Source organism: Aricia agestis, chromosome 4 (assembly GCF_905147365.1).
Source record: "Aricia agestis chromosome 4, ilAriAges1.1, whole genome shotgun sequence".
In the NCBI taxonomy this organism is placed as follows: domain Eukaryota; kingdom Metazoa; phylum Arthropoda; class Insecta; order Lepidoptera; family Lycaenidae; genus Aricia; species Aricia agestis.
Window position 1 is genome coordinate 8357662 of NC_056409.1, and position 144179 is coordinate 8501840.

A 144179-nucleotide genomic window follows, 5' to 3' on the forward strand; every position below is an offset into this window, starting at 1 on the left:
TTTAGAAACAAAATAATGATACTTAATAATCACTTATTACACATTTGCCGCTACGTACTTATAAAATTAGGAAGACGATTAGAATAATACTAATATAATATCAATAATGTTTCGTTTGATTTTCAATTTAGATTAATTGTAATAATTGTTTTTTCCATTTGTTGTTAAGTAAGTACTTTATTTTAATTTGTAAATTAGCACAAGTTTTTTAAACGCATCACCCAACAGCTGCACGTCTTAATAAATTAAAATCTATCCACCGCAATCAGAGTGATTTAATAATTACTAGACTCTAATTAAATGAAGGTTTGACATTAAGCTCCATGACATTTTTGCCAAGCACTTCATTAAAATGAAAACTAAGTAATTGTTAATTCTCTCTGAATACGGCCGTTAGAGTTCTAAGTAGGAACATAAACATTTTCAAGTGTTATTTACATTTGAATTCATAGTATGATATTTTTAAATACTTTTCGAAAACTGATCACAAAACTAAGCGTTTCATTCTACTACTACACTTCTCTCTCTCTCTCTCTCTTCGAATGAGATAGAATGATATTACCAGATATTACCTAATTTTTATTACATTCGAAACATTTCTGCCAACATTTCGCTAATGAACATTTAACTTTTTAGTTTTTAGATACATTCTTAGATTTTAAGAGATGACAAGCAAAGTTCTTGCACTTTTTATAAAGTGTAAATATTTATAAAAAGTGCAAGAAAAAGTCAAAACCATTTCCATTTACCCCCTTACTAATAAAAACATTGACATGGCGAATAACGATACAAGGTCTGCTTATCTTTATCTGGCATATTATAAAGGCCCATGACAGGTAAAGTAGCAAACTTTTAATAGTTATACGCGGCGTAAATATTTTTTATTAGTAAAGGTCTCAACTCGGGGTATCTCAAAGAGCAATGGAGCGCAGTATGTTAGGAGTAAAGCTTCTCGATAAAATAAGAAACACCATCGTACCAAGGGGGGGCAGGGGGAGGGCAGCTCCCCCCCCCCCCCCCCCTGGATCATGTTGACGTCCCTACTAAGTATATTAAATGTAGTACTTTTATAAATAAAAATAAAAAATTAAGAAAACGAATTTTTGTCATTTGTTTGCAATACAATATTTTTACTACTAAAATTATTAATTTTTTATTCTTTATAAACACCTAGCTTATGAAAAATCTGATTTGCCCCCCCCCCCCCCCCCCTGGCCCAGAGCCTGGGTAATTCGCCCCCCCCCCCCCTCCCGGCACCAGAACCTGGGTAATTTTCCCCCCCCTGGCCCAGAAGCTGGGTACGCCCATGAACACCATACTGCGCTCCCAAACGGGCATCAATGACGTAAGTGTCAAGGCAACCAAGCTGAAGTGGGAGTAGGCGGGTCACGTTAGCCGCATGCATCCCGACCGCTGGGCAAGGGTCTCAACAGAGTGGGCACCTGAAGATGGACGCCGCCGCCGAGGCCAGCCTAGAAAAAGGTGGCGTGACGAGCTGGAGGAATACCAGCCAGGCTGGCTATCGGTGGCGTAGGAGCGAAAACAGTGGAAGATCCTGGGCCTCTGCCTAGCAATGGGACACTATGGGCTAATTATATAATAATATAATAATAAAAGTGTTAGAGCATATTTTGTTCTGGTTGCTAGATTCTGCGTAAATATATTGAGATCAAACTAGGAGACGTTCACCGTAACATCTCTAGAACTTAGCAATTAGAGCTAACTGACCGGGACGCCACCGCGACATGGCCAGCGACGTTACCATGGCAGCGTCCAAGCAACGTCTGGTGTCTCTACGTCGCCGCAATGCGCTGTTTTTCTTAAAGTTAAGTTTAATAAAAACACCGCTTTGCGGTGACGTAGAGGTGACATCGTAACATCACTGGTTACGTCGCGATGGCGACCCGGTGAGTTATAGCGACCACGAGCCTTTAGCTTCCAGGCCTTTCGCTGATACAGTTTATGGGCGGGATTTATTCGTATCTAATGTATTATGATTTATGAGTCATACAAATGTATGGCTGTATATTAACTAGACGAGGTCTAGCTAGTGCTGGCGCCTACATTAAACATTAGATAACAATTTGGTCGGTGGCTAGGGTCTATCACAAGCGTGCACTCAGCCTTTACAATTGGTAGATCATCACGTTGAGATGCAGCTCAGTGATGTCCGAGTTCCTTCTCCTTTTGCTCACGAAAAAGCCTCGAGAGGCGTTGTTTCTGTATCTCGTTGTAGTTTTTGTTTGTTTTTTTCACCTCATCCAGCAGTTTTAGTACTGCTTTATTTTTTGGCGACACTTTGTCGGCTAACCGCAAGTCAATAAGCGCAGCTTCGTAGTTCTTGAGCGCGAAGAACGCGTGACCGCGACGGTACAGCGCCTTCTCATTTTTCGCCTCTATCCGCAGAACCTGAAATATCATGTTTTTATATATTTCTACAAAGCCGTAGGAAACGTAGAGAATCCTGCGTTCTAAGGAATGATATATTCGGCACAGGTATCTTTCGTTTCTTACGTCTTTCTTCCACCGACTGACACCAACAGGTAAAAGGATGGCTTTAGCTCGAGTTTATGCAACGAATCAACATACATTAATATTACACCATAGATGTGATTATTTTTCATTAATAGAAAAGAACTGATACTTGGCAACAAATTGCAAAAATTAATAAATAATAAGGCATGCAGTGACGTTAATTATAATCTACTAATACATACACCATTTTATACTTGAGCTCATGTCACTATTGCAATAAAATTTTATTTTAAAATACTCACCTCATTACAACTTTTAACACATGCACTGAAATTCCCAAGTTTGGAATAACATGCCGCAAGATTTAAATAACACTGCAGATTGTATATTTCAATGATTTTGTGATCTGAAATGATAATATAATATTTTAAACATGTACCATCAAAAAACTTCGCAACATGTTTCCAGAAGAATGTAAATAAAAGTAAAAAACGTCGTTTTTCATGAAATGATAAAAACATGTAAATTTGAAATGGAAGTACATCCCTATTCTAATAAAGGGTCTAGGGACATAATGCATTATGCAAGTTTTTTTTTAAATATTGACAGTAAGCCAAAAATATTCAAACTGGACCTTTTCTGCTCAATGAATTTAAAAGTAATATTTTTACTTTAAGACATTATGGTTATGCTATGAAAGTTAGTAGTACTCATACAATTAGAACTATCTATACTAATTTTAGAATGCGGAAGAGTTTGTTTGTTTTTTTGTTTCAACGCGCTAATCTCAGGAACTACTGATCCGATTTAAACAATTATTTCAGTGTTAGATAGCCCATTTATCGAGGAAGGCTGGCTATATTTTATCACGCTCAGACTAATAGGAGCGAAGAAATGGAGGGAAATGTGAAAAAACACGGGGGAAATTATTTCAAAGGGAAATATCTCACAAACTACTGGAGCAATTTTTCTGTTATTTGGCACATAAGAAGTGAAGGATCATGGGCTATTTTTGTGGACTAATTAATCTGTGAAATATCTAATTTACGCAGGCGAAGCCGCGCGGAACGTCTAGTAGTTATAATATATTATATCTGTGTAACTTACATTTGTCCCACTCAGCATTGTGCAGTTTTGTCTTTAGATACTCGAGAAATCGTAGACATTTTAGGTACTTTCGTGTGGCGCGCTTGTATAGGCCCTCCACGAAATAACTGTTCCCGCACTGCTTTACGTCATTCACACTAGTCACTAATTCGTCTACCTGAAAAAATCACAATATGATAATTAGCCGATTAAAATGTTAGTTATCTGGTTCTTTCACTCACGTCTTTAATTGTGTTGAAGGAATATCAATCACCAAAGATATCATACCATTTTCATGTTATATGGTACTAGATGATGCCCGCTACCCTATTGCGCATTTTTCTGGGATAAAAAGTATCCCATGTCCTTTCTCAGGACTCAATGTGTCAAAATACCCAGCAAAATCGGTTCAGCGGTTTTGGCGTGAAGAGATAACAGCCAGACAGATAGACGGACAGACAGACAGGACAGACACACTTTCGCATTTATAATATTACTAGCTGTTGCCCGCGACTTCGTCAGCGTGAACTTTGTTGTTCCCGTACAATGTACATCGATTGAATAGTTTACGCGCAAATCATAAAAGTATAGTGTGCAGTAACCGTACATTTTTCGGGACGAAATGTATCCTTTGTTCTTTCCCGGGACTCAAAGTGTCTCTATACCAAATAGCAAAATCGGTCCAGCCGTTTACGCCTGATGTCGTGACCAAGGGATATATGGATTCATTTTTATATTACATACAGGGTGCAATTAAACCTTCCTGCCAAATTTTGATACATTAATCCTTGTTAAAAATAAAAATACACGTATTTTCTCCTTTATACTGAGTACTAAAATATTGAGAAATAGCTTCCGAAAGTTATCCTAAAAAACACTACAATTAATGGGCACTACAAGTCGCCCGCGCGTGACGTGCCCCCGCGCGCGCGCCTCTCTCCGCGTCACGCCCGCTCATACCCACCGCCGCGAGTGACCGTTCTGCAGCGATTTTAAATGGGATAGAATATGTAATTTAAAAAAAAACATTTTTTTTTTGGTTAAATGAACTCTCCTAATGATACCTAAGCCCTGGAAAAAAATTAGCAGGAAGGTTTAATTGCACTCTGTATAGAAGTTATCTAAGATAGTAAGTAAGGATTGATAGAATCTATACTTACAAGCATTTCACATTTTGGAAAATTTTAACCTGAACGTTCAGGTAAACACTTTTTTACAGTTATTTCCATAATGTAACAAAATTTTATGCAACTTTTGGGGCTGTTTTTTTGCTATGCTATCCTAATATTATGTCGGTCATCGTGAATTGATTACTGTTGTCTAAAATAATACATCTTAACCTATTGACTTACTGATAAACTGCTACGTAGATCATCAGGGTAATCGGGAAGATGGTCTGCAGAACCATCTCTGCAACAGACATCCCAATTATCTACTTCTTTTATTTCACCGCAGTCTTCTATTACGCATTCCTGCATATATAAATTTACACATTGTCTGTATTAAGAAGGAAAAGATAGCAGAGATTTATTGAAAATTGTTTAAATGTCAAACAAAAATTACTTATAGGTCTACCAGAATCTGATGGCAAATTTTGACGGCAGATTTTCAAAAAATATCCTTGACATGATCATTGGATACATTTTTAAATACACAGAATAAGCCGCTATAAGGGAAAAAAAGGATCAAAATGTTTTATTCCAATTACCCTGGTATTGCTAGAGTCAATTTATTTTCTCACTTTTGGCCATCAGATTCTGGTAGACTATACACACTGTCATGAATAAAACAGGGTAGAATGGATAGATAAAATACTACATGGTATTATAGCATACTGTTCATTCAAAACTACTAAAGAGCATGTGCACTTTTAGCATGATAAATTTAAATAATCATCTCACCACAGTAGGTCGTCCATCTTTAGCCGCCTCTTGTATTTCAATAACTAAACCCACACCAGCTAAGACTTGGCCAAACACAACATTTGTTCCATCCAAATGTGGACACGGTACAGTGGTCACACAAAATTGGGAGCCATTTGTGTGAGGTTTCCCAGCATTTGCCATACTCAGTACTCCTGCTTCATGCTACAATATTTTAAAAAAGTCAAACATTATTTAACATACTCCCAAAATAATAATATGTTTCAACTTAGGTATTCTCAAATTGACAAACTTTGTCCGTAGTTATTGTAAAAAATTGACATATTTCATGTTATCTATACTAACCGCAATTGAGGATGAAGTCATCTCATGTTTTTAATCATAGGGACCTATCAGACAGAGAGCGTTCACGCGATCAAGCATTGAAGCAGTCAGTTCTGCATTGTTTATGTTGTCACATAGAAGGCATTCTGACGCGAATTGAATTGTTCCTGTTTAAGTATCTTTATGTAACGTAATATAACACTAAGAACGCAAAACTGACTGCTTCAACGCTAAACTGCGTGAATGCTCTGTCTGATAGGTCCCTAAGGGTGATATCATACTTTGCATACTCGATGTGAACTGAGTATGGGGGATATTAGATTATCATATATATTGGATCCGAGATCATTGAGTCAATTATATTGGTTAATGTAATTATAGACATATGATTCATTTCTTCCTTGATCATAGATTTTTGACATTTGCTGAGAGATTGGATCCAATACGGTCATAGAAATAGGTGTTGCCAGTTATTTAATATAAAAAAGAGTTCTTAATTTCTTGTTCGTTAATTTATGTTTCAAATAATATAATGTAATTATTTTTCTAATTATATACTTGGATAATCTTGCTGAAATAACAAAAAGCAAGCCATATTAAAAATGACGATGTCTTTTGACAAATCGAATTCTCTGAGATCTAGTAACCCTGACGTCAATACCTGTCAGCGTTAGCACTCTCCATTGGCTATTGAAACCACATATGACGTAAAATAGGATCAATGAAATATGATAATGTAATATGCAGATATGATCAAATGATCATATATATTGGATCCTATATATGATCATAGAAATGATCCAATATAAATGATAATGTAATACCCCCCTATGAAGTTGGAGATTTATTATACTACTAGCTGTTGCCCGCGACTTCGTCCGCGTGGACTTTAGTTTATAGCGCGCGGTGTCAACAAAATGTGTGTCAAATTTAAAAACTTTTTAAAATCCTGGTAAGTGGTACCCCTCTTAGGGCCGCGCTACACCGGAATGGCAGCGCTGAAAGTGCTCGCCTCGCCGCTGCCATTCCGGTGTAGCGCGGCCCTTAATTAATCAAAATACCCAAAAACAGCTGTGCAGTGTGCACATAATCTATACTAACATTGTAAATGCGAAAGTATCTCTGTCTGTCTGTCTGTCTGTCAGTCTCGCTTTCACGCCAAACGCCAAAAGTATCTCTGTATGTCTGTCTGTCTGTCTGTCAGTCTCGCTTTCACGCCAAACGCCAAAACTACCGAACCGATTGTAATGAAATGTTGTATACAGATAGTCTAAAGCCTGAGAAAGGACATAGGCTACTTTTTTACTGGAAAAAAGGGTTGTAAGGGGGTGAAAATGCGTAAATTTGTTTAAATTAAGTTAGTTCCAACAGTTCATAATAGATGGCGCCGTGCGTCTTCTACATCGCGCTGACGCTTGCTCAAAAGTCTTTCTATAAGACGTGGTATCATCTTACATTTAAGTTTCGATTTTTTTCGATTGTTATATCTATTCTACGGTATTAAATAAGTCAGTACTTTATCTGTGCAGTGACGTAACCTTAATTAATCTATCAATGATAAATAGTTTATGGGTAAAGTTGTGTAATTGGAGGGCTAAATAAGCTTTAAAATTTGGCATAAAATATAAAGTTTAATATAAAAAAATGAAATACTTATTGTGTGCACACTGCACAGCTGTATTGATTTAAGGGGTACCAGGGTTTTTTTATAAAAGCTTTTGACACCAATTTTGTTGACATCGCGCGCTATAAACTGAAGTCCACGCGGACGAAGTCGCGGGCAACAGCTAGTATTATACATAAAATATGTTTAAGATTTTTGAAATTTTATTTTAATACACATCCAAGACCCAGGAACATTGAAAACTTTTTGTTCCGCCTGCGGGACTCGAACCCAGGACCCCCGGGATGAGCGGTGGCCACGCGCAATGCGAATTCATTTTCATCGGTATTTTCATGGAAATAAGATATTTTCCCACATCAAAATGTAGCCTATGTCCTTTCTCAGACTCTAGAATAACTGTATACAAAATTTCATTGCAATCGGTTCAGTAGTTTTGGCGTGAAAGCAAGACAGACAGACAGACAGACAGACAGACAGAGATACTTTCGCATTTATAATATTAGTATGGATTTTATAATATTATACATAAAATATGTTTAAGATTTTTGAAATTTTATTTTAATACACATCCAAGACCCAGGAACATTGAAAACTTTTTGTTCCGCCTGCGGGACTCGAACCCAGGACCCCCGGGATGAGCGCTGGCCACGCGCAATGCGAATTCATTTTCATCGATATTTTCATGGAAATAAGATATTTTCCCACATCAAAATGTAGCCTATGTCCTTTCTCAGACTCTAGAATAACTGTATACAAAATTTCATTGCAATCGGTTCAGTAGTTTTGGCGTGAAAGCAAGACAGACAGACAGACAGAGATACTTTCGCATTTATAATATTAGTATGGATAGTATGGATTAGAAATGCAGTAGGAGTTCTACATAAGATAAGATAGATTGATTATTATTATACCAAGTGATAATATTATTAAACATAATATTCTAACGTATTAAAAACTATAAACAAAAACATACTAACTAATAAGTATGATTAGTTCTATGTTACAATAAAGTAAAAAATAAAACGCCATCTGTTGAATCGTATTAGAACTAAAATGTTCATTCCATCGATATATTTCTGGATTTTTTATAATATTATACATAAAATATGTTTAAGATTTTTGAAATTTTATTTTAATACACATCCAAGACCCAGGAACATTGAAAACTTTTTGTTCCGCCTGCGGGACTCGAACCCAGGACCCCCGGGATGAGCGCTGGCCACGCGCAATGCGAATTCATTTTCATCGATATTTTCATGGAAATAAGATATTTTCCCACATCAAAATGTAGCCTATGTCCTTTTTCAGACTCTAGAATAACTGTATACAAAATTTCATTGCAATCGGTTCAGTAATTTTGGCGTGAAAGCAAGACAGACAGACAGACAGACAGACAGAGAGACTTTCGCATTTATAATATTAGTATGGATTAGTATGGATAGTATGGATTAGAAATGCAGTAGGAGTTCTACATAAGATAAGATAGATTGATTATTATTATACCAAGTGATAATATTATTAAACATAATATTCTAACGTATTAAAAACTATAAACAAAAACATACTAACTAATAAGTATGATTAGTTCTATGTTACAATAAAGTAAAAAATAAAACGCCATCTGTTGAATCGTATTAGAACTAAAATGTTCATTCCATCGATATATTTCTGGATTTTTTATAATATTATACATAAAATATGTTTAAGATTTTTGAAATTTTATTTTAATACACATCCAAGACCCAGGAACATTGAAAACTTTTTGTTCCGCCTGCGGGACTCGAACCCAGGACCCCTGGGATGAGCGCTGGCCACGCGCAATGCGAATTCATTTTCATCGATATTTTCATGGAAACAAGATATTTTCCCACATCAAAATGTAGCCTATGTCCTTTCTCAGACTCTAGAATAACTGTATACAAAATTTCATTGCAATCGGTTCAGTAGTTTTGGCGTGAAAGCAAGACAGACAGACAGACAGACAGACAGAGATACTTTCGCATTTATAATATTAGTATGGATAATAGTCTGTCTTTATAAGAGTTCAATTATTTTCTTAAGTTAACATTTATTACATACCTTTAATTCAAAGTTTTCATCTTCAAAAGTAGGACCATAAATACTTTCATTCCCTGTTCCATCACCATTAATAATATCACCACCTTGTATCATAAATTGGGATATTGCTAAAACAAAACAACATAAATAAGTTTACAATAAAAATAACCTATATAGGATCAAATATATCGAAACTTGGCTGGAAGGTTTAATTGCACCCTGTATATTTATTGTAAAGGAAAAAAAATATTAAAGGGGGGCTCCCATACAACGAACGTGATTTTTTTGGCCTTTTTTGCTCTATATCAATAATGGCAACAGGCAGGTACTTGATTTTTCTCAAAATCCTTAGTTATATGTCTACTTTAATATTTAATGATAATATTAAAATAAAATAAAAAAGTAAAGGGGGCTCCCATACAAAAAACACAAATTTTTGCCTAATTTTGCTCTATAATGGTACGGATATAGGTTAAGTTGGGTTTGATAATTTTTTTGTCGTTTTAGTACTAATATCATGTTACATACCAAATTTCAGCTTTCTAAGACTTCAGGAAGTACTCTAACAGTTTTGATGATCGGTGAGTCAGTGACCAAATTGTGGGTTTTTGGACACCTATAAAATCTAAAGTATAATAGCTACGATATTCAAACTTTGCGCATTTAATAACTATACCCATGTCACTATATCTTAAAAATTTCAACTATCTGGCATTATTCAAACCAAAGTTACGAGGGTTCAAAAATACGACGAAACGTTTCGAGAAAAGGTAGGTAGTGCCCTTGCGCGCTTCGCTTGGCTCATCTTGGCGGGGGCACTCCCGTGCCCCCAGATGGTACCGGTACAATGATTCATAAATTGCAATTAATGTAACTTTGTAATCTTATACATGTATACTAGCTACATATCTCTCTACCGACGATAAACCGGAGATATTGATGGTACGGGTACAATGATTCATAAACCGAAAATGTAACTTTGTAATCTTATGCATTTATATGGGATTACAAAGTTATTTACGAAGTTAGTGTATGTAGAAAACTGGAAAGAAATTTTGAAATATTTTTTCCTTGATTTAGACACTAAACACTAATTATATTCTAAGTTTGAAGGTTCTATGTCTGCTAGGAGTGCCTTAGACTTTTGGTGATCGGTCAGTCAGTGACAAAATTAAGAAACTTTAACAAGTTACAGCTCTTAAACTACGCGTTTAAATTGAATAAAATTTTAAATATACCGTGTTTATACAATGCTTGCTTAGCAACTGAAAATTCGGGCTTGTTGGTTTATCCACAATTAAGTTATAGGGGGTCGAAAAGAGCCTGAATTGGTTCGAGAAAAGGATGGTACGGCCTTGCCGCTTTTTTGCTCGACTTGGCGGGGGCACTGCCGTGCCCCCAGATCTATTTTGATGAAATTTGGCATGGAGATTGGAGATACTAATTTGAATCTGGGACAAGGAATGTTTTTTGTTCCGGAAAAATGTGCGGTTCCCACACAATATACTTTTCTGCTTTGCGCGTAAACGACTCAATCGATGTACGGGAACAACTATAAACTAAAGTCCACGCGGACGAAGTCGCGGGCAACAGCTAGTTAAAAATAAAAATACACTTATTTTGTATATTGCAGACACCTGACATCAGGTCTAAAAATCAAAAAGTCTGTATCACTCATCCGCTGTGATCAGACATAGAAAAAAACAAATGCAGGTACAATGAGCTGTCCAGTAGACTGTAAACTGTAAAGCTCTGGTTTCCTCCAAGAGCGGTGCCGTCTTATGGTGGCCGTGATGCAGCGGTGAATGACGTCACTATGGCTGGTATAAATAGTCAGTACTTAAGATGCGGCCCGGTCTCAAGACGCGATTCGGCTCTGTGATTGGTCCAAATTTTGACAGCCAACCAATCACAGAGCCTGAACCGTGTCTTGAGACCGAGATGCATCTTGAGTACTGACTATTTATACCGGCCTAGAACGTTGTCTATGTGAGTGGTATGGCGCGTTTTCCTAGAGAATGGTGTCAATTACCGTTCTCTAGTCAACCGCGCCAGGTCTGTCCCACTCGCGCGTTTAGGTATCGAACTGCAAGTACCCCTTTAAAGGGGCAGATGAGGGACTCACAAGCGAGCGGTGACGCGCGCGCAAGATTTTTTGTCGCATATATCTACGTACTGATTTAACCGCTGTGACATAATCGTTATTAATCTGATAAATATGAACAATTGCAAAAAGTCAAAGAAATATTTCAATAAAGTAATTTAAGACTTTAAAATACAAAAAAAGATAAAAAAAATACACAAACATAGCAAATAAACCAATTTGTTACAAACAAACCGCATACTACACATAAATAAACACAAGTTACTATGTTTAAGTTGTAAAAAATTCCTGACCAGCTCCTACACTATAATCGAATATAAAACTAGTATAAAATATACGTTGGGTTACTAAAATTTGGTTATTACTATAAGAAAAGTTTGCTATTAGTAGCTATAGTAATTAAAAGAAGATTATTTTATTTTCTAAAAGGTGATAATCTTCATTTCGTCAGAAAGGGTATCTCTTACGCGATAGAAAGAGAGCGGACGTGTAGGTAAATATAATTGTAGGCACCTAGCACTGCGCGGTCGGAATTTGAACTTTATAGTATCGTAGCATGAGTTGTTATTTTTTTAAACGGGTTTCACAAGTGGGAATTCTGTTGGTACTACTAATATATTATATTCTGTGACCATGGGCGTACCCAGGTTCTGGGCCAGGGGGGGGGCAAATCAGATTTTTCATAAGATAGGTGTTTATAAAGAATAAAAAATTTATAATTTTTAGTTGTAAAAATATTGTATTGCAAACAAATGGCATAAATTCGTTTTCTTAATTTTTAATTTTTACAGATAAAAGTACTAGATAATATACTTAGTAAGGACGTCAACATGATCCAGGGGGGGCAGCTGCCCCCCCCTCGGTACGCCCATGTCTGTGACCGCGCCATATTGCTTACATGAACATTCTAGTGACGTCATTTACCGCTGTATTGCGGCCGCTGCATGACGGCGCCACTTTTGGAGGAAACCAGAATTTAAAATAACCTATGAATAATAAAAACTAAGGAAAAGTAACTCCGTCAAAAAACATGTTCTACAATACTTGTCAAAAAAGTGTACCTAGTTACACATTTTCAATACATTTGCAATATTTAGGTGGCCTTGAGCCGTATCAGGCTGACATTACATGACAGTTCCAAAAAACGGTAATAGTATGGGAGTTACTTTTCCTTAGTTTTTATTATTCATAGAAAATAACACAAATATTAAAATTTATGTGTGTTGACAATAAACACGAGTGTTAAGTATAGTCTATCAAGCAGACACAGTACAAAATTTTCTAAACATAATCATGCTCAAAAGGTGATATTTTTTTTTTAAATTAAAACCGTGCACATTTTTATCTCAATTTAATAAGGTTTTCATATATTTTATGGTTCCATACCCAAAGGGTAAAAACGGGACCCTATTACCAGGACCCGATCTAGCCATTTAGCCGCTCTGGACAAAGATAATTTTCGCCGCCCTTTACATAATATACAGGAAACATCTTTGTTGGGGAAAAATGGGAGGAATATTTAAGTAAAATACTCAAATATTTCCACTAGCAAACTTAAGGTAGGTTAGCTGGTAAAATTCTCAAACTTAAGTGGTGGATGGCTAGGTTGGAAGATACGAATAAGTCAATTTTGCCGCTCTGGGCTAATGCCCGGCTCGCCCCCCCTTAGATCGGGCCCTGCCTATTAGTATTACTAAGACTTCGTTGTCTGTCTGTCCGTCTGTCTGTCAGCAGGCTTTATCTCAAAAACTGCTATAGCTAGACTTCTGAAATTTTCACAGATTGTGTATTTCTGTTGCCGCTATAACAACAAATACTATAATAAAATAAATGTTCTTAACAAAATAAAATAATAATGAAGGGGGGCTTCCATACAAGAAACGTGATTTTTTTGGGCTTTTTTGCTCGATTTGAATAATGGTAACAATTTTTATGAAATTTTTATAAAATACTTTATTATATGTGTACTTTAATAATTAATAATAATATTTAAAAAAATAAAAAAATGAGGGGGCTCCCATACTAAAAACCACAATTTGTGGCTTACTTTTGCTCTTTAACAGTACAGAACCCTTTGTGTGCGACTTCGACTTGCACTTGGCCAATTTTATTTATATGATTTCAAAATTGTGTACAGCGTCTACTCTTTTTTGACAAGCTATATACTAAAGATTATTTTAATGTACCTTTGTGAAATCTGACACCTTTATAATGTAATGGTTTTCCTTCAACTCCGATGCCCTTCTCCCCTGTACACAATGCTCGAAAGTTTTCGGCTGTTTTAGGAACCACATCATATCTTAGCTCTGCTATAATTCTCCCAGCTATAAAAGAAATAACATACTACAGCCTATAACTACAATTAAAAAAGTAACATAAATTATATAATCAAATAACCTTGAACTAATATTTATATCAACATAATGTCCTTATTCTCACTGCACAATTATTAAAATTCTCACCATTATCTTTACTCTTGCTATTACATACTATATTAATAATAGTATTATTATAGTATGCAATATAACTTAGAACAATTACTGCAGAGTTTAACTTTAATTAATACAAGTAATTTAAAAAATTGTACTGTGCAGTCATGTGCTAAATTAGTAAAAATAATGGTTAAGGTTTAAAAAAATTACTACTTATAATAAAAATATTACAAAAGTAATTTGAGGATACTCCTACCAGGTTAAGTGTAAATTTATAAGTATACTTAGTTCTTATTTATTTTTTAATGTAAAATATGAATGTTTAAGCATCCAGTAGAGTAAAAACTTCATGAATACTACACTTTGCATACAATATTGTTTATATTTATTCCAAAGTGAAAATGAAATTTTCCGTTCATTATACGTCGCAGAAAGAATTAGTAATTGTAAGATCTTACCTTTTTCACCATCAATTAATATATCAAGGTAAATTATGGGGTTTCTTTGTTTAGTTTGCTTTTCCGAAATCATCTTTACAATAACCTTTGTATTTTATCCGAATACTATAATTTGTAAGATCTCATTGTATTAGAGGAAACAATAATATCACAATAAACGCAATTCATTGAAGTGATTGACTTCTTTTAGTTCGCGTGAAATATTAAAATATAAATTATTAAAATTTACATTTTGTGTGGACCTACCGCAACATAAAAATAACATTTTTGACAGAAGTGAAAGTTGACACTTGACACCTCCTTGTGAGTATAGTATTCGTTGCTTGACACTGGAATCAGCGTTATTTTTCTTATTATGGCACTTCGCCTTAAAACCATGGCCAGTGTCAAGTATTATTGCATAACAATAATTTTCAAATTTCATCATCGTTTCTTTATATCGTCAGGTCAAAAGTCGAAGTAAAAAGTCAATACAGTCAAGGAGTCAACTCGGTCGATTCGGTAAAGTGGTCGACGCTTTACTGAAACTTTCGATGGAGTTTTGGAGGGAACACAAAATAGCTCGTTTCTGGATATTGCATCACTTTCCTACACTTGTGCACGATTAGGTTAATATCCTACCAATATTACACATTAAAAACCACATTTACACAATTTTAGGAAAATAATACAAAAACACAACATCACTCTTTCACATTCCCGACAAAACTCCGGAATCAGCGTTGCCATTTGACACATGTTACGGTGTTGCAGCATACCTAACCGATTATTATTAATCAATTATTAGCCTGGCATATCTAACCGCCGCGCGCCGCGCCGGCCCTTTTGATTTTTTCCGAGCACGATAAAAGTAATATATTTGGATAGAGGAAACTAATACAAACAAAAAATTTTATTATAACATGGTATCGTAAAGCTAGAAGTAAAGATCGCCATATGAGTACAAAGGACACAAATGGCGATTTTTACTTCCAAATATCTCGGAAACGTGACACTTTAGGATACCACTTTTATCGTGCTCGGAAGATTTGAAAAAAAAAATCAAAATGGCCGGTGGCTAGATATGCCAGGCTCCATACAATAATGTTCGAACCCCTTTGGAACCCAATTTTTTTCTTCTGAACTTTCGTCTACCTGGCAGCTGCAGCGCTCCGGAGCGCTCCCTTTGACGCTCCCGCCCACGTTCATTTTTATACGTCGTGTTCGTTTCACTTTTCAACTAGGTACCTACGCATGCACGGCTTTTTTCGTCAGCTGCCAAAGCTGACTGTCAACTTCAGTGTGAGTGTCATTTTCTAAAATCTGACAGAAATTGATAGTATAACAATTCTATGGAGGATAGATGGATGGATGGATGGATGGATCTACACTTCATAACCAATACGTCAAATGGAGTTTTGCCGGGAATGTAAAAGAGTGATGTTGTGTTTTTGTATTATTGTCCTTAAATTGTGTTAACTGGGTTTTTAATGTGTAATATTGGTAGGATATTAACCATTAGATATTCTTTTTCATGCACAAGTGTAGGAAAGTGATGTAATAACCAGAAACGTGCTATTTTGTGTTCCCTCCAAAACTCCATCGAAAGTTTCAGTAAAGCGTCTACCACTTTACTGAATCGACTAACTTGACTCCTTGACTGTGTTGACTTTTACTTAGACTTTGACTAGACTTTAGACCTGTTGCCTTACTCCCGAAACTGATATCGATTTCGATTTGCGATTTCAACGGTTTTTTGACACTTTAGCCATCTAAAATATGTGTAAAAAATGTCAAAAAACCGTTGAAATCGAAAATCGAAATCGATATCAGTTTCGGGAGTAAGGCACCTGACATAATAATAAAACGATGCAAAAAATTGTACTATATTAAAACATTGTTTCCTGCCATAATTTACTCGACACTGGCCATGGTCTTTTAGCCGAAGTGCCATAATAAGAAGAAAAAAAAATACGTCAAATGTCAATGTCAATTGCAGTTTCGTCAGTGTTGCCAACTTAGTGGAATTTCCACTAGATCTGGTTGGTTTAGACGTACCTTTCGGCTGGTTTTAGTGGCTAGTGGATTTCTTAGTGGATTCGATTTTTTAAGTTAGTGGTAGCTTCGACGTTAAACCACTAGTTTTTTTTATTATATTTATAAGCCTTGAAGACGCACACTGGAAACTTAATTATATTATTATTATCTTTATTCGTTTTGCCGCATTCTAACACTGATATAGAGCGATTATTTAGCATGATGAATGTTGTCAATACTTAACAGAGAAACCGGATGAAGTTTGATCGCCTTTCTTTCGTGCAAGGTTAGCACGCGAAGGCAAATGCTGTAATAACAATATAATACCAAATACCGTATTACAAAAATTAGAACTAAAGAAATTTATTCTTCACAAACTGAACAAGTAAATGACAATGATTCCTCTAAAAACGTTCATCTTTACTATTTAGTTAAGAGGATTCCACACCGCCGTTTTTCCATACAAACGCTGTCCCCTGTTTCCTCCCTGGATAATGATGGTAGAGTTATAATTTTTTTCCTGAATATCTATGGCCACTATTAGCATGTCCCTATGTTCTCTTTTTTTTCATAATTTTATTATTAAAAAAGATAAGAACGTCCAAAAACCCAAAAAAATGGCAAGATTTTCCTCTGTGTTTAAACACCCAGAAAACAAAACTGGCTAAAATATACAAAAAAATAAAACAGGAACACAGCTCAAGCCTTGCTTTAATTCCTAATGAAAAAAATACTTAAATCGGTTAAGTTTTGGAGAAGGAATCAGCGGACAACGAATCGAAGATTTTCTGTTCTTTTATTAGAACTTTTGTCGTATTGTCTCTATCGCGCTCTGCGGTGAGACAGCAATACATTTTCAAATACCTATTTTCAATTTCTCTCGCCCCTGGTGTATCCTCTTAAGTACCTACTTACAAAGGTACTATTGAAGAAGTTGATTCCTATGCAATTGACAGACCAACGTTATTTGGTCGAATATGTCAATTCAATGTTAATTGTGATTTGTCAGCTGGGTTTGACGTAACGCAACCAAACTACTTAGGTCCCCGATTTGCATAGGAATCAACTTCTCTGATAGTACATAGGTAATGTTAGCGGATGTCAATGGACAAGCTACATGATATTGTATTTATTTATTTAAATCAGTATATTATGTTAGTCACTATATATAATTTTAATAAGTGATTATTATATTTTAAATATTAATAAGTAAGGTACTTGATTTTGACAATTAGTTAGTTATAAATGGGCGGGAGGATTATTTACCTCCGTTATAACTTCCTCTTCTCATATTATCTAAAATATGAGAAGTACATTAATTAATATTTAGAATTATGTACTTAACTTATTCTTAGCCATTCTTAATTTTAATGTATTTCTTTATGATTTTGCTATATTTGAATTGTCAACGGAAGTTCGTTTCTTTTGTGTAAAATGGTATAAAAGCCAGCCATATTGCATTGATTGATTCATTCTGTAATTAACTTTGAGACATGTAAGGTAAAACTCTGCTCGAATAAATATCGCTCAATGTATAATTCAAGACTTTTACTATTCTCTAACATCTCAGAAGTGGGATTATTTCAAAAATGTCCGGTCCTTATGCTGCGGGACTTGGCAACCGGAGAAGAACGCCCAGACTTGCTCAGACTCTCTGCGATTGACAGCGAAGAAAGTGATTTTTTTTTTTCCTTTTATTGAACATAAACAACAGTGATTGTGATATGTGAACCAGTGATAAAACGACGCAGAATTACTCAAGCTGATGCAGAAGTGATACCAAAGTTTGAACCAGAAGACGACGCTTGTAATGTAGCTACATGGCTGCATAAAATCGACCACCTAGGAGAGGTTTACGGAACAGTACCTACCGATCGACAGTTCATCATGCAAATGCGTTTACGTGGGTCCGCTAGACAATGACTGCCTTGAAGCTATGATGATTCAAACGAAGACTGAAAGCGGGCTGCGGGACGATGACCAAATATTACCACGATAAGTCTCTCTGCTTAAGAAATGCAACATCCAGGGCGAGCATGCAATATCTTGCGTCATAAGAGGGTTACCGAATGAACTACAAGCCAATGCGAAAGTCTACTTGGAGGAAAGGTGCAAGTGATGGAAAATCGACAGCAGCTCTCCAGCCAAGAATAAACGCTGCTACAATTGTCGAACTTTTCAACGCCTCTGTCATGCGGCGGCTAACTGCTGGTTCGCGAGTACAGCAGGAACAACTCGGCAACCGCAGATTTCAACACAAGTAAGTAACACTTTTTATACTTCAAGTAATATCTTAGTAAATAATAATATTTGCAAAAAAAAAATGTGGGTAGGAGCCAATGAACAAGAATAATGAAAATGAAATCTAAAGTTGACTATAAAATAGAGCAAGTGTGTCTTAGTGACCATGTAGAGACTGTTCAACAACTGCCAAGTGACATAGACTTAATTATTGGCCAATCAATGATCAACCAGCTTGGTATTAGTTACTACAGCAAATTCTGCCACTTTTACTGAGACTTTTAGAGATAATTTGTTTGACAGTTACAAACAGCTGACAAATATAAGTGATAGATTTTGGTGATAGATATAACTAAAATGTTTTGCTGAAACGTGATACAATTTCACCTAAAAATAGTTGCTGTAATATTGATGTAATTGTAGATATCGATCCAAATGAAAAACAATTCAATGGAACAAATCCAGTTTATGTGCTATATAATTCCTATATTTGTGTTATATAATTCCTGGAGGAGCTGTCATTTAAAGGTTATAAATATTGATGTAATTGAAATAACTTGACCTGCAATATACGTTAATTGCCCGGGCTGAAATTATTAATATTATCGACTCGAATACCTCTACTGAAAATATGACTTTATCGATTGAAACACAAATAGCATTGAATCGGGAATTAGAGGGTTTAGGTAAGGTAAAAGGTTTAGACAAAAAAAAGATGATGATATTAGATAGACAAAAACATTTATTCACTAGGGATACAAAAGATTTAGGGTACACAGATTTATTACAAATGGAAATAAAAACTGATAAAGTCGTACTTGGTTAGCTCTATAGGATATGTCTTAAAAAGAAAATGCAATAGTTGATGAAAATATTAACGATCTTTTGGAAGCTGGTATCATACGTCGCTCTATATCTGAATATGCTAGTCCAGTGACTTTAGTTAAAAAAAGGTGAAGGTTACAGGCTGTGCATTGATTACCGAAATTTAAATTCAGACACTCAAAGATACTCATATTGAGGACCAAGTGACAAAATTGTGTGGCTGTGGTCTCCAGGTTAACACGGATGCTAGAAAACTAGGTTTAGGGGGTATACTAATACAAATACAGCAGGCCGGCACATTTAAACCTACAGCCTATTTTGGTAGTCACATCTAAAGAACGGTTTTACTATAGTTCGAGTTAAAAACATTAGCTGTTGTGGAATCTTCGGAATTTTCAGCGTTATGCACAATCCTTAGCAAAAGATCTTGCTCCTTGTATTGCTCTATGGTGGCTTATTATACAAGATTATGACCTGCAAATTGAGTATCATCCAGGGAATAGAATGAGACATGTAGACGCTCTTAGTAGGAATCCCGGTCACGAAACAGTATACTTACGTCATTAGGGAAACTGATTGGTAACTAACATTTGGATATTAATTTACAAAATATTATTTCTCAGTTAAAGGGATACGAACCGATACCCTGATAATATAGTGATTAATTTTTATGTAATTAAAGAGGATATAGTGTTCCGAAAAAACTCAAATGGAGAACGATTTGTTGTTCCCAAATTGGCAAAATATGGCTTATTGCAGAAGTATGACCCCTGACATGAAAGACCATAGAATTAGAACGTATTTTGATATCGTTGTGAATGACACCCTGGGTTCGACGACATTTTTGGTTTCCTAAAAAGACCCAATATAATAAGGAAATTCATCAATTCCTGCATTCGATGTGCTTTCGGTAAGGGTAAGTATGGAAAATCTGGAGGAGAAAATTTACATCCTATAGGAAAAGTACCTGTACCTATGCACACCGTTTATGCCGATCACTTAGGATCATTTGTAAGACTAGGACAGCTGTGTGATCAAAACCTTAAATCAACACAATAATAATATTATCTATAGGATGGCTGTGTGATCAAATTCATAGTAATATTATTATCTATAAAGGATGGCTGTGTGATCAAATCCTAAAATCAACACAATAATAATATTATCTATAGGATGGCTGTGTGATCAAATCCATAGTAATATTATTATCTCTTTAGGAGGGCTGTGTGATCAAATCCTAAAATCAACACAATAATATTATTATCTATAGGACGGCTGTGTGATCAAATCCTTAAATCAACATAGAATCTATAGGATGGCTGTGTGATCAAATCCTAAAATCAACACAATAATAATATTATCTATAGGATGGCTGTGTGATCAAATCCATAGCAATATTATTATCTATATAAGATCAAGGATGGCTGTGTGATCAAATCCTAAGATCAACACAATAATATTATCTATAGGATGGCTGTGTGATCAAATCCATAGTAATAATTATTATCTATATAGGATGGCTGTGTGATCAAATCCTAAAATCAACACAATAATAATATTATCTATAGGATGGCTGTGTGATCAAATCCATAGTAATATTATTATCTATATAAGATGGCTGTGTGATCAAATCATAAATTCAACACAATAATATTAGGCTTTAGAGAAACCCAGTCCGCATAATAACATAGAGGCAAAGCATCTCCTATCCGATACCTTAACCAATTTGCAGAAGACATGCAACTAAAACACTTTCTTAACGCTATAGCTAGTCCCAGATCAAATGTCTAAATATGAAACTGTTTCGGTTGGTCTACTACTTCCTTCCTTTCAGCTGTCGTTTAAACTTATGTTTAGCTATGATAACTCTAAATTACCAGCTATTCCATCCAGTGGTCCTAGTGACCATACTTCGCAACGACAGGCATTAACTGAATGAAGGGCAACAGCAACACTCCGAATTGATAGATATTATATGACTGTTACGAAAAATAGACAAAACTCACAAGAAATGTAGGAAATGTTCAGTCGGTGATCTTGTATTGTGGAAAGGGGGAGCTACTAACGACCCCAATGCCAAAATGTCCCAAAAATTGAAAAGTAAGAAGTTTTCAGCTGTAGCAAGGGGTGAGGTATTAAGGCCTTATAAATCAGTGACTTCTGATACTGCTCAACTAGCGAAGCTGAAGTAGACACGGATGATCTAATTAACTTATAATTTTTGTAATAAAACTAATGCGATTAGAGATAATAATTTAATATGTATCATGTGTACAGAAAACAAATTTTATTGATATTAAATTTTAATTTTGCAATGGTTTTACAAAATCGAATAGGTACTTATATACAAATTTAATAACTATTTTATAATAATCACACTTTAGCTTTTCTACTTCTATAATCTTCACAATTGATTCCGTAATAAGAAACTGGTTCCGTAACTGCACCTAAAAGAAAAAAAAATATTAACATAATTCAAGTCTCTGTGACCAAACAGTTACAAAAATATTAAAAACATAGTCAAAGCATCAGTTTAGTTCTAAATTAAAATAGTCTATGTGACTGGCGTCTATGTGACTGGTGTCTATGTGACTGGTGTCTATGTGACTGGTGTCTATGTGACTGGTGTCTATGTGACTGGTGTCTATGTGACTGGTGTCTATGTGACTGGTGTCTATGTGACTGGTGTCTACGTGACTGACGTCTACGTGACGGACGTCTACGTGACGGACGTCTACGTGACGGACGTCTACGTGACCGACGTCTATGTGACCGATGTCTATGTGACCGATGTCTATGTGACCGATGTCTATGTGACCGATGTCTATATGACCGATGTCTATGTGACCGAAGTCTATGTGACCGATGTCTATGTGACCGATGTCTATGTGACCGATGTCTATGTGACCGATGTCTATGTGACCGATGTCTATGTGACCGATGTCTATGTGACCGATGTCTATGTGACCGATGTCTATGTGACCGATGTCTATGTGACCGATGTCTATGTGACCGATGTCTATGTGACCGATGTCTATGTGACCGATGTCTATGTGACCGATGTCTATGTGACCGATGTCTATGTGACCGATGTCTACGTGTCCGGTGGCTACGTGTCCGGTGTCTACGTGACCGGTGTCTACGTGACCGGTGTCTACGTGACCTACTAGGTCTGTGTGACCTTACAAATATTCTAAAATGGAACTAAATTTAATTACTACAATAGTAAAGTTGTCTGCGTGACAAAATATTATGTTACCGATAACAATACAACAAAAATAAAAATGCATAAATTACCTTTATGCTTCAGAAATGCCACGTGTTGGCTGGAGATGAGATGTGATACTAGTAGATTTTTCTGACATCAATATATTATATTTTACTTCTTTTTTTTTACAAAATACTGTTTCGGATGTCTTCCGCTGTTTCAGACCACTGGCAGTTCTGGCACTGGTACAGCACAGGGGAGCAAACCATGGGAACGTCGTGGGACACTCCTAATGCAGGATGGCCGAGTGTTAGCGGATGTCAATGGACAAGCTACATGATATTGTATTTATTTATTTAAATCAGTATATTATGTTAGTCACTATATATAATTTTAATAAGTGATTATTATATTTTAAATATTAATAAGTAAGGTACTTGATTTTGACAATTAGTTAGTTATAAATGGGCGGGAGGATTATTTACTTCCGTTATAACTTCCTCTTCTCATATTATCTAAAATATGAGAAGTACATTAATTAATATTTAGAATTATGTACTTAACTTATTCTTAGCCATTCTTAATTTTAATGTATTTCTTTATGATTTTGCTATATTTGAATTGTCAACGGAAGTTCGTTTCTTTTGTGTAAAATGGTATAAAAGCCAGCCATATTGCATTGATTGATTCATTCTGTAATTAACTTTGAGACATGTAAGGTAAAACTCTGCTCGAATAAATATCGCTCAATGTATAATTCAAGACTTTTACTATTCTCTAACAGTAACTAAAGTTTTCCTTTTTGTAGTACTTAACAAAAATAATTATTTCATAATAATAATAATAAAATTTATTTGCAACTACATTGGCCGTGTTCGTCGGCGTATTTTTGGACAAACCTTTTATTGCGCATGTCCAAAAGATGTCATGGCAACGCCATAACAAGTTGCTGGTCAAGTCATAAACAACGTCTTAATTGTTTATACATGATTAAAATAATAAAAGCTAAACATAAATACATAAGCCTAAATTGTCTAACAGCCGCACAAATAATTTATTTAACACTATGATAGTGTTTGATTATTTTATTTTGGAAAATATGGATCACTTGGAAATATCTAAAAAATTAATTGTTTTTTTATGAAATAAGCGGGCAAACGAGCAAACGGGTCACCTGATGGAAAGCAACTTCCGTCACCCATGGACACTCGTAGCATCAGAAGAGATGCAGGTGCGTTCCCGGCCTTTTAAGAGGGAATAGGGTAACAGGGGAGGGTAGGGATGGGAAGGGAAGGGAATAGGGGAAGGTAGAGAAGGGAATAGGGTAGAGGATTGGGCCTCCGGTAAACTCACTCACTCGGAGAAACACAGCGCAAGCGCTGTTTTACGCCGGTTTTCTGTGAGAGCATGGTATTTCTCCGGTCGAGCCGGCCCATTCGTGCCGAAGCATGGCTCTCCCACTGGTTTGTTCATTGCAACGCCACCAACATATACTAGTAATCTGTGGCCACCAACAAATTGCAATTGGGTTAAATGTCAAGCCGTAAACAGTTGTCGTTGCCATGGCATGACATGATTTGGACATGCGCAATAACTAGGTTTTGCAGCGAATGCGCTAAAAATTACGCCGACGAACACGGCCATTAATGATGCATGCACACATACTGACGTTATTGTTGTATTATTTTCATATTATATTTAGATAGGTTGTTGTTGTCTTTACGTTATTTAGTGGAATTCTGGTGGTTTGAGAGGCCATTTAGGTTTTAGCGGTTTCTGGTGGTTTACGCTGCTGAATTTGGTGGGTTAGTAAAAAAAAAGTTGGCAACACTGAGTTTCATATCACGTCATCGAGAATCACTTGGTTCACGGCAGCCTAAGTTTTAATTTTTATAATAATTATCTAAAATGGTTTAATTTAATTACATTCTACAGACAGATTTACCGTACGGTTTTCATAAAAAAAATCCTGTGATGAATCTTTTGTGTAAATGATTACTAAATTTTCTTCTGTTTCAAGTGATAACCTTTAGATATCTGTTCAAAATGTCTTCGTCAGCTATATACATACTCGACGTAAAGGGAAAAGTTCTGATTTCGAGGAACTATCGTGGAGATGTCGATATGGGTGTAATAGATAAGTTTATGCCCCTTCTAATGGAGAAGGAAGAGGAAGGTATGCTCACACCTTTGCTACAAACTAGTGAGTGCACTTTTGCCTACATAAAGACAAACAATCTTTATATTGTTTCTACGACGAAGAAAAATGCGAATATCGCTCTCGTTTTCGTGTTTCTTTATAAAATAGTAGAAGTTATGACAGAATACTTTAAAGAACTTGAAGAGGAAAGTATTAGAGACAATTTTGTTGTAATTTACGAATTGCTGGATGAGTTACTGGATTTTGGATATCCACAAACAACAGATAGCAAAATTTTACAAGAATATATTACTCAAGAGGGTCATAAACTTGAAATGCAACCTCGCATACCAATGGCTGTAACAAATGCAGTTTCTTGGAGATCAGAGGGTATTAAGTATAGAAAAAATGAAGTCTTCTTGGATGTAATTGAGTCTGTAAATCTTCTGGCCAATTCAAATGGAAATGTGTTAAGAAGTGAGATAGTGGGCGCCATCAAAATGAGAGTTTACTTGTCAGGCATGCCCGAGTTACGTTTGGGCCTGAATGATAAAGTTCTCTTTGAAAGTACTGGAAGAGGCAAGTCAAAATCTGTTGAGCTGGAAGATGTAAAGTTTCACCAATGTGTTAGATTGTCACGATTTGAAAATGATAGGACAATCTCCTTCATCCCTCCTGATGGCGAGTTTGAGCTTATGTCATATAGACTCAACACTCATGTCAAGCCTCTGATTTGGATTGAGTCTGTCATTGAACGCCATGCTCATTCTAGAGTCGAGTACATGATTAAAGCTAAGTCACAGTTCAAACGTCGCTCGACTGCAAATAATGTTGAGATTATTATACCTGTGCCAGCTGATGCAGATTCTCCGAAATTTAAGACGACTATTGGCAGTGTTAAGTATACCCCTGAGCAGAATGCTATAACCTGGTCCATTAAATCATTCCCTGGAGGCAAAGAGTACTTAATGAGGGCGCATTTTGGATTACCCTCTGTTGAATGTGAAGATACAGATGGTAAACCTCCAATTCAGGTTAAATTTGAAATTCCATACTTTACAACATCTGGGATTCAAGTTAGATACCTAAAAATTATTGAAAAAAGTGGCTACCAAGCCTTACCCTGGGTAAGATATATTACCCAAAACGGTGACTATCAATTGAGAACTAATTAAAAAGGTTTAAGTATTGTTTTGTTACATTCCTTATTCTACATTATAAGTATGCATTGTACTAGTATAATAATCACATTTTAGAAATTATCAGTTGTATTTTCAAAGTATTGTTATTATGTTAGACATTTGACACTAATAAATATTCACAAATATTTTGTTTTATTATTTAATAAAATATAGATAAGGTCAATGTGTCAAAGTCTATTATATTATTATATTATAGTCGATACTTTTCTAAAATTAAAGTTTAACATAACTTATTGTTACGAGATTCGCTTTTTAAAGTAACTTGTGTCATCGGAAATTATAGGCTATATATTAATTAGACCTATAATGATCTAAAAATAATCTTAGTTGCCGTATTTTTTTACTTACGTGGTATTTTTTAAAATCTCGGCGTGTAGACGGACTTCCCTTACAGTTTGAGGTAAGTCCGTCTAGCAGCAGTATAGCCCTAACTTGTGAAGTAAAATGCATGGCAACGGTTTCTAGCAAAGCCGCAAAACGGCCATTTAAATGTGTTTATGGTGTCAGTATAATAAGGTTCGCATTCCAGAGAAGATTAATTTTATATCATTTTAATGCAAGTCCGGCATATCGTGAGCCTGAGTGGTTGCAAACATTTTCATTAAAATTGTAGTGAACTTTTTGAAAAATTAAACACTAAGTATAAACATAAATGCTTATTACAACAAAATTATAATAACTAGTGCTGGTAAAATCTACAACTTTGCTTCATCATCATTTATGGAATAAGACATTCTTCAACATACTAACTTCAACTACTTAATTTTGATGTGATTATTGTTATTGATATGTATACTTAGTACCCATTTTTTTTATTCCGTCATATTAATATTTAGTTAAAATAACTTTTTAATTTACGTGGCAGATTGGTGCCATGCACGCGAAAGTTACGCGTTTCTACCATTATTTTCGCCGCTCAATTAAAATTATAAGGGTTGTTGGTCCGGGAGGTAGGATTTTTAAGGAAATTTCCTGCTCTTTAAGGATCTTTTTTCAAATTTTGATTATCTCAAATAATTTTTGTTTTTGGAATATTAAAAAACCAAACCCTTTTTTTTTACTTTATTGCTTATAACTTTTGCAATATTATCAGCCCCTCTTGTATGCTCTTTTCGTGCAGTAAAATTTGGGCAATGCTATGATTTAGTAGTCCTAAGTTTAAATGCAAATTAACAATAAAGACATGTATATTTGAAAAGGTTGACAATATCTGATTCGAGGCAAGACCGGCATATGACGGCCTTTCCTTATGAAAACTAGACGGACTTCCCAATTACTGCAATTTTAGGTTAGACACATGTTGCAGGTGATAATAACGAAATTAAAGGGATATTAACGAATCGAACACCCAGTAATAAGTAAAAGGATCACTAAGTTACTTATGTAATCCTTCGATCACTAATATACAAGATACACACTTACACAGTCCCATACAAAACCTCTCGAAAATCTGTCGCCAAGTAAAAGTGTTTAAAAAAGTATATATTTATCTAAAATCAACCTTAATAATAGTTATTAAAGATCTTTTTATAAAACAATGTACAATGTGTGTTTACAAAGCAATAAATTTTTACGAACGACGCACGCTTCAAACTAAATTCAACCATCGTCCATATGACTTAAAGTTTAAATTATTACAATTCCAAAAAAGCACTTCAATAATTTTACGGCCGCACGTCGCCGCTGGAACAGGGTGAAGTGAAGTATGAGTGGAGTCGAACTGTTCAACATTTTTTGTTGATTGTAATAATTTTCATAGTCCATTTTTTAATTTTGCAAAGTTTAATGTATAAAGTGTGGAGTAATTATTTTTACTTGTAATATTATGTTGTTCTAATATGTTTAATTTTATAGTTAACTAAAATATACGTGTACACATTGAATATAAATGCTTAGAACATACAACGCTCGCTAAAGTCGGCTTGAAAAATTGTTCGCATCTTTGCCGTGCTATAACTGATATCCAATCTCCACATCTAACTGGATCTCGAGGAAACCTAAAAAAATATATTCCTCAATAAAATAAATAATAATTAATAGCGACTCCACCAAATGGAACAGAAACACAGTGAATAACCCGAACATTACAAGTGGGCATGATAAACTACGATAAGTACCTTTAGTATGAGTATTCGCAATTGAGATGGTTTATACCTCGTGTTGATTTATTTACAACTTAATTTTAAAACTGGTTTTTGTTGATTTCTTAACGAAATACCAATATTTATAATACAATTGTATGAAATATATTAGGATAAAATTAATACTTACCGGAAATATTAAATTCCATCATTTTTTCGCGTTTTAAACGTATGATTTTTACAATTGTTGAACGAGCACTGGGCATGTTTCCCAGCGGAGCGTTCGAGCACTACTAAATCGAAAGTCCACCAGAATGTTGCGTTTGGTGCTCTTTTAGTGAGGTCGTTTTTTGCCGCGGACTGTGCATCTTGTATATTAGATCGAATCGAAGATGTAATCCAAGAAACCCCAAAAACTCCTTCGTATTTCCACTTTTTTTTTTTTTTTTTTTGGCAGATACTTACACTCCGACTGCGGTCTGCGAGTACAAAACGGGAAAAAATTTTGGGATCATTTTTTTTGTAACAGGTAGTTAGTAGCGACATGTCTGTTTCTTAGGTCAAACTAACTTTGGAATATCGTTTTACCCACTGAGCCATATGAAACTAGTCGTTTAAATATGGAAGTTATTGCCGCTAGACGGACTTACCTCCCAGACGGACTTCGACACATTAACCTTAAATAAATAAAAATATGTAATAATTAAAATTAAGTTATTAAAATTAAAATATTTGGAATATAATCCAAATGTGAATTGAACAGTACATAATAACAGTATTTAACAGTATTCGTCTGTACAGTTATGGGCGTTTCTCCGGATTTGGATTATTTAGTTGATTCCCTGGAACATTTTTATTTCTGCATATTTTTTAAAATCAATAATCGCATATTATTCTTAAGTGAATTATAAAAATAATTATCTATTTGGCCCCTTTTTCACTTCTCAATTTTAGAAGATATTTTGATTTAAATTTTTCTAACCTAGGGAATCAACAAAGCTAATAGAAAAAAGCTTTTTCAGCTAAATAAACATGTTAAATTTTAATATAAACATGTATAAAATTGTCTTCAAACTAAACTTGTTCGTTAAAACCAAATACAATGAACGGAAAATGAATTTATTTGAAATATTTTGACTTTAAGAAATTTTTTTTAATATATTTTACTTATTGGTGTCATTTATTTGTATCAGTATATGAAGATAATGTAATTTGTTTTAGTAAAAATAAACAGATATGTACCAATTAGGTAAATAAATGTAAAATAGTTTGATTCCCTACTTAAAATTCCCAGGGAATCATCAAAATGTATGTAGAGGGAATCAATAAAAAGTAAAGAGCTGTACAAAAACTGTGCATGTAGGTTAAACAATACATAACCTAACTAAAAACCATACTCATTATCGTCGTTTACATCGTGTCTAAGCAAACTTAACTTTGCAAGTCACATTGTAATTAGCGAATAGGGAATCAATTGTGTAAGGAACCAGGAATGAGGGAATCAGATATTTTCCTTTTTAACTCGGAAATGGAGCAACGAATTGTGTGACCTCCTTCCATGATGTTTAGAGGGCTACCGAACCTCCCGCTCTGCGCACCCGCAACCACGTGCTTCTTATAACTAGGGAGGTACGAGCCTCCAAGTGAAGCGTATAGGGAATCACTATGTGAGCCAGGACAAATCTTAAAATGACTTTTTCTATTTATATAATGATATATACGTTTATCTATATATAAGGTGTGATCTAACTGGGCCACTTAGGTTCTGTAGAAAAACTTAATTGTAAATATAATTAAAATTAATTTAAAGGTCGAAAAATTGATTCCTTGGACGTGTCCTGTGACTGTCCCTAGAATTCACTATAAATTCCCAAAAAAATCCCACAAATACGATAAAATTCTAATTTCAAAGTAAATAAATCGTAAGAGTATAAACAAAATATTTATAAAACAATTGTATAAAGTAATTGTATAACACAGCAGTATTGCAGATAGGAGGACATGGAATAAGTAATGTCAAAAATGACAACTTATCAGCTGTGTGCGGGAAAATACAAAAATTGTTTTGTGTTTATCGAAAGTACGGATTTTTTTTTACAAAATGACGTCTTTTTCTAAAAGTATTTTATGGCAAAGAAAACGAAACGCATACTGTTATCTTTGCAAAAAGTCGTACAGTGATATCTTACCTAGCAGTGCCAGTGTACTTATTAAAAATAACAAAAACATTAATGATTCGAAGTCGACTGATAACCTCAAACAAATTCCTAATGATAAAGAAATTTCTCAAGAATTTAGATTGAACGATGTTAATATACAAATGATATCGAAAAACATTTATGATCAATTGTTTAAAGGAACAGCGAATTCAATTAATTGTGAAATAATTAAGAGGTACTTGTATTTCTTTTTATGTTACTTTAAGTTTTGTATACAAATATTACTACATAGCCTGATGGCTAAATAATGGATGGCTTGATAGCTATCAATTTATTTACATCAGGGGTTCCCAAACTTATTTTATCTACTGCAGCCCACTTTGAAAACAAATTATGTTTTAGTGCCCCCCATTGTTTCAATTTAATTAAAATGCACAGATGAAATGACATTACAAATTAAATAAAAGCCTAGAGGCTTGGGGGATGATTTGTAATTTCATTTCATGAATTTTGTGTACACAACACAACACACACATTTTTTTTTTCTGGTCCCACACTGGTCCCACACTGCCGCCCTCCTTTTTTTACCTCAAATATTATTTAACAAATGCGACTGATGAAAACATCTTATCAATACTAATAAAAACTAATTACCATTTTTCTCAGGTGCCAAAATCATTTAAAGAAACATGGCATTGACTATCATGAATATAAACAAATGCCAGATGTGGAACTTAAATTACCCAAATTACAAGGAAAAGATATTATAGAACACTTTTACAATATCGGGGAGAAGCAATGTTCGCCTTATAGACACTTATTACTTGAAATCACAAAGCGCCAGTTGCCTAAACAACCAAAGGTACATTTAGTATAGGTATAAACCTAATAAAATTTGAAAATAAAATATGTACTAATACCTATAAATTTTACTATTTATAGGCAGTAGGTTTGGACAACCAATGTTGCTTGGATTGATTATAACTGTCCTGTTCTGCTTGACACTTTAATATGTTCTATAACTTTAATAATTAATATCCTTTGACAGGCAGACTACACTCAGATCACACTATCAACATTATTTTGTTTTATAGGTATGGAGCAAACAAGCCGGTTGGACCAAGTATACGGCACAGGGCTCTACAGCAGTGCCTTGTCCAGAGGATGATGCACTGCTATTTGATGTGGAAGTGTTGATGAGTGCTGGAAAATGTCCCACTTTAGCATGTGCCGTGTCACCTAAAGCATGGTTTGTATTATATTATTCTGTATTTAAGCTTTTATTATTTTATTTAAAAACTCTTAGAAACTAAATGTAAAAAAAAATAAAAAGCAATTTTTTTGTAGGTATGGTTGGGTTAGTGAACCTCTTGCCAATGGCAGGCCCCATGAAGTTTTTGACAGTGTGAGATATGAAGATCTTATACCAATGGAAACAGATGGTGCCAAGCCATGTGGAGATCTCAATAGACCAAGGATAATTATTGGACATAATGTGTCTTATGATAGGGCGAAAATTAAAGAGCAGTATTGGCTAGACAAAACAGGTTTAAGTCAAGTTTATTATATTATGCTATTAATTTTTGTATTGGGGCTTAGTTTACATATATGCGTGCGGACTAAGTGCGCGCATGCGTACGAGTTTGGGTATATTCTCTTTTTGAACTTTTATTCACATTTATTTAAATAAAAACCTTCACAACCTTATATTAATTAATTAATTAAATTGTTTCAGGTGTGCGTTTCATGGACACTATGTCAATGCACACATGCGTCAGTGGTGTCACAAGTTACCAGAGAACAGTGCTGAAATCCAAAAGTGACCCAGACCCATCAGATGAAGACTGGATGGAAATAAGCTCACTCAATGGATTGTCTGATGTATGTCTTATTTTCTTACATAGGTACCAATAATACCTGTTTAAAAATTGATACTACATACTTTAAAAAACCAGGCTTATTCCTAGTAAATCCAAATTAAGTAGCGCCAATCTTGCTTAGACTGGCGCAAATAAGATAAGTACAATCGAAATATTAAAATATCAAGCCGCTATGTAAATATAACAAGATTTAACGCTCCCTGCGTAAGGTGATAATTCTAAATTAACCCATGATGATTCAAAATGTGATAAAACCATCTCTTGTCTAGGTGCACAACTTGTACTGTGGCGCGCCAATCAACAAGGAAACCCGGGACATTTTCGTCGAAGGTTCTTTGGAAGACGTCCACGAGAATTTTCAACAGCTAATGAAGTATTGTGCGGGCGACGTGGTGGCTACGTACAATGTGCTTAAAGAGCTACTCCCGTTATTCCTTGAGAGGTTTCCACATCCTGTGACCCTGGCGGGAATGCTGGAGTTAGGTAAAATCATTGATAATTTGAATTAACGAACATTTAATTAATACAGGCACTTATTTTTTAAAATATTTTAACAGGATTAGCATACCTGCCCGTTAACTCCAACTGGCTGCAGTATATCGATTCTGCAGAAACCGTTTTCGAAGACTTGAAATTGGAGTCGCAGCAGATCCTGTCTTTGAAGGCAGATGAAACATGCCGTCTCATGGAAGGCGATGCCTATAAAGAGGATCCTTGGATGTGGGATCAGGATTGGTCCACCCAACCGTTAAAAATGAAGAAATCTGTTAGTAAGAAGACGAAAACTGACACTAAACCCGATGACGAAACAGAAACTATTGAAACAGAAAGTATTAAACAGGGCAATTCGGAAATTTTGAACGAAGATTATATTGCAACGTTAGAAGACCAGATACAATCCATAGACAAGAAAGAGTTTAAAGATCTTAGCAAACGTTTCCAGCATCTGTATGATCTCAGCAAAGCATTGCCAGTAAAGAGGCCTTACTTAGCCGGATATCCGGCCTGGTACAGGAAGTTATGTACGAAGCCCGATGGGAGCGCTGACTGGAGTCCGGGAGCCAATAATGTTACTACTAGTATGCAGGTAACAGAGTCTCATAATTTTTTTTTAAAGAAATAATGGGGCAAACGAGCAAACGGGTCACCTGATGGAAAGCAACTTCCGTCGCCCATGGACACTCGCAGCATCAGAAGAGCTGCACGTTGCCGGCCTTTTAAGAGGGAATAGGGTAATAGATGAGGGTAGGGATGGGAAGGAAAGGGAATAGGGGAGGGTAGGGAAGGGAATAGGGTAGGGGATTGGGCCTCCGGTAAACTCACTCACTCGGCGAAACTCAGCGCAAGCGCTGTTTCACGCCGGTTTTCTGTGAGAACGTGGTATTTCTCCGGTCGAGCCGGCCTATTCGTGCCGAAGCATGGCTCTCCCACGTCTAAATGTGGCTCATGCCACCGTAATCACGTGTAGGTGATTACGGTGGCATGAGCCACATAGAACTTTAGTATAACCAAGTGATATTAGAGATGGCAAATAATGCGCGTGCACAATATCTACCAATCTTCTAACGATTTGTCTGATTAGATTAGTCATCTACCAAAAGCAGTCGCGTGCGTTCCTGGCCCTCTGATTCCTCACCCCACCAAAGTGACCTACAAATTGCACACTATGCATTCCTCTTCCATTCTTGCTGAGCGATCTATAAGTTGTGCGCTTTTTAAATAATTCGCGAGACATGAGAACGATTTTCTTACATTTTACAACATTTAACTGAACATTGATATTTCATAATTGTTTTCAGATCACCCCAAAGCTTCTTCGCCTCACTTGGGAGGGCTACCCGCTCCATCACATAAAAGGCGAAGGGTGGGGGTTCCTGGTACCATTCAGCAGAACTCAGGAAGAAGTTGAGGACGAACCGAAATTACCTCTCAACAAACTTCTAGAAACATGCCCGATGCTTGTGTCCAAGGAACAAGTTGATGCCGAGGCGTATATGCTACCAAAAACCGTTGAGGTGTGTTTTTTTTAAATATGCACCATAAGAAATTGATTAATAAGCAGACGGTGAACCTTAATTTTGGTTGCGTTATATGGAGAAGCCCAGTAGACACCGTCTAACATGCACTTGACAATTGACATAACCTAATTAAATAAGTAATGTAGCTTTGCAATCTATCTGTGAATATCTGATAGTAACTGCTTGCAATAGGGATGATGACAAGGTCATAGATTAGCGAATTTTGTTAATAAAATAAAGAAATCACGGTAAACAATACCTAAGTGTTCCCAAAATTTCAGCTCGATAGCATTTGTATTTTTTTTGTTATGCGCCTTCAAAGTTGGATAATCAAGTCGTTTTTTTTTCAATTATATTTCTTAATATTTGTATACCATTCGATAACTTATGCAATTAAAAGCAACTTTTGTTATTAGACCACTTTCATAAACGCAATATTTAATATACCTATCTAACAAAGTTCTCTCCCGATGCATACAAACTACGAAAGAGTGACGTCAGTCTTTCGTAGCACTTTGTATGGAGCGTTTCGGGCAGGTCTATTTTATGAGATGTTAAAATTGTCATATCTTGGTGAATTTTTAAGCTATCAAAGTCATTCTTTCAACGATGTTTCTATTTTTTAAGGGTCGTTCAATTACCAATAAGAAAAAAAAATAGTCATCAAGCCTATTACCACACTCTTGTCACCTCTTGTGAAGTAAATAAATTTTTCGATTTCTACCCTGAAATTAGTTCCCAGAAAAGTTTGTACTATTTAGTCGTAGTATCGTTTTAATGGCCAATCAACATTGTATTAACCGTGTTAAATCATTGTATTAATTATGTTAAACAGGAGGACTTGGGAAGACGAGCGTATTACGCTCGTAAGAGGCGCGAGGAACAAGCGGCTGCTAATCAGTACCACGGCCTAGGAGTATGGTCCGGTATACAGATACAAGGTATGTATAACTATTTTTATAGTGTGCACGCAAATAAAGAGACCTAACACTGCTATAGTCTGGTCGCGCAACACTAACATTCTTACATTGTCGCTTTGTTAGAATATGCAAATTATATTGCGAACATACATCATGTTTCTTTAACCGACTTCTTTGAAATAAAATTATTATTATTTCCCTTGTAGGTTGCTGCCACTTCTTCCGTTTGCCTCACAAAGACGGACCGAAGTATAAAGTTGGCAATCCGCTGGCTAAGGATTTCCTCAACATGTTCAGTCAGAACGTTCTGTCGGCGCAGGGCAATGAGGCTGAGAAGGTATATTTTTATATTTAACAGACTGAGGCAAAACTTTGAGATGTAAATGTTATAATATAGGTACTAGTGTAACAAATTTTGCTCTTTCAGTACTGCTACTTTCACTGTGAGCTCTATACATATTATATAAGGGACACACACAGTACACACCCTAAAGTATTATCACTTAGTTTTGTTACACCTTGTTATTTTATTTAAACCAGCAACATTTTGCGATATCCTCAGTAAACACATTGCTGTTCTATCCCAAGCCGCTGCTAACAATCCGATTAACAATAATGTAATTCTATAAGGTATTGTCGTTCGGCCGTATGATGTCGTACTGGCGCAACAACAGACAGCGAGTAATGGGGCAGCAAGTTGTGTGGCTACCTGACACCGCGCTGCCGGCAACACTAGCGACCTCTACACAGCGGTACGGCGCCATAGTGCCGCAGGTTGTGGTGTGCGGGACGCTTACCAGGCGGTAAGTGTAACAACAGACCGTAATGGGACAGCAAGTAGTATGGCTGTCGGACACCGCGCTGCCTGCGAAACTAGCGACCTCTACACAGCGGTAAGGCGCCATAGTGCCGCAGGTTGTGGTGTGCGGGACGCTTACCAGGCGGTAAGTGTAACAACAGACAGTAATGGGACAGCAAGTTGTGTGGCTGTCGGACACCGCGCTGCCTGCGACACTAGCGACTTCTACACAGCGGTACGGCGCCATAGTGCCACAGCTTGTGGTGTGCCGGACGCTTACCAGGCGGTAAGTGTAACAACAGACAGTAATGGGACAGCAAGTTGTGTGGCTGTCGGACACCGCGCTGCCTGCGACACTAGCGACCTCTACACAGCGGTACGGCGCCATAGTGCCGCAGGTTGTGGTGCGTGGGACGCTTACCAGGCGGAAAGTGTAACAACAGACAGTAATGGGGTAGCAAGTTGTGTGGCTGCCGGACACCGCGCTGCCTGCGACACTAGCGACCTCTACATAGTGGTACGGCGCCATAGTGCCGCAGGTTGTGGTGTGCGGGACGCTTACCAGGCGGTAAGTGTAACAACAGACAGTAATGGGGCAGCAAGTTGTGTGGTTGCCTGACACCGCGCTGCCGGCAACACTAGCGACCTCTACACAGCGGTACGGCGCCATAGTGCCGCATGTTGTGGTGTGCAGGACGCTTACCAGGCGGTAAGTGTAACAACAGACAGTAATGAGGCAGCAAGTTGTGTGGTTGCCTGACACCGCGCTGCCGGCAACACTAGCGACCTCTACACAGCGGTACGGTGCCATAGTTCCGCAGTTTGTGGTCTGCGGGACGCTTACCATGCGGTAAGTGTAACAAAAGACAGTAATGGGGCAGAAAGTTGTGTGGCTGCCGGACACCGCGCTGCCTGCGACACTAGCGACCTCTACATAGTGGTACGGCGCCATAGTGCCGCAGGTTGTGGTGTGCGGGACGCTTACCAGGCGGTAAGTGTAACAACAGACAGTAATGGGGCAGCAAGTTATGTGGCTGCGCGACACACACAAAATTCTTGTTTCGCGATGTTTGTTGACTTACTAACTTACTCAGTAAAGACCCGGAGTGCTGCATTAAGTATGGTAACTATTTAAGTAATGAAGTTAATTGCAACATAATCTCAAAATGATCTTGAGTAAAATCTTAGTGATATGAGCCGTACTAATACGGGTAATGGACGTATGTTGTGATCAGCGCGAGCGAGCCAACGTGGATGACGGCGAGCAACGCGCACCGCGAGCGCGTGGGCTCGGAGCTGCGCGCGATGGTGCAGGCGCCGCCCGGGTACAGGTTCGTCGGCGCTGACGTCGACTCACAGGTCAGTAATTGTCTCTTGTCACTTGTGGTATTTGGCATTTACATTATGTTTCATGTAGTTTCAATTTAAACTTTTAAAGTCACACTATAGCTAAATTATCTACCGACACTAAGCGCTTGCCTATTTAGGATGAACCGAAGCCAAAATTTTTGGAAAAGTCTAAGTTCACCCTTATAATTATATTCATGTCCATAACGCAGTAACGCATTTCAATAGTTATAAAGCATCTCCTCCTTGAGAGCAATTTAGTTAGTCGCAACCTGACACTATTTGGCGTGAGAGGTCACGCTCACTGTGGTACTCAAGGTAGTAATAACCTAGCTTATTTCGGGGTCATGTACTCTCTCATCTCGAAACGCACAATCCACAGGAGCTATGGATAGCGGCGTTGTTAGGCGACGGTAACACTGGCGTGTGCGGCGGCAGCGCGTTCGCGTGGGCGGTGCTCGCGGGCGACAAGCGAGCACGCACCGACCTGCACGCGCTCACGGCGCGAGCGGCCGACGTGCAACGCGAACACGCCAAGGTCATCAACTACGCCCGGATATACGGTAAACGGGTGTGCCGGTACCCACAATTAGCCTCACAATCCTGCATCGCGCTATAGAAGTTTCGGAGAGCGGCAAAAAGGCAAGATATCCATACTATCCATACTTCCATACTAATATTATAAATGCGAAAGTATCTCTGTCTGTCTGTCTGTCTGTCTCGCTTTCACGTCAAAACTACTGAACCGATTGCAATGAAATTTTGTACACAGTTATTCTAGTCTGAGAAAAGACATAGCCTACATTTTGATTCGAAAGTCAGCGATGTAGAAGACGCACGGCGCCATCTATGATGGATTTTTGGAACTAACTTAATTTGAACAAATTTACGCATTTTCACCCCCTGACAACCCTTTTTTCCAGTAAAAAAGTAGCCTATGTCCTTTCTCAGGCTTTAGACTATCTGTATACAAAATTTCATTACAATCGGTTCGGTAGTTTTGGCGTTTGGCGTGAAAGCGAGACTGACAGACAGACAGACAGACATACAGAGATACTTTTGGCGTTTGGCGTGAAAGCGAGACTGACAGACAGACAGACAGACAGAGATACTTTCGCATTTATAATATTAGTATAGATGATGTGCACACTGCACAGCTGTTTTTGGGTATTTTGATTAATAAATGGCCGCGCTACACCGGAATGGCAGCGGCGAGGCGAGCACTTTCAGCGCTGCCATTCTGGTGTAGCGCGGCCCTAAGAGGGGTACCACTTACCAGCGTTTTTAAAGGTTTTTAAATTTGACACAAATTTTGTTGACACCGCGCGCTATAAACTAAAGTCCACGCGGACGAAGTCGCGGGAAACAGCTAGTGTATTATAATTTATATTATGTTAGAAAGAGTTTAGAAAGAATCTTAGTTTTACAACCAAAAGTGACAGTCACGGAAGAAACACTAGAAATAAGTACAAACTAGAAATACCGTACCGTAACTTAGTAAAGTTAGTAATTATCTTTTAAAGGTCAATGCGTCTTTACATTATAATCCCAGAAAACGTTCAAAATCTATTTTCATTGATAATAATTAATATTAAAATAAAATACTGTACATATATTATTTATGGGTGGTTCCCATACAAAAACACAATTTTTGGACTATTTTAATGGGGATCCACACGCAAAACGAATAGCAGATGGCGCTAGTAGCGATCCGGCCATGTCAAACTTTGTTGTGATTTATCAGGAACAGGTTGTGTTGTTTTTTTGGTTATAGAAGCGTCCAACATCTTGTTTATCAAAATGTACTCATCATGGAAGCTAAGAGAACTCAAAGAAGAACTCAATAAACGCGGGGCAAAAGTAACTGGAAAGAAAGCTGATCTCGTAAAAAGGTAGGTTGTGTCGGTGGAATACACAAAACTAAGTTGTATTCAATGCTTCTAGTGTTTTTCTCGTTGTCTTGAAGTATTTATTACACTAATAAGGTCTGAATTTCTAAAATTGTTGAGCTTGAATATGTTTTTAATCCTAAATTGTTTCTTAATATTTTAGGTTAGAATTCTATGACCAGAATCTTCAGTGTGGCAATCAAAGCCCTCAAAGTTCTCAACATGGACAGAATATGGATGTTCCAGCTGCAGAAACATTTCGGGATATCAATAGCTCAGTTGTTCTGCCCAAAATCACGAAACAGCACATACAAAGCTACTTTGACAGGTTAGCTCTTACATTTTCTGAAAGTATTTTGTTTAAAAATGGGTAATCCTCAATTCTATTGAAATAAAAATACAGAATTATATTAAATCTGTGTTGTTTCTTACAGGTTCAATAAAAATATTGGTGATGCAATAAAACTGTATGAATCAAGGTACCTGTATGTTTTGAGGTCGAGTCAGCAAGGACAAGATACATTTTTGAAAGGTATTTCAATTGTATTTATTTATGCTCATCACATTTAATATAATATATCACTTATCACACTGAAGCAGGCCATGTTGTAACAGCTCCCACATAAAACCAGTTAGCTCTCTCTGCACAAACTCTCCGATTCATCTTGAGCAATCTGGTGTTTGTATACTTTGTATGTATGAATGTTAATTAAGGCTTTATACAACAGCTAAAACACCTTCATTATAAATGAAAACAGTTTGGATATTGGTATCATACTTTCTTTTTTTATAGGTTTTTGCAAGGCATCTATGAAACAACTTCAATATGAAGTAAATATCAAAATTAGCCAAGAAGGGGTGCCAGAAGAGGCAAACTGTGAATGTGCAGCAGGTCAAGGCAATGAGGCTCACTGCAAACATATTGCTGTAGTTCTTCTGGGTGCAGAAAGTATGGCTCAACAGAAAATAATATTACTAAACGAAGTGTCAACTTCAAAATTACAAACATTCCACCAGCCGGCAAAGAAATATTATGCTACACCACTGAAAGCTTCAAGATTACCGTCAAAGCGAGATGTTAAAAAGACAGTATTTTCACCATACTTGAAAAAACATCCAGACTTTGACAAAGCAGCATATCAAAGCCGATTCCAAAGCCTGATTTTAAATTTTCCAGCTTTGATGCCCTTGAGGCAGGTATATCCACCAGCTAACCAACATGCCATAAGTGTTGATCATGACTACAGGGAGAAAAGTCCAATAAATGAGTTTTTAGAAACAATGTATTTAGAAAATGTCTCCGAAGAAAAAATTCTTGAAATTGAGACCAAGACCAGAGGCCAAAGTACCTGTAAAATGTGGCATGATCTTAGAAAAAGTCACATAACTGCAAGTATATTTCATACTGTGTGCCACTTAACAGATGAAACCAAACAGAAATATGCACAGCAAATATTATACAAAAAAAATATAAAGACAAAAGCAATGGCTCATGGATTAATAAATGAAAAAGTAGCATTAAAGAAATATATTGAGCTGTATGAACTGGACGTTATGGAATGTGGGTTATTTTTATCAAAAGAACGCCCTTATTTAGGTGCTTCCCCGGATGGTCTACTTGGATTGGATACAATTATAGAAGTAAAATGCCCATATGCTTCAAGATACAGCATGATTACTCCAGAAACTGTGCCTTATTTAAATTATAATGAAAATGGGCAACTATCTTTGAAAATAAAAAATATTTATTATTATCAGGTACAAGGGCTGTTATACGTGACAAAAAGAAAGTTTTGCAATTTCATTGTATTTACCTTTAAAGATATGAAGGTAGTGTTTATAGACCGAGATGATACATTTATCCAGGAGATGCTACAAAAGCTTGATTTCTTCTATAATAGGTTTTTCAAACAAGCTCTTATTAATAAATATTTGTATAAAGACTATTATAGTATAATTAACCAAAATTGATATATTTTTGTTTTAACTAGGTATTTGTTTCTACATTATTATTTATTTTTACAAGTTAATTGTTAATAGGTAACCTTTTCTCTGTTAATTAGGTTTGTATACCTACACAATGTATTCTATCTCTTATATAGACAATCCGATAAACAAAAGGTTGACTGGAAGAGATTGCTTGTTAGCAATAAATTCGCCTTTTGTGCATCATCGAGATTCTAGAATATTCATTTTGTATTATATTGTTTCATTTTGTATTTTTTGGTGTGCAATAAAGTGTTTTTGTATTGTATATATATTGTACTTGACTTTACATAATATTATTATGTATCTGAACTGAACTGAAATATTGTTACAGTTCGACAAGGCTTTCAATGAACGTGGCGAGAAAAGGAACTAACACTGTTTTCATATAAAAATGTAAATTGACAGTTCTTTACCAGCAGCGCCCATTGACATTCATTTAAGCCTTGGTGCACTATATTATATGTTATAAATTGTAATTTTCCATCTTTTTAGTAAAAGATGGCTCCGTGCGAGTTTCTTACGCCGGTTCTTCTCGCTGGGTTAGTTCCCGAACTGGTGGTAGGCACCTTAGTATCAACGTTTGGAAATGTTTTTGTAAAAAAAATTACTCTGAATAAAGAATATTTTGATTTTGAACCATTAAAATTTTAAGTGCTAATTTAATGATGATTAGAATAAAAATGTAATAAAAAACATGAGTGCTTTGTACATTTTATTTTATTTCATTATATTTTCCCTAAAATTACAAGCCATTGCACAAACAAACAAAATTCTTGAGCCTAAAGGAGTGAAGTAAGGAGACAATTCAGATTTTAATATTTTGTATGTTTTCGCCAAACCTATAATTCTTTCTATATGCACCCTTTTACTGGCCAGATTTCGATCTTTTAATACCTGAACACCAGGAATTTGTGTACGTCCTTTCAGAAACATTGGTATGTTGATCGTTACATTTCTTGGTATCAAAAGATCCTGAACATTAAATCCCCTGTCTGCCATTATGGAATCACCACTTTCACATAACTTGTCAATGTTGCTTCTTTCCATTATTTGTCGGTCGCTCACAGAGCCTCCATAACAGTCTGAAACATATGAAATAAGACCTCCCGGTGTGGCCCCTATCATTGCCTTCAAAGTGTTTTTATGTTTGTAGCTACTGAATGTGGCTTGTTGAGATATTGGGTTTGATGGTTTCATGATAGGGATCTCTGTTGTGTCAATTATGACTCTTGTGTTTGGAAAATCTTTTTTAAATTGTTCTGGCATGTAGAATTTCACCAGATCTTTATTGGGCCAAATATTAATAGTTGACCATATTTCATACATGAAATTGACCCATGTAATAAATATATTACTCACATTAACACTGGATATACCAAATAAAAATGCTAACTCTACATCTGGCAAATTTCTTCGTAGCTTGATCATTGTGATCAGTAGTTGCTCCTGTGGAGAAACATTCATGACTCTGCTCTCCCGGTAGGTCAGATCATAACACATTGGGCACAATGTATCAAATAAAAGCATAAACTTATCATATGTCTCCATTCCAGTATAAAAGTGAATTATGTTATTATCATTACTGATGGCATTTAATGACAATATACCACAACTGTGAGCAGTTTGTGTAGACGCTTCATGCTTGTTTGATGATACAGTGTCATCTGGCTGACTTGATGTGGCTATTTCCACTTCATTGGCTGATGGAGGAACTTGACAACTGGATTCAGATGTACTTTCTTGTGCAACAGAATAATCAAGACGTCTTTTTCTTAATCTCTGCTCGTATCTAAGTGCTCTTGATGTGGGTGTTGTCAGTTTAGTCCAAGGAAAAACACTAGGCACAATGCCTTGTTTTAAAAAACGATGCTGCTGTTGATACCCTGCAACACATAATAGGTAAGTAGGTACTTATTTTAGTTTATCACTGGGTGGTAAAGGTTAGATTTTTTTTGTTATTTTAAAGACGGTATGTCTTTATAAAAGGCTAAAGCTTACCTGTATATGCAGATTCTCCTACATAATCAGATTCTTTAAAATGATCTCTGCATATCCGTGAGTGTTTTGTGGCAACAAAGTTCTTCCGCCTTATCGCTATTTCCCATTGTTTTTTCAGGCCGGGGTTTTTGGGGAATAAGTGAACACCATTGTTATTACAACCTGGTACGGTACAAAGAGGCATATCTTTAGAAATGTAACGAAAATTTATCGATGACCATAAAAAACACAACAATTTGTACGAAAATGACAGTTCAGCTTGGCCGCATCGATGATGCGCCCTCTGCAGGGATAAACTGACAGTGTGGATCCCCATTGCTCTATAACGGTGCGGAACCCTTGGTGAGCGAGTCCGACTCGCACTAGAAAGAATATCAAAAAACAGGCCAAGTGCGAGTTGGACTCGCCCATGATGGGTTCCGCAGCAGCAATAAGCAAATATTTTTTATGAAATTAAGAGGTTTTTGATTTATTTTTATATTTCAGTTGATAAAATGAAAGTTAAATTGAGGTTTAGGTACCATTTGTGACGTATAAAAAAAACTACTGGCTAGATCTCGTTCGAACCAATTTTCGTTGGTAGTTCTTGTAGTAATGTACAAACGCCTCCGTGGTCTAGTGGTATAGAGCGCGGCTCTTGACTTGGAGGTCGTGGATTCGATTCCCGCGTTGGAAACATGTTATTTCCAAGTTTGGTTAGGACAATGCAGGCTGATCACCTGATTGTCTGACAAGTAAGATGATCCATGCGTCGGATGGGCATGTAAAAAGTCGGTCCTGCGCCTGATCCCTCGCCAGTCGTGTCGGTCGTCCGTCCCACTGGGTTATGAGAGTAAAGGAATAGAGAGTGCTCTTGTGTACTGCGCACACACTTGGTCACTATAAAAATTACTCCTGCGTAGCTGGCCTGGTTTCAATGAAACCGGCCACCGTCACCGAAACCGATGTGGGAGCTATTATTATTATTAGTAATGTACATTATATATTTTTTTAGACTTATTATGCCCCTACTTTAGAAGTTAGGGGGGGGGGGTTTCTCTAGGTCTTCTACTGCCGCCCCGAAAGTCTCAAACGCCCACAAGGGGGCGTTATCGCCCACGTTGAGAACCTATGATTTAAATCAACTGAAACCTTCGATCACTAATACTGAAACAAAAATAAATCAAAAACCTTTTAATTTCATAAAAAATAAACCTTATTTTTGCAGCGGAACCCGTCATGGGCGAGTCCAACTCGCACTTGGCCGGTTTTTTTTTGTTTTGTAAATAGTGTAAAAGTAAAAAGAAATTACGTTTTTTTATTTTTTATTGTTTGATGCTCAGATTAGTATAATACATGTATAATACCTCCATGGTTTGATGTGTTGTTTTTTTTTTGGATCAAAGAAGCTTGTTTCCAGCTCCGGCAGCTCCCAAATCACTGACCTCCATTATACATACTGTACGCGGAGATCAGTGTCCCAAACCCAATAAATTAAAAAAAAAACTAGTTTTATTGACTAGTCGTGTTCGTTTCGTTTTTCAAAGCACATTGCGCATGCGCAAAGTTGAAAATTAGTGTCAGTGTCAGTGTCATGTTCTAAAATCTGACAGAAATTGTTAGTATTTTACATTGACTTTTATAAGTGGACGCGGCATAATGGTCTCTACCAAATCAAAATACTGTGGCCGGTCCGCCATTTTATGTTCCGGTTCTCCGAGGTACATAAACTGTCAAAGTGTCGTATTATAGGGATGTCGAAATTGAAAGAAAATATCGATATATCGATATTTTAAAAAATATCAATATCGGTCTCGATATTATATAGAAAATAGTATTATTATTCGCCAATAGATGTCAGGAAGAGTCATATTTTTCAGTTTATCGATTATCGATAAAACACGAATAAAAAGACATTTTCTGAAAATGATTCCTAGCTAGATCGATTTATCGCCCCCGAAACCCCCAATATACTAAATTTCATGAAAATCGTTGGAGCCGATTCCGAGATTCCAATTATATCTATACATATCTATACATCTATACATATAAATAAAATTGGAGTGTCTATTTGTAATATTGAAATAACTGTTTTTTACTACATGCATATGAATATTTAGATGGTACAGACACCAAAATAACAATTTTTAGAATTTTTGTCTGTCTGTATGTCTGTCTGTTTGTTCCGGCTAATCTTCAAATTGGCTGGACCGATTTTGACGGGACTTTTATTGGAAGATAGCTGATGTAATAAGGAGTAACTTAGGCTACTTTTTAACCGACTTCCAAAAAGGAGGAGGATTTTTTTTACTTTTTTATATTTTACCTATGTATGTTACTCCGCCGTTTGTAGACCGATTTTCGAAATTCTTTCGTTGTAGCATAAGAAATGGTCCAAATTAGATACCAGGTTCATAAAAGTGGTGATCTGATGATGTAATCCATGAGAAATCGAGGGAACCCCTTGAAATTTATACGGAAACATATCGTGATTTTAATTTTTTGTGATGGATTTCAAGCATATTCTACCAAAAAATAAGAATTTGCACTGAATATGCCGAAGGTGCTGTTTAGAACTAATGAATCCTTATAGATATATATTCGGCATGTCCGCGGACCGCGTCTAAATCCGTGAATAAAGGCATTGATTGTATGGAAGCCTCCTTCAAATATTTACGTTACTTTGTTTTTAATGAAGTTTTAGTGGCAATAGAAAAACATAGTTTATGAAAATGCTAATTGTCTAGCTAGCGCGGTTCTAGAGATACAGCTCCTAGAGATGGACATACAGAGAGGCTACTGCTGCCTTTGTAATAGAGTAGAAAATTTTCTGTCTTTGTTATCAACTTTTCACATTTTGTTGACGCGGCCGAAGTCGCGGGTAACAGCTAGTATACCATAAAGTTAATATACCTAGCGGAATAGAGCAACAATCTCGAGCTGTCAAACGTAACTAAAATTGGTTTTCATCTGTGTGAAAAATATGTGTAGATACGTATACATTTACACTATCATGATTGAACATGAATTCTATGAGATTAAGCCCCAATTTCACCAACGTCTGTTAGTGTTAACAGCTTGATAAAATGTAATGTCTTCTCTTTTATTCATATGAAAATCGAAAGAGGTAACGTCATACTAATTCCGGCGTTAACTTTAACAGTCGTTGGTGAAATTGGGGCTAAATTGTTAACGTGCGGCACGTGCCGACTGGACGTCAAAAAAAGAGTGTCCTCTCTTTTTACCACGCAATGTGTTTTTCGCGCACGCAGGCCTTTGTTTCTCTATTCCGCTAGGTATATTAACTTTATGATATATATTATATACACAACGTCTGAAATGACGTCAGTGCGCTTCGGCCTGACCAAGCATGCTATCTCGCTCGGTCGGAAGATCTTCCTTTTCGGTCGCCATTCACATCGTCAAACGGACATTTAACCACACAGCTGAGTTTCCACTGAAGCTTAGCTAACCAGCGTTGCTTGGATTTTTTAAGATCTAAGAGAATCGCTGCGCTGAGCGAGTTCAGAAAAGTCAAAAAACATGCCACTCAGCTTAGTTCAGTTCCAGTGAAAACGCGGCCTTAATAGATGTGAAATATCTGTCGGAAACGCAGTATTTTACACCTAAACAATATTATATTAAATAAACACACGCCTTGAAATACGCCAATAGCTGTGCGGCCACAATTGAAGCGGCCGATCACAACCCAGTGAGTGGTGTACCTAGAGTTTTCTACACTCTATTTTCTAACATTGCTAATGCTACCTCTAAATTCTAATGCATATTATAAGTTACAATTCGTTAATAGCGCGAGAACCGTACATTTTTCCGGGATAAAACGTATCCTATGTGCTTTCCCTGGGCTGGGCAGTATCTCCATACCAAATTTCATCAAAATCGGTTCAGCGGTTTGGGAGTCAAGAGCTAACAGACAGACAAACAGACACGATTTCTCATTTATAATATTAGCATGGATTTAAAATTATTATTTTCAGGCGCTGGTCAGAGTTTTGCCGAGCGCTTACTGAAGCAGTTTAATCCTACGATGACGATATCTGAGGCAAAGAGTAAAGCGGCTAAAATGTTCTCATCGACTAAAGGAAAACGAGTGTATAGACTTAAAAAGAAGTATATGGAAGGATTCTTAGACGAAGATATAGGTGATCAGGTGAGCTAGAAAATAAAGTCTTTCTATTACGAACATACCTCTAGAAAGCACCTCTTTTTCCTTCGACATTCGATTTACTTTGCGTATTACATAGATTTACCCGCTTAACTACTAATAAACAGATACTGTATGTACGGAAATCCGAAATTATATTATGTACTGTCGTTATCTGATGTGTAAGATAAGTCGCTTGACAAAAACAAAACCATTAATGGATATCTGCTGTAATCTTGGATATTTTATTAGTTATAACTAATAAGATAGAACCTATTTAATACTCCTTTGCAAGGCCGGATTTATATTTTTTATTAGTAGATATAGGCCACTTTAATTTTGCCGCCCCTATGTACGAACTCTGCCGCCATTGCATCCTTATAGGACGCTACCGCCCCCCTAGGACGCCATAGAGCGCTGCCGCCCGCCCCATCCTTTGTTACAATATCTATAAAGCATACATTGTTTCAGGCGGTAGAAATGACGGCGTATCAAGCGACTCGGTTGGCCAAGCTCAGTGGCAAGGCGGTGTCGGACATGTTCGAGCGACCGCGTTGGGAGGGAGGCACGGAGTCCGAAATGTTCAACAAACTGGAAGAAATCGCAGGTCTTTAATGAAATTTAATTTTATGGCTTGGATAAGAGTGTCTTTAACCTTTTATTCCAATAATAATAATAGGAGCTGCTACATTACAGAAACGATGAGTTAAGTCTGCTCTTAGATTATGTGATGCAGTATAGTTACAAAGTTTATTAGTCACATGTAAGTTGTACCTAACTCATCAATAGAGTAACGCGCCTGTCGAACCAGATCATTCTAGACCTTTCCATGTTTTTGGTAAAAGATTGGTCGAATTTCTTACACCGGCTCTTCTTGCCAGTCGCCGGGCTATCATTATGACTCGACGCTCAAAAAGAGTACAATATAATTTTAAAAAAAATCACTTTATATTATTATAATTGTGGCGGTAGCTTTACAATCCTACATTGCGCTACTGAAGTTTCAGAGAACGGCAAGATATATTATACAACGTCTGAAATGACGTCAGTGGGCTTCGGCCTGACCGAAAAGGAAGATCTTCCGACCGAGCGAGATATGGTCGGAAGATCTTCCTTTTCGGCCGCCACTAACATCGTTAAATAATTATTTCGTAGATTCTCCCGCGCCATGTACAGCGTTCTTGAACGGGCGACTGTCGCGCGCTCTGGTGTCCGACAGCGGCGAGTCGCGGTGGCCGGCGACGCGACTCAACTGGGCGGTGCAGAGCGCCGCCGCCGACTTCCTGCACCTAATGCTTGTGGCCATGACGCATCTCGCGCCACGGGCTAGGTAATGCCCTGTCTACAAAGACTATCAGAGAAGTTGATGCTTAAGCAGATGGCAAACCTAAATAAATGGGCGCGTTAAGTCAAACAGATCCGATCGTTCACAGCTATATAACATTGCATAAAGACAGGAGTTTTTTCAATAGCGCAGAGCGCTCTTGATTGATTAACTTTTTGACGTAAGCCAAACAGAAGCCTCTAAAACTGACGATAATAGTTAAAAATCTGATAAAGCTATATATAATTATATAAGGTAAGGTTAAAGGTATGTATATAAACTTCTATAATTGCTTTTCATTAACCACTTTTCAGATTCTGCCTAAGCTTTCATGATGAAGTGAGATACTTGGTGGCTGACGAATACAAGTATGAAACTGCCATGGCTTTACAAATAACAAACTTGTTTACAAGAGCTTTCTGCTCGCAAATGTAAGTTACATTAATATTATATTGCTAATTTCTATTGCATTTCATAGATAAATGCATAAACCATTTTCAGACTTTAACAATTACAATTTGATAAACTAACAAAGTAATGTAATAATTGAATTTGATATTGGAACAAAGTTCCTTATCGCGCGTTTTGAAAGGGGTAGAGTTTAGACAGAAAAAAATTAAGATGAAAAGTTGTAATTACGACACTTCCGTGCTATATTTGTAAGCCGTGCTATATATAATACGAGCTTTTGCCCGCGGCTTCGCTCGCGTTAAGAAGTATTATTATATACAAACTTTCATCCCCTATTTGAACCCCTTGGGATTGGAATTTATCAAAATCCTTTCTTAGCTGATGCCTACGTCATAACATCTACCTGCATCCCAAATTTCAGCCCGATCCGTGCAGTGGTTTGGGCTGTGTGTTGATAGATCACTATGTCAATCACCTTTGAGTTTTATATATATAGATATAATTATGTCATCACAATATTGACAATTTGAACTTCTCGTTTATGACATGACATCGTCCGTCGGGCCCCCTATACTTGGCCTAGGATCCCTTCATAGAAGGACCTTCACCGAGCTGGTTAATGGATGAAAAGGATTTTATATTCAATTACGTATATCAACAAAATTGCAAGTGGGTGGCCTAAAAATTTTTTTTATTACATTTTTCTGGTTTGGTTAATAGACAAATTCCATACCAATCGAAAGTATGAAGCCCATAGAATATGCATTAAGCATTTACCAGACCGGTACTTACTAGTATCGATTTACCTGCCTACCCAAGAGTTGTGACAGGAAAAAAAAATACAACCTAACGTTTTCATATTCTACGGGCTCCATACTTTCGATTGGTATAGAATTTTTCTATTAACTAAACCAGCAAAATGTTAAAAAAAAAATTTTTTCTATTTTAGTTTTGTGGACTGAAATTTTTTAGGGTTGCCTAAAAAAATTCAGTCCAAATACTTGCAATAAATTTGTTGACATACGTAATTGAATATAAAATACTTTTCATCCAGCTCTGTAAAGGTCCTTCTATGAAGGGATCCTAGGCGAACTGTACTCTGCAAAACATGGCGGTATCGGTCATTGACTCCCTGTCAAAAACTTGTCATTTTCTATATACCGCAATTGACAATGAAGTGTCAGATGTTCCTAGTCCATTGTCAATCGCAGTTTATATAGAAAATGACAAGTTTTTTACAGGGAGCCACTGCCATGTTTCGCTGAGTACAGTATAGTATTATGTAAATTGATATTCTTACAGGGTGGGCATTAAAGATTTGCCGATGTCTGTGGCATTCTTTACATCTGTAGAAGTGGACCAGGTGCTGAGGAAGGAGTCAAATTTGTGCTGCACAACACCATCTAATCCGCACGGGTTAGAAAAGGGATATGGGATACCTGATGGAGAGTCCTTGACAATTTTTGATGTCATTGATAAATGTAAGAAAAAATAAATATTTCCTTTATGAATTTATATATTGTGTCATTCAAAGCAAATAGTAAGTATACCAAATATATTAGGTACATATTTTGTTTTTTAATTCATGAAGCCCTAAGCGGCCGCATCCGGCCGCGATAACAATAGATAAGCTATTGTGTCTCGTTATTCCATGATCAATGGGTTAATATGTCACCTTCAATGACCATAAGTGTACTAATAAAGTAGACAGGTTATAGTTTGGGGATGTCTGTTGTTAGTATTTAGGTACAGAGTATGAATAAAATCAATAATCATAGAAAAACTTTATCCATATTAATAGAAAATATTTTACAGGCTCTTGTAAAGTTGCTTACCCATATTACTATAAGATAGAGTTCTCTCTATCTTATGCTGTGTTATTATCATAGCTGGGCACCGTTAATCAAATAGTTAACTTCGTTAATCCTTTAAAAAAATATATTAGCTTCGTTAAACGTTAAAGCGTTACATTTTGAACAAATTAATGCAAGTTAACGTTAATCGTTAATCCGTTAATATGTGTAATATGGCCTTGTTGTAACTTATATCATTGCGTTAGTACTAATGGTACATACAAAACCTGTTGGTATAAGGTTTTGGAAGGTAACATGTTAGGGACAAAACAAAATACTTCTATAATTATTGTATTCTACCTAACTAAATTATACTACACTCTTCTTTATCTACATGCAAATGATTTATAGTAACAATAAACAAATCACTCTCTCTATAAGCACCGGCGCTGAGTAATGAAATGATAAGACGAAACAAATCTCTCCTCACTTGCATGCGCCTGAATATGTATCTAGTATTTTTTTTTAATGAAATAAGGGGGCGAACGAGCAAACGGGTCACCTGATGGAAAGCAACTTCCGTCGCCCATGGACACTCGCAGCATCAGAAGAGCCGCAGGTGCGTTGCCGGCCTTTTAAGAGGGAATAGGGTAATAGGGGAGGGGAGGGAAGGGAAGGGAATAGGGGAGGGTAGGGAAGGGAATAGGGTAGGGGATTAGGCCTCCAGTAAACTCACTCACTCGGCAGCGCAAGCAGTGTTTCATGCCAGTTTTCTGTGAGAATGTGGTATTTTTCCGGTCGAGCTGGCCGCTCGACCGGAAAAATACCGAAGTATATAAATATTTGTGCCGAAGCTTGGCTCTCCCACGTATATATTTATATATAATCCCACATATTGTTTTTGTTTCGCTGCTGCCGTGCCACGGCGGCGCTTGTCGTTTCATACTAACTGTCTGAACCTGTTTTGGCGCCGCACCGCGGTGCTGTGCGGTAAATAGTAGGCATTGGAATAACGATTAACGGACTTCTGCATATTAACAGAAGTTAACAAGTCCGTTAATATTTTTATTGCAATTACTGTTACATTTTAATTTAAATAATTTATTACACAATAACCAATACGGTTTTACTAAGGGTCGTTCCACAACGGATGCTGGTATAGGTCTTCTTTGTAGCATATTTGAAGCTTGGGAGGAGTCACAGGATGCCTTAGGTATTTTTTGTGACCTCTCTAAGGCATTTGACTGTGTCGAGCATGCTACTTTAGTCAAAAAATTGCACCACTATGGCATAAGGGACTCAGCACTCAGCCTTTTGACTTCTTACCTCAAAAATAGGACTCAAAGGGTTGAAGTTAATAGTAAAAGATCCAATGGGACCAAAATAGAATTAGGTGTACCACAGGGATCCATTTTAGGACCATTTCTTTTTCTCATCTACATTAATGACTTACCTTATCTAGTTAAGGATAATGAGATAGTACTTTTTGCTGATGACACTTCACTTATTTTTAAAGTGAAGCGACGGCAGTCAAATTACGACGAGGTAAATAGTGCTCTCTCAAAAATAGTACATTGGTTTAATGTTAATAACTTACTTTTAAACTCTAAGAAAACCAAATGTTTAAAATTTACTTTGCCCAATGTTAGGCAAGTTCAAACCAATTTACTATTAAATGATGAGAAAATGAATTTGGTGGACTCCACTATATTCTTAGGCATTACATTAGATAGTAAATTACAGTGGGGTCCTCATATTGCTAATCTTGCAGGTAAGCTCAGTTCTGCAGCATATGCAGTCAGAAAAATTAGGGAAATTTCTGATGAAGACACGGCAAGACTAGTTTATTTTAGTTATTTTCACAGCAGAATGTCTTATGGTATCCTTTTATGGGGAAACGCTGCCGACATCAATACAATTTTTGTGCTGCAGAAGCGAGCTATACGCTCAATTTATAAAATGTCAGCTTTTGAATCTCTGAGAGAAAAGTTTAAAGAAATTGGTATTCTAACTGTTGCTTCTCAATACATTTTGGATAATGTATTGTATGTTAGAAAGAATTTAACTAAATTTAAAACTAAAAGTGATAGTCACGGTAGAAACACTAGAAATAGGCACAAGCTGGAAATACCAGTGATCAGACTTAGCAAAATAAGTAAATCTTTTAAAGGTCAATGTATACTTTACAATAAAATCCCGGAAAACGTTCAAAATCTATCAATTAATAAATTTAAAAAAGTAATTAAAGAACGTTTGTGTGCCAAAGCCTACTATACGGTCAAAGATTTCCTAAACGATAGCACATCTTGGGAGTAGGATGGCTGCTTGCAAGGCTGCTTCTACATTTATTATATGTAACTTACAATTGTGTATTCATATTGTATAGATTAAGTTATTTACATTGTAAATTTTATTTTTTTAAAAGACAAATTTTCCACTTTTTTACTAAGTGGCCCCGTGCGAGTTTCTTACGCCGGTTCTTCTCGCCGGGTTAGTTCCCGAACCGGTGGTAGGCAACATGTAGTTCAACATTCTGAAAATATTTGATTCAAATTTATTCAGAAATAAAACAATTTTTATTTATTTATTTATTATTTATTTAAAAGTTAATCCGTTAATCAAAATGTTAACTTCGTTAATTAAATATTAACAAGTTAATGCCCAGCTATGGTTATTATCTATATTTTTTATATAGATAATAACACAGCAACCATTTTACGTTTTATTCAGATTCACTATCACTAGAATCATCTACACTTGAGTTACTGTCTTCACTTGTTAAATATTGTTTATGCACTCTATTAGTGTTCACAAATATATCATCACTATCACTTTTTTCACTTTCCTTTTTGTCATCGTCAAACTCTTCTGGCCACACTTTTTGTTCTTTATAATATTTTATTGAGTCCTTATTCATAATTTTTACAATTTCCGCTTTAACTTTGTCTCCCTCTGTTATTGCTTCAACTAGAACGTAATCCCCACGTTTAACCCATATATTTTTTCGAAACTTGGTCGGCATTGACACCAAATATTCTTCACCTTGAGGGGTAATAATCTGAAAAGAAGAGTGCAGTTTTAGCACTAGCTTTTTAATATTACTCAACTTTATTTGGATATTGTTAAGCATTCGTGTACTAACTACTAAGCCACAAAAAATCACGTATTGAGTTATGAATTCAGTAACCTTAGATGTTCTTTAGATGATTTAGAACAAAACTGCATTCAAAATTTAACAAAAAAAAAATTGTGGGTTAGGACAATGCATTTATATTCTTCTTTTATTTAAGTACCTACCTCATGTAAATTATTGCCCCGGCTTCGCGAAACTTTGACGATACTCTGGTTATCTTTAGGTAAAGCATAATCATCCCACATAACTTCATTCATTACATGTTTACGTTTAGTTATTTTAGACATTTTTGTTTATTTTACATTTATGTGAACAGATAAAAAGATCGTAAAGTAAGTGAAACCACGCACAATAATAAAATATGTAAATTTTAGAAATTAACGTAAATAATTTAAATCTTTTGTAAGAAAATAATTGTGCTGTTTGATTTTTAGGTTATGTGAAAAATGACTTTTCATTGACATAAGTCATAATCATAAATCACAAAAACTTTTTTTTTCCATATAATGGCACTTCGGCTATAACCATGGCCAGTGTCGAGTATAATATTATGGCGGGAAAACAATATTCTATAAACAATTTTTTCTATATTATTGTCAGATCAGTCAGGTCTAAAGTCTTGTCAAAGTCTAAGTATAAAGTCAATACAGTCAAGAAGTCAAGTCGGTCGATTCAGTAAAGTGGTAGCACGCTTTACTGAAACTTTTGATGGAGTTTTGGAGGGAACACAAAAGAGCACGTTTCTGGTTATTACATCACTTTCCTACACTTGTGCACGATTACGAATATTTAATGGTTAATATCCTACCAATATTATTAACTACATTAAAAACCCAGATAACACAATTTTAGGAAAATAATATAAAAACACAACATCACTCTTTCATATTCTTCCAAAAACCCCATCACAAAAACTTGTGTCAGCACTCAGCTGTCATTCTAACCATAGAGCAGACGATTGGTCTGTTTTCAATTAAACGATGCCTAAACGGCCTTAGATACTTGTAAGTTATTATTGATTGAAAAACGATTAAGGACATAGTTTAACTTTGATTTAACTAGCTAAAAGCCGAGCTTTGTGAGGGCTCGCGTCGTCACACCTTAGTCCTTGACTAACTGGTGATAACACATCTACATATTATAAAAAACCTTGACGGACTGATGATAACACATCTACATAGAAATAAAGATTAATAGTAATCTTTATTTCTTCACTTTCTTCAGAAATTAATTAAAAAGTGGCAACATCGTAGTGTCATCCCTTTTTTCTTAAGGGAACCATTCACGTCAGGCCGCCTTGCCGTCCGCCGGCTTAAATGCAGGATAGTGAATGGTGTCGCAGCCTGCATGGCCGACCGGCAACACCCAGCAGGATGCGACCTGAGTCCTGCACAAAGTGTGAAAGATCCGCTTGCAGTCCGCCGCGAAGGACAGTGAGAGGCTCGGCGTCCTGCGTGGCGGACTGCCGTGTAGAAAGCAGGAGCCTGAATGTGGTTGCAGGACTGCATTGACGACTTCTGTGGCTCAGTGGTTGGGCGTGTAACGTGTTGTCAACGCTCAAGTCGGGAGTTGCGGGTTCGAATCCCGCTGACGCGACGGAACAAAAAGTTTTCTATGTTCCTGGGTTTTGGATTTGTATCATTTAATAGAAATCTTAAATATATTCCCCCTTACTAATAAACGTTATATAAGCTTTGAATAGTTATACAGTGTTTTGTTCCTGTCACACAAGTGACATTTTTAATTGGATTGAAGAAGACAAAACACTGTATAACTATTCAAAGCTTATACAGCGTTTATTAGTAAGGGAGAATATTATGTATAATATAAAATTAGTATTTCCGTTGTCTGGTACTCGTAACACAAGTCCTTCAGGTACTTACCACGGGGCCAGACTGACGTGGTGTGAAGCGTCCATAGATATTTTTATTATATTATCATTATTATTCTGCCATTTTGTTGACACTGGACAACACGGGCTCAGCCCGCAGGGTAGTTTATTGAAATATATAAAGAAAATCGCTGTTTGTGGGACCCGACCAAAAATGCCCATAATAAATAATAAAAAAATATATATTTTTATCTAACAAAAATAAACAGCAGAATTTTCTTTTTTTTTAATTAACGCGGAACATCATTGCAAGAATACTGATACTAGATGTATGTTGGATGTATGCAACAGTACTGAATACTGATGATGGACGGCAAAGCAGGATAATGTGTGAACTATGTCCATTTCGCAGTCCTGCACGCGGATTGCCATGCCGAATGGGCCCTTTTAGATTGATTTGAAAGGGATGACACTACAATTTTGCCACTTTTTAATTTCTTCACTTTCTTGACAGACTATAATAATATGTTATAGCATAAATCAATAGGCGTGATGATCGTCTTTCCGTAAAGATATGATAATGTAATATATAAATGAATAATTATGAAAAAAGGCATGGTTCATAATGGTTAATAATATTAGTGTAGAATGTAGATGTAACTTGTAAGTAATTAAATTAAAAAATATATTTTTTTCAATCGCGGTCGCTTGCAGTAAAAATCGGAAAGCCATCTTTTTCTTTCTTAATTTCTTGACATAAGAAAGAAAGATCTCGAGATCTCGACGTGTTTCCAATTCAATTGGACTTGATAAAGTACAGACAATTGGACGAATGGACGGACAGATTTAGAACAAAGGATTTTTTCTCCAATAAAGTATGACACTCTAAAAATTAAATTAGGGGAAAAATAAAAATATTACATCTCAAATAGACATTTATTTGATATCAACGTCTAAAACAGCATCTTCAATAATATACTCATAAATATTTTTTATAAGTTCCACTGATTTGAGATCTTTCCACCCACTAGTTTTAGTGATAAGCTTTGCTTGACCATCTTTAATAAACTCTAGTGTAAGTTTTTTTAAATGTGTAGCTGAATGTAAATCTGCTAATGTAAGCGTTTCTATAGCATTTTCTACTGTTAATTTTTGATGTAGGGCCTCTTCACATAAGCTCTTTAGTCGGTTTAGTTGGTAAAAATCAGCAGCAGCTAAGAGTTTTTCTGGAAACTCATATATTTTGGGGGCTTTGTCACTGTATACAAAAGTAAGTATTTCTCTCAGGACTTCTGCGTCGACTGATGAATGAATAATGTTAGTTTGACTCTCAGTTGTATTGTGTTGAAAGTGAGCTTTCAATACTGCACTTCTGCTTGCTAATACAGCTTTATGCACATTAAAAGAAGTACCATCACAAGACTCCATGGTAACATCAGAAAATAATCCATTATTTAATAAACTCTCAAGATCGTGACATAACTCTGATGCAGGAACATTACTTGTATACTCCACTTTTACATCTTTTGTTATATAAAATGAATATTTAAGTCTTAAGCTTCCATCTGATAAAAAATAATCAACTCCTTCTTTTCCTACTATATCCCTTTTAAACAATGTAGTTATATATTGCCATTTTTTGGGATAGCAAGTATGATAATCATTCATGACAATTGATCGTTCTTCAAATCTTTTCATACAAATTGTAACAATAGCTTTTAGAAATACTGGAGTAGGATACAAGTAATACAATTCTATCAGTTCGTTATTATGTCCCAAAAAATGCATTTTCAACTGGAATCGATTTTCTAAAGCTGTTTCTGGTTTAGTGCGTATTTCTTGCGTTGTTTTTTTGTCAAGATAATTAACGAAAAATGGAATAGTCCATATTAACGAATGAATTTTTGATTGAGCTCCCTGGCGTATAGAATAATTTAAATCACCTTCTTTTGCTAACGCCTGGTTAACGTCATTCATTGTTTTAAAAACGTATTTGTTCAGGACCAAATATATAATATTATTTTATTATTGTATGAACTGTTTATATTATATTGATGAGATGACGTGACATCTAATCTTACACAAATGACTTTAGATCTACTTCAACAAAACGAGTTATTTCATAATATTCTAGAACATTAATGTTTTTATTAAGATTGTTAGCTAAATTTTACTTACTGTGCCTCATAAATATTCTCAAATTCTCAATAACTACAGTGTCGCCTAACGCCTTGTACAGAAAGTATTGATTAATGTGATAACTTCTTCTTTGTCTTGTGTTTATGTTAGCCTTAAAAAAGCTATATGAATTTTCTGAATTGGCAAGGTTAATAAAGTGCTTAAGATTATTAATTTAGCACTGAAACTTATGGTTAAAATTATCAAATTATTCTACCAGAGTGCTGTATTATTTTAATAATAATAATTTACCATAATAATTATAGTTAATTTGTCAATTCTCAATAGGAAAAATAAGTTATAAAATTTTATGTAATCGGAAACTATTATTTTTCATGTAAACGGTAGCTCTGTAGTCTATGATCACCGGGACGAATTAAAAAAAAAAAGTCTATGATCTGCTGTCATGTCAAAATGTCAACACATTTCTGTCAAATTGTGTTTTGGCATTTGGCAATCAATAGTGAAAATTTATTGTAAAATAATATTTACGGATTTCTAATCTATTTGTGTGTGGATGAGTTGATAAAATTTTATCTGAAAAAATCTTATCAACATCTTCGTAATGTTCATTTGATTGAGAGTAATCGTTTGATAGAATATCAATCTCATATCATTGTCGTGCTTGTCAATTCACCAAAGCGTAACAGCGATCGGGAAAATATTTTTTGTAACTTTATACTGTTTTGGCAAATGATTCTTTGTCTTCGTAATGGAAGATTACAAGTTTTTGTTTAAAGTCGTATTAGTTGGGAATGCAGGTGTTGGCAAAACGTGTTTAGTGCGAAGATTCACTCAAGGCTTATTTCCACCAGGCCAAGGTGCTACTATAGGTGTGGACTTTATGATCAAAACTGTTGAAGTCGACGGTGAAAAAGTAAAGGTAAATATGATATAGATTATAGAGGAGTTCGAAATAATCATTACTAATCAAAAGTAGAGTATAAACAGCTGATATTCAGATTTGTAAGTTTGCCTTGTACAAGTTTACCTTGTAATGTTTACTTGCATGATGCATACTTTCTGCTGGTCAGATTTATTGCTACCTTATTTTAACTAATCTTTCTGAGACTACTACCTTACTACCTTATTTTAACTAATGTTCTTGAGAAAATGTATTTAATTTTATTTATGCTGTTTTGTGAAAAAAGTGCTTGTAAAAATACTTGTTTTAAATGTCACATGATTGAATGCCTTGTTATAAGTTGTAACATTTACATGACTCACATAATATTTATTCTGATTTCAGTTACAAATATGGGATACAGCTGGTCAAGAACGTTTTAGATCAATAACACAAAGCTACTACCGTTCAGCCCATGCTTTAATATTAGTGTATGACATATCATGCCAACCAACGTTTGACTGTTTACCAGATTGGTTAAGAGAAATTGAAGAATATGCTAATAATAAGGTTTTAAGAATATTAGTTGGTAAGTTTTACTGTTAAGTAATAAAATATTATATTTGTTTCTAAAATGTGTTTAATACAAGGTTCTGCTATGACCTGATAATTTCTTTTGCCATTGGCATGCACTTAATTCATATTATCATAGAAACTACTGTTAAGTTCTGGAATTTGGTTTACATAATGTCTGTCAACTCTTTTGGTATTGTGATAACAACTTCAATCTAAACAGCCAAGTATTAATTATTTACACAATACATACTATTTAACTTTTTAAAATAATCAACCTAGTATAACATGGTCTTTCAGGTAATAAAACAGATAGAGAAGATAGGGAGATACCCAGACATATTGGTGAGGATTTTGCCCAGAGACATGGCATGTATTTTCTTGAAACGTCAGCAAAGGAGGCGGAAAATGTGGAGCGTTTGTTTATGGAGATTGCTGTAGAGCTGATGGAGGTAATTTTAATGTCTATCTATTACATATTAATATTTTAAAGCTGAAGAGTTTGTTTGAATGCGCTAATCTCAGGAGCTACTGGTCCGATTTGAAAAATTCTTTTGTAGTGTGTATGTTACTAGTCACCACACTTCACTTTCAGTGTTAGATAGCTCATTTATCAATGAAGGCTATATTACATCACGCTAAAGGTACAATTTTGTGCATCGCGACAGTCATAAGCCGCGCGCGGCCGACGACAGTCGTAGTCGTCTGTCAAAGTTAGAAACGGTGCCATACATCTTTATACAATGACTATTGTCGCGAGCGGCCGACGACAGTCGTAGGTCGCGCGCGGCTTACGACTGTCGCGATGCACGGAATTGTACCTTAAGATTAATAGGACCAAAGAAACAGAGGAAAATGTGGAAAAAACAGGATTTTTTTAAAGTGCTTATCTCACAAACTACTGGAGCAATTTTTATGTTATTTAGCACAGATAGAGAGAGGACCACATGAAGGGATATAGACTATTTTTTTGTGGAAAATATACCGTTTTCGTGAAATTCCTAATTTACGTGGGCGAAGTCGCGCGGAATATCTAGGAATTTATAAATTTATCCTTATTAGGGTTCTGTACCCAAAGGGTAAGAACGGGACCCTGTTAGTCCCATTACTGAGACTTCGATGTCTGTTCGTCTGTCTGTCTGTCCCCAGGCTGTATCTCAAGAACTGCTATAGCTAGACTTCTGAAATTTTCACAAATTGTGTATTTCTATAGCCGCTCGCGCTATAACAACAAATGCTACAACATACAACAATTTTTTTTTTCCCTTTTTGCTCGTAATCAATAATATGGCAACTGCTAGGCACTTGAAAATTTCACAGCATCCTTAATTATATTATTTTGTACTTTAAAAATTGATGATAATATTAAAATAAAATAAATATTCCCATACAAAAAACTAGTGACCGACCGAACTTTCGGTTTCGGTTTCGGCCAAAAAATCTAGTTTCGGCCTTAGTTTCGGTTTCGGCTATATTTTGGCCGAAACTGAAACTAAGGCCGAAACTCATGCATCGTTCGGTAAACTTCGCAGTTAACTCGAGCTTGCTTGCCAGCGAGGCCCTGGCTCAGTTCGCCACCATCTATTTAATCATGTTTTGAGATTATGTATTCCAGATTACTCCCAAATCAAAAATTAGCACTTCGTTTTATTTTCATTAAATTGTCTTAACTTATTGTTATCGAAATTATATTATTGAATTTTATTTCTACGATAAAAGCAGGCTTATTTAATATATATAACTGTTGGCAAATTACGTGCTATTTTAACAATGTTTCCCAAACAAACGATTTAGTAAATGCTATGATAAATTGATTATAATATTGTGTGTGAACTTTATTTACTTAAGAATTTTGTTTGACTGTGAGATTATAATATATCTTAGGATATATCTTATGAGATTTATCTAGTAAATCATCTCGCCTCACTCTTTTTTTTTGGACACGCAATATCTTAGGACTTAGACCTTTCCTACCCTGCTAGAATCTTATCTAGCCCACTTCCCCGTAAGCTTCACTCCTGCGGCCCTCAGTATAATATATTTTCAGGTTTAGTGGCAAAACGCCTTCTGGAGAAAAAAAATGTGACGTCAACTGCAAGTTTGCTTAGTCATTTCGTTTTAAACTTCGACCGCGGTCGTGTCCATGTCTCCCATAAAAATAATATACTACAATTATTGATTTTGTTTTCAGTAGTCTAAAGGAGGATTTCACCGGTCGCACAACTTCGTTTTATAAAACTTAGTTCTCATTGAACGCGTTCCTATGGGGATCAATAAAAAAGCAAGAAACGATATATAAACTACCCAAACGCATCATTTTTTTCGTCTATGATTTTCGATTCGCCATGACACTACACTGGCAGGACTTTAACGGCTTTAATGAAGTTTAACCGTGCCACATTGGACGTTCTGAAGATAAAACTCGGATATGTTGTGAACTTTATGTTAGTGAAATGCAATTTGGTGCTATAAACGCGTTTATACGTGTAAAACCAATTTAGTGTACACTAAGCGCGTTTTATTTCTTAGGTGAATCGCACCTAAATAAAATGACTTCAAATAACTTCTGCTCTTGTTTCTCAGGGTAATCCTTCGTTATTAAGGGGAATTACACCAATCACACTTAAACGTTTTATTAAACTAAGTTCTCATTGAACAATGAACGCGTTTCATTGAACAATGAACGCGTTTATATGGCAACGTGAATCTCGTTTTGTTTCAAACAGATTTCACATTCTTCATTTAATCGCGATTAATGAATCTAAGCTACGTTATACGTTTGATTGATGATTTTTATACGTTTTTATCATCTTTGAGCCTTGTCACGTTGTTTTAGTAACAAATAGCAAGAAACGATAAATAAGCTAACCAAACGCATATCTGTGAAAACTGTCAACTTAACAATTTTTTCCTCCTATATTTTTCGATCTGTCATACACTACACCGACAGGAGTCAGGACATGTGTTTTATCAAGGTAAAACTCGAATATTAGGCGTTCAGAAGATAAAAATCAGATTTGCTATGAATGAGACGAAACGCATCTACTTGGAATCGTATAAAAAAACGGAATATAGTACAAAAAGTTATTCGAGTCTAAGAATAATTTAATATTTATGGTAAGAAATGTCGCAAAAAGTAAAAAAATCAATGTGGTACTTTTTCTTTAGTTTGAAAAATTGTAATTTATGATAAAAATCAATAAATTTCAGTAAATAATCGTAATTTTGAATGTTTTACCAAGTTTCGGTTTCGGTTTCGGCCGAAACTAAGAGTAAGGCCGAAAGTTCGGTTTCGGCTGAAAAATTAGTTTCGGTCGGACACTACAAAAAACACAATTTTAGCCTACTTTTGCTCTATAACGGTACGCAACCCTTCGTGCGCGACCGACTCGCACTTGGCTGATTTTTTAATCCCTATATCATAGTTTCTAACAAGAAAACAGAGAAGTAGAAAAACAGATTTAACATGCTTTGGTGTCTTCTTTACAGCAAGCAAAATGCAAGGACGTGCCAAAGTATGACAGTCTAGGACCAATAAATGGAAAGGCGTCATCTGGAACTGATACTTCATGCTGTCTACGTTCATAAACAATTGTATTTTAAGACTGGGTTGCACCAACTAACTTTAACTTTAACCTTAACTATAACCGGAAAAATTGACAGATTTCGTATGAGAATATGGGGTGTTTGGACGCCATATTTAACTTTAACTTTACCCACGCCTCTGGTGCAACCCAGTCTAAGTAATTAAAAAGGGAATTTATTTGTTGACTTTGAAAATTTCAATAAAATATTATAAGATTATTGAACCATGGTAACATAATCTTTATTTAAAAAAATCATATTAAATGGTTTATTTTTCTCAACATCAAATAAATTCTCACTCAATTTTATTTTAAAAACGAAACATTCCAATGCTTGTATTTTTTTTAATGTAAATAGATAATTTTTTATATTTTTTATACATAATTGTATATTTATGTTGTTTTATGCAGCTGTAGAATTATATGTTAAAGTTGGACTATATCCACAATAATATTTATTTTCTTTTATTTTGTAATTTAGCTTTGAAACTAATTACTAAAATAAGTTACTGTTTTAACGCTTTTATTATACCAATGTTGTAGATTACAGTTCTGAGCTTATGCTTAAATGTAGTAAATATCATTTAATATTAAGGGCGCGTATTATGTCAAATTGCTTCTCTCTTCACACTCACGTCCATCTTTCTTATTATGCCAGGTGAAAAGGACGACGCGGAATCATCGCCAAGTTAGCGGCCAGTTATAGGTATTCTTTTTTTAAAGGATATCTATTAAGTTATTAAAAAATTTGTAACATAATCCCTGCCTTATCTATAATGTAATTATACTAAAAAGTTTCAAGCTTTCTTTAATGTATTACTCGAATACTAGCAGTTTAACGTGTTAATTGTAGGTGGTTTGGAAGCAACTTCGCAATTTCTTTCTATCCAGAAAATTGTATGCTATCGTGTTTTTGAGTAACATAGTCACTAGTGTTAGTCCTGAAGTTTGCTGCATCTTAATTTAACATTCAGTTTTTCATTAATATTGATATTACAGACGATCACGTAATGAAATTTGACATAATGCGCGCCCTTAAACATATTTTGTAAAATTAATTAAGTACTTACAAATTGCATCTCAATAGGTTGTGTAAGTCTTTGTATTCTAGTAAGTATTATAATTTAGCTTTTAGCTGTACACTGTGTTTTTTTAATACTAATAGCATTTTAATAATACGATTGCGTGTTGCCTATTCCTTGAACATAGGCATGCCTTAAGTTAAACGAAGTTTAAAATCTCACCTATGCCATGGCCACAGATAATAATAATGTAAATTGAACTTAATATTATTTGTAAATTAAATTTCATCTTTTACACGCATCTTAAACATTATATTTGCGGCTTGTAACTTTCGAATGAAAATTATATTTTTATTTTGAGCACCAGCTGTGATATCTAAAAGCTGTACTTACTTTTGTTTGCATTAACCTTGATGAATAGGTACTTGCCAGTATGTTTTGTGATAGAGTCCTCACTTTGAAGTAAAGTGACTGTTTTCAATAATTTTTGTTTGTATATAAGGGCTACAAAATGTAGCCTTTATAGTTTTAATAACAAAGTATCCTGGATATTATTCTTTTACATGTATTATCAATCGGGGTCATGGCAGCATGACTTCGATGGTATATAATAATGTCTGTCAGTTTATTTAAATAGCCAGCCATTTGGATAAGCTGATAGGTTCACAAAGTTGAGTTTTGGATATAAAATGTGCAGGTTTTCACAACAAGACTAGATTCTTGCTCCTGCCCACTTTACAACCTCACCATACATTTATGAAGTTGTACACATCATAAAATAATACATACTTCATTATTATTAAGTACATTAATTTGAAACATTCGTCTGGCTGCTGTTCTAATGGTTGTTACTTTTATTTAATATAACTTGTAATGAATTAATTTAGTGCCTTTCTTAATTGATATTTGTTTTGTTCACATGGACATTTTCATCTGGTTATGAATGTAAGATTTATTATTAATATGTGTTAATGTTTATATCATTAATATGGTGCAAAGTAATGTTATTTACTTGTAAGATTTTAACACATTTATCAAAATATATTTATTGTTTACGAGCATAATGTACTTAATTTAATATTTAAGTTAAACTATATTTAACAGCTAAACTTTTAGTTTTAAGACTATATTTCTTATTTAAATTTTATTAGCTTTACTAACGTATTTAAAAACATAATCCCCTTTTGAAATAAAAAGATACATACTGTACTGTATAGAGATGTTATGGGTTTTGTCCTTGTCTGTCAAATCACTTTTCTAATGTATGAGGATGAAACATTAATTTATAATAACAACATATTCTGCCTTATTCCCGCCAGAATCAATCAAATCAGCTCGATCTACTTTCGACATAATATAGTGCAAAATCATACTGCGGCGCAATTTGGAACTAATCAGCAGCCTTATTTCCGAAACTGATATCAAACTGATATGAGATTTTTGACACTTCAGTTCAGACATCTAAAATATGAAGAAATAGCAAAGAAATAGAATGTCTAAAGTGTCAAAAACTCACCCCTCTCTCCCACGTATAAATAAGTAAGGTGCGTCGGACGGACCATTATTTTCCAAATAAAAACTAACTTTTGATGTCGGCATGCAGGGATACAAATTTTACAAATTTTATACTAGAATATGTATACTTATGACAATGTTAAGTGTAACTACAAAAGAGAATTTACATATTTGTTTAATGTCAAGATGTTCCTTAACAAAAATAACCATTTTAAACCCACTAAAGTAGAAAATGGGCACATCCATCTAAAGTTTCTAAAGAAATGTATTTTATGGTATGACGAAAAAACACAAACATTACATACCTAATCTATACATATAAATAAAATTGGAGCGTCTGTTTGTAATATTGAAAGAACCGTTTTTTACTACATGCATAAGAATCTATATACGCTACATACACCAAAACAACATTTTTTACAATTTTTGTCTATGTCTGTCTGTCTGTTTGTTCCGGCTAATCTCTGAAACGGCTGGAGCTATAATGCCGGGACTTTTTTGGTAGATAGCTGATGTAGCAAGGTGTAACTTAGGCTACTTTTTAATCGACTTCCAAAAAGGAGGAGGTTATATTTTACTTTTTTCATATTTGTTAGCGGACTATCAATCTTTGTTATTATACTATGTTGACGCGGAAGAAGTCGCGGGCAACGGCTAGTATTTCATATTTTTCGTAACCTTCTAATAATTTAAATAACAATACAACGTTTCCATAACGACGTTGACAAGACGCCATGGCAACATCTCGATTTTGATACGATTTTGTTCCGGAATTCCTACGCGTTACAATGACATCAAAAACGTAATCGAAATCAGACTCGTATCAAGTTGATATCAGTTTCGGGAATAAGGCTGCAGACTCGTAAATCAAAATCATCTCACTTTGGGGGTAAGACTGCATAGTTGTTGTTATGTACCATCGAAGAAATTCATTCATAGGCAGGTGATGGACCCACGTCATTTGGTCGGATTACGTCAATTTATTGTAAGTCGCGATCTGTTGGCTGGATTTGACATAATAACACATAATTCGACAAAACTACCTATGAATCAATTTCCTCGATGGTACTATCAGAGAAGTTGATTACTATTTTGCGGATGCAGATTGCGGACCTAAGTAATTTGGTCAGTCTGATGAGTTTGGTCAAACTCATCAGACTGAAACATTGAATTGACATAAACCTACCAACTGACTTAGGTCCGTCCACTGCCTAGGAATCAACTTCCTCAATGGTACTTACACAGTGTGGAACTGTTTATTGGCAAAAGGGTAATGCCAATAACATGTACGAGTATTAATTTTTAATCAAGTTTCAGTGGCAGAGCTTTCTTAATGTTTCGATACAAAGTAGTTTTGATAATTGTTGATAGGATTCTACAATATTTATATCAGTTACCGATCTCAGTTACTGTTATTTAGATGTAGAGGTACAGACTACTGCAGGCTCTATAATTTTGATTTCTTATATAAAATCGGTGAAGTAAAATGAAAGAAAACATGCGGCAGTATAACAATTTGGCCCCCTCGGGACAGAAAGCATAATATTATTTTGTCTTATATCATAATAAATATTTTTAGGGATAGACTCTTTTTGTTACATAAAACATTCTGTATTTTATAATTTACCAAGCACAGACTAGTTCGTAGATTATATTACATTGCAAAGGTATGTAATATAATCTACGAACTAGTCTGTGCTTGGTTATTAAACGTGACAGTATAATTAGGTTATGGGTATAGAATGAGCGAGGCACATTGGTGGCGAAAAAATGAATTTGCGTTACGTAATTATATGAGGATTGCCTGTTATAATATTATGAAACTAGACAACTATTATAATTGGTCTTATGAAAAAGGAATAGTTTAGCAAGTTAAAATAAAATAAGTAGATATATGTTCATATTATGTCCAGTTTGTATTTAACCATCAAACTTTTATGTAACTTGTGTTAACTTTGCGTAACGTGTTAATTATATTACTTACTTCTGTTTTGTCTTTACACAAACAAATCCTAATGTCAACGCGCTTTATTGTTTGACTTGTTCTTGGTGGCTAGTAAATTAATAAATGGACATATTAAATTTTACTATGTTATGAATAAATTATTTTGATGTTCACCAAAAAAACTAAAACAATGTAACATTCGCTAATCATTAAAATAAACACTTTTTAATACTTTTTGATTTTAATTTGTTGGTGGCTCCCACGAATGTGGGTGTCAGTAGCTGTTTGTGGAGCACTTGCCTAACTCCCAAGTCTGATTTCACGCTAACCGTGGCACGCGCTACGTCGGCTCTGAATGCTGATGTTCCGATATATTGTTAGAAAGTCTAGAGGTGCGTCCAGGTGGTCCAGATATTATGTATCATTTGCCTGATCGAATCCGATCATCGCAGCTTTATGTATAGGCAGTATGGCCATGGGCGGCAGCGTCCTATGGCGTCCTAGGGGCGGCAAAGTTCATACATAAGGGCGGCAAAATTAAAGTGGCCTATACTCATAAAAATATAAATCCGGCCCTGGAATCTGGATCATCATATCATGGACTTTGATCGTATTTGAATCTGCGCATCACGTATCAAGCCCCGATTCAAGCTGTGGACGACTCAAATTAAGACACGACTCGGAAAAGTCTATACTCTATAGCAGGGGTCGGCAAGTAGTTTTAGTTGGTATAAAAAAACTTGAGAAGTGTCAAGGGACACCCGAATGAAGTTATTTCTTATGTTCAAAAAACCTGTTGTACATATTATACCACTTACCAGTCACCACTGACCTCCATACAAGTACGCGTTACGCGTACTTGTATAGTTTAATGGAGGTCAGTGTATTATCCACTCAAAAAAATAAAAAAAAGCCATCTATTGACCCCCAGTCATACTAACAACGCGTCACTATTTACTCTAAAAAAAAACGTTGACGCAAAGGAATACTATTCAACGCTCTCCATACCATGCAGGTAGGTACTAAGCAGGTCCGCCGGTAGAACTGCGGTGGCCTAACATTTCCCGTGGATCTGTCAGTAGCGGCGCAGAAAGGAACACAGTCGGATTTTAGGAACTTCGTTCCAATACATTATTACAATATTTTATATTTCGCGGTCCGCAAACGGACCGCGGTGCGCCTGTTGTCTACCGTTGCTCTATTATAGAATTAAGAATATAGTAACTACTACTCAATAATTATTAATTACTTACTAATAAGTAATAAGCATCGGACAAAAGACGAGATGAGTATCGTAATCGTATCGAGATCGCGTATCACCATTAATCACCACCAGTCCACGTTGATTTTACGGATACGGCGATCTGCCAAAACTCAAAAGACACTGCATATACATAAATATGGACCCGGCTTAGGAATCGTTAAACTGCTATGGTGTTGGAATTTGGATATTTTGAAGGCTGAGCATGAGGTGATCGGTATGCTCGTTTGATGAATGACATATAAGGCTCAGACTACATGGTCAGAGAAAATTATTTAAATGGTTTTCGAATAGATTCTGGAAAGAAATTATTTAGTTAGTACTCAGTCGTCAGCGTTGATAAACTTAATAAAAATTATCTTCTTTTAAATAAGTTAATGCCCCTTAATCCTCAATCAAAAACCTCAAACAGTCAAACCTACAATATTTTTTTTTATACAATGGAGACTTGGTTTTATTTTTTTGTTATGACAACACTGACAAAGTTTTCATTTTTATTGATCTCTTGAATTGAAATGGCCGACGAATAGGGGGAGTGTCTACTTGAGACAATTTTATATTTCGTATCTATAAAAGGTAAGTTATCAAATTAGAATAATATAGTGCCACTAATAATATATTATTTGTTCTTGCTGTGCGGCTTACAAAAATAGTTCATAGTGTTAAATGTACACATCTTTAGGATGTTTCCGGTCTTTATCTGGTCAAGTTATTCAAAACAAAGTAAAATTTCAGAAGTATTCGTGTATACTTTTTGTTTTTTTTGCTTAAACCACTTTTTTAAAAGACGTAATGCTTTAATATCACTGTAAATATTTGCCTCCTTATTACTTTTAGTTTAGTTATCACAAAAAAAAAACTTGTTATTCTACTTGCTGAATGCTGATACATAGAAATTTTGAACTCAGTTTTAGCTGATTAAAAATCATAAAATTTTGGTAATTTTACAGAAAAACTATGTTTGATTGTATACTTATACAGTTTTTCTGTACGTATACTTTTTACTACTTACATATTGTCTAAGTTTTTTAACCGACTTCCTTTGAGTGGGTTTTTGGTAACACATAAATATTTTTTTCAGATATTGTATCTTTACATTCCTGGTTTATAAGACTGATTTTGAAGAATTTGTCTCACTATGGCCTGGCGTTTTAAAGCCTCTAAATATAAAAATGCAGCACCAATTGTGCCAAAGCCAGAAGCTTGTATTCGAGATATCTGTGTAGGATCTTACCAGACATATGGCAATAATATTTGTGCATCTGCTGCCTTTATGGCATTCAATTGGGAGCATGTTGGATCAAGCATGGCAGTGTTGCCTTTGGACGACTGTGGAAGAAAAAGCAAAACAATGCCTTTACTTCATGCACATTCAGATACTATAACGGATATGGAATTTTCACCCTTTCACGATGGACTTTTGCTAACTGGTTCACAGGATTCTCTGGTATGTCTTATACTATTATGATTGCATTATAATATTATAATGAGCCTTTAAAAAGGAGTTGAAATAAGTCTGTTAATTAATATGTTTAATTGATTCAATGTTAATTACTCTTGCAAATATATTTTTCAATCAATATTAGAAATCTTTATAGTGTTATCATTACCTATCTAAAAAAAACATGGTATCAGATATTTAACTCAGTGCCGTAAATAGGGCGGTGCCACCAGTGCCCAGGCACAGGGCGTAGACTCAGACAACACGATTCCAACAGTAAAATAGACCTATACATTGCTTTGGGTAATATAATATCTAAAAAAGCAAGAGCGCAGTTGTAGAAGCTCGCACAGGGCGCAAAAAAGACTGTTTACGGCACTGAATTAACTTCACACATTTTGGTATCATTTGCATACATATAACATGTTGATGTGATGATTGTATTGAATTGTGCAATTAATATTAACATTCATGTACTAATTAATTCAATAAGTTATACATGAGAATATGTTGTTTAAAATGTTATAAACTAAATTGACCCAAATGTGTTTTGGAGCATTGATTCTATTTTCACCTTTTGAAATTCTATTTAGAACAATGCACGAATTAATAATGAGTTTAGAAAGTGCTATATTTCAGATATTATGGCCTTACCATCAATTAAATCTGAGCTGTCAGAACCCAAATATAAACAGTTAGTTTCAAATTTCAGGTCAAAGTGTGGCATATACCACCAGAGGGTCTGAAAGAATCCCTCTCTACCCCGGAGTGTAGCTTGTCACATAAGCAACGTCGGGTAGAAAATGTGGGCTTCCATCCGGTGGCCGATGGTCTCATACATGTTGCTTCCGGCCACGAGCTGGCCCTGTGGGACTTGACCAAACAGAAGGAAGCATTTGGTAAGCCAATTGTTATATTATCTTGAAGTCAGAACAAAAGGACATTACACAACAACAACATACTTTTGTTATCTTACAGTGAATAGAGACCACACTGAAGTAATCCAATCTACTTCATGGAAAAAAGATGGAAAACTGTTGGCAACATCATGCAAGGACAAAAAAGTTCGCATTATTGATCCTCGAGCCAGCTCATCCGTACTGGGTGTGACTAACAGTCATCAAAATATCAAGGATAGCCGTTTGGTGTGGCTCGGAGATAGTGATCGCATTCTTACTACTGGTAATTATCATAATTTTTTAATGATAAGAACAGTCTTTCATGTAAAATACTATAATTGAATTTTTTAAAATAATGTTGTTCTAGCCACAATAGAAAATCTAAAATACTTTTTTGTATTTCAGGATTTGATCCTGCGCGTCTTCGCCAAATAATGATCCGTGACATTCGTAATCTTTCCCAAACCCAGAAGACTTTGGAACTTGACTGCTCAACTGGTGTATTGATGCCACTGTTTGATGCTGACACCAATATGCTGTTCCTGGCTGGGAAGGGCGATACAACTATCCTTTACATGGAGCTGACTGATCGGGAGCCTTATTTAGTAGAAGGATTGAGACATTCTGGTAATTTGGTATAATATATAATGTTCTCTTAAAAATATTTCCATTTTTATAACATTAAGTTCAATATCATACTTGTACTGTTTGTATTATTGCGTCTATGGTCAAAAATAAATATTTTTGTCCCAATATATATTCCAAACTTTCTGTCTTGTAGGCCGTTCATCATGTACGAATTTTATTACTTTTTGTAGGAGAACAGACAAAGGGTGCATGCTTGGTGCCAAAACGAGCTCTGCGTGTTATGGAGGGCGAAGTCAATCGTGTTCTACAATTGGCAAGCAGCACTGTTGTCCCTATTATGTATCAAGTACCAAGAAAGGTAGGTCATTCAAATTTTTTTTAAATGATTTGAAATAATAATTATATTAATACTCTGATTTAATGAAAAAAAATAATGCAGAAAGAATGACAAATACTTTTGTAATATTTGAGAAGTTGATTCCTAGGCAGATGGAGGACAAAACCCAAAACACATCCGACCAATCACAGCTAACATTGAATTGACATAAGCCGACAAAAGGATGTAGGTCCGTTAACTGCCTATAAATCAATTTATTTGATGGTACATACATCCTTTGGTATATTATGTATAAATTATAATATAGCGTAAATTATGTATCATTACAGAGTTACAGGGAATACCACGCCGATCTGTACCCGGACACAAGCGGCGCAGTGACGTACGTCAGCGCTCCCATGTGGCTCGACAACATCAATCACGCCGTGCCCAACATCTCCCTACATCCAGACGCCAACAACTGCACACAAGTTAGTTTCTAAAAAAGTTAATAAAATACGCATGATTTTTTTTGTACTTCTTATAGTTGGGGAGGGGAAGTGGGGATTTCGGGACAAGCTCGAGCGTGTCAGATTAAGATTGTAATAGGTTTCCGACATATTGTGTCTAGTTACCAAGGTATAGAAATCAGATTTCGTGGTGGGTTAATTTTTTTTTAAATATTGAAATGTCATCGGATCTGTCAGATTAAGATAGGGGATGTTTGGTATACCGCAAAGAAGCTTCCATTTAAAGCACTGACGATTCAAAGGTTAGGTAAGCCTGTAGTGACATTAAAAATGGAGCTTTATATTTTCCTAACTAAGCTTAATGATTTAGTCCTTGTTGTCTAAAATATATTTAAAATTTACCTAAATAAGCAATTTTCTGAATATATTTTCTTTTTCAAAACTTTATAATGGCTGCAGTTTCTGAACCCACCGCTCAAATAAAAAAACGCTCTTATTCTTTTTTTATCAGCTTTACCTAATGTAAAAAACCTACGAGGTCTCCATGACACTTTAGTGACTACACAAATAGCACCCTCCCCTCCCCTACTATTATAGGTCATTGCGATAAGCGACGCCCACCATCTAGTTTTGGGACTCTAGAGAATTTTTACTTATGTAAAATGAAAATAACAATAAATTAAAATATTAAATACTTGGGCTGGCTTTATGATTTATGAATTATTAATTACTTATTTGGTAGTTGTTGATAATTAAATAGTGTTTTTGGCTGGTTTTTCTCTTTGTCTTGAAAGTGATATGTTTGCTAATGTATGACAAGCAGTGCATGCTATAAGCTGTTGCTGTAGAAGGTTTAGAATAAAGGGTAAATACTGAATAGTCTGCTAATATCAAAAGCAAGGGCAAATTGAGATAAGACTTATCTTACCTAAAATAATTCTATAAGATTAATATTTCCTTTACGTCCTTATAAGCGGACTGCCAGAAATATCAAAGCACGCTAGACCCGCCTACACACCATTCAGTAATTCCAAAATCCTTCCTCCGGGCATTTTGCTTTGCGTTGCAGCTAATAGTGAACAATAACGCATAAAAGTCGCATCCGTCGCAAGTCCCAAAAAATGTTTTTGATGCTTACTTAAAAGTTAAATACAATAAATACTAATATTTCCTTTAGCCATTATTTTATAAAGTGTGTGATTGTAGTAGTGCAAGTTATTTAATGATAGTAACTCAATAAGTGTAGCAGATATTTGTTTGAAAAGCCCAGAAAGATACATAATTTCGAAAAATATAACTATCGAGTCAAAATAAATGAATCGTGTTTTCCGTTAAGCAAATATCAGATAAAAATACAATGCTTAAATAAATCTCAATTTCATTTAAGTCAATCGCCTTCCGGGATCGTAATACTTATTAGAAAACTAAGCCAAATTTTACAGCCCGCTCTTAACAATTCAAAAGTTGATAAAAAAAGTGATAATTTTATTCAAAAATTGTTGTTGTGCTATTTAGGAAAGTGTTGTATTTATACGTAATAAAAAAAGTTTTTTTGCTCTTTTGGGATACCCTGTGTAACTAAATAATGGTTTTAACAATTTTATATATTCATTGATTGGTTTATATAATCATTTATTTTTATATAAGTCTATTATAGTTTGTTGTAAGAATATGAAAGTATTTTGTTTTATTTTTTTGTTGTTGTGTTTATATTTTAATGTGTTGTTTATACTTTTAATGATGTTTTATTTTTGTGTAGTTATAGTAGATAGTGGTTCTAGTATGGGAGTTATGTAGTCAGTGAGTAATGGTTTTTAAAATTTCTTTTGGTTTTGGTTTTTGTTTCATTTGCTGCTTGTTGTTTTTAGGTTATTATCTATCAATTTTTTTTTCAGATACATAGAGGCAGCTTGGAACAAGTGGTGAAAGCAATATCTTCCATGCCTGTACCAAAGAAAACAGATTCAAAATCGGCAGTAGCTACGACGACAACCATAGAAGAACCGACAAAACCTATACCCAGACCTCAAACTCCGGAGAAAGTAGACGAAGATAGAATAGACTTTGTCAATGTCAAAGATTTGATCAAAGGCATGGAAAGACAAAAGTCGGATCTGAAAGAGGCGCCGAAAGAGACGAACGGGTTCGACAAAAAAATTACAGACAATGGCCACGAGAAAATTTATGATAACGAAAATATGGACGAAAAGGTAGATACGGAACGATCAGAGAAGAGTCTGGACAAAACTGAAAGCACAGATTCTTCAGAGTCCCTGTCTCGAAGTAACAGTATGATCAACGGTGTCCAAGTACCCAAACCCTTGCCTAGATCCTCCATTTCCGAAGCAGGTTCGGCCGAGGAACATGAGGTGCCTAAACCAAAACCCAGGACTACATCCGCACCCGTTTCTGGTTATAAGGTAGACGAAGTGTGGCTTTTTAGGTTTTCTTTGGTCCATAATAAAATTATTACTTATTGTTGCAATGCACTGTACAGTTTCTGTGTTCGTATTTTTAGGTTTGTCTATTTTTTTGTATATGTAGTTAAAATACATATAGGTTTTTTTATTTATGTAAGTACGCCACAAAAACACTGTACCTCTGTATATTATATATATTATTGAAATGTTATTTTTTTATTGTGTGATTACTAAAATATTATATTATGTTGAAATAAAGAATGTTCGATTGTAACTTAGACTTTAGACTATAATATCACTGATTTTTAACTAAGTATATTATGTTGGCAGCCGCGCCTAGGACCCAAGCCGTTTTCGGCGTCAACGGGCAGCGAGGAATTTTCCTTCGATAAAGTATTCTCAGTGCCTGCCGTGCCGGGAATCGTCAAGTCTGACTCAGGTGCGTATTTTCAGTAAAGTTAACACGACGCGTTAACTTTACTGTGATACAAATGTAATATTGTTGTCGTTGGTACCAGCAAAAGGCTTAAAAAAATACAAAGGTGGCGTATCTGATATTTGAAAAATTTCAGCTGCGTCGCACTATAAAAATGTTTGTGTGTGAGTGAAAGAAACAAGCAGCGATTGGTCAATATATTGATTTTTATTATTGTTTAGATAGCGGATGATAATCGTTTTGCTCAGTGTTGAGAGATCAACAAATATTCTTACTTCTCAAATTAACATTTGGGCATTAATTTATTGGCGCGTTATCTTGCGCGATACATTACTATAGGTTATAGATATATTTATGTATTATGTTTTTGTGTGGTCCAGCTTCGTCTCCGGTGGCGCCAACGTCGATGACTCCGGTCACTTCGACGCCGATCACCAAGGACGACGAGAAGGAGAAGTCTCTGTCACCTACGAGTGACGTTGAAGCTCCGAACAAAGGTTAGATGTTAATAAGCTAGTAGCCTATGTTTAGGGTTCCGTACCCAAAGGGTAAAAACGGGACTCTGTTACTGGGTCTGTCCGTCTGTCTTTCTCCAGGCTCTATCTCAAGAAACGCTATAGCTAGACTACTGAAATTTTCACAGATTGTGTATATCTGTCGCCGCTATAACCACAAAAACTAAAAGTTGAGCGGGGCTCCCATACAACGAACATAATTCTTTTTTGCTCGATATCAATAATGGCAAGTGGCAACAGGTAGGCACTTGATATTTTTACAAAATTTATAATAACATTAAAATAAAATAAAAATTTAAGGCTCCCATACAAAAAACACAATTTTTGGTCTATTTTTTCTGTATAACGGTACGGAAGTCGGAACCCTTCGTGCGCGAGTCCTACTCGCACTTGGCCGATTATTTTTTATTGGTATTTAAAAGAACTCTCAAAAATACAAACATCGGTTAAAGACCTATCCCATCCCTCTCTTTCGAGTGAAGGTTTTCGTTTATAGAAAAATATTTATAACCTCTTGTATATTCGCTCCAACAGAGGAGTACACAAACGGCAAGTCGGACACGAGTTTGGAGGAAGATGTGAACTCGTCCGACTCCGGCTATCGACCCAAGACGCCGAGCACTGCCGAGAGACGCAAGATGTTTGAGACCACTGAGTAAGTATCTGTAATAAATATCATTAAAGTGGTATATGACCTTAACTTTAGATAGTGTGCTCATAATTTTTTTTTAAGTTTTTGACGTCACAGTGTGGTACAGTAACACTGTGGATAAGACAATGCATGGAGTAGCATTGTTTTGTGTTTGTTAATTTTAAGATTATCGATATGTTTGGCGTTATCATATTCTTGTATAATTTTAAATACAGATAAAATATGTCAACATACCATTTATATTCCAAAGTTCTTAGCCATTTTTCATTAATAATGTTATTTTGCATCTGTAGCAGTGCTCAGTCCATAGCGGAACGGCGACGCGCGTACGAGTCGCGCTCGGTCAGCGTGATCGATCCCCCCGCGCCGCCGTCGCCCGCTCCGCTCAGGTACTTGAATATATTGAGATAAGAATAATAAAATGTTAAATGTAATTTATTGTTAATTTCTTCATTTGCAATCTCTTTTGATGATTTAAACTCAGATCCTTTGTGTGCATAGCTTGGTTTACACAATATAGAATATGATGAGGTAAAAAATAATTCTTGCAGGCGAAGAGACTCCTTGAAGTCACGCAAGAGTCCCGATCGCGAGGACAAACGATCGTCGGTACCGATTATACCCAATGTAGCCCCCAAGAGAACATCAACAGTGTTCGGTAACTATTGTTCTATCGCTTTTCAAATGTGTATCATAAAATAATAAATATGTAAGTTTATTTAATATTGTCTTTGTTCGTTTTCAGGTAAAGTATCCAAGTTTAGACACTTAAAGGGGACACCTGGTCACAAGTCAACCCACATTGAAAGTATTAAAAATATAAGCAGACAGATCTCTGGAGAATGCAATGGGTTTTATGGTAAGCATTAATTATCCTTTTTTATTTGTTTATGTTAGCATAAATAGATTAGGGCCATATCTTAGGTTGTTTTCGTTTTGAATTTTTTCGTTATTATGTTTTCTTTTTATACATACGAAAAACGAGAGAGGTGATATTATTATTATAATATTTAATCCATGTTATACTAACTAAAAGTGGCATATTCTTATATGCGTCAGTTTGAGGGAGAATAAAACGGAAGTTCAAAATTTGAATAGTAAATATTTAAATTAAAATGACATCTACAGCGAACGGTTACCGCGCTGCGGTGCCCATAACCGGCGGGAGCGGCGGGCGTATAGGCGTGGTGGAGTTACCGCGCGGCGCGACGCCGGTGTCGAGCGGCGCGGCGGGCGCGGCCGGACACCCCCCCTCGCTGCTCCACCCCGCCCCCCTCACCGACTGGGCCTTCGACCCCTTCCGAGACGAGCGCCTGCTGGTCGCCTGCGACGATGGAATACTGCGCGAGTGGATCATACCCGAGGGTGGTGAGTTTATTTTGTTTTAGTACTATCGATAGTATTTAGTGATAGAAAAATGCCATGACAGTGGTGGGATATAAGGTGTGGTAAAATCAATCGCAGAAGTTGATCTAAAAAAAATTAAATTTAATTGAAGTATTTAACCAATAATTGTTTAATAGGTTTACAAGAATCAACCAACGAGCCGTTAAGAACGTTCTCGGCGCATCCGGACAAGATCTACGTGATACGCTTCCACCCGACCGCGTCCGACTTGCTGACGACTGCGGCTCACGATCTCACTGTGAAACTGTGGGACCTGGCCTGCGACCCGCCCGTTGCTCATATCACTCTGACCGGGCACACGGATCAGATCTTCGCGTTGGACTGGTCGCCATGCGGAAATTATTTAGCAACTATTTGCAAGGACGGACTTATAAGGGTAATATAATATTTTGTACTATATTTAAAATACAGAACATAATTTCTTAAATTTTTGATGTTATGGTAGGAGTGAAGTTTTGCGCCTCGATTAATAAAATCGAGTGTCTTGTTTTCTTTAATCATTCGACATTGAAATTTGGATGTTAGTGAATAAACAGTAACTAAATTTTTTCCCCATTTTAGATCTGATAAATGTGTTATAATGTTCTAGATATACGAGCCGCGCAAATCATGCGAACCGTTGCGCAGCGGTGCAGGGCCGGTGGGCAGCCGCGGCGCGCGCATCGTGTGGGCGCTCGGTGATACACATCTAGTCGTCACCGGATTTGACAGGTCAGTTACATCTGATATGTGTAGGTACGTAAGGGACCATCCATAAAGTACGTCAAACGAATTCACACGATTGACTTTTAGAGCAGGTGCACATTGGGCGTTTTAAAGCGCGCCAGCAACGCGCGCTTGCATGTGTACGCTTCAATAGTGTAGAAATGAAACTATTTAGCTTGAAATACAACACGGTTTTATTATTTAGAAATATTAATTACAATGAATTATGCAAATTGACATGGCTGACCTGTTTGACGGAACACACAAGAGAGAGCGGCAAAAAAGGCGCCACCACCGGAGAACAGGGAAAACATTTTATATTTCTTAAATAAAGTTACAAAAGACTAAAGAGTATGTCTACATTCTTCCAACAAATAGAATCCGGCGTTCTCAAAACGCCCAACGTGTACCTGCTCTTTGACACCCCCCCCCCACCAATGCCCCAAACCCCTCACAAGTTTTAAATATACATTATTTTATTTAAAATGTGACAACACAAAACTTTGGACCCTCCCTCCCCTTGTCACACTCTTCTCTTCTTTTCGGGATTCTCAAGTCACATGTGACTCAATGGATCTTCTTTACACGAAGTTTATGGACATATTCGTATATTCAGGGTGTCGGAGCGTCAGATAGTGCTGTACAAGGCGTCGGATCTGTCCGTGCCGGTGTGCACGGTCGGCCTGGACGTGTCGCCCGCAATCCTGCAGATACACATCGATCATGATTCCGGCACTCTCTTCCTCACTGGACGAGTAAGTTTCTCGCTGTCTTGATTGAACTTAGTTATTGTAATGTTAGAAGCAATTTGCTAAATTAATGTTAAATTTGTACCGAAGTCAGTGTTCTAAGTTTCAGTATTTAGGACTCAAATGACTGCGTTATAAAATATGTCCCTAATATTTGAAGATGACATTTACCATGACATGCTAGTTATGCTGTATGCATGATATTGTTGCTTCTGTTTCAAAATTTTGCTTTCATTTTTTTGTCTTTCTGTTAATGATACCAGCCTACCTAGCATACGCCAACGAGATATCTCCTTCTCGAGATAATTAAATTTTGACATTATGAGACGAGTAGTTACTCGTCTCATAATGTCAAAATCTCGACATTATCTCGACCAAACTATAAAAATGTGTTATTTCGATGATAGATCTACGCGAGAAAAAATGTTTGTCATGCTAGGGTCAAAAGAGATGAAGAGACAAACCATCAAACATCGAGAAAACATGTAGAGTGAGATATCTCGTTGGCGTATGCTAGGTAGGCAAAAATCTGTGACAGTGAAGTTAAGGGCTTTATCACACTGGCGGTGTGGGGGCGGAGCGGTCGTGCGGCGCCCATACATTAGCGAGTATCGTGAATCCACTGCTGTCAAACTGCCGAGCTAGTGACTGCTGCACAACCGCCAGTATGATAAGGCCTTATATGTTCCATACTGCCACAGAGGTTGAAGGCTAGGAAGGAAGGAAGGACATAGGCGCGTTATTATCGGTCAATAATATCGCATGCGTTATTGCGATATCTGTTTTCAGTACATTTTGTATTAGGGTGGTCAATGGTCATATAGTTACACACTGCTGTGATAATAACGCCGCAATGGAAGTAGGACGTTGCGTTTCTTCGTCCTGCGATATTCCGATTTCCGATATGAGTTCTAGAATGTTTTTTATCAGGATGCAAACGACCGTACATACACCTGTGATAATATGGAAGCTCTCTCGTAAGAAATATCGAACGATAAAAACGCAGCTGTGTGCAAGGAATCGGGACGCATTATCGCAATACCGCATGCGATATTATCGACATTATGCGCGCCCATTATGCGTAATGAGAGCAGCCAATACCAATTAACCATTTCAGGGTGACTCAACGATCTACTGCTACGAGGTGACGTGCGACCCGCCGCACCTGTGCGCGCTGTCCCACCACCGCTGCACCTCCCTGCATCAGGGCATCGCCTTCCTATCCAAAAATCTCCTAGCTGTTGATAAGGTATGGCTCCTAATTATAATACACCTTATGATGTTATTGGCAATATTAAACTGAATTGTATTGAGACAATTACAGTCTTAAAATAATTTTGTAGCAATTGAATGCAACAATCAAGCTTGCCAGAATATTGTTGTAGGAGTGTAATACGAGTTTACTTACGCACACGTTTGAAGGTGCCTAAGGAACCTCCAAACGTATGCGTAAGCGAATTTCGAATGCGTTTCTGTACCATACTAAAATCATGACATATTTGCAGGTCGAATTTGCTCGTGCCATGAGGCTAACGAACGGAAACATCGAACCCCTGTCATTCACCGTGCCCAGAAAGAAGGTCAGTAACTTGCTTTACTGTTATTACTTGGAATTTATTTAATTAATTTTTATAAGTGATATATAACGCTCAAGCTTGGATATTATAAAAAATATGACCCCTTGGCCACCAACATGAAAATGGCAAAAAAAAATCTGTTCCGTAGAGCGAGCTGTTCCAAGACGACCTGTTCCCGCCGACGCTGGTGACGTGGTCGGCGTGGCAGACCGCGGGGGCGTGGTTCCGCGGCGAGCGCGCCACGCCACGCACGCACTGCCTGCGCCCTCCCGGCATGGAGTCGCGTACGTGCTATTTTTATTTTATTTTTTAGGCACAACAAACAGTGTCACAATATAAAATTTATAGTCTGTCAAGTAAGTGAAGAAATTAAAAACTGGCAACATCGTAGTGTACTTTCAAATTAAAATGTCACAGGTAAATAACTTAACGTTACCTAAACCAATAACGGAGTGTTTCAGTCTAGTGTTAACCCATCTGGAGTTGTTCAACTTTGTCGAATCTTCTTCATAGTTTTTGTTCAACATTCTGATGTTGGAACTGTTTGATTTTACGAATTTTCGAATTGTGTTTCAAATAGTTTGAGCGTCTTTAAACTTTTGAAAACAAAGTTAGCTAATCACAACCAAAAACAATTTTTGTGTAATCTTAGCACGGATCCTACATGATGCATCTTGTGCGTACCTCAATAGCAATTACACACGGCCATTTTATGATACAACGCTGTCCAAAAAGGGACTCCGTTATTATTATTCCTTTTAAGTTATTTGATTTTATAACCCTCACGCTTCAGCGTGGCTTTAATTTGTTTTACATATTTGATCCTCTCAATTTCATGCCTTCTCTATCATATACATTGTCGATAAACATAATGGTGCATTGTTTAAATATACGAGTGCGGTAGTGTTGAGTATATAAACTATTTATTTTACCATTTCAGTGTCTGAGGTGACCCAAAATCAGCCTGCGGCTGTGACTCCGCGCGAGAAGCCGCAGCAGAAACCCAAACCTGATCTCATCAAATCGCACATTCCACAAGATCCCAAAGACAAACAGGATAGTGTAAGTAGAATGACAGCAAAATTCCACTTCTATCTTTTCACTAGCGTTGTTGATTGGTTATTTTTTTACGTTAACTAATCAAAAGCAATTGTGAATAGATAAACTCCGGTCAAAAATACTCAGAAACCAGACGTCAGTGAAACATTCCGTGCATTATTTGAAAGATGTAGGCTTTGGTATGACTAAGGTCGAGCCAGCGAAACTTCCCTTCCTTTGCAAACAATTTATACATTTTGTTAACACAGTTAAATAAATATTTAATGAACACATTTCAGATACTGAAAGCCATGAGTGCCAAAGTGACGATGAACTTGAAATTGGAACAAGACAACATGGAGGGCGTCGACGAGTCGGAGTGGGACCAGTGAGTCGTCGTGACTCATGAGTGTGAGTCGTGAGTCACTATGAGTAGATCTCTAACAGTTTGTATGAACCGGAGTGATTGTACGGTTGCAGTCGCTTGTTGCATTCATGGAGAAGACGGATCAGTCTTAACAGTTGTTCTCGGTAGAATAATATTAAAGGAAAAAAGATTCAGAAATATTGTGTGTAGTCCATACGCGTAAGTCGCACGTTTAATATAAAATTACTCTGATTTTCAATATCATCAATGCAACAAGTTTGACTGTATCCAAAGTTTCGCTTTGTTAAAAAAGTTTTAGATAGCGCGTCTACGTAATGTTTTTGTAAATTTTAATCTTATTTGTATTTCCGCTTACGGTACGTATACTTTGTAATGGATAACGTATTCCATAAAAATATTCGAACTTACTATAAACGACAAGAAGATCTTATATAATATCTTCGAAATATAATATATTACATTTTAAAAATAAGCACATAATTTCCATACAGATTCCACAGAAAATCCAAAACGCCCCCAATTAAAGCCAAAAGAAAAAAACGCTTTCCCGCCATTAAGCAAATTTTGTATTTTTTAAGTATCTTTACAAATCTTTTTATGATAATAATATTTTTGACCCTATACCCTTATTCCTTTGCAAAAGGACCTTCCAAGCAATCCTCAAACCGTCCCAATATACAATAACACAACTCCATTCTATCAACACAGTCTTGATACTCGTCTTAAAACTAAAGTGTTAATATAAGTTTGTCTCCTCTAGAGAGGATAAATAACGTTATCAACTTAGGCATTATTAAGAGCCAGTACTACCTAATTATATAAGTTTCATAATAATTTATTAAGTAGGCGAATTCTTATTGACATTATTTTTACATAAGTAAGCATGTAAAGCAACGGTTTTCTAAGTAATAACCAACAAAGAACATCAAGCATAAGTTGAAAATTCTTCTGAATATAAATCAATAAGAATACGTCCAATATCTTTTATACGCACAATAAATAATTTATTTATAGGCTTCCGTTTGTGATGTGCTGTGAAATGACCAAACATGACAATTTAATGCTCACTAATGCTCATTTCAATTTGTACCCTTTGTTGTACTCAAAATATTATGAACTTGTAAGGGAAGTTAATACTTAAGTACGTAACATTTTTAATATTTACGATTGTAAAACGTGTTAAATTGCCCGCGTCCTTTTTGTTCATTTGAGCATTCTTACTGAAATTTTGTCTTGGAAATAAGATTGTGCATTCACAATCTTATGAGTAATTTTGCTTGGCTTCCAGTAGGCTAGTCCCAAAATATGAATATGTATTAGTTATATTACTTTACTGTTAGTTTTAAACATTTTTGTAGGTGACGGGAACCTTCAATGTTTTTTTTTGCTTTATCTACTTAAATTATATTAACTTTTGCAACCAAAAAATAAAAACAAGTTACTTTTACATGTGCCAGGTGTATTTAACTAAGACGTGAGATAATTTTCTTATGACATTCCTATAATATTGGCCATATTTTACATATTTCTTTTTTGTATTTAGGTACCTAGCGTTAACATTTATTTCTAGAAAGACTTATATTTATATGACAAGGCTTGATATTATTTAGTTTAGTATCGATGTTTAGCACACGTTTTATTGACACTTTTTGTCACGACATGCTTTCATAATAATAATCTCTTTTTTAAGTACGTTATTCTATCGAAATCATTTAAATTCATTACGTGGTTTTCATCTTATATTTTTCTTACGCGCATGTTTGTCACTGCTAAAAGATTTTTGCCTTCCAACTACAAGTATTCGAAAATTAAAAGCAGTTTGTAGTTAATAAAAGTGAAAAGTCAGTTAAATATGGACGACTTTGTAAGTGTCCGTTTCATTACTGGATCTAGCTCCCAACTATATTAATCAATATTTAGATAATGAATGATAGGGTACTCATAATTAGGGAATTGAGGTAGTCGTAATAGTCATCTTTATACAATATAGTCGTATGTACGGACGCCGACGAATGTAGCTTATAACTTTTCGACGTTACTACCGTGGTAGTATACCGTGGTAGTAAGGTTCAAAAGGTGGTAAATTGCGTTTATCGGCGACCGTACACAGAGTAACACGCAAGTAGAGCGTTAGTGTCGCTAGATGATGCCATATAACCGTTTTGCTCAAGTCGCCAAAGAAATGTTATTTTGTCACCAAAATACTCCTGTATGATTATTGAGTTAGGGTGCACCCACCCTATATATGTTTCTCTCTATTCGAGTTATCAAAATATTTAATTTCGATTGTGTCTAATCTTTATTATGAATACAAATTTCTTTTATTGCATTTGTGGTTAAAATATAAAAAATGGCGGTTTATGAATACGTAGTAATCATTCAAGATTATCTAACCACTTAATATTTTTATTTCCCTCCTATTCTCAGCCTTATTATATTTCATCTTTCATTCTTAGTTGTTGTAGTCATTTAGTTATTCATCTCTATTCAGTATTTATGCATTTTCTATATAAACAAACTTTATCGTCTCGATATAAGATTTTATTCGATCTCTTTATAAAGTATTTGATTATGTAAGTTTTTCTGGACATTTAACGAAAGTATTATCTTACATCTCAATACAATCTCGATTTTGCTTGCATTCCTTTATTTTAGCCATGTATTGAGTATTGCGTACTCTGTGCGCCTGTTAAAATATTATATTTTACATTGGTATACTGATTGTACACGACATGACTCAGTACGGAGGTAAAAGGTATAGAGGAAACCCTAATAAAGACTCTATTATTGAATTTTTCTTTGAGTAGTGAATGAATGAACTTTAAAATGCAAATTATGCCTCTTAGTCCGGCGTAAGACAAAAGTCTTTAATATCTCTGTACACAACTTACGTACGCTTCGAAAACTTACTTAAAACTATGTAACTATAGATGTAATTTTATTCACTAGTCAAGTTATACATTATATTATGACTTATAGTTATTTTGTTCGAATAAGATTTATACTCGTTTAAGTTAACTCGGATCGTATATTAATATTTCAGTGTTGTACGAGTGGTGGAAAAGTACTGTACTGAAATATTAACATAAAACATAGACGCACGATACTTCATATCACTTCAAGCTCTATGCGACCTATATTTACGCACCTTTGGTACATTACGACATAGATAACATATATTATACCTACTACATATACATTAGGAGCTCAATTTTGTACGTTTGTATGTAATATAACGATAGCAAGTCTTTCGTCAGTATATATTTTAAATTCTGTTTCATAATTTGTACAGTAATATACCTTTCTCTCGACATCTATTTTACTAAACTTTAATTTTTATTCCGTTAACTGCGAATGTTTCCAATGAATTACGCACCAGCTTTGAATGAAATGTTCTATAAAATGAATTCTATTCATATATGATACAATTTGATACAACTTAACCAGAAATGTAATTGATGTTTAAATGGTATTAAGTATCAATTTTCAGTGATACAATATATTTTTCCTAGCTTAAATATTTCTCCAACATGTGCATCTAAGAAAACATGTACCAAAGTTGTGAGAGGACAATAATTGCTTTGTGATTATTTATTTTGTTATCATTTATAGCGTCTCATATTTTGCTGCAACTTATAGTATCTCCTTTTGATAATTTAATAATGTTAACGGAATTACAACAAAACATTAGCAATAATAATTGTAATAAAATAATGAGATGGCCAAACCTTATTAAGTAATATCTTTTTAAAATTTGAATCGAATCGGACAATGTAAAACACTCCTTTAATAGGAATTTAAAAATATATAAGCTTTTCATCAAACAAAAGATGGAAGGAAGACCAATTATGTATGACTAATGACTATAATATGTATTTCAGCTTTGACATAATAGTATGAATAAAAACTTCAGCGGCTTAAAGCTTAGGTCAAACCTACGCGAACAGGCATCTGCGAAGCGGAGCGTCGAGTTGTCAAATGTGTGTTTTGTATACAAAAAACACATTTGACAACTTGACGCTCCGCTTCTCAGACGCCTGTTCGCGTAGGTTTGGCCTAAGCTTTACGCCTCTAGTCCACCGACGCTGCGAACTGCGAAACAGTGACGAACCGATTTACTCTCTCATCCGCCACACGACAATGCGTTATATTGCATCTCGCTCTATTAGTTTCGCGTTTTGCAGCGTCGGTGTACTAGAGGCTAGGCGTTATGGTCCATAAATTGGTCAGCAGTAACTGTAATATTATGTTTATACAATCTGTGAATATAATCAGGGCTAGTTAACGGTGTGCGTGTATTTTTGGATCCGCAGATATTCCTAGAGATAAGTTTCAATATTTGGAGATATTTATTATTTTGCATTTTTTTATTAAACTCTTGCTATATAAGATGTCTTTTATTTTTCAAATCATCCTTAATTTAATCCCTTTCAATAATATTATGAATGAATATTGAATATTATGAAAATATTATGACTAATATGATATTCTTCAACTTTTATGTTTGGTAATCACAGTTAACTGACGTTAGGCTGGTCGCATACACACGTTTTCCGTATTCGATTTCCTAATTTTGATTTGGAGTTCCGTGAGACTAGCGCAAAAAGCGAAAGTGTATTTTCCACTGATCTGATTCCATGCATTCGGATGTCAGGGGCTGTACCACGAAACCGTTTTGAGACTCAAACAATCGTACGAGAATGCCGCGTCCTACTCTAACGAATGAGAAATAACGTTGTTAGAGCAGGACGCGGCATTCTCATCCGATTGTTTGAATCTCAAAACCGTTTCGTAGCTTGTAGTGCAGCAAGGGGTGTCCCCTTGCTGGTGCAGCAAGGGGACACCCCTTGCTGCACCAGCAAGCCTTCAAGTCGGTCCTCACTCCTCAATCATCGGGATTCGAATTTCGAATCTCGTCTACGTGTCGCTTTCGGTGTCTCATCCAGTTACATCGGCCTTGGCGTAATGAATGGAGTGGCGTGCTCGTATCGCTTAAAGTATTTCTCACGGGATCACCACGATTAATTAATGCCTCACGGTCGCTTGACGGTCTAACCTCCTTGTACACTGGACCCTCTTCAACCTTGCGATTAATTGCCACACAAGATTACGTATTACAAAATTACGCTAAAATTTTCTCGTAAAACAAAGCAGAAAATAAAAAAACAAAGAATCCACTCACAACTTAGAATAGGTTTACAAGTACTACGCAGGTGCCAGATTAATAAGCTTATTTTTATTAATGTGTAAGTGAGACCTAAGCAGGATTACCTATTTATAATTTTATTATTTCAAACTTGTAGACTTAAATGTTTTTACCATTACCGATGCATTAGGTATAACTTCTGCACCCTCTAAGTCTAACGCGCCTTCTCCATCTGATTACCCTTGGTTTGTAATGGCCGAAATCAAAAAATTGTTTCATGTTTCGATATTAAAATATTATGCCTATAAATATCAGGCAGAGGGAGCTTCGCGGGGGTGGTGCAATCAGCCGGCAGTTTGTGTCAGTTCACAACAAATTACACTCATTCATCTCCCCGCCTTTACATCCAAACTTCTTTTTAAAGAAATATGTACCATACGTGGAGCTGCGGTGACCATGATGTACGATCGTCAGGTACACGGGTACAATCTGGGAATTTTTATATATCTGCAAACTTCAAAAATTTTAAAATCAAGCAGTAAGTACCTATAAGTGTAAAATTGCAATATCTTGAGAGTAGAGTCATTAGTGCCAAATTTATATTTTTAAGAGAGTAGGCCACTTTATTTCCGCTGCCCCATGTAAGTACGTATCCTGTAGACTGTAGGGCTTCTATAAAGGACGCTGCCGTCCCCCTAGGACGCTGCCGCCCCTAGGCCGTGGCCTATAACGGCCTATATATAATCCGGGGCTGAGAGTCATGAAGCAATCCAAAAAAATCGGTAGCGCTTACATAATAGCAACTTTATAATTTATCTGTAAACTAATATAATATTATAAACTATGTCACTCACTGAAGAAATGATTATAATCGATTCAGTAATTTTTAATTAAGTACCTACTTATATTCATAACTACCCGTGGTCCGCATTGGTCGGTACCGCGGACTGCCGCAAAAGCTACGTCCCGCTATTTTTAAATCTGTACCTACTTAATATCTTCGAAAATATTAATTTAAATCATATAGATAAGTATGCTGTAAAGGGCCATAATATTATAGATTTATATTAAATAAATAATGTATTTAAAATATTTAATTGAATAAGGATTATTGCCGTATTGGTTTAAATCGCTTCGAAAATTAGCCATTAAGTATTTGAAGTTAAAAGTAAATGACAAAAAATGTTATTGTGGGATATCCATCTATACTAATATTATAAAGCGGAAGAGTTTGTTAGTTTGTTTGTTTGTTTCTTTGTTTGAACGCGCTAATCTCAGGAACTACTGGTACTGGTATTTATCGAGGAAGGCTATAGGCTATATTTTATCAAGCTAACACTAATAGGAGCGAGGAAATAGAGGAAAATGTGGAAAAAACGGGGGAAAATTATTTGAAAGGGCTTATTTGGACGCGCTAATCTCAGGAACTACTGGTCCGTTTTGAAAAATTCTTTCAGTGTTAGATAGCTCAGTTATCGAGAAAGGCAATAGGCTACATTTTATCACGCTAAGACTAATAGGAGCAAAGAAATAGAGGAAAATGTGGAAAAAACGGGGGAAATTATTTGAAAGGGCTTATTTGAACGCGCTAATCTAATGTTAGATAGCCCATTTGTAGAGAAGGCTATAGGCTATATTTTATCACGCTAAGACTAATAGTGGCGAAGAAATAGAGGAAAATGTGGAAAAAACGGGGGAAATTATTTGAAAGGGCTCATCTCACGAACTACTGGAGCAATTTTTCTGTTATTTTTCACAGACTTATCTGTGAGTAAGTAGACCCCGTGAAGGATCATAGGCTATTTTTGTGGATTAATTTGTCTGTGAAATATCTAATTTACGCGGGCGAAGCCGCGCGGTCACGACATCACGCGTAAATGGCTGGACCCATTTTGCTGAAATTTGGTATAAATATACTTTGAGTCCCGAAAAAGAACATAGGATACATTTTGTCCCGCAAAAATGTACGGTTACTGCACAATATACTTTTATGATTTGCGCGTAAACTATTCAATCTATTTTGATGGAATTTGGTATGGAGATACTTTGAGTCTCGGGAAAGGACAAGGAATACTAATTTTGTCCCGGAAAATGTACGGTTCCCACACAATAAACTTTTATGATTATCGCCTAAACTATTTAATATATTTTGATGAAATTTGGCATGGAGATTGGAGATACTAATTTGAATCTGGGTCAAGGAATGTTTTTTGTCCCGGGAAAATGTGCAGTTCCCACACAATATACTTTTCTGATTTGCGCGTAAACGATTCAAATTTCAATCGATGTACGGGAACAACTATTAAAACTAAAGTCCACGCGGACGAAGTCGCGGGCAACAGCTAGTAAGAGATAGACATATACCATCGCGGAGTTTTCTGTAGACCTTTTCATAGTGTACAATCCTTGGTACCTACTTACATTATTTTGATAAATCTCGTAGAGTTCAGCCAGGGCCGTCTCTAGCCCATGTGGCGCCCGTGTGCAAACATTACCCTAGCGCCCCCTAACAAGCGCGCGCGCAGTCAAAATGAAATGGGTACTAAGTAACGTACAGTTTGTCCGGCCGCTTAAGGGTGAGGACTCTAAGCAGTGGCTTCTTTCGTTCCACCACTCACCAGACGAACTATAACAGCACATCAAGTTACCACATAGGTACTGTCAAATTTCTCCAATATAAAATAGACAACAAACTCTATTGTTATTTGTTTGTAGATTGAAGTTTTTTTCGGTTTGACCATGATGTGCTCTTGAGTCTGGACTGATCCTAACAAGCCTAACCCCAAAACGTAAATTTTATGTCGCTTAAGTACTTCAATTTTACTTTAAATTTCATGTTCTATACTTATTAAACATCACATCATCACAACATCGGTATTAATTCGATTTCATTGAAGAGCTCTAACTTCTCTACATCCGAAGAGCCTGCATGGCACAGTTTGTTTTCTAAATTAGAACACTGTGCTTTTTTGTATCTAAATCCAAAAAAAAAAACACTCACTATTGCATCAAATAATACAATCTTCATTTATGTGTTTTAAGGATCATTTCACGTTGAAAAATAAAGATTATAATATTTATATTGCCAAAGCCGAGCCGCTCATGGCGCGCCTTGCTTTGCTGTAATTCTACAAATATAAGAAGAGCTTCGGATATTACAGAAAAATGTTTGCAAACTAGGGTTCTTTTTACGTTGGTCAATAAAGCGTGGGCAATGGCGGCGCGCCGAGTGCGCTCGGCGCCCCTAAGACCGCGGCCCCTAAGGGAAAGACGCCCCTGGGTTCAGCCTGCGTTTGCAAAGTAAGCGGAAAAAAAATGTAATTATTTACGATATCACATTAGAAACCCCAAAATTAACAGTATTTTTCCACTATATAATGAATGTTATTATACTTATAAACCTTCCTCTTTAATCACTATATCTTAAAAGAAAACCGCATCAAAATCCGTTGCGTAGTTTTAAAGATTAAAGGGAACAAAGGGACACGAGGGAAAAAATCGACTTTGTTTTATAATATGTAGTGATTATATTGTGAACAACAAAATGTAGCTGTTCCATAATATCCCTTAATTACCTTTAGTAGTTTAGGTAGTTATAACTTAAGCCTTAGGTAAGACTTAAGGCTACAACCCACCACTTCACTCATATGATCCACTCACATTGTCTCCAATTGTGATCTTTCATTGTATTAATAAATTAATTAAAAAAAAAAAAGTAAGTTGGTGCAATCCACCCTAAAGGGTTGCACCAACTTACTTTATTATTATTTTTTTAATTTTTTTTAATGAAATAAGGGGGGCAAACGAGCAAACGGGTCACCTGATGGAAAGCAACTTCCGTCGCCCATGGACACTCGCAGCATCAGAAGAGCTACAAGTGCGTTGCCGGCCTTTTAAGAGGGAATAGGTTAATAGGGGAGGGTAGGAAGGGAATAGGGTAGGGGATTGGGCCTCCGGTAAACTTACTCATTCACGCCGGTTTTCTGTGAGAACGTGGTATTTCTCCGGTCGAGCCGGCCCGTTCGTGCCGAAGCATGGCTCTCCCACGTATTAATTAATTAATTTATTTATTTAAATCAGGCATCTTGGTCCATATTATATATACCTTATAGTCTAACATACATAACATATAAACTAAAGCTAACACTAAGCACTAAACACTAAACACGTATTGTCTGCGAAGTGGGGCGCGACGTGTTCGGAGGTCGTCCTCGGAACCTCCTGTAGACGACTCCAATCGGCCAGAACTCCTTCTTCTCGAAGGTCGGTAGATGATGCGTCGAGACCCTCACCACAAAGGAGCTAAAATTGACTTTGTGGCGGGACTCCAAACGCTCGACCCTCAAGACGAAGTGGGTCTTGCTCCTGATGTAGTCCACGACCTGCTCGACCGTCGTGGACCAGTGCAACCAGCCTACCTAGCATACGCCAACGAGATATCTCACTCTACATGTTTTCTCGATGTTTGATGGTTTGTCTCTTCATCTCTATTCACCCTAGCATGACATCTACCATCGAAATAACACATTTTTATAGAGTTTTTGGGATAATGTCGAAATTTTGACATTATGAGACGAGTAACTACTCGTCTCATAATGTCAAAATTTAATTAACTTTAACAACAATGCAAAATGTCAAATCTTTGGTTAAAGTCAAAAATAGACGCCATATTTAACCATAACCATAGAGCTCGACAAGGCTTTAAATGCACGTGGCGAAAAAAGGAACTAACGCTGTCATCATACAAAAACGCAATTTTTGACAGTTCTCCTTTACCAGCAGCGCCTTGTCGCAAAGCCCTGTCCGACCAGCAACGTGTCGTGCAAATTCTGTGGTCAAAGTTAAGGTTAAAGTTAAATTAGCCTTTAACTATAACCATAACTTTGACCATAACTTCAACTTTAACCACGCCTCTGGTGCAACCCACTTTTACTTAGGTTTGTGAGGTCGTGGTTTATATCCTATATATAGGCGGGCGATCGTGCTAAAGCATGGGACAAATAATGAGTCAGATGTACTCAGAAGGAGGATTATAATAAAAACTATTTCGTGTATTAAAAGTCTCAGGACTACAACTCGAAGTGGATACCGTAGCGCGTAGTAATAGGTGAATATGAAGCTTTATACCTACGCGGTTTTACTGATATTTTGAGTAATGAAGCAGATTTTGCTTATTTTACATATTTAGCAGATGTTATATAATTTATAAAAGGAGAAAAAATTTAAATTTTAGAAACATGGGTTGAATAAAGCTAATATATCCTATGCACCCAAAACATGCCGAGTGCTCGGCCGAGAGAGAGAGCTGTCTCGCCACTCTTCTCGGTAGGTGTGAATTGTGATCATGGCATACTAATATATAATAATAATAATAGCTCCCATACCAGTTTCGGTGACGGTGGTCGATTTCATTGAAACCAGGCCTACTACGCAGGAGTATTTTTATAGAGCCCAAGTGTGTGCGCAGTACACAAGAGCACTCTCTATTCCTTTACTCTCATAACCCAGTGGGACGGAAGACCGACACGACCGGCGAGACATCAGGCGCAGGACCGACTTTTTACATGCCCCATTGCCCATCCGATGCATTGATCATCTTACTTGTCAGACAATCATGTGATCAGCCTGCATTGTCCTAACCAAACTTGGAAATAACATGTTTCCAACGCGGAAATCGAACCCACGACCACCGAGTTAAGAGCCACGCTCTATACCACTAGACCACGGAGGCGTTATGTTATAATATATCATGGCATAAGATATAAGTACCTGTAATGGGCAGTAGGAACCACCTAAGTATAATTTGAAGCTATTGCATAGTTTTAATCGCCGGCGTTGAGCGCGGATACCGAGTCAAAAAATCTGTAACGAAAATAAACCTAACACCCCCCTACTCAGATCAGCACAACGATGCGGCGTTGAAAGCCGCGCATCGTCTAACGTTGTTTTATTTCGGCAGGCTTCGGAGCGGTGTTTGTGTGCGTGCGACTAGACGTAAGCGTGTAGACTAGATGCTATGCAATAGCTTTACCGCGGCAGTCCCCGAGTGCTACATGTATTTTTATTTTTGTAACTATAAAAATCTGTTGAAATGACAATCTGTATAATAATTATAACTAGTTTACAGATCTATGACCCAAGTGCTAATGTCGATACGGAACTTTCGTTATAACTACTTTGTCATCGAGGGGATTTGATTAATGGATAAAATTTTATGAGCTAGAAGATTAAACTTTTTCATTATGCTTTGTATATTCCTTTGTCCTCTACTTTCCTCCAACACATTAGAGCGCTTCATGCTTGATACGATAACTGCTTTTTTTGTAAATAATTACTGTCAGTGTAAAGGTCTAAGCCTAGTGTGAATTTCACAGTTGCGGATAACATAATACTCTAATAACTTACATTTTATAACATAAGGCAATTATTACTCATTTTTCCCTTATAATTTAAACAAACCTTGTAACTTACCTTCTTCATCATCTGTCTAATATCCGGCTGTGCTTTCAATCTATTTTTTTTATTTTAAATAATTTTCCCAGCCCTGCCGTTTATTGCCGCAATAATTGCCGTTTCGTGCAAATGGAGCTCCATTTGTGCCAAAAAAACTGGCAATTTTTTAACTGTTACTTAGCTGCTTCTTTCACTCATATCTTCATTATTACTTATTACCTACTAGATAAATTATCTCCAGTATTATAATTAAACTTGCGTGCAAAAAAATCGACCCACCTCTCACCTTATGATTCAAACGGTAATAACTCAAGAAATATAATTAGTATTAAATAAATGTTGGAATCGTTTTAAAGGTAGTACAATAAGGATTTAATTATTGCTATAGTTATTGTAATTGTAAATTGTTTACTAATTCTACAGCCTTAAAACAAAAACCGGTCAGTTTGGCATAACATTTCAGTAGGCGATTAATGACATCTTTCTTATAAAAAACACTAACAAATTGATTTCAATAGCTCATAGTGCCACCCATTATCCTAATTTAGGTTTCCATCCGGGTTTTCCTTGACCTTATCAAAGTTATGATGAACTCCTGAGCGATACCATGCCGATCTTCTTGTACAGCCACCTGGAGGTCCTGAAGGGTATCTGCGGCAAGAGTCTGGGCCCTGACCCTCCTTTTGAGTTCTCCCCATAGGTGCTCAATAGGATTAAGGTTAGGACTTGCTGGCCAGTCCAAACCCGAAATTTCGACGTCGGAGAGATATTGACGAACTTTCGCAGCAACGTGCGGTCGAGCATTGTTCTACATCAATATGAAACCTTCATCAACAAAACCAGCACATGGCACCGCATGTTGTCCTAGTACGCCCTGAATGTATCGATAGGTACTCAAAGTGCCAAGGCGTGGCCCGGTTACGAACTCAAGATTGGTTTATGCATCAAAAGAAATCTCGCCCCATACAGTCCCCGAACACCTACCAAATGGAAGCCTTTCGTCAATGCACGCCTGCGCAAATCATTCTCCTTATCAACGGTATGCTTTTCTGCGACCATCGTTACCATAAAGACTGATTTAGCTTTCATCAGAAAAGAGCACGACCCGCCATTGCTCCAATGAAAAATCAACATGAGAACGTGCGAAACTAAGCAGCGCTTGACTGTGTGCTGGGGCTAATTTTGGACCGTTAGCGAGTTTTTGTGAAGTCAAACAGCTGCCTGCAAGTCTTCGTCGTACAGTCTACTCAATTACTGTAACTCATCCGACTTCTCTTGGCCGTCGTTGCACTTGAACTGAAATGAGATGTCGATTCCGCAAGGACGTTGACACCTTAAAACGGTCATCACGTTCATATGTAGCCCAATGTCTTCCTGAACATGGTCGCATGGTAAAGTTTAGAGTCTCTAGAATACTTCGGTATACTCTTGTAACCGAAGTTCGACTTAAATTAAGACTTCTAGCCACAACTCGTTGTCTAAATTCAGCTCTTAGCAAAGCCCTTGCTTGAGAGGCTTTATTTGGAGTAATATCCATTTCACCACAAAGAAATTACGTTTAAAATGAAGTTAAATGAAGAATAAATCAATAAAAATGGAGACAAAACAAAAACAATAAGATTTGACCGATTTTTCATACAGAACAAAACCGTTCAATTAACGATTAAAAAACTGAGTGATGGCGGTGCTTAGTGATTTGTGTCGTTTGTAGTCAAGCATGTTGGAAATGAAAATGTAGAGTAAACGTACACATTCCCTATCATATTAACTCGCATTAATAATAAAAAGAAATAATAAATAACTATAACTTTTTAAGATATAGCGACTTGAATAGAAATGCGCGGGGTGGGTCGATTTTTTTGCACGCAAGTGTATTATATATTATGTTCGTTTGTACAACATAATTTAGCGTATCTTGTATGCGTCAGCTTGGCGTCAGCATCAAATTAATAGCATTTTTCAGTACTACAGTCGCTTGAACATCAAAATAAAGACAATAAACATTAATTATTTAATTAAAAAGCTAAATTACATAGTTACGTCTTCTTTTCCTCTAAGTACCTAATTCAAAATGTCATTGCACCAGCTAGGTAGTTTCATCAAGGTCTATTCCTCGTTCAGACTATTAACTTACCTAGTCCTGTAGGGTCCTCCAGCCACTTCTAGTGTGAAGATCCCGCATCAACAAGGCAAGGCCATTTAAATTGTCGTTTGGCGCGGCGACCCACTTTCAAGTTTTTACATTTTTTGCCGCACCGCACCTTCCTTATGAAATATCACTTTGTATTATTCGAGTATATTTAATATCGAATGTTTACCTGTTCTTTTATGAATAATCTTATTTTCTTTTGCTATACCTAAGTAAACAGAAAACGGGGTCGACATAAGAAATCGTTAAAAAACTTTTTGCGTTCAACTTTTGTGTTTCTTGAAAATGTTAATAAATAATGTTATCTCAGATGAAATTATTGTCCAAAGGTTGCGAGATATAATTTATTACTTACTTAATAAAGTAAATCTTGAACTGATCCTATAAGCATGTAAATAAAGAAATGCTACCAAGAAGGGAAAGAGAACAAACCTGTATTATATTATTATGAATTTTATTTACCTATTATTATTTTTATACTTATTTATTTGACAAACTTTTCGATTAGTGTAAAATAATATCTATAGGTAGGTATGTAGGCTAAGTAAGTAGGTACCTATGCAAAAAAGTAATGTAGGTAAAGGCAAGAATATTTACAAACTGGAATATTCGTCCAAAAATATGAGCTTAATTCATCCTTTTGATGTCTTCTTTTGACCCTTTAACCTAATTTGAGCTATTAAAAAGCCGGCAACCGTTTAGAAGGGCCATTACGATGATCTCTACATAATCCATGGCAATTATTTATTATGATTTCCAAGGTTTTTCCATTGAAATTGTTTCAATTCTCATAAAATTTTCCAACGTTTTATCTTTCAAGTGGATAAGTAATTTATAAAAAGCTTTGTTGTGATTTTCTAGCGATATACGTTGCTCTATATTTGCGCGAAAATTCTAGGGATTTCGCGAAAACACGGATTTATCAAATCATCCTACGACATATATACCAACTCTATATTGTAGTTGAGCTTGAGAACCATATTTTCAAGACCATCTAGGGAGGCTTGTCCCCCTGGTTATGAACTAGCTACACAAAGGTATATAAGTCTTTACGAGTCTTAATTTTACAGATAGATTCCTTTGATCGCAGTATAATCTTTTTCATATCGGTTGTAATAATATAGAATTAGAAATATTTTCTCTCGTGGAGCGTGTCTATTATAGAACGTCATTGTCTCTGGCCACGGTAGCAGAACTTCCTGATTGCGATGACGATATTCTGGGCTTTGTGCGAGTATCTTTTATTTGAATTCACGCGGCGTAAATGAGGGGGAAACGCATTATATTGTGTAGAATGTAGATACGTACGAAACGGAAGTGGGTCCTTTGGACTCGAATTTTTCATACATTTAAAAACCCATCCACTTTTATAAACAAATACATTTTTAACCATATTTAGTTATACTTAAGTACCTAAAAGTAAATGAAATGTAAAAAAATTAAGCTAAGTAACATTTTCTTTAATTATTATTTTTGATTAAAAACGTATTTTATGTACGTTGAGACTTGAGGTGCGAAAACTAAACGTTCTAGACACAATCGCTCTAATGATATTTAATTATGCTGATGCTTCATGTAGTAGAAGGATGCTGTCTTTTCAAATCGTATAGGAAAGGGATAAACATTTAAATTGTTTTAGAACAAAAACATACATTTGTTGAACAAAAATTAAAAGGCTTAATTTGAGTATTTATGTCAATGATGAAAAACTCAAAGCAGATATGTTACTACCGCGCGCGTTGTGAAAATTCAAATACGGCCCAATTTGGCCGTCTGTTGTTTAGTCTGCATCGAGCGCAGTCACGAACGTGTCACGTCTTGTCGTACCTAAATAAATTGAAAATGACGTAGTACGTGTTTCGAAAATGTACCAATTATGACTCGAAAGTAAACAAAACACATGGAATCTCTTACCACATGTCTTGATTGCAATAAATACCTCGATTATTTACATTTTCTGGAAAAAATCGAATTTTCGTTATAGCTCAGGCGAAGAAAGAGACAGCGATACGATTCGACGTTTAAAAATAGAATTGTCTCTTTTATGTAAATGGTTTTTCGTATCTTTTGTTTCACTTATCTGTCAAATTTGTCAATGTTTGCAATTTTGAATTTGAAAATTGTTCGGAAGAGATTTAAGCCGGAAAATAGTATGGACGTAACATATCTGTATAAGTAGAATATCATTGATTTATGACAATTAAATCCATTACAGATGTTGCTGACCAAAATCCTGATGTAGGTATGTTCTGACATCCATCAGTTGGTTTAGCAAGTTATAATAATTATTAAATTATTAAATAATCTTTTCAATTCTCGAGCAACATTTCCGGGAAGGAGAGAATTTCCTCAATCTTTCATGTATTTATCACTTGAAATTTTGCTGCTTGTTGCGCGAGTTAATTAAGAGCTCTGAGCCCCGAACGAGTAATTATTTTAAGATTCTTCGAAGACGACTTTAAAGCTAAATATATAATTTAAACTTGGAATAATAAGGGGTGAAGTTCGCTTCCTATAACGTATTCATAAATCAAATTCAAGTTTGCTTATTAATGACAAAATATCAAACGTGGGAGAGCCATACTTCGGCACGAATGGGCCGGCTCGACCGGAGAAATACCACGTTCTCACAGAAAACCGGCGTGAAACAGCGCTTGCGCTGTGTTTCGCCGAGTGAGTGAGTTTACCGGAGGCCCAATCCCCTACCCTATTCCCTTCCCTACCCTCCCCTATTCCCTTCTCTTCCCTACCCTCCCCTATTACCCTATTCCCTCTTAAAAGGCCGGCAACGCACCTGCAGCTCTTCTGATGCTGCGAGTGTCCATGGGCGACGGAAGTTGCTTTCCATCAGGTGACCCGTTTGCTCGTTTGCCCCCTTATTTCATAAAAAAAAAATTACTTTAGCTCCAATAGTCTGCGACATCCAATTGGTGTTATGGTAGGTCATATTATGTTTACTATGAGTATACTTGTAAGTGTTGTAACAAGTAACGGGGCTATGTTATGAATCTATTTCTTAAACGCACTAAACAAGCAAACACTATACTATAGAGTCTTGGATCAGCTACTTGTAAGTTGTAGGAAGTTTTAAAGGAAAGGGATAGGTTTAAAGGATATTTTTAAACATCTATACATATTATAAAACAAAGTCGCTTTTTTTTCCTCATGTCCCTTTGTTCCCTTTAATCTTTAAAACGCAACGGATTTTGATGATTCTTTCAGTGTTAAATAGCCCATTTATCGAGGAAGGCTAGGCTTTATTTTATTACGCTAAGACTAATAGGAGAATGTGGAAAAAACGGTGCATATTCAGTGGGTCTGAGAATCGGCTACTGGGTATTTTTTATATTGATAGTGCATTTGTTGAATAAATAATAGTTTAACGCTTCTGTACTGAAAATCGTTTATTCATTAACCAAGATTAGCACATTTACGTTAACGATTAAAAATAAGCAATCACAAGAGGCCAGCGGGAACATAAACATCGCTGGTATGACCGTTTGAGTGAGGCGCGGAGGATCGCGTGATCGGAGAGGTGCGAATTTCACAGCGCGCCGCTTGATTGTCAAAATCGCACTGACTGGCCAGCGGACCCCGCGCGGGCGCCGGAGCGGTCCGCGGCGTTCGAGGCGCGGGAGGGGAGGTGTTATAGGGATGGATCCTGGTGATGCAATAGGGATGTACCCGATTTTTAAAACCCCGCGTTATATCCTCCCCCTCTAGCCTAACTAGGCGCCTCGCCGTTGGGCTAGTTATCTAAGTATCTACGTGGCCTTCCACGTTTACGTTTCTCCCGGACGGGAGGTTCTACCTGGCCTGAGAAGGGCGTGAGATGCGAAACGTGATATTTACCCACGTCCCCCCCGGTCTGAACGTTCTTCAACATATAAGTTGTTGGGCTGGCAATACTACCGATTTGATATGGGCCGTCACGGCGTGGTATGAACTTTGCGGATTGTCCGCGCCCTGCATCGTTTGGCCCCTGAGTCTTCAGAAGGACAAGATCCCCTACCTGATAGTCTGGAGGCGTCCTGCGCTTCTTGTCAGCATTATCCTTCTGGACGGCCTGAGCCCTCTCGTGAGTGTCTCTGGCGTCATCCAGAGTCGCGGCCATTTTCTTTAAGTAGGGAGTGATACCTGGGACGAAGTTATCCACCTCCAAGATAGCCCTCATGTCCGTGGCGGAGTCATAAGGAGCTCGCAGCTCTCTTCCAAAAGTTAATTGCGCCGGCGAGTACCCTGTACTGCTGGTAACGGCGGAATTCATCGCGAACCTTACCGCAGCGAGGTGTAAATCCCAGGTGTCATGATCCTGGCCCACAAGAATAGCAAGTTGAGCCTTGAGGTCCCTGTTCTTGCGCTCGATCGGGTTGGCCTCCGGATGGTAGAATGGCGTGAGCGACTGGCTGATCCCTAAAACATGACATACCTGCTGCATGACCTCGCTCACAAATTGCACGCCGTTGTCACTGATGAGGCGGCGTGGCACACCATACCTGAGGAAAACCTCGTTGGCTAACGTCTGCGCACACTCGACGCTGGTGGCATTCTCGAGTGGAAACAATTCCACCCAGCGCGAGCAGACGTCCTCCACGATCAGGATCCACCTGTTTCTCCTTGGGGTCTCAACCAATGGACCGAATAGGTCCACCGAGACAACTTCGAATCTTCTCGATACGGCAGGGGTTTGCAGCAGCCCCGCTGGTTTCCGATTGTCGGCCTTATACCTCTGGCAAGGCACACATTCTTTAATATAATTAGTCACGAACGTGCGCATGCCAGGCCAATAGTAGCGAGACCGAACGCGGCTCAAGGTGCGTTCCACTCCGAAGTGACCTGCTGTAGGTGAATCATGGAGGTCAGCCATCACTTGCCTGCGTTCGTGCTCGGGCACAACCAAACATGCGTCTTCTCCGTCGTCGGACTCCAAACTGTACCTATAAAGGATTCCGTCGGAAAGTGTATATCCGCGGTCGGACCATGGTCTCCCCCTAGAGGGTTCGTCGGACTCCAAGTCCTCAATAATCTTGCGAACCTCTGGGTCCATCAGTTGATTGTCACGGACGTCGCCACTGCTCCGTTTCGGCAGATCAGCAACGGTGAGACATATGTCGCATACCGGGTCCTGCGAACAAACGGGCCGCGAAAGCGTGTCTGCGACCACATTTGAACGTCCGGGTGTGTATTCAATACTTAGGTCGAACTCTTGCAGAGTTAGGGCCCACCTGGCCAGTCGGCCGCTAGGTGACCTCTGACTCATCAGCCAACGCAAGGGCTGATGATCCGTTCTAACAATAACCTTCGCGGTTTCCACATAACCGCGGAACTTACACAAAGCCCACACGACAGCGAGAGCCTCCCGCTCAGTCGTCGAGTAATTCCTCTCGGCACTGGTGAGAAGTCGGCTTGCGTACTCGATCGGCCTCTCATCGGAGCCCTCCCCCTGCATGAGAACGGCCCCGAGGCAATATCCACTACTGTCAGTGCAGAGAATGAATGGCCTTGCCTCATCTGCCTGACGCAATATGGGAGCGGATACGAGGAGAGATTTAATGCGCTCGAACGCCTCCTGTTGCTCGGCGTCCCATCGCCAAACGTTCGTCTTCTTCAGGAGGTTAGTGAGAGGTCGTGCAATCTCTGCGTAATTCGGTATAAAACGTCGGAACCAACTCGACGTTTGCAGAAAACACTTGAGGTGTTTCACATTTGTGGGCACTAGCATATTATCTACCGCCGCGGTTTTGTCCGGATCCACCTGGATTCCGCCTGGTGCGATAACATGGCCCAGGAACTTGACCGACTCTCGGGCGAAATGACTCTTGTCTCTATTGACTCGTAGCTTAAATAAGGCCAGCCGGTCGAAGACGGCCTTCAGGTCCGCCAGGTGCCTCTCGAAGGGACCTGGTGACAGGAGGACCAGGTCATCCAAGTAGGACAGCAGTTCTACTCCCTTCAGGTTTGAACGGAACCTGTCCATCAACCTTTGAAAAGTGGCCCCGGAATTCCGTAGGCCCATCGGCATCCGCTTGAATCTGAAGGTTCCGAGCGGCGTTGTGAACGCCGACTTGTCCTGATCCTCAGGGCAAAGGCTGACCTGATGGTACCCTGACCTCAGGTCAAGGGTTGTCATGTATTCACTGGATTTGGCCGCGTGCAGGATGTCCTCAATGCGCGGGAGTGGATAACGGTCTGGCTCGGTTACCGCGTTGAGCCTCCGGTAATCCACACACATCCTCAAGCTTCCATCTTTCTTGGCCACGAGGACGACATTCGAGGCCCAAGGAGACTCGCATTCCTTGATTACGTCGTCACGTAGCAACTTGTCTAGTTCCCTCTGCAACGCCTCCTTCCGTTTCTGGGACATCCTGTACGGCGGGTTAGCAATGGGCTCCTGGTCTGGACTCACCTTTATACGGTGGGTGGCGAACTCCGTGGCAGGACCGTGGCGCGCAAATTGGGCCGTTCTGTCACTGATGAATTCGTTGAGAGTGCGCCTTTCCTCCACTGACAACTTCGTTTCTTCATCTTCGCGCAACGAGAGCTGCGCGGTGTCGGCGCGCAACAGCTCCGTGTCAGCTGGGCTAAGGGAGTAGGTATACACAAAGTCATACAAAAGTTCGGGATCATCCGCGAACATCCACTTACCTCGAGCAACATCCAGTACCATACCGGCCCGGGATAAGAACTCGACACCCAATAGTGTTCTAGTCTCGTCCCCGGGCAGTACCAGGAACTCACTCGTTACCTCATGACCTTCAATCGTGACTGTGACCTCAGCTGACAACAAGTCCCGCAACATCTGAGACCCGTCAGCCAAACGTACAGCGCGGCGGGATTCGATAAATTGTACTCCCGCGTCGACTAAAATTCGGTGCAACATAGGACTCGCGATGCAATGTGTAGCACCTGTGTCGACTATTGCCACACCGTTACGACCCATAACACGAATATTCACCATAGGGTGCGATGAATTTTCGCACGCGACTGTACTACCTAAGTGTACATGTGTGTCACTACCTTTACCTTTATCGGGACAATAACAAAAATCGCGACTCGACGTAACATCCCTATTCGAGTCGGTATAATTAAATGTCGCACTATTGAGCCCCGTCCCCTCTTTTTTCGCCGGCATCGAAGTCGACGTTCCCGGGTTACAAACATCACATTTCGCCCTCACGACACCAGTCTTACCGCAACCATAACATCGGACAACTTTAGGTGAACTATAACTGGGGTCGTTACCCTTATTACCTATTTGGGAAGTTTTCTCGCGATTACGACACTCATCACTAATATGACCGAAAGCTCTACAATAGCTGCAACGCGGCCTGTTTTTATTACGCGTAGGGACAGTACTCGTGCAAGGCGAATTGGATCGCGCGGGGTGCTGGCCAGTAGAAGTAGGTATAGTTTGCGACTTACGTGTTTTAATAATATCGGGACTTACTTGATATTCCTTCATGTTATCCTCCGCGATCCTCGTGTTACACAGTAACTCATCTAAACTACTTACAGACTCGCGGGGCACTCTTTTCTTAAGTCTATTACATAACAAACCGTAACACATATCTACTTGCATAACTTCGTCTACTTTATAGGGCAACTTAGCGAATAGAGCGCGCACTTTACACAACATAACTTCGGCGCGTTCCTTATCTTGTTGTTCGGACGCGAAAATCTGTCTAAATATTTTGTATGCCGGTTGAGCGACGCCGTAGATTGCGCGGAGTCGTGCGAGCGCGTCGTGCCACGTCGCGACCGACGACTTGACGCCTCTCCACCATATCGCTGCGTCGCCTTCCAGGAGCATTGGTAATCCACGGAGAGCATGCTCGTCGCTGACGGCTGCGCAGTCCTTGAATATCTCGACGGCGTCGAGGAATGCCTCCAATACTTCGCCGTCATGGGATGACCCGTCGAATCTGGCGGTGCACTTCGTGAAGTTTCCGCCGGGCGCACATGCTGATGACGTCGACGCCACCGGGGTAGAAGCCCTGAAGTCTCCGGCGGATGTCATCAGTGAGCTGATAAGGGTTCTGTTCGCTTCAGCTTGAGCGCGTGTGATGCTATCTACCAGCGTAGATAGAAATTGCTCGGGGAGTTGGTATGCTGGTGCCTGCGGTTGTCTCGTGCCTTCCGCAGGTTGCTCAGCGCGGCCGAACTCGCCGGTAGTGTCTTCGTCGCCGGTCTCGGTTGGCGTGCCGTCGCCATCTTGTTGACGATGCCGGAGCGCGTCCTGCCGTGTTCTCGTCATCGTACGCGAACCAAACGCGAACGGATAATCACGTAGGAGGTCCGTGCTTCTGCCACACAAGCGGTTTAGGTATTTACCTACCCGATTTTTCGTAATTATGTACGTAAAAATGTCCGAGCCGCGGGATTCGAGCCACTAGTATGGGCGCCAGTTTAACGCTTCTGTACTGAAAATCGTTTATTCATTAACCAAGATTAGCACATTTACGTTAACGATTAAAAATAAGCAATCACAAGAGGCCAGCGGGAACATAAACATCGCTGGTATGACCGTTTGAGTGAGGCGCGGAGGATCGCGTGATCGGAGAGGTGCGAATTTCACAGCGCGCCGCTTGATTGTCAAAATCGCACTGACTGGCCAGCGGACCCCGCGCGGGCGCCGGAGCGGTCCGCGGCGTTCGAGGCGCGGGAGGGGAGGTGTTATAGGGATGGATCCTGGTGATGCAATAGGGATGTACCCGATTTTTAAAACCCCGCGTTATAATAGTAAATTATTACAACTCGAGACTGACGGCGATCATTGTTTGTGCGACGGGATAGCGATGGAGGTTGCTCTGGTGACATGCTTATTTAGTCACTTCAATAAAATAATGCGGCCGAAATACTTTATATGGCAAAGAAACGTTTACCGGGACAGCTAGTTATAGCTGCAATGACACCGAATGCCTCGAGATTACTTATTAGCATGAGGTGTCACATCCTTTGCGGCTCATATCTAAACAGGCATTAGGGACAGTTTGTATCTTAATGCGTGATCACAATGTGTTAGTCACGTTTAAAATATCCTATAATTCAACTAGTTGTCCCACTGCGCCCACGACCGTGTGGGATGCCTTGAACATGGATTGCTGATGTCACTGGGAGATGAACAGTTTGACGTCAATAGCTTATTCAACTAATTCCAGCAATGCAGAAGGAATGCGCTCGTTGGGTAGGACTGGTAGGAGCTGAGCGCTATCAGCTCTACAATAGTTTTGGCTGGTTCGTGAGAATCGCGGTCAGTGAATATAGTACGTACATTGTACCAGGTTTACAAATGATTGCAATATACTAGACTTCTTAGTTCTTAGTAACTCGCGATGAAATAGTGAGTATATGTTTTTGTTACGATAGGTTTGAATGTAATAAATAAATAACAACGTTAAAGTTTTTTCCATTTGTTTAAATACATTTATTAGCCCCAAGGTTTACTGCAGTAATTTTAAGGTCTAAGCTGCCGTGTCAAATTTAATCGAAAGCCGTTTAGCATTTTCGTTGTTAAATGTATCCAACTTACAAACTCTACCTGTGTTGCAACGGCAAGTTTAAATATCTTTTAACAAGATAAAGAAATGAAATAGCGAAAAGGTCACCGTTGTACCGTCGCATAAGTCAATTACTTGAACCATTTACGGGCGCTCGACTTCTGTACAGCTCTGGAAGTTGAATTCTCCAGAAATTTTCATAATGAAAGCATCTTTTGAGATCAAAAGTACTCAAGAGTACCTCCGTATATAAAATATGTGATCCTTTTTTATCAAACGAAAAATTATTCAGTTGTGAATAAAATTATGTATATTTAAGTAAATTTAGAGAGATTTTTAAGCTTTACGAGCTAGCCCATATTATGTGAAATCGGATCGGCGGCTTTATTTGGAAAACTTACTTTAAATATCATGTTATTTATCAGTATGATAATAATTAATCTATATGTATTTTTATGAGCCGTTGCTTTTCATCGCGTAATAAAATTTTTAGTAAAAGTCGTGACGGTTCGCAACAGACAAGTTTTATGTATCTCTGTTCCTCCATTTTTTTATACCAAAAAAATGGAGGAACAGAGATACATAGACAATATAAACCACAATCACTATGGAATGTACACAGATAACAAATCAATAATAATGAGTTAAGACACATAGTTGCACATTGTGTAAAATAGATGGCGCTAGCAGTATCAATTGAACATTACCACATATTATTTTGATACACTATAATAACACCCCTACTTATCAAAATAAGGTAAACACTATCAAAAAGAACATACTACCACATTAAATAGGCACTAACCCAAGCATTTGAACATTACCACATATTATTTTGATACACTATAATAACAAAAATATATTTACATACTTCTACTTAATAAAGTATATAAAATATATTTTTAAGTCTATTTTTCGTACCGTTTCAATATAATATGGGAGCAGAACAAGTAGTTTGTATAGGTACTGCACTTGTATGTGTAGCATGTACATGTAAACAAGGTAGAGTCGGCTATGGTTACAACAGGCTACGGTGCCTACGCAGTGCCCTACGAGGTAAAGGTAAGCTGCTTACATGAGCTCGCCTGAAAGCGGATTTTATTCATTTTTTAGGATTCCGTAACTAAAGAGCAAAAATATCTGTCTGTCTGTTTGTCTATCAAATATGTATCTCAAGAATAACGATATTTTACTGCCGTTATCACAACATTGTAGATCGAGCGCTAATTATGATGATGTTACCAATTACGCCAATAGACTAAAAGGGAATTAAACTAATTGAAGACGGACACTAGAAAAACCGATCTATTTGCCCCACAAATAATTAAGCAATTGTCACTAATGGCACAGTGGTGTAAAACAGCGAGCCCCACCGACGGCGTGCTAGTAATAGTTACACAATTGTGGTAATAGGACGTGGTACTATGGTGTTGTGCTGGAAAAAAATGCCCCGTAATCATGGACTATAATCGCGGTATGTAATCGTGTTTTCTAATTATATCATATCTAATTATATTACGTCATATCTAATTATATGCGTTTATTGTAAAGTAGGTACGTAATTAGATAGTTTTGCTTGTTTTGTTTATTTTATTAGTATGTTTTGGTTGTTTTCACGGCTGATATAATTAATGATATGTTATATTTTGAACAAAATAATGTATGTTTGGTTAATAACAAATATATGTATCAAGAGATTAGAGAACTCTTAGTTATATAATAGTCGCTGGTAATTTTATTTTTTTATACAAGATTTTTCTTTCTACTGCATGCCTGCAAAAGAAAATTCCCCTAAAAACGCAAAAAAAAAACTTCTAGTAAAAATAGCGGTTCTTTCCTGTAATTACATAACTCTATGCCTGTAACAAATTCCATCAAAATTCACAGACTATTCGGTACAAATATAAAACAAACTCTTAATATTATTATATTATTTAACATCACTGTTTGTCGCTCCATTCAATCTCTAAAGCTCGGTTAGGGTTAGATAGCTTGGCATTATGAACGATATCATACAAGATCGTGGCTATCTTTACTGCATATGCTTTGCAATCAGCCATAAAAGCTATTTCATCCTATTTTATACTTCAGCCGGTCTAGGCACCGATTCGCTGGATACGGTTGTTCGACGTATCCCGATATAGTCCGGCACAATATCGCATCCTATACCGGGATAAATCTTATTTGTCCGCGTTCTATGAAATTCCTTTGCGGGCTTAAAGCGTTTCATCCCACCACAGGGTAAAAATGTTCATATTTCCTCGTTGAGATGTTTGTGTGTTGTTTCTGTTGATTCTCCATTTGATTTCCCATTTTTCGTCGGATTTATGAAGTCGATGTTGCTATTGTTTATATGAGTTTATCTAAGTAAAGCCGTGAATACAGGAAATAACTACGTTGCCTTTACACGCGTTATTGATAATATTATAACTAAATTCCTAATATTATAATGGTGTTATAACTTATATTTTAAAGTAACTTAGGCAGATATGAAATATTAATCAACTTAATTAGGTATAACATACCTATAATAAGTAATAACAATATGATTCTTCAACCTTTTGATCATAATCTTCTAATATATAAAATTCTCGTGTCACAGTGTCTGTACGCGAACTCCTCCAAAACGGCTCAACCGATTTTAATGACGTATGGACATTCATTAGGCCTGGGAATAGGTTTTTATCTACTATTTATATTGATACTAAAAATAATTTATATGGCAAAACAACGGTCAGCTCATTAATATTATGATCAAATAGGTATTTTGATCATATTGTTATTTTATTGATTGTACTTAAATAGACTATCGCCTATTATTACGTTCTCGTTATAACTTTTTTAACCACTAACTATTAAAAGTTAAGGGTGAAACCGAGATATCAAAAGTATCTACTATAATTTGAAATCACTGAATTCAAATATTTAGATACGCAAACCCTTATCAAGCTTGTCAACGGTTTGGAACGTACCAATATCTAAGTTACTAATCATCTAATTTGCAACTTTTCAGAAGCCATAATGCGTGTGTGGATCATCGCCAGTTTGGTCGCGCTCGTGATATCTGACGACACCACCCCCATCCCCACTACCACCGAGCCCGTCATCCCCTGCGACACCTGCGTCAGGGTCAACCAGACCTGCTACGACGTCAACTACCTCTTCGACCTCGAAGCGCCGTACAGAGAACGAATCGTCATCTCCAAGCTCGGAATCCTTAAATCATCGAACATCCTTTATTTCAGCTTCGAGCCCAAAATCACCGACGCCGAGTACCAAAAGGTCGGCTTCGTCCACCTCGACAACCCCGGGAACGCGAGCATCATATCTAGCGAGAAGCAGCTCCTGAATTTCGGCACGTTCGACATAGACCAGGACAATGGAATGGTTTACCTGGGAGGCAGCGACGGGATTTACGTGCTCGATTCCAAAATAAACACCATAATGCCTTACAGCTCCCGAGGGGACAGGGTGCTGAGTGTATTCTACAAGGGGCACATCTACTTCGTGAGGGACGAGGAGTTCAAAGTCGTGAGGAAGAAGGGGGACAACTTTGACGTACTGTTAGAGCACATGATGATAAGGAACTTCGTTATAAACAAGTACAACGTTATCGTTTACGTGTGCACGTACGGGCTGTTCGCTTCCAAGCACAAGGAGACGGTGTGGCTGTCCAACAATCCGTTCTTTAGGGGTCTAACTATTGATATGTACGGTACGGTGTATGCCTGGTGGGTGGACGGCATATACAAGATAGACGTAGGCGCTAATATTGCGCGCTCCAAGATCACCAAAGTAGCTCTGATTCCGGACATCGGTGCGGTAACGTTTGACAACGACAATAACATCATGTTCACTTCGGGAAAAAGTTTGTTTAGGCTAACTGAAAGTAACGCTACTTATTGTTAGGATATTCTTTAGTAAGCCATAAAAGTAAACTACTTATTTAATGATTTAATAATGTATTTGCGAATTGCGTGTTGGTATACGTAAGATCCGAATTACAGAAGATTTTGGGGATACCTACGAATTCAATTCCCCCGATTCGTAGGGGGATACTATATTTTTATACTGTTGTGTTCATTTCTATATAAACTACGCTTACACAATGTTATTACTTAAATATTACTTGGTAAGTAAAAAATAAACAAGTGATTAACTTTATGAAATGTTTAAACATACAAATTTTACGATGTAAAACGTACATTTTAGTAAAATCCTGTTCACGCGCATATTAGTTAAGGGTGCTTATTGTACAGTACAAATAAAATTATTTTAGTGTTATATATGTTTTTTAATGTTTTTATAGCATTATAGCTACCATTGTTGCATGACTTATTTACTTAGCTTACAACGTTGACTAACGACATAGCTTTTGTTAACAGCAAAAATCCTGTGAGAGGCAAAAAGCGATTCCCGGTTGGCCTGTACCTTTCAATTTAGGACTAAGTGTTAATAATAGGACAGTGTCATGTTCGACGTGATGAGGACCGACGTGAGTGGGCCGTAATGGACGCTTCCTCGGCCTTGCCCTTAGTTAGCGTCATTTAGCCAAGGGTGAGCTGCTTCCTACCACATTTTTGCATTTGTACTTAAACTTAAGCCTACGCTACTAGTACGCCTTGCTACTTAAAGGCGTACTAGGAGCGTAGGCCTAAGTTTAACCTAAGCAGATAATATGCAAACATCCATGGGTGTAATAAAAAAAATTGTGGGCTAGACAAGTTGCTACGCAAGCGAACTATCGCTTGCATAGCAACTTACCTACTCAATTTATCTTCATTGTCTATATGAGTTTAAAAATTGTGAGCTTTTTCGATTCCTTTTTGCGAAAACCATCTTCTACACGAATTAATTATCATACGAGTACATTACCTACAAAATTTAATGTCTAACTTTACCGTAATTGTACACATTGAAATATTGTAGTCGGTCAGCTGCGTCAGTACTCAGTAGTTAAAGCATATCAATGTCAGTTTCTGTACATAGTTATCACGCATGTCAGCTGATGTCAGCGGACTCAGCGGCCATAACACGATCTGTCATTATATTGTCATGCTCAAGCGCGGAAAATGATCGTCGAGTCGAGGTCTTTTCTCGTTGTCACTGGACCTTTTATTATATTTCATAAAGTCGTGATGTATTTTATGATGATTAATGTCGCCGCGGCAGTCGGCACCTAAAAATTTAGTCGAAATTAACATAAAAAATTAACAGTTTAAAAAAACGAACGCCTGTAGCCACTCATTACAAATTCTATTGAAACACAGGTACCTAATTGCCACGAGTCATGAAAAACATTTGAAAGAACTTTGGATTTAAATTCGCTATCAGAGACGACCTAAAATCCAGTAAGTATAATATTCGAAAAGCAAATACGTTTAATTTCTCTTCGAGGCACGTCAAAATCATAAAGGGCAAAAAATGGGCGCGTACATTTAAAATGAGTTTATTAAGCTGTAAAATATAACGTCCATTGTAGGCTTTAATCGCGTGGAACTCGAGTTTCTTGAATCGAATATAACATTAAAACGTCGGGCAGTGGACTAAATAAATATAGTAAAGTGGAGGACCATCGAGTGAAGAGTTGGAGCTAAACGGTCCACATCAAACATTCTTTATTCCCAGCGTCACTCGAGCGAGGTTCGATTTTCAACAATGAAACGTTGGGGCTTCACTAGAGTGCACGAAAACTTACAGTACACAGTACCGAACGAACGGCATCGTAGCGTTCAATCAGCTAGATACAATTGTCTGATTAGCAGATAGAAAAACGTTTGTAAGCAAAGAATTATTAGGATAAGCCAAAGAAGAAATAAAATGAATAAATTACGTTGCCCCCTAACATTGAGATTCACAATCTTCTACAAATTGGAACAACATCCAACACACGCGACTTTATATAAAAATATGTTCCTATCAATTTAAGAATAACGAGGGAACGAAAAGAAAGGATACTTTCCCGCCATAGCTTCATCCTTAGTAATCATCTTGGTACATTTTCCACGAAAAAGTTATAAAATATTCAGAACGCCCTTGGCCGTTTATCTCTTTACCGAAATCGCCTGGTGGACTGCAGCTGTTCATTTTCGTTTATGATTTAAGAAATAAGCCTACGCAGTTTTTATTGATTAAATCGCACCATGATAATGAATTGGTTAGTTATAAAATGTCTCAGTTGTCGTGGATGTCAGTCGACACTCGACGCTTTCCAGTAACAAAATTAAAAAGTTTGTTAAATTCCATCCATCAGTAGTTGAAATGCGTTTCCGATCTTAAAATAAAATTCCCTATTGCGTTCTACATTTTTGAATAAATCTAAGTGTAAGAAATAAAAATAGAACGTAGCAAAATAGCAGTTACTACAACAAAGAATCAGTAGCACAATGCTTAGTTAGAGGTAATATTGTTGGGTCCCAACTCGACAATGGAGTGCTGGATCACCCGATGCCAGTCACGCGCGAACTAGAAAGGAATTTAGTATAAAGCGAGAAAAACTTGTCCCCTTACAGCGGGTACCAAACGTTTCCCCGATAATATACCGTGCAGGTTACATCTCTTTTATATTGGTTTCAAAAAGATGGCAGTTATTTTATCGACGAACAGACTAAGCGCGATACCCAAACATTTTAAATGCGATACCTCGACTTTGGTTATGAGACTCTCTAGACTCTACATAACATACGAGACTATTGCCATCTTATTATTTGTTCTACAGTTACTTTAAAGATTTTGCTTCTCCAACATTATTCGGATTATATTTTTTCATCAGCATAAAATGCATAGAACAATAAAGCATAAAACGATACAAAAATTCCTATAAAGCAGGTAGAGTCACTGGTAATGAATGATGTAACGAGCAGAGGCGACACACGGGGAGTCGGGACATATCGCCGGCGGGAGATGGAAGGCTGACTGATGGCCGCGAATGGCCGCCATTATTCAAGTCATGCCGTGATTGCGAAGCTCCCGTAGGGTACCTGGATATGTCACCGTTTTTTCTAACCCTCGAGGCGAACGTTCGAGGACGCCATAACCGGAGCCGTTCAAACTTTCGCCTAGTGTCATTTCCAGCAAAGTTTCTATTACGTACTTAAAACTAATTTTAAGACCCCACGAGATACGGTAAGTATTTTAAGAATATATCCCGATACGCTTTATCAAACTCTCTACGTTCGGTGCAATATATTGCTCCAGGAGCATAATTTTCATAAATTTAATGTTAATTTAATATTTCGCATAGCAAGGGTCTGCGTTTGCAGGTCCAAGTAAATTGGAGCTATAAATCTAGCCAAAGATCACACGGCACACCCTCATTGTTTATATAATAATATCTATCTAATAAGTTATGAGCCCCTCACACTTCACTTCTTCGTTAATTACAAAGTTTGTTACCTTGTTTCGTTGTTTATTATTTTTAAATCATAATAATATTAAGTATACTTAACACAAAATGTATCGAAAGATTGATAGATTATTTACAGCTGATTTTTGTTTATCGCGAGCGTCTATTTTCGAACTTAATGAGCTGGCAATGTTATAGATATTATATCTGAATAAAAAGCTACTTATAAAAATGTAAAACGAAGTCCATCATAAATTGGGTCGGTACTCGGGAGCCTCCACCCAAAAATGTTTCCACGCAAGATTTTTTGCTATAATATTTTGATCGTTTAACAATGTCGAAGCCGCGGCCATTTTGTTTGGCATCTGCCATTTTGTGAATGTCATCGGCACAGGATCGCACTCGGGTCGAGCGCTTTATATACTCTGATTTATATTCACATGACCGCCCCATTATTTTGTAAATTATGGTGTGTTAATAAATGGCGGGTTTTATGAATCCATTTTTGTTTATAACGGAGAGCTTTGGATATGTAAAAAGTCGTTTTGAGCTTTATAATCTTTTTGTTCGCCACGGGCCGTCGCGTAATTGTCGAAAGGACTTACTTCATGAACAATTCGAAAGTAAAATGTCGACTTTTAATTATGCATTAAATTCCATTAAATATGTAAGGCAAAAGAGGCAAGTCACTTTCTTATAATATAATAATTTAGTTCAGATTCCAATACAAATAAAAATATAATTGTTAGACTTTCCAAATAGAAACAACCGACATTTTTATTCAACAAGTTCTAACACCTGAAAAACAATACGTAAAGTGAGCACAAAAAGTTGCGAGCTGTTTTTGTTTTTGACCATTTAGGTTCGTATTGATAGCAAAATTTCAAAGCCCATTCGAGCGCGGATTTCATTGTTTATCAGAACTTTTATGTATCTTTAGTGGACTTTTCCCCGAGCCTATGGGTACTTTAAAAGCCTCGGAATCAGTAGACCGAGGATAATCAGGCGTTGAGAGAGAGAAACTTTCTCAATTTACCAGGACTTGGACTTTGGGTGAATTTTAAGGACGAGCTTTGTCGGAAAGCGCATAGCAATAAATTGATTTTTAAGAATAAAGTTCGGGGTGTCGACGGAGATATCACTTCACATTTCGCAGGAAATTGCGACGCGACCGTGACGATCGGTTGAAGACATTATTTTTGAATTACAGAATTCTATCAGTTTTATTGAAAAAAATACAAGTTCAGATGAACACGCTATTTAGATAGTAAGTGTACTTAACACTTACTGTCTGTATAGCGTAACATAAAAGTTGTCAGGAGGAAATTTAGTAGGCTTAGGGCCTGTTTCACCACTTCCTGATAAGGTGCCGGATAGGCTATCCACAACTTTTTTGACAGATTCTCCATACTTGATCTGTCAAGTTAATTGTTGGATAGCCTATTCGTCACCATATTAAAGTTAATATACCTAGCGGAATAGAGCAACAAAGGCCTGAGCAAGCGAGATGTCACTATCCAGTAACACTGCGTGGTAAAAAGAGACGTGTGATACATGACAGCAGAACCAATTTTTTTCATCTGTTTGACGTCCAGTCGGCACTTATCGGCACGTTGACAATTTAATATCTTAGAAGGATGCTTGTGTAAGTGTATATGTAGAAAAATTTTTCACACAGACGTAAATCAATTTCGGTTTCGTTTGACAGCTCGAGATTGTTGCTCTATTCCGCTAGGTATATTAACTTTAATATGGTGACGAATAGGCTATCCAACAATTTACTTGACAGATCAAGTATGGAGAATCTGTCAAAAAAGTTGTGAATAGCCTATTCCGCATTTTATCAGAAAGTGGTGAAACAGGCCCTTAATTTAGTATTTCCAAATGATTATTAAAACATCTTGTATCTTCGATATTCGCACAGCTGCTATCGCTGCTTTTTTCGATTAATCAGTTATCTGCATGATCATTTAATTTGGCTCTAAACAACGCTTTAGTCCTTATATACTTAAAAACATCCACGGTAAACATAAATCTCCTCCCCCTTCTTGAAAGTCGGTTAAAAATGTACGCTTGATTGCTTATTTTTACTTCAAGAACGCTCAAAACTCCAAAAGTTATGTAAATAATCGCAGCGTGATTTACGCGATTTCCAAAACGTTCATTAACGCGAAAACATTTTGTGAATAACGGAGTCGCAACTCAATTACATGAAGATGTTGGCAATCATTCGAACTCTGCTCCTGTGAAAAGCAATTTGTTGGTATATTTATGCAGGTCCATTCGCTGCACTCGGGACTCGATAGACATCATTAGTATAATGCGATTTTAATGCGAATAACGTTATAACATGTCAAATGCTCGCAACTTACATGCTCCTGGTGCTTCGAGTTTTCAGAACTCTTATGGCTTTCGCACAGTTGAGACACGATACAGATAATAGCTGATATACAAAAACATGGAAATACATACACACAATCAAATAAATTGTATTCTACTACTCTGTGTTGACTATTGTCTCAATGAGCGAGAGAACTTAAATATAAGTTGCACAGAAACTCAGTTCACAAGCTCTAAAGGGGGTGACAGACACGCGAGTAAGTACGCGGACTTATGGCTCGACGACCTTACTCGCCTGTGTGTCACCTAAAGTTCGCGTACTTAAAGATTGCCGCGTAAGTTCGCCGTCTTAGAATTTTACTCGTAGCTCGTACGTCTGGCAGCACTGCGAGTCGCGAGCCGCGAGCCGCGAGCTGTCAGGCAGTGTTGCCAACACGACTGATACAAAATTTGCTAAGCTACTAATAAAATTTACTGTAATTAATGCTAAAAATTATGCTAACATTTTTCAGTCAAATAAAACGTTTTTTAATTTTAAATCTTTAATAATCAACAAAATCTCAATTTATTTTATGTTATCAAACAAAATATTAATTTATTGGTGTTCATCGATAGCTGATGCTGCTGATGTACCTACATGTAGACGTAGAAAATTCATTGTCCAAACTATAAATCTCCTTGGTACCATAAAGTTAATATACCTAGCGGAATACAGCAACAATTTCGAGCTGTCAAACGAAACCGAAATTGGTTTTCATCTGTGTGAAAAATATGTACGTACGTATTACACTTAAACTTTTCGATTTAGTTTTTTCTTAAAAACGTAATATGATATTATTCTCAAATAACACAAAGCTTCTTCCGTCGACAACATGGTAACCCAGTGTACTCGTGTGTCACCGACGCGAGCCGAGTAAGGTCGCGGACTTAAAACCCGCGTATTTAAAGTTCGTACGTATATCACCGACGCGAGCTGAGTAAGTTCGCGAACTTAAAACCCGCGTACTTTAAGGTCGTACGTGTGTCAGGCACTTAAGGAAGAGCCATGCCACACGACGCAGTGCGGCGCCGCACCGCAGGTCATCTCGCCGGACTACCGACCACACGTGCACATGGTGAGTGTGGCGCCGCAACGTTTTGCGGTACCGTAGCAGCGACGGACTCGAGCTCCAGCACTGCATTCTGACGACAATCTGTATAAAAAATGGATTGAGAAAGACGTGTGTTGCTGCTGTTATTTCTACGCCAACACTCCGATACATACACCCCTCCCCGCCTCGTTTCGATAACGATGCGCGTGCGGTGCAGCGCCGGAGCGCACCGGACGGCGCCGCACCGCATCGTGTGGCTTGGCTCGAACTGCAAGGAATGTTGCCGTCCCTCGTCCCTTTTACCATCTTCCTACTCGCCACAGATTCCTCAGAGTTCGTTCGCTGATAATGCGTAATATTTGGTATAGAGGTCTGGTACTGGTCATGGAGTACCGAATAAGTTCACATGTCTTCGGTAAGTGTTGAAAATAAACTTTTGATAAATATTCAATTTACTAGGTTTTCAAAATAAGAATGATGAAAAAAATTGTAGCTAATAAAAAGTGAGAAATCTCCCAAAAAATAAGTGGATGAGGTGCTGAATTATTTATAAGACTGCAGCGTGGAATCAAAGGTTCAAGTGAATATTTCTATTTGCACCGTTTAAAAAGTTAACTTTGAGGGGCCGAGGCATACTCTCTTTATGAAAAATCCTCTCAGCTTAATCTTACAGCAAAAACATAAAATTCTGCTCGTACTTCAGAAAGAAAATTGTATTACATAATATTATTATACTAATGGCTACCGAAATATTCTCTGCCGAGCTACCTGGCTCGGTTTACGATTTTCGGACGTATTTATTATCTTCGGGCATGATTCCTCAAATACAATAGAATTGATTATGGAAGATTTGGTGATTTTATTATGATTTCGGGAGAAGAGTGTTCGGCAGGCACCTCACGTACCCGACGTGAGGCGAGTACACAACACGCGCTGCAGTTTCTTGTTTATGCCCTTATGAGATTGAATTTAAAATGTGTACAATTTATAGACTGATGCATAGAAATATACGACGTACTACACAACATTTTATGAACTCAGATTTTAATTCAGAACTTACAAAATAATTTCTAGCATGCAAACTTTCATTCTATATTTAACCTTCTTAATGGTGGAATTTTGAAAAATCCTTTCTCAGTAGATCTATGGTATAGTATCTGCTAATGTAGCCATTAGCAGAGGAGCATGTGTAAAAAGTTTAAAGCTCTCTTAAGTCTATACTCTATACATTGCTTCAATCAGCTTTGCTTTTTACATAAATGCATATATTTTTTTTTGTTTTTATAAAAGCTTGTAATGATTGCCACCTTGGCCCATCACCATCGGAAAAAAACATTTTTTTAAATGTTTTTTTCCGATTAAACCCAACTCCCAACGATTAAAACTACTATTGACTAATGGTTAACAAAATCAAAGCCAATAAGTTAGGAAACAGATTATCCATCATCAAAAGGATTATATGGATGTAGGGGAAGCCGGGGCTTATGTCGGTATGGCCGCGGATCCGTAAAATTTGCACCTATTAGCTCCAGCTGATACGGGCTTTAGCCGGATTGTTGTATTTGCCACGGGAATTTATAGTTTCATGTTAATATCGTTTTCTTAATGGATCTCTAGTTTCGTATCGTTATTTTGAAATTATTTGGCTAGAATATGTATAGAATTTATTAAATTACCAGGGACTCACAGCTCATTAACGTACAAACTTACATCACATTACATCCTTCTAATTTTAAGCATAACCTAACAACGCTGCGGCCTGTAAGTAAATATACTTCACATCTGGCGTTTAAATTACTTATCATTAGGTGTCAAATGCAAAGATCTAATTTGAGACAGAATTCGTAATTATTCTTTAAGTTTTAATGAATTCGCCAACTTTCCTAATATACGGAGCCTACGGAATATAATTTGAGACACCGAGTCGCCTGTTTTCATAACGATATTTGCTGTCGCGTAATTTTGAACCATTTGCTCGACAACTTGTTAAATAAGATTTCGATTGATGTAATTATTCCTTGTTTGTATTGTTCTTCGCTCGAGATTTTGCAATATTACGTCTTAATTAATTTTTGTAGTTTATCACAGAGATGTTAATTTACATAAAATGTTTAGTTAAATTTATTGAAGCTTGAAGGACAAGATTATAAAATCATACGTAATATTAATATTATGCTTGAATACATTTTAATTATTTTTGTATCCAAATCAAAATCCAAAATATTAACGTATAACAAGAAGTATTTAGCTTTATGCCTGACGCGTAGAGTTAGGTACGTAGCTATATGTAGCTTTCGTAGCAGTTACGTAGCTTCTACGATTGAAATTGTACTTTTCCACACAACTTTTAATTGAAACAGCGAACTTTCAATTAGTATTTATTCAGTAATGTATGCACACATTGTTCAGTCGGCGAGCAATTATAACACAACTTAAGCGTTTCTCCAGTGTAACTGATGATATTCATTTAGTTGAAGCTAAGTAACAGCTTAATGCCGCCGCGAGAGTAAATACTTAATTGCCATATAAATTACCGAAAAGAATCTTTAATTCACACGCCTGTGTCTTGGTTTATATTGTCGCCTTTAGAGCTCACGACACGATTATAGTTACGAGGTATCCTTGGCCATAATATAATGCAAGTTTTTGGATTATGTAAAAACTTTTCCAGATAAAAAATTAAATCGGCGTCTGCAAAAGTATTTCCAAAAACATGACTGATCCACTATTACATTTTATATATTTATGTGTAGCGCCGTTAAATTAAATCACGAATTCACACCCTTCCACGTATTAAAAACATTGACTGAAAATTTGAGCATTTCTACGGCAGATGTGCCCAAATGAATAAGAGAGATTAATTTGGACAAATAGAGCGCACTCGCAGCGTCTAAACGGCAGTGGGGTTGCGAGTGCTACATCCATCACAATTACCGCGGCTCAGACGCTGCAGGCTCGGGGCGGCGCGAGGCGGCGCGGCGCGGGCGAGAAGCGGCGAGAGGCGGCTCGGAGAAAAAACAACGAAACTCGCCTCCAAGATGTTTAATGGTGTCGGTACATTGAGGATTATTTACTGCTTTGCTTTATTCAAGATCTGCAACGGCTTTGGAAATAATTTGTATGTTTTCTTTCGTAAAAAGGGAGCGTATAAATCTTACACAGTTGTTTCAGGTTTGGGTGATTGTTTTCTGCCAGACAATGTTTTCGTAGAATTGCAAGTTAATCATTAAATATGTTCAACTTATTGCTTACATTTTACTTCTAAAATCTAAATAAAAATGTTTTAAACTCAATGGATTGTGCCCAATAAAAGTATTGGAAAAATAATGTCTACAACGAAGTTCAAGGTAAAGAAAAAACCAAGTTCAAAATAAAGAATCGGCTCTTTGCAGATGATTTGAGAATGGGATGATAATAATCATTAATCACTAAGCAAAGCTTCAGCGATCACTCGCCAAAACTTCGTAGTCTTTACCTATAGCGGTTTCAAAGTTTCACTTAACTTTATCCGATCATTTGATTCTTGTTAAGTATTTTTATAACCAATTTTTATAGTTTCTTTACCCAATATCGATAACATAAAATTTTAAATAAGTGTTTCATAGATTCATCTTAAATACGAATACCAAAGTCTTATCATAATAATAATTAATTATTGTAATATAAGTACTGAATTTACAAGTCACTTATCCAGCCTATTCATATATTGAAACAATAAACGATTTTGGCAATCCAAAGGTGTCATTAATCCTTTTCCAAAGGCCCTAAATCACCTGCAGTGCAGGATTGAAAGGATTCAATTATTTGATTGAAATATCAGCCTTAGTGCACCAGAAATAAGAACTTGCGCTTTAAACTTTGAAATCAGAAATGTCCGATAGATTTGTATTAACAGTGTTGTGAGTAGGTGACTATCGACTTAAAAACAATTTTTTACTTTTAATCAATCCCCAAGTAGCACCCGGCTGTCGCATAACAATTGAAAATCTATGGTGTCTGCCATTGCGACACGATCGAGGTATTAAATTTAAACTAAATTAAAAAAATACTTTCAAATTATGTTTTATTCCAGACTACCAATACTTTCTTTTTTAAATTCCTCAGTTCTTTAGAAAACTCTGCTCTGTAATACGCTAAACGTATGAGTATAAAGATATTTAATATTATGATCATAATGTGGAGCATCTAAATAATAATTATGTTATGCATGTTTAATTAGGCACATACCAAAAAATCTACAAAAAAAAGGAAAAATTATAAACAAAAAACTTTTTTACATACCTTTTTTTTACATACCTAGTGTAAATAAGCTTAAGCTATTATTGTTATTTTCCACTTTTTTGGTAAAAGGTGGCCCCGTACGAGTTTCTTATGCCAGTTCTTCTCGCCGGGTTAGTTCCCGAACCGGTGGTAGGCACCATGTAGACTTTCTGAGAACATTTATTTCAATTCAGAAATAAAACATTTTTTTTACATACATTCAGAGCAAGTTAGCTTTTGAAAAGGTCTCTCACTCAACAAACTGCTTACTGCCTAGTTCAGGCACCACTTCCATCAGCAATTTATTATAACAATTCATAAACAACAATAAATAAAAGTCTCTGTAATGAAAACATGAATATGAAATTATATTGATTATTAAATCAAATTAACTACATTAAAAATGCCGCACAGATCTTTTCTAAGCAAACTTTGTATGCAGTTCGTCGATAAAACGATTCGCATCACTAGCTGCAGGTGCAATTAATAAAACGCTCCGACTAGCGAGGTTATTTGGGGGACCCCGGTGAATACAATTTATCGGCCCAACTTCGCCCTGATCCGGTTTCACGTAACACCTGCATACGGATTTGTTACACCGCCCGAGCCGCCCGCCCACTACTTATAGCAATTTTACTAATTAAAGCCCAGCATCAATATTATGGCCTTTTAGAAAGAGTATACTTATTAAATTTTCTTTTTTTTAAACAGTTATTATTAATGCTTGTTATTACGAAATCATGAGCTTCTGTTAGTCTTATGATAATACATTACTTTTTAATCTCAATCAAAAACGATAACCTTGCACACAACCAAAGACTAAGCGTATACGCATCGCAATAAGATCGCTTAGCATAAAACTGTAACTACTTTGGCGGATCTTCTCTATTTTTCATGTTTTTTTTTAATATCTTTGGAAATAAATATTAAGAAACAAAATTGTTCGGTTAAAGAGATTTTAATATAGATTTACTAACAATTTATTCAAATAAAATGTATAATTATCCTAGTTAATACTTATATTTCGATGAAATAGATTTTTTTCGGAGGCGAGTTTGTAAATTAATTACAGCCAAAGTATTACGTTTTATTAAAATGTTTATGGTTTAAAGTATTTTAAATATTGTGCTTTATATCTGATATTTTTTAACACTTCGTTATTATATTGGAACTAGGTAAACCGGGAGTCACGGAATAACCAATTGGGGTTTATCCTCGCCTTAAGCGTGAAAATGAACAGTGGCTAGATTTCTGAAAATAACTTGGAGCTGTTTATTTGCGTGGAATGAACGTTAGTTTTAAATGCTTTCTGATTTCCGCTTTGGGAGAAGTGATAAGGGTTGCCACATTAAATGTCATTTTTAATTATTGGATATGTCCTCTAGTATTACCTTATCAGGCTCTATTTTTAAGGTTTATGTCTACGAATAATAAAAACTAAGGAATCGTAACTCCCATACTATTACCGTTTTAAATTTGGTTCCTTTTGATCTGTCATGTAACTTCAGCCTAGTACCACCCAAGGTCACCTAAATATTGCAAATGTATTGAAATATGTACCTAAGGTACACTTTTTTGACAAGTATTGTGGAGCATGTTTTTTGACGGAGTTACTTTTCCTTAGTTTTTATTATTCGTAGGTTTATGTAATGAAGGTGAAATTTCTATTGGAGCATATTATATTAATCAATGTTTAATTTTAAATTATTGGGTTGAACATAGATATTGGCTCAATCTTCGAAAAGAGTCTTTACTCTGATCGACTCGATATTTGAATATCGAGTTGAGTGTAGTTGAAAAGAATAAACATCTAATACATACATACATACATACATACATATAAATAAAACTGGAGTGTCTGTTTGTAATATTGAAAGAAATGTATATAGGGTACAGACACCAAAACAACCTTTTTTACAATTTTTGTCTGTATGTCTGTCTGTCTGTCTGTTTGTTCCGGCTAATCTCTGAAATGGCTGGAGCGATTTTGACGGGACTGTTTTGGCAGATAGCTGATGTAGTAAGGAATAACTTAGGCTACTTTTTAACCGACTTCCGAAAAGGAGGAGGATATATTTTACTTTTTTTGTATTTGTTCTCGGACAACTGCGCCATTTGTGGACCGATCTTCAAAATTTAACTAAAGTTCACGCGGATGAAGTCGCGGGCAACAGCTAGTTAATTAATAAATAAGAAGGTGATATTACATTCGGCACAGCCCTACTGGCATGCTAGAACATTAATTAATAAATAAGAAGGTGATATTACATTCGGCACAGCCCTACTAGCATGCTAGTACATTTCTCAAGCGCAGGCCAAGCTGTCTGCGCGCTGATTTACGTGCAGTCAATGTATGCCGCGAAACAGCTCGAACGTGATTTACCGCACCCACTCATTGAATCTACATATAATGGCACGTTTGTCTTGTCCCCAATTACTGCTGTCCTATAACAGACATATAATAATGGTCAGTAGCCTGAGTTAAGAACCATGTACTGCCAAATATGGCATGACAATAGTGGTTTATTGGTTAACTTGCAAGATGGAACTGACACGATTTACCCATATTACAATCTTTGTGTTGGCTGATATTTTTATGGTAGTGTAAAAGAATAGATTAAATTGTGCATCGCTTCAACAGTGACAACAATTAGGGCTAAGAAAACTATGTCTGCAATTTTATAAGAATAATAACGTATTTGCTACTACACTTTTATTGTTGTACTCACTTGAATGAGCGCGCGATAATCAGAAAATACGTATTTATAAGGCATCCTTTTCTTTGTGTTCCCAGCCCGCAATAAGTCAACCAGTGTTTTTTCAAGCTGTTTAAAGGAAAATAGAAGCACATGCAAGATAAAGAGCGTTTAATATTTGCAACCGCGTACAAAACAACCTACATTTCTTTGACTAGCCTTAAGAGGGTACGCGTAAATCACAAAGAATATTCTAACAATTGTTAGAGCCCCATTTCCCGGGGTTTTACACAGACAATGGCGCAGCGGGCTTTAAATCAACAGTTTGTTACAAAATTTGATTTGTATTTCGATGCCGTATTAAAAATTGAATATAACGATTACCAGGTAATGTTTTTGTTTTGACTTAAATGCAATCAGATTTCCAATAAAGGCTTAGGTTAAATGACAAGTTGTTTCAAAAGCCACTTTCAGTAGCTTTATGTATGAAATGTTTAATTGAAGACTCACTTTTCTATAAAACATCTCAGTGAAAGTCATAATATATACCTAAAAAGGCTAATCTAAAACAAAGAAAGAGCGACGCAGTGGCTGCCTTACCTATTGCGATGCCCTTTGTTTTACGAAAAATACCTATGCGATGAGACCTGTTGTTTAGTAGGTATTCGTTATGTATGACGAGAAATGTTAAAGATATACATATATTTAATATTCATACTGTGTCATCGAATTCAATATCGAGTACCTACTATGATGAAAGATATGTACGGTAGAGCAACGATTTTGTAACTCATACTGAAAGCAAAATAATTCCAAGGTGACAAAAGTTGACGAACAAAATGAAACAAGGGAATTCCTGCAGCGACGGGGATTCCCCGAGCGATAGATGAGCAGAACATTATGTCCCGAGTCCGACTATAACGACGACGACGAATATAATATAGGTACCCATGGGCGTACCCAGGATTGGACAGGTTGCAGCTGACAATATGATTTGATGAATAACTTTTTTTTTAATTTACCGTTATTTTATAACCTTGATGTGAGCGTCCGTGGCCTAATGGGTAGACCTTTGGTTCGCACTCGTAGAGAGTGCAGGTTCGATCCCGGGTGGAGGAGTGTACCAATGATACATTTTCTGATCTAAATTACATAATATGGACGCCGCGCTCGTACGGTGAAGTAAAACATCGTGAAGAAACCCGCACATAGTCGGTCCGAGACGTATTGACTAGTTCTTTCCTCTGCACTAGGCCGACTATGTTGCGAGAATGTTGTATGTGCTTGGGCAACCATACGGACATTTAAATCTTGTTCCAGGCACTACAGCATTTGATGAGTGGTTACTTCGCTCTGAAAATACTGTATAAATCATCCACAACGGATGCAAAGGCCTAGTTTTTTTATAACCTTAATAAAATATAATAAAGAATTACAAATCAAAAGTTTTTCAATTAAAAATACATAGTTAAAAATATTATTTAATTTGCTTGACGATAGGCCCCTGCAAGAGCGAGGCCTCGGGCTATTGTTGCCACCCCCAGGCCGCCACTGGAGCGAAGCTATACGTTAAACATTACTTACGCAATTTGAAATTTGAAGATTATTTTTCTAATGCAAAGAAAATCTGTTAAAAATAATTAGCTCACTTAATATTATAATACAATATATAAGGCAGGTATACGAGGTATAAGTAACAATATGCCTGCGATGTCGCAAAAAGGCAAAGGAACCAAGGGCCTGTTGAATAATTTATACCGTCCTTGTATTATAAAGCTTTCATATGTTCTGTGATTGCTACTTTATTTTATGCCCTTTATATTTCAAACTGGACAGGGGTCACATGATGTTTTTGAGAATCCCGTAAGTATATATTATAACACATCATGGAAATCTTCATATTTTATATGAAAATGAATATTTGCATCGAGTGGAAAGGAAACAAGGAAACTGTTGACTGAAATAATGTCACATATTTGAATTTCATAGTTAGTAAACTTAAAGTTTTTAAACAAAATTGAAGCGAATCTTGGGGATGGAAGTTCCATAATAGGTACTCGTATGTGTCGATAACAAACTAAATGTAGATAGGAAAGTGTGAAAAAAAAAAATAAACACCAATATTATCGACCTATATAAACTATAAAAAGTTCTATTCACAGGAATCACGTTCGTCACTTAAAACGCTGATAATGCTCTTTGTGAAGAACTTTGTAAATGGCATACTTTTGTGGGGGCCATGTGACAAGAAAAGGCACTTTTCCGGTCATTGCCTCTAAATGGGATATACATATTATGTTATTATACTTCAAGCACGTAGCCAAATCTTGGAGCGCACAGCAATTTTGGTAATTGTTAAATCACAAAGGATCAAACAAACTTGAAAACTTTCTTTTGATAGGGTTAATAAAAGGAATACTCTACTATATATACATATTGTTTTAAAAACCGGCCAAGTGCGTGTTGGGCCACGCGCAATATAGGGTTCCGACTTCCGTAGTACCGCTAGTTATTGAAAAATTTTGTATGGTCAATGAATGTACATTTATAACGTGTTTTACATTGCTAACAACATCATCTCAGTTACTTTCAAAGGAATTTAAATGAAATGTTCGTTTATACTTCGCCGAATACATTTTTTTAGTTATTCGACTACATCCCACACGATGGGGTGGCCGCGAAAAAAAAATATTTTTTTAAGATTTTATGTACCATTTTGTTGGCATCATTAATATGTGCATTCATGCCAAATTACAGCTTTGTAGGTTCTATAGTCTCTGAGCAAAACCGCGAACAGACAGACGGGCGGACAGACCGAAACTATAAGGGTTCCCTGTTGACTACGGAACCCTAAGGCTGCCTTCACATTAAGGGTCATTTCAGACCGCAACGTGACGAGGCGAGGCGTGACCTAAATTAGTATGGATTTGACAGATGTCATCAGTGTGAGACGTCTTGCGAATCTGTCAAATCCATACTAATTTAGAAATGCATCTACGCGTCGCGTTGCAGTCTGAATTGACCCTAAGGGTCAGTTCAGACCGCAACGTGACGAGGCGAGGCGCGACGCGACTTAAATTTGTATGGATTTAACAGATGTCGTCAGCGTGAGACGTCTGGCGAATCTGTCAAATCCATACTAATTTAGAAATGCATCTACGCGTCGCGTTGCAGTCTGAATTGACCCTAAGGGTCAGTTCAGACCGCAACGTGACGAGGCGAGGCGCGACGCGACTTAAATTTGTATGGATTTAACAGATGTCGTCAGCGTGAGACGTCTGGCGAATCTGTCAAATCCATACTAATTTAGAAATGCATCTACGCGTCGCGTTGCAGTCTGAATTGACCCTAAGGGTCAGTTCAGACCGCAACGTGACGAGGCGAGGCGCGACGCGACTTAAATTTGTATGGATTTAACAGATGTCGTCAGCGTGAGACGTCTTGCGAATCTGTCAAATCCATACTAATTTAGAAATGCATCTACGCGTCGCGTTGCGGTCTGAGTTGACCGTAAGTCGCGAGTTGTGCGGCGACATAGCAGCATACTAAAACGTGCCGCGCGGTTAGGCTTAAATCAAAAATATTTTAAGATGATTCCAATGAAAGGATGGCGTAGCACTGTGCAAAGATTAATTAAAAATTTGAAATTTTTGCAATGATTCAAATTTAATTTAATTAACGTAATTAATAAATTATTATATTATATCACATAAAGATAACTAGCTATTTGACCGAGCTTTGCTCGGTATTCGATGAAACACGAATAAAATTACATTTTTTAAAAATGATTCCTAGCTAGATCGATTTATCACCCCCGAAATTTAGTATATATATAGGGGGCTATATATAGTATATATACTAAATTTCATGAAAATCGTTGGAGCGGATTCCGAGATTCCAATTATATATATATACAAGAATTGCTCGTTTAAAGATATAAGATTAGAGGCAGCCCTATATAATAAACCATGTATTTGAACTTGTCTCCTCTCAAAAGCTTTTTTTTGTGTTTCGCATAAAGCGTTTGCAGCTAAACACAAAGCTTCACTCTTTATTTTTATAATGTTTGCGGAAAACTTTGTGCCTTTTTATGTCATAGTAAATAGCTTAGGGCAAAATGTGAATATAATACCACAATTGCCTTTGAGCTAAATTTACTGACATGTCGCACGAACAAGTTGCGTTTGTATATTTTAAACTATGTCATTTATTAGTTTAAAGCTATACTATCATAGTATCATCGGTATCATGCTTTAGGAACTATATTATTATCAAGTTTTTATCATTACCTTATCTAGACTTAAAGGCGTTTGTTTGCTCGCTTGTTAGTTCCTAAAGAATTGCAGGACTGATTTTGATGTCAAATGATATAGTCTGTCAAAAAAGTGAAGAAATTATATATATATGCTTTTACTTTCTTTTTAAATTTATTATATAAAAAAAAATGTATCAATTAATTTTTGAGACAAGAAAATTGAAGTGGCCATTTGATGATGATAAAAATAATTTCAGTAAGTATTCACTGTTATATCTGTTACTACGGTAGATTCTTGGAAATGATTCTGCAGAACGCTAAGTATGATTGATGCTTTTAAGCTTTTAGAATTTGATTTCATCGCTCTACGTAATAAGGCTGGTCCGAGCGCTGTCCGAAAATTTACCGTTTGCCTAAATGACTGTTATTGCCCTTTACATATTGTCGGCTTTGAATTAAGAAAATATAATGCAATATACTTAAATTTTATTTGAAAGATTAAATTTAATTTGCAACCCTAGAGTGCACATAACACATTTTATCAAACGACATTTACATCTTTAAAGCAACAGCCACCTTAAAAAGCATTGTCATCTTCGAGGAAAAATGTAAGAATATAAATATTCATAATCAAATAAACATATAATCATTTCCATCCCTTTCGGATCAAAGGGACTGGAGCGGGCATTAGGCAGCATGTTCCGCCTTTTTATTCGTACATGATAAGGATGTACGTGGTCCTCCGCGTACGATACGGGGACGTCACGTTTACGACTCACATACATTTTAACATATCAGTCCCCTGCGACGGGACGTACGACTGTAAAATCTTCTATTAAAATAATAAAGAACGTGAAACGACGGTAGGATTAAACTTCTCATGACCGGGAAACGACAGGATTTTTTTGTGAACAGGGTCGGAAATGTTGGTACTTGCACCAAAATATTACAACATAGTGTTTGTATATTGTCTTTTTAATAGTTAAATTAATAATATGTAATACTTATTTCCATATCATCTCAATTTGAAGCACATAAATTGGTCTCTAGTTTCACTCATCAAACAAACCATTTAATGTTTTGACCTTTTGGGTAAGATAATATAGCGAATGCTAATTAGATCTGACACACGTCTTGTCCGTAGAGAATACCAACTGTCACTAGTGCTGTGAAAGTTTTACATTAAAATTAATTGTTAATTTCTGTTCACTTATTCATTTGAATGAAATGTTGCGTTGTGTATTTTTATAGATATAATAATCAGAAGTAAATCATTTAACATATCGGAAGTGGTTTGGTTATGATATGTTGACTGATTTACTCAATTAAAGTTCTATTCCATCAATATTTAAGTTATTAAAACTAAATACAGAAATAATCTTACCTGTATTCATAGACCAAAACCAAGCGTACCTACATATTCAGCACAAAAATGTTTCGCGAACATGATAGTCATGATAGCGTTAAGAAAATAATAAAGAAAATTCGGTATGTTATAAAGCAAAATTGCTCCTCTGTTGTTATTTTTGGCCTTGACGAAGCGAATACGTTACCAGAAATTGTTTTCATAAAATTACGAGCACTTCGTTGTTTATTCCGAAATAATAATTAAATTATGGCAACACTAACTAGGTTTATTTATTACTAGCTTTTGCCCGCAGCTTCGCTCGCGTGGAAATCGAAAATCGTGTACAATACGAATATTCTTGCAAATCTCCTTTAGAAACATGATGTTTTTCCAAGACCAAAAGCAGCCTATGTTACCTCTATCCTTTCAACTAAGTCAATGCCAAAAATCAAGTCAATTGGTTGCTTCGTTAGGCTGCGAAGAAAAGACAAACAAACAAATACACTTTCGCATTATATAATATTAGTATGGATAGCTGTTTCCCGTAGGCGTTACCATAGTATAATAACGGAAATGGATAATTCTCTCCTTTTTATGGTCCCTTACTCAAATGGTAAAAAACGGAACCCGATTACAAAGATATAATATCAGCCTGTCAGCCTGTCCGTCTGTCCATATCCAGGCAAAGCCTCCCTCATATTAATCAAATGACACTCGAAATCTCTATGTTTCACATGTTTCACTATTAATTAATAACTTAGTTTGTTTCTAACTAACGACGCAACATGTTTTTGCTTGGCAACATTACCAGGAGGGGGGGGGGGTATAAGGGGGCGTAGCCCCCCCAAGTACCTGCCGGAGGCAAAGCCTCCCGCATGTTAATCAAACGACACTCAAAATCTGCATGTTTAGTTTTGGTTAGATTAATTCCACTTTTAATAAATAACTTACTTTGATTCTAAAGAAGGAGTAAAACTCAACACTAACGACGCAACACCATTTTGCTTAGCAACATTACCAGGAGGGAGGGGTTTGGGGGGGCGCAGCCCTCCCAAGTAAGGGCAGGGGCAAAGCCTCCCGCATATTAATCAAACGACACGCAAAATCTGCATGTTTAGTTTTGGTTAGATTAATTTCACTTTTAATAAATAACTTACTTTGATTCTAAAGAGGGAGAAGTAAAACTCAACACTAACGACGCAACACCATTTAGCTTAGCAACATTACCAGGAGGGGGGGGGGGGGGGGAAGTTTGGGGGGGCGCAACCCCCCCAAGTATGGGCAGGGGCAAAGCCTCCCGCATATTAATCAAACGACACGCAAAATCTGCATGTTTAGTTTTGGTTAGATTCATTTCACTTTTAATAAATAACTTACTTTGATTCTAAAGAAAGAGTAAAACTCATCACTAACGACGCAACACCATTTTGCTTAGCAACATTATCAGGAGGGGGGGTTCGGGGGGGCGTAGTACCGGCCAAGTACCGGCCGGGGGCAAAGTCCGGAGAATTAAAACTCAACACTAACGACGCCACATGGGGGGGGGGGGGATTGGGGCGGCGCAGATGCTAAGTTTGAATAAGGCATATATATCTGCAAAAACCGTATTCAAATCGGATCAGTAGTTTTCGTGTTAAAGAAAAAAGTTTTATACAAAATCTTGCCCCCTCTCTTGTCCCCTTAGAGGGGTGAGGGGAAAAATTTTATACACCAGATATTAAATTGGAAAATACAGTTTATAATATGATGTAAGTTTATTCAAGAAAAAAGTATGATACAAAATCTGCCCCCTCTTTGGTCCCCTTTGAGGGTTGGGAGGGAAAAATTTTATACACCAGATATGAAGTTGGAAGAAGACAAATATATCTGCGAAAATCATATTCAAATCGGATCAGTAGTTTTCATGTTAAAAAAAGTTTGATACAATATCTGACCCCCTCTTGGGCCCCCTTAAAGGGGTGGGGGAAAAATTTTATACACCAGATGTTAAATTGAAAAATACAGTTAATAATATGAAGTTAGTCCATTGAAGAAAATAGTTTGATACAAAATTTGACCCCCTCTTTGGTCCCCTTAGAGGGGTGAGGGGGGAAAGATTTATACACCAGATGTTAAGTTGGAAGAAGATAAATATATCTGCGAAAACCGTATTCAAATCGGATCAGTAGTTTTCGTGTTAAAGAAAAAAGTTTGGTACAAAATCTTACCCCCACTTTTGACCCCTTGCAGAGGTGGGGGGAAAAATTTTTGTACACCAGATGTTAAGTTGGGAGAAGAAAAATATATCTGTGAAAACCGCATTCAAATCGGATCAGTAGTTTTCGCGTGATGCTGGAACAAACATAACAGACAGACAGACAGACAGACAAAAAACTAACCACAGTTTTGGCTTCTATAGCGATGTAGTAACAGGCCCCGCTTATTATTTTTTGGATATCTTTCATGTACAGAATTATCATTTCTACAGTTTTATTATATGTATAGATAAGATAATTTAAGTGAAATAGTGACCCAGATGCCTTAATTAAAATGTTCTTGAACGGCCTCCGAATGTAAATTCTGTTTTATTAAATATACCTGGCCTCCGAAGAGTTACCCAGCCTTCTGTCTTGTGTAATATTTATTATAATTAATGGCCGCAGTTTATTTCAGTCTATAGAGACGCTGATAAAAACCCTGCGCGTCATTTCACCGACACGTTTGTAAGGAAATTTAATTTTAGTGTCCACTGAAATTAAATAACTGAATCTCATACAATTTTTGCAGCAGAATTTTCGTAAAATTATTCGCTTAATTTATTGAACCCAATGGTGATTTCAAAAGTTAATAATGACTTTTTATTTTATTCCTATATATATTATAGGTTTTCGTATTTACGCCTGAATTCTATATTTTTATAAAAGCTCGGTCGCAAAAGTCTTCCAAATTTCTCTCTTTTTATCAGCATAATATATGTAAACAAACAAGCTTTATGTATATCCTCTAAATTGATACTATGCTGGAGTCGTTTTAGAGAACGACCTCGTAAAGCTTTGCGCAAGCAAAACATCGTAGCTGCGTCTACGAAATTCGTAGAGGGGCTACGAGCTACGCCCGAGATGGATAAATTATTTATAAATTGATTGCTAGTTTAGTAAACATAGTTAGGAAAGGCAAATTGTATTATTATATTACTGAGAGAATAATAATGTTAGAATATAGTATCAGTCGTTGTAACAAAAAAAAATTTTGGAGGCTCCTTAAAATTTAAAGAGTTTATAAATGATACTATCGTGAAAATATTATTGACTCTTATAAGTATATTTACGCTTGCTCGTGTAGGTTCAATAATAAAGACGTTTTATATGTTGCACTAAAATACTCATTATTACTCGTTTTATTGCAACAGGCGTATTCTGGTGCCGTTACGCGAACGACAAGCGATCCAGTAATCGTAACGGTTACCTTCATATTATTATTGACATGTTGCCGTACATTTTTTACAGTCTATAAACTTTGTAAGTTATGATCTAATAAAAGTATGTAACGACATTATTGTTAGTATGAAAACATTTTATTATACAGAGTACTTATATAAAATTTTAAGCACCAACATTTTTATTTTGGTGAAGATTATAAGAATATGTAAATTATTATTTTAAGTAAGTAATAAAGTTCAAGGTCAGGTTTTTTTTATTAAGTTGAGCATCATTCTTCTTGCGCTAATGTAACTATGTAAAATAAAAATATTAAAAAAAACTACAAAATTTGTAAGTGATATTATAAGACTAATTTATTTATCACGAGCTTAATTTGCCCGCAGCTTCGCCCGCGTTAAAGAATTATTATTATATACAAACTTTCATCCCTTATTTTAACCCCTTGGAGGTAGAATTGATCAAAATCCTTTCTTAGCGGATGCCTACGTCATATCATCTACCTACATGCCAAATTTCAGCCCGATCGGTCCAGTGGTTTGGGCTGTGCGTTGATAGATGTCAGTCAGTCACCTTTGAGTTTTATATATATAGATAGATTGTGATTGAGATGCGACTGAAGTCAATACGGAATAAGTGTTTGGTGCAAAGATTGAGCAAGAAAGTGCCGATTTTACTCGAACAAGACCAGTCAAATTTTATGGGCTTTCACTTTTAACGGCGCCGGCTTACAGTTTTATTATTCAATTAATCGTAATGTTTTGGTAGCTTCGTTCGAGTCAAAGTACTTGGGACTAGTTCGGCTGACTCCGGATCGGATTTTGCTTCGTTTATGCTTCGGTAACCGCAATTCGTATTCAGGCCGGATTTAATAAACCCTATATTTTGTGTTACCGCTCCAGTATGAGAGCCAAGTCCGTAATTAACTTCTATATTTTGGTGTCTATAAAATGAGTATTATTCTAGTTGAATATAGACTATTTTTCAAGTTACATAAAACCAGTGTCTGAAAAAAATCTACATGCAATTTTAAGTTTAATTACATAATTAGATGTCCTGGTGAACTTCGTGTCACTTACGAACCTTCCTTGGACTTTCACGATTAATTTGAGACTAAAATCAGCAAAATCCGCTTTAGTGAGAGTACCAAAATTAAGAATTCATTTTTATTTATATAGACTAGCTGTCCCGGTGAACTTCGTGCCACTTTAAAACCTTCCCTGGACTTCTACGAATATTTTAAGACTAAAATCAGCCCAATCCGTTCAGCCGTTTTCGAGTTTTAGCGCGACTAACACATTTGAAAATCCATTTTTATATATAGGATAAGAAGAAGATTATCAGCTAACAAGTTAAAATTTGCTATGAATCTGTCGATGTAAATACGACGTTTTGTAGCAGTACTGTCGCTCACATTGATATTTGGAAACGAGGATATATATAATATTTAAAATATCAGAACGACCTGCTTTCTGGTTCCAATATCCGTTCCCACTCATCTGTCACATATGTACAAGAAGTTGTGTTCGTACCGGGAATTGGGTACAGTTATAGAAAAAAGTCATTTTCATTTTTGCATGAATTTTTTTACACGTTTTACACGTAATTTTTGGCTTTGTAATATTGCTAGACGCTATTAAAACTTGGTTCATTTTTCTAAGTTTTTGTTCCAAAAAAACTGAAGCATTAGAATAATTAATAAAAGCTTTGCTTCGTCCACCATATTATGTATTTAGTGCCCATTTATTCATATTACCCATATTCATCAAAAACTCATTTCCTGCATCTCCGGCGGTACATTATTCAAAAGTAATTTTGCAAAACGCAAAATGCCCAAAAGGGTTTAAATTAGAACATCAGTTAAGCTAAATATATTTAGCAGAAAATTGCTATCATATTCAAATTAAGTATAATATTTATCTAACATGACCTCTTTTATTTACTGTATGCTATTAGTTTTTTAAGTGTAACCTACACATAATTATTAGCAACACTTATACGTGGGAGAGCCATGCTTCAGCACGAATGGGCCGGCTCGACCGGAGAAATACCACGTTCTCACAGAAAACCGGCGTGAAACAGCGCTTGCGCTGTGTTTCGCCGAGTGAGTGAGTTTACCGGAGGCCCAATTTCCTTCCCTATCCTCCCCTATTCCATTCCCTTCTCATCCCTACCCTCCCCTTTTGCCTTATTCCCTCTTAAAAGGCCGGCAACGCACCTGCAGCTCTTCTGATGCTGCGAGTGTCCATGGGCGACGGAAGTTGCTTTGCATCAGGTGACCCGTTTGCTCGTTTGCCCCCAACTTAAAACTAGGCTATTAGGATTGATTGATGGTCGAATACCTAGGTGTGATCGAGTTATAGCTGTAAGTATAAAATATTCAATATTTGTAATAAGTTTTCGTCGCGACAGTGTCAATAGGTGTATGCAAATCGGGAATATTCACTAGCGTGGTTCCCCATACATTTGAATGTTTTATTCGTGTGAACGGATGTTTCGCGCCGCGCTGTAACCGATGGTGGTAGGAACTAGGAAGTGGGTTACACATCATTTTCATAATTTACGAAGATAATCACACATGACGTGAAATAGCTTAGAGATAGATAATTTTATATAATAAAACCTATTTAAGGCATAGCAAACAACTAAGCTATTTTTCAAAGATTCGAGTAGACAACATAATATTTTCTAGTGTGTTTATTATTTCTCAAATTTCTTAGCTTAGGTACTTACTTAAATAATTTAAACATCTATGCGTTCTTAATAAATGAATCTTTATATTTGTCCTGTGTTTATAAATTGTGTGGTGCCAGTCAGAAATGTTTGATAGTGATGGAAAAATGAAATGGATTTCCTACAAGTCCCTACTGATGTCGCAGCTCATAGAGAACATTGATTATTATTATTGTTTCTTTGATCTGTGACAAGCTTCTATTATATTGTTACAATATGAAAGTAACTTAACCTTTGATCGTGGATTCTTGGAAATCTATTTGTTATTCTATTGTGTCTCGCTCACCGGTGAGATTATGGGGCTTTGATGGGTTAATACATTGAAAGAACGTTCTTTATCTTATATCTTTAAACGAGCAATTCTTGTATATATTATGTATATATATAATTGGAATCTCGGAATCGGCTTCAACAATTTTCATGAAATTTAGTATACAGGGGGTTTCGGGGGTGATAAATTTATCTAGCTAGGAATCATTTTTAGAAAATGTCATTTTATTCGTGTTTTATCGAATACCGAACAAAGCTCGATCAAATAGCTAGTATTTGTTAACCACCAAAGCAATTAACAAAAATATATCTGAAGTTAAAACGCAATTAGATGCACTTTTCTTGTACACTTTGTCGAAAAAGAGTAGACGTATGAAAACCTTATTAAAACAAATAATTGAGAGCTTCGATCATATTATATTTCTGTCATGTGATAGAAGTGTCAAGACTCATGGGTGATAATATTAAATACTAGCTGTTGACCGCGACTTCGTCCGCGTCAACATATAGTATAAATGTCATCAACATAGATTTGGTCGAGACGGCTGCAGTGGTCGTTGCACTCGCTATAAAAAACCGAAGAAAGCGTCGAAAAATAGAATAATGGGTGCATCCACTATGGAGCGATCGGCTGACTCTCGGGAAATTTTATACTAGTTTTATGAAATTGAGAGCATACCCACAAAAAATTTTTAGTTACTTTAGACTGAGTGTCGAAAGTTTCGATGAACTGTGCAGAATCTTACTAGATTGGCAGTTTACGGCAGCAACGCGTTGCCACTTCGAAGATGTCTGCAGGCATATCTGACCTACATAATGACACAATAACAATGTTATGAATTGACATTGTCTTTTGAGCTATCAAGTGGTTACGCATTTCTGAGAATATTTTGTAAGACGTTGCTATTGCTACTCTAGTATTTTAGAAACTCATTGCTGCAAGTACACACAAACTCACGCAGCGCTGGCAACTGGCCTATCGGCAACTTTTTTGTTGCCCGTGCGCGCACTTGCATAGAAACCAATAGAGAAGGAGACAGTTGCGTCGCGGGCTCAGAGACAAATAAATCGCCGAGCAACTAGTTGCTTGCGTAAAGCGTGCGTTCAAATTTTAAGAACTTCTATGGGCCTGTCAGACCTGTCACTATTGTCTAATGTCCATAGAGGCAGAAACTTAATAAAAACTAAAGTCATCATCAGCTATGAGTGATATTAATCTTTGCCGAAAAAAGGCAAGGACTGGAGTGTTAATATATTATTTAATTTGAATTGTTTTTAAAAATGTGACAAATAGATAATAATTATGATTAATAAATATTAATTTTAATTTTATGCAAACATTTTTTCTTTTTTGAGAAATCTATACCCTTCCTAAGGGCCCCCAAACAAATTTTTATACGGGGCCCCGCCAAGGTACGCTACGCCCCTGGTCGTGTGTGGAAATCATAAAGTTAATATACCTAGCGGAATAGAGAAATAAAGGCCTGAGCAAGAGAGATGTCACTATCAGTAACACTGCGTGGTAAAAAGAGACGTGTGATACATGTCAGCAGCACTCTTTTTTTGACGCCCAGTCGGCACGTGCCGCACGTTGACAATTTAATCTCATAGAATTCATGTTCAATCATGCTTGTGTAAGTGTATACGTACACATATTTTTCACACAGATGAAAACCAATTTTGGTTTCGTTTGACAGCTCGAGATTGTTGCTCTATTCCAATAGGTATATTAATTTTATGGTGAAAATACGAAATGAAAAAACCACTATTCCAGTTGTTCCGAACCTGGGGGTAATTACCCCACGGGGGTAAAACAGCTATTCTATAGGGGTAACAGGGGGTGGTACCTAAAATAGATGAATAGGCAGAAAAAAAAATGTTTTTGTGTTTAAAATAAAATAATAGTAGGTAGGTACGCCGCATGGCGATCTGTCGCGTTCATAAAATCGCGGTCAAGCGGGAAGTGAGATAAATTTATTTTTAATTCCTGTATTGTTTTCTTGAAATATTTTTATGGGAGGGGGGAGGTGGGGGGGGGGGTTTAAAATAAGTTTCTCTAAGTATCTAAACACACTACGCCAAAGTTACGCGGCGTAAATTCCGCATGATTACGCCCGCAAAGTATTTTACATTACCGATGACACACTATTCCGTCGCGTTCCGTCCGTATTTTGTATGCGTTGACATAATCATGCGGAATTTACGCCGCGTAACTTCGGCCTAGTGTGTTTAGACACTAACAGGCCATAGGTGTAACGGCTCTGAAAAGGTCATGATTAAGTTTAGAAAATTGATTTTATCGTCTACTCATTCTTGATAGACTAGGTACTTGATGCTGATGATGATGAAACCGAAAGAATAAAGCAATAAATACCGTGCGTTTTGAATGTCCATTATAAAGACAAATGTGTTTGGTCGGGCGTAGATAGCCAGATTTATTGATCCTGAGATAAATCCCACGCCGTCCTGTTGCACTATTTATTTTTTAAGTTGGTCACATTTAAAATTCAATTAATTCGGACCTGCGGACATTTAACGTTCTAGCTACTAAAAGAATTCCGAATGTTGCTGCATCGACTGTTTTTGTTAGGGTTTTTAACTGGTCGGTTCATTTTTATTTGCAACTGATTTTGATTGCATAGTAAATTTAGACGTACGAGTAATTTAATTACGTAAACGGTTGTTTTGGGTCGTTCTTTGTACTTTTCTTTTTATTGCCAATTGCTAGTATATTACTTTTCCCTTTGTTTGGTGTACAATATATAAGAATTACAGTTTATTTTGTAAAAATATAATTTTACGGTAAATCGCTGAATGGAAAAAGCGACATTTTAAAATCAAGCGAGCAAAGTTAACAAACTATTAAAATTGGAAAACGAAATTAATACTTTAAGTTTTATTTTATTAAGCAATAGAGTTAAAGTTGGCAATTTATTAGGCGATAAAATAGAGCGCAGTTGTTCGTATCGAGCTGTTGACACCGCGACCGGCTACAGTCGTACTTGCCGGATGTTAACCCTATTTCAACAGTTCATAGTTTACTTAAACTCCAAATAATTATTGTAAAATTAGAACGGTTCATCTAACAGTAGGTAAAGTAGCTTTTACATTAAGTATTATTTATTTTAAAAGTGACGTATAGTTTTAAAATACAGGCACTATGTTTAAATTAAATGTGTAAGTTGAAAAGGGATTAAGTAATTATTTTTATCAAATAATTACTTAATCAAAACGATGCCCTAAGTAATGAAGTTTTCGTTTTAAAAATTAGTATTTAACTTTTGACATATTATATCAATGATATTATCGAACTTTCTTTCTGGTACCAAAGACAAATTATTTTCTACGTGATTGCTATAACATGGTTTATACAAATAATATTGAATTGAATTTAATGTAAATAGGTATGCTTCACACCTATAATTCACGAGAATCTTACTTTAATCTCTTATATATAAAATTATCATGTCACAATGTTAGGCCGCGTACTCCTCCGAAACGGCTTTACTGATTTTAACTAAATTTTATATGCATATTCAGTGGGTCTGAGAATCGGCTACTGGATACTTTTTATATTGATAAGTGCATTTGTTGAATAAATAATAGTAAATTATTGATGACGTCTCCGTGGTCTAGTGGTAAGAGCGTCGCTCTCGACTCCGGAGGTCGTGGGTTCGAATCCCGCGTTGGAAACATGTTATTTCCAAGTTTGGTTAGGAAAATGTAGGCTGATCACCTGATTGTCTGACAAGTAAGATGATCCATGCGTCGGATGGGCATGTAAAAAGTCGGTCCTGCGCCTGATCTCTCGCCAGTCGTGTCGGTCTTCCGTCCCACTGGGTTATGAGAGTAAAGGAATAGAGAGTGCTCTTGTGTACTGCGCACACACTTGGGCACTATAAAATTACTCCTGCGTACCTGGTCTGGCTACAATGAAACCGGCCACCGTCACCGAAACCGGTGTGGGGAGTATTATTATTAGTAAATTATTACAACTCGAGACTGACGGCGACCATTGTTTGTGCGACGGGATATCGATGGACGTTGCCATGGTGACATACTTATTTAGTCACTTCAATAAAATAATACGGGCGAAATACTTTATATGGCAAAGAAACGTTTGCCGGGACAGCTAGTAATTACTTTAAACGTTTCTTTTTTTTCTCGATTAATCTATAATATCTACAAATCAAATATCAATTCACCGGTTTAAAGTATCAGACAGACCGACTTAATATTAGTTTCCATGGGCGTACCGAGGACCCCCCCCCCCCCCCCCCCTATATCATGATGACGTCCCTACTAAGTATATTATCTAGTACTTTTATCTATAAAAATAAAAATTAAGAAACCGAATTCTTGCCATTTGTTTGTAATAAAATATTTTTACAACTAAAAATTATTAATTTTTTATTCTTTATAAACACCTAGCTTATAAAATATCTGATTTGCCCCCCCCTGGCCCTGAACCTGGGTAATTTGCCCCCCCCCCCCCCTACTTTTAATAACATAATATTTGTTATCCAACACAATTAGCCTATTTAGAAAGTGCCTGACTTTCTAACAAAATGTTGTGTCTTTCAAACAGTAATTTGTACAGCTATAAGTTTATGTATATAGGGCAAATCTTCCGCGAAATGATCGCCGGCAGAGCTCATGGCTGTAATTAAATTTGATGAGGCCCTTCGCAGCACTTGCTAATGTCATTGACGCCGCCATTCAAATCAAATTTAGAAACACTTGGAGATTTTACTAAATTACCTCTACTTTCTATTCTACTATATTGTGACACAATTAGATTTGACGTAAAATAAATGTTTTCACCTATTTATTTGATATTGAATTTATCTATGGTGAATGGTGAAAATTATTTAAGCGTTAATAGATTTTCACCATTTTCAAAATTAAAATTATTTTTAGTTTGTCAACGGTTTTTTCATCAAGCGTTAAATAAAATTTAAATTATTATATAGGCAAATTGATGTAGTTAAGGTAATTTTGTAGAAAAATAGTAGTTAAAAGTAACTATTTTAGCGCTGCTAGTTTCACAGTGGACTAACTCAATAAATACCCCTTAACTTGTTTAAAGTTAACGAAAATAGTTAAAATAATCGGCCAAGTGTGAGTTGGACTCGAGCACGAAAGGTTCAGTACCACTATAGAGCAAAAATAAGAAAAATATGAGTGTTTTTGTATGGGAGGCTCCCCTTAATTATTAATTTTATTTAAATTTTATTATTAATTATTCAAGCACAAATAAAACTGAGTAATTGTGAATATTTCTGGTGGCTATTGTCATCATTAATAACGAGCAAAAAATGTAAAAAAATCACGTTTGTTTATATGGGAGCCCCCTTTAAATATTACATTTATTTTGTTTTTAGTAACTTATAGCTTAAAATTTCAACTCTCTAGCTATTACCGTTCTTGAGTTACAGCCTGGAGACAGACGGACAGACATCAAAGTCTCAGTAATAGGGTCCCGTTTTTACCCTTTGGGTACGGCATCCTAAAAAATAACTAACTCTATACGAGGGACCCATATACACCCTAGACTTATAGTAAATTATATCTTTTATCTATGTTACAAATTATGTTCGTAGTGCGCTTACATCCTCTCACGTGTGTTTTCAGGCAGAGGCGGAAAACCTTCGAGTTTGTTTGGAGTGGATTAGCTACCGGCGCCTCATTGAGAGCTTGCCTTTACCGGTTTTATTTTATAGCTAAATATTTACTGCATTTAAAAATTTGAAAAAAAAAAAGAATTTATGTAAGTTTCATTTTCAGGTTAAGTTCTATTCTAGCACATGCTATAATTTTGCTCTACATAATTCCATGGTGACTTGTCTCATATTGTGTCATATTGAAAAGGCCGCGGTTGTATCGTCGGGGATTATGAATATTTCTTGGTGTACCTATAGCGTAAGCCAACCCTCATCACGGCGACAGCTCGCGCCCCTGATTAAGTGTTGTATAAATTATTTAGATGCCTTCGATGCTTTTTTTATTCACTTAAAACGGTTTAGACTAACTTTTTAAGACACGCGGAGGTTTGTTTGTAAGTCAAAACCCGCTGGGATAAAAACAATGAAAGAGAAATTCATATTTACTAAGGAGACTTTTTCGGTTCTAATTTTCGAAAGGAGCACCGAAATTTACAGCATATTTTGCGAGACGTTTGATACGAAGTCAATAGGTGAGGTGGGGAAAGGTTGCTTTGATTCGAACATTGTTCCATATTTTACCGAACTTGGAATATTTCCTTTGAGGACGAGGCATTTTTCAATTTCGTTATAAAGGAGATATACATATTTGATCACCTGATATTGAAGCGGGAAAATATCCAAATATAAGTAAATGAAACGAAATTTACCAGATTTTGTTATATTTTGTCAAGGATAATAATCAAAAGGATAAACGTACCGGAATCAACGACATGAAAAGAACCTTAAAATATTTGTTAAGCTATGGAAAATATAATATAATATATGTCAATATTAATTATTTGTGTTCAAATTTTTAGCTGAAAAATTATACGGGATAAAAGTTGATAGAATATTGCTAGGTTTCGCGTATATTGATGTTATAAAGTTATTCTGAAGTAATTTTATTTATGAATTATGACATATGAGTAAAATAATGAGACAATAATAATAATGATCAACGTAAAATAGCTTGAAGAGCGTGTTTATTGCAACAAATGCCAACCTACGGTGTAATTCTGTACAATAAGGTGAAAGCGCGCCGAATTAATTTTTGTTTATGCAAAATTTTGCGAACGCTCTGGGAGGGCTCACGTTAAACACGAATATATTAAAGGTAGGATTAATGGAACCCAGATTTGAGGGATCGTTGGGCTTTCGCGTATAGCCTGTTTGGGTTTTCGCTTATATTAAATACTAACTTTTACACAGCGTTTTGTAAAATTTTCGTTATTAAATGGGAAACTCATGGCAATTCACAAATTATGACGGCATTCATTATATCTTATATAATAATTTTGTAATGAATTTCTGTGCTCGTTGTATTATATTTTTGCAGCTACAGAATTTTCTGTTCCAATTAATCTTTGACAAAGCGTATTCAACTGTTTTATTAAACAACAACTAAATTTAGTGTTTAAAGTTTTGTTTCTGCTCCCATCCAATAGTTGACTGGTAGAAAATGCCCTATGGCATTAAGTCCGCCGTTGTACATCGTCAAAAAAAGTATAAAATCAATAAAATAAATAAATTATTATTGAATTTTAGAAATATTAACTTTCAAGAGAGTAAACTTAGTAGTGATCAAAACATTAAACTTTTTAGTTTTTTCTTATGTAAACATACATAGGAAACGTTTACAATTACAATAATTTGACCACCTTAAATAAAAAATAAAAATAAATCATAAGTTAGTCTAACATTCGTAGAAAGGTAATGAAATGTGTCATCCCAACGTGTAATGCAATAAATCAACAAGAAATACAACCCACGCCCATTCCCTACACGTTTTTGTGGGCATTTATTATTTAAGAACACAATAACATTATTCAATCTTATTAAATTGAAATATAATTCAGTTTACTTAGAAAAAATATTTTATATATAGGCACACAACACGACGCATACCTTTGCTTATTTATTGACTATTTATAAGCAAACGACGAAGTTAAAAAAGTTTTAAGATGCCTTAAAAATATAATATTACTAGCTGACCCGGTGAACTTCGTGTCACTTCAAAACCTTCCCTTGACTTCTACGAATATTTTAAGACTAAAATTAGTCCAATCCGTCCAGTCGTTTTTGAATTTTAGCGTTACTAACACGATTGAAAATCCATTTTTATATATATAGAATACTAGATGTCCCGCGCGGCTTCGCCCGCGTAAATTGGGAATTTTACAGAAACAGAAAAATAAAAAATAGCTTATGTCCCTACTCCCTTCCCTACTCTACATCTGTGCTTAATATTACCATAAAAATTGCTCCAGTAGTTCGTAATTTCTAATATTTCCCCCGTTTTTCCCACATTTTCCTGCGTTTCTTCGGTCGTATTAGTCTTAGCGTGATAATATTATATAGCCTATAATCTTACTCGATAAATGAGCTATCTAACACTGAAATAAGTTTTTAAATCGGACCTGTAGTTCCTGAGATTAACGCATTCAAGCAAACATACTCTTCAGGTTTATAATATTAGGTAGGTATAGATTTTTTTTAATTATCGCTTGACAAACTCGAGTCTCGATCTAAAATACTATGAAAAGTACCAATAACAGGGTCATTATAAGCTCATAAGTCATGGGACAATGCATGGTACAATATTATGGTAGTGATGATGATGATGATGATAAATGTAATTTGCTTCCCGTTCTTAAAACAACGCCGAAACTCCCAAACTTGTATCTATAAAGAATCAGGAGTTCTCTCAACACCTTCCGAACCACGGTATACCAGGTATACCTCGGTGCAAAATCTTACTTGGTGGTAGCATATGCTTAGAATACTTTTCACGAAACCGAAGTCACCACATGTTTCCCTATAAATTTTGAGGAGTTCCCTCGGATCCTTCATCAGATCACCACTTTTGTGAATATAATACCAAATTAGGATGATACCTTATATACCAAAAGAAAAATTTTGAAAATCGGTTAACAAACGGCGGAGTAATCGTTGAACATAAGAAAACGAACATAACACCTCTCCCATTTTGAAAGTCGGTTAAAATTGTAGCCTATGTGTTATTCTGATGTATAAGCTATATTATTGTAAAGTTTCATTAAAATCCGTTCAGTAGTTTTTGCGTGAAAGAGTAACAAACATCCATACATCCAAACAAACTTTCACCTTTATAATATTAGTAGGATAGATGTTCGATAAAATA

At 36.6% G+C, this 144179-nt stretch overlaps 9 protein-coding genes across 17 annotated transcripts; 6 read left to right on the top strand and 3 right to left on the bottom strand.

Moving 5' to 3' along the window:
• Positions 1 to 1291: 1291 nt before the first annotated feature.
• LOC121726370 (peptidyl-prolyl cis-trans isomerase D) lies at positions 1292 to 14663 on the bottom strand. Of its 2 annotated transcripts, XR_006035526.1 has the most exons (9): positions 14445 to 14663; positions 13741 to 13878; positions 9472 to 9578; positions 5463 to 5648; positions 4914 to 5033; positions 3583 to 3739; positions 2778 to 2881; positions 1923 to 2409; positions 1292 to 1719 (listed from the first exon to the last, which is right to left on the bottom strand). XR_006035526.1 is itself a non-coding variant. In XM_042113710.1 (8 exons), exons 1-8 carry the CDS (start codon positions 14515 to 14517, stop codon positions 2161 to 2163), a joined length of 1134 nt encoding a protein of 377 aa, XP_041969644.1. In that variant the 5' UTR covers positions 14518 to 14663; the 3' UTR covers positions 1815 to 2160. The 2 variants fall into 2 exon arrangements, 1 of the variants encoding a protein (XP_041969644.1); XM_042113710.1 differs by lacking the exon at positions 1292 to 1719 and having other exon boundaries at positions 1815 to 2409.
• Positions 14664 to 24620: 9957 nt separating this feature from the next.
• LOC121726369 (AP-1 complex subunit mu-1) lies at positions 24621 to 26201 on the top strand. Its single transcript, XM_042113709.1, has one exon. The coding sequence runs from the start codon at positions 24781 to 24783 to the stop codon at positions 26047 to 26049; it is 1269 nt and encodes a 422-aa protein (XP_041969643.1). The 5' UTR covers positions 24621 to 24780; the 3' UTR covers positions 26050 to 26201.
• Positions 26202 to 30254: 4053 nt separating this feature from the next.
• Positions 30255 to 50550, top strand: LOC121726357 (DNA polymerase subunit gamma-1, mitochondrial). Of its 2 annotated transcripts, XM_042113684.1 has the most exons (18): positions 30255 to 30551; positions 30983 to 31178; positions 31411 to 31565; positions 31664 to 31863; positions 32052 to 32197; positions 32466 to 32679; positions 32754 to 33283; positions 33996 to 34211; positions 35050 to 35155; positions 35341 to 35471; positions 35765 to 35937; positions 37169 to 37292; positions 37663 to 37843; positions 47134 to 47306; positions 47772 to 47907; positions 48456 to 48630; positions 48939 to 49055; positions 50338 to 50550. In XM_042113684.1, the coding sequence occupies exons 1-18, from the start codon at positions 30259 to 30261 to the stop codon at positions 50528 to 50530; spliced, it is 3459 nt and encodes a 1152-aa protein (XP_041969618.1). In that variant the 5' UTR covers positions 30255 to 30258; the 3' UTR covers positions 50531 to 50550. The 2 variants fall into 2 exon arrangements, with proteins under 2 accessions (XP_041969618.1, XP_041969619.1); XM_042113685.1 differs by lacking the exons at positions 48456 to 48630; positions 50338 to 50550 and having other exon boundaries at positions 48939 to 49030.
• On the top strand, positions 38975 to 41083 carry LOC121726382. Of its 2 annotated transcripts, XM_042113729.1 has the most exons (4): positions 38975 to 39172; positions 39333 to 39497; positions 39604 to 39648; positions 39963 to 41083. In XM_042113729.1, the coding sequence occupies exons 1-4, from the start codon at positions 39081 to 39083 to the stop codon at positions 39997 to 39999; spliced, it is 339 nt and encodes a 112-aa protein (XP_041969663.1). In that variant the 5' UTR covers positions 38975 to 39080; the 3' UTR covers positions 40000 to 41083. The 2 variants fall into 2 exon arrangements, with proteins under 2 accessions (XP_041969663.1, XP_041969662.1); XM_042113728.1 differs by having other exon boundaries at positions 39604 to 41083.
• A 264-nt stretch (positions 50551 to 50814) lies between the features above and the next one.
• Positions 50815 to 76070, bottom strand: LOC121726379 (probable RNA-binding protein EIF1AD). Its single transcript, XM_042113724.1, has 4 exons — positions 76052 to 76070; positions 54126 to 54261; positions 53509 to 53886; positions 50815 to 50889 (listed from the first exon to the last, which is right to left on the bottom strand). The coding sequence occupies exons 2-3, from the start codon at positions 54246 to 54248 to the stop codon at positions 53551 to 53553; spliced, it is 459 nt and encodes a 152-aa protein (XP_041969658.1). The 5' UTR covers positions 54249 to 54261; positions 76052 to 76070; the 3' UTR covers positions 50815 to 50889; positions 53509 to 53550.
• On the bottom strand, positions 56715 to 58020 carry LOC121726371 (speckle-type POZ protein-like). Its single transcript, XM_042113711.1, has one exon. It carries the CDS (start codon positions 57767 to 57769, stop codon positions 56729 to 56731), a length of 1041 nt encoding a protein of 346 aa, XP_041969645.1. The 5' UTR covers positions 57770 to 58020; the 3' UTR covers positions 56715 to 56728.
• LOC121726375 (ras-related protein Rab-30-like) lies at positions 58428 to 63196 on the top strand. Of its 2 annotated transcripts, XM_042113717.1 has the most exons (5): positions 58428 to 58853; positions 59220 to 59403; positions 59688 to 59839; positions 62877 to 62991; positions 63132 to 63196. In XM_042113717.1, exons 1-4 carry the CDS (start codon positions 58683 to 58685, stop codon positions 62973 to 62975), a joined length of 606 nt encoding a protein of 201 aa, XP_041969651.1. In that variant the 5' UTR covers positions 58428 to 58682; the 3' UTR covers positions 62976 to 62991; positions 63132 to 63196. The 2 variants fall into 2 exon arrangements, with proteins under 2 accessions (XP_041969651.1, XP_041969650.1); XM_042113716.1 differs by lacking the exon at positions 63132 to 63196 and having other exon boundaries at positions 62877 to 63042.
• Positions 69226 to 88533, top strand: LOC121726356 (coronin-7). Of its 5 annotated transcripts, XR_006035525.1 has the most exons (24): positions 69226 to 69290; positions 69796 to 70161; positions 70868 to 71054; positions 71134 to 71337; positions 71460 to 71681; positions 71873 to 72000; positions 72309 to 72449; positions 74324 to 74848; positions 75179 to 75287; positions 75665 to 75781; positions 76334 to 76454; positions 76745 to 76840; positions 77003 to 77109; positions 77197 to 77310; positions 77580 to 77819; positions 77975 to 78234; positions 78448 to 78569; positions 79180 to 79318; positions 80430 to 80561; positions 80818 to 80892; positions 81038 to 81173; positions 81830 to 81951; positions 82227 to 82503; positions 88522 to 88533. XR_006035525.1 is itself a non-coding variant. In XM_042113680.1 (23 exons), exons 2-23 carry the CDS (start codon positions 69853 to 69855, stop codon positions 82317 to 82319), a joined length of 3699 nt encoding a protein of 1232 aa, XP_041969614.1. In that variant the 5' UTR covers positions 69226 to 69290; positions 69796 to 69852; the 3' UTR covers positions 82320 to 83587. The 5 variants fall into 5 exon arrangements, 4 of the variants coding, with proteins under 4 accessions (XP_041969614.1, XP_041969615.1, XP_041969616.1 ...); XM_042113680.1 differs by lacking the exon at positions 88522 to 88533 and having other exon boundaries at positions 82227 to 83587; XM_042113681.1 differs by lacking the exon at positions 88522 to 88533 and having other exon boundaries at positions 76748 to 76840; positions 82227 to 83587.
• Positions 88534 to 106882: 18349 nt separating this feature from the next.
• Positions 106883 to 109689, top strand: LOC121726372 (ommochrome-binding protein-like). The gene is made up of 2 exons (XM_042113712.1): positions 106883 to 107034; positions 108574 to 109689. The coding sequence occupies exons 1-2, from the start codon at positions 107019 to 107021 to the stop codon at positions 109467 to 109469; spliced, it is 912 nt and encodes a 303-aa protein (XP_041969646.1). The 5' UTR covers positions 106883 to 107018; the 3' UTR covers positions 109470 to 109689.
• The last annotated feature ends 34490 nt before the right edge of the window (positions 109690 to 144179 follow it).

Bases quoted from the DNA above. Each gene is read 5' to 3' on its own strand.
- LOC121726370 (XM_042113710.1), bottom strand. From the start codon at position 14,517: ATGATTTCGGAAAAGCAAACTAAACAAAGAAACCCCATAATTTACCTT. The intron at 5,649-9,471 runs GTATGTAATAAA...AAAATATTGTAG, and splicing joins ATGAAAACTTTGAATTAAAG to CATGAAGCAGGAGTACTGAG. The intron at 3,740-4,913 runs GTAAGTCAATAG...TGATTTTTTCAG, and splicing joins ATCTACGTAGCAGTTTATCA to GTAGACGAATTAGTGACTAG.
- LOC121726375 (XM_042113717.1), top strand. From the start codon at position 58,683: ATGGAAGATTACAAGTTTTTGTTTAAAGTCGTATTAGTTGGGAATGCA. The intron at 58,854-59,219 runs GTAAATATGATA...TTCTGATTTCAG, and splicing joins TCGACGGTGAAAAAGTAAAG to TTACAAATATGGGATACAGC. The intron at 59,404-59,687 runs GTAAGTTTTACT...ATGGTCTTTCAG, and splicing joins GGTTTTAAGAATATTAGTTG to GTAATAAAACAGATAGAGAA.
- LOC121726369 (XM_042113709.1), top strand. From the start codon at position 24,781: ATGTCTTCGTCAGCTATATACATACTCGACGTAAAGGGAAAAGTTCTG.
- LOC121726382 (XM_042113728.1), top strand. From the start codon at position 39,081: ATGTACTCATCATGGAAGCTAAGAGAACTCAAAGAAGAACTCAATAAA. The intron at 39,173-39,332 runs GTAGGTTGTGTC...TTAATATTTTAG, and splicing joins AAAGCTGATCTCGTAAAAAG to GTTAGAATTCTATGACCAGA. The intron at 39,498-39,603 runs GTTAGCTCTTAC...TGTTTCTTACAG, and splicing joins ATACAAAGCTACTTTGACAG to GTTCAATAAAAATATTGGTG.
- LOC121726356 (XM_042113680.1), top strand. From the start codon at position 69,853: ATGGCCTGGCGTTTTAAAGCCTCTAAATATAAAAATGCAGCACCAATT. The intron at 71,682-71,872 runs GTAATTTGGTAT...TACTTTTTGTAG, and splicing joins AGAAGGATTGAGACATTCTG to GAGAACAGACAAAGGGTGCA. The intron at 78,570-79,179 runs GTCAGTTACATC...TCGTATATTCAG, and splicing joins GTCGTCACCGGATTTGACAG to GGTGTCGGAGCGTCAGATAG.
- LOC121726371 (XM_042113711.1), bottom strand. From the start codon at position 57,769: ATGAATGACGTTAACCAGGCGTTAGCAAAAGAAGGTGATTTAAATTAT.
- LOC121726379 (XM_042113724.1), bottom strand. From the start codon at position 54,248: ATGTCTAAAATAACTAAACGTAAACATGTAATGAATGAAGTTATGTGG. The intron at 53,887-54,125 runs GTAGGTACTTAA...TCTTCTTTTCAG, and splicing joins GGGGCAATAATTTACATGAG to ATTATTACCCCTCAAGGTGA.
- LOC121726357 (XM_042113684.1), top strand. From the start codon at position 30,259: ATGACGTCTTTTTCTAAAAGTATTTTATGGCAAAGAAAACGAAACGCA. The intron at 31,566-31,663 runs GTTTGTATTATA...ATTTTTTTGTAG, and splicing joins GCCGTGTCACCTAAAGCATG to GTATGGTTGGGTTAGTGAAC. The intron at 37,844-47,133 runs GTAAACGGGTGT...TATTATTTTCAG, and splicing joins CAACTACGCCCGGATATACG to GCGCTGGTCAGAGTTTTGCC.